We start from the raw sequence: 144,179 nt of genomic DNA on the forward strand, positions 1-144,179 counted from the left end.
CCGAGATAAATAATAGAATCAATATTACAAACAAATCATGTCAGTAACTGGTAGGGGAGACAAACCCACTATGCTCTGTGAATGCTCACAACGTGTAAGTGTACAGAGAAGGGTGGCAAGGGAAAAGGCTTGGCTTTGTTCATGGAGAAGAGCTTGCAGTGAATTGCTAAGAAATTAAAAGATAAACATAAGTGCAACCTCTCGTGGTGATGCTGAGCCTGAGCAAGTGCAGAATATACAAAGTTGCTTTGATGAGACATGTGGGGGTTCAGGGCCCCGAGGACACATAGGTCCCTGCACATGAGGCATGCTACTGTATGACTAGCATGGAAGAGAGGGGGAGAATGAAGAGGAGAAGAGAAAGGACCTGAGGCTTTTTGTGAATTTAAGGAGGTCCTGCTCAAGACACAGAGGGAGAGCAAGGCTATAACACAGAAGGAAGCATGCAGAGGAAATGGATACACCAACAGCCCTACCTATACCAAAGTGCTTCACACGCAGGTAGTTGTAGCCAGAGTAATGCAGGAGTCTAGAAGGTCAGTATTTGATCAGGAAGCGTTGAAGATAGAGTGGTACTCAGCCACAGATAGCCCTGAGGATGATACACAGGGATTACAATGTAATCCGTGCTGAGGCGTTGTAGTGCATGAGAGATGCGGTAATGTGCATGAGGTCAATGATAAGTCTTGCTGCCCGAATCTGGGTAAGCTGGGGGGTCGCAGGGTGGACCAATGAACAATAAGGATGAGGCTAATGCAGCAGTGTAGCCTGGAGAGAAACATAGTACGGGTAACAATGATTCTCTAGGCTAAGGTGTGGAAGGGTACAGGTACTATGAGAAGGAATAGCTGAAAGTGGGACTTCTTGACAATGTGCAGAATATGAGGGATGAATGAAAGGGGGGAGTATGAGGGGGCCGGAGGTGAGCCCATGGATGAGGGGCACAGTCATTGGAAGAAGTAGGCTGCAGGTGTTCCAATAGGGAGACTTCAACTTCGGGTGGCGTACACACCGAGGTCATTTGCAGTGCACCAGGCCAGGATGGCGGAGAGGCCGTCAGGGTGAATAAAGGTGCAAGTGTGTGAGTAGGAACTTTGTGTGTCATCAGCATAGCACTTGAATTTCTTGGAGAATGAGGCAATGAAGCGTTGCAGCAGGGAAATATATTTGTTAAAGATGCATGCCAAAAGAATGGAGACCTGCTGGATGCCACCGGTGGAGGAGGAAGTAGGGTCAGAGAAAGTGCACAGAATTGTTTTGTATGAATGGTGTGTTAGGAATGAGCAAAGCCAGTCCACTGTCCACTCATGTATGAGGACAGCAGGGGATTATGAATTGAGGGATGCTACCAGTTCTTCATGGGTGTTCAGGAGAGCAGTGTCCATGGCTCAGGAAGGTTATACTCCACACTGGTGTTCATGTTTACCTCCAACAAGTATGTCATGCGTGTCCATTTGGGGGAGGTGAAACTTCTCAAGCAGTTTCCCCATCAAGGTGGTGATTGAAATGGGGTGGCAGTTGGATGTGCAGGAAGGCTCTGCAGATGGTATTGTAAGGATGGGGTACACAAGGGAGTAAAGGGCATTTTCAATTTAATATATTAAACCAACCTACTCTTCACAAATATTCAGTGTGGCGCTTTTCTGAGGTGTGGAGAAGCCTTTTCAACTATTGCTCCAAGGGGTCGGGGTAACTAGTGTCCCCTTTTCTTGCTCCACACAACCTGCGATACCTTCTCGAATTGAAAAAATAATAATCAGGCGCATGGTAACTTTGTTAGTTGGTACCAAACAAAAAACCCCGGAGTTGTGGTTGAGGGAGGATGGAAATGAAACAGCAGCAATGGAGTGGTTGCAGAAATCAGCAAGTGCAGGGGCCAGAGAGGAGATGTTTCCCTTGATAGGTCTCGATGAGCATGGGCCAACCTGTTTAGATGAGACCTTCATGGAGTTTACAACTCTTGTGACTTCTTCAGGGGAGACAGGAGCGAAGGAGGAGAATGAGGAATGAGGAGGGTGAGTGGTAGGGGGCAGAAGGAGGAGGTTTGTGTTGGAAGAGCCTGTCAAAAGGAGGTTTAGTGTGTCATGCCTTTTTGAAAATTGATGAGATGCAAGTGAATTACAAAGAGACTGTGAAGGAGTAGGTGCAGAAGATACAGTGGATGGGTTGGCAAATTGGCAGCACATTCCATAGAGTGTGGCCATGATGCAAACCACTAGAATGCAAGTACACAAATACTCACTTATTGCACTCCCAGCAGGACCATGCTTGATGCATAAATGCGCACAGGCCGATATACAAATGGAATTCTGGCCTCTGAGGGAACTGCTATGGAAGACATAAGCAGACAACACAAAGCAATGTGATACAGCAACCAAGGATAAATGCATGCTAAATGTAGGATGCAAACCAAAACAGCATGGTGAATGCAGACTTCAATGTCACAGCATACAAATGGTCAAGTATTGCATTCGATTGGACGCAGCAGTACCATGCACCCAGCTTCGGTGAACTTGAAGCTGCAAACACCATGGTGCAGCATGCATGGTACATGCATGAGAAAGCACCTACACTACAAACCCCAATGTGTTGCTATTCAACAGAGCATACCAGAAAAGTCCATTAATACCCACATGTTTGAGTCTTTCAAATTGTGCTGCACCGTAATGTTTGATCCATAATCTAGACAGGCCAAATGTGCTATAGATCCATAAAGCAGCTAACATTGCAAGGGGAGTGAAGTGTCACTCATTACACATCAGAAAAGTATCATGAGACATATATCATCACAACCAGCAACACCTGTCACAGGCCATAAACATCTGACCATGCTACCAACTACCAAACACCCATGCAAGGACACACAGTTAGAAAGCCCAGAATGCAGACTGTGAAAACGGTGGCCCCACCAATCCATCAAAACTACACCATGCCCTGACCCATCATCAGAAGCACACCCTGTGAAACATGCACCCATTAAGAAGTATGGGTAGCCACAAGATAAGTCAATCCCAAGTGAACACACACAGTGCTAGACTCCCATGCAAACACCACACAAGTGTCTGATAATGCCCTTCAGTTACCTGTACAGGGTACCCACTTGCCTTGCATATGATGCACACCACTGGGAGTCGCTTCACATGAATGCAATCACATGCATAGTAACAACAGAAACAACATGCACATACATGACAACACATGATTTGCTACAGAAAATATGCAGAGACCATCCACTGCAGGAGCAACAAAGGGTGCCAGAGGGTGACAGTACATAGATTGTGATCAGCCCAGGAGTGCAGTGTACAACAACAGAGAGAGGTAGAGAGAGTGACACTGAGAGGGAGGCCAAGGAAATGCCACATCAAGGAGTACACATCATATATTGGAGATGAAGAATGACATACACTACAGCACAGTAGGTGTGGCCAAAGAGGAATTCACCAAGATAGGTTACACAGTTACATGAGCACCACTTAAATAACCATACCGGCATGTCAGCATGCAAATCACATATAAGTTGAGTAAGACATGCAGCAAACATGCACAACAATGATGCATGTTCAACATGCAAGACAGTGCTCATGCTTACCCGCTGACTGTGTCGGCATGGTGTGATTCCTGCATCACCTTCACCTAGAACCGTGTCTCCTAAACAGGTATAAGAGGGACAGTGCCTGGTGGAGGGCATAGAGAGCATGGACGTCACAGCCTGCAGGGTATCTCCCCCGGGACAGCATTCACTCCCAGAGCACGGATTACTGAAACAACATGGGAGAAGACATTACAAGAGGCATAGTGAAGTACCATTCGCACAGCACACATGTGTCATGGAACACAGAAACCATTACCTGCATATGTCATCCTGTGCACCAGCATGCAAACATGCAAGTTCACCTCACTATGTCCACCACTGCAAACCTCATGGCCTTCAGATGTTGACAGCACACCTCAAGCAAAATATAAAAACAAAAATAAAACCAGGAAAGGGCAACTCAAAAATAAAATGCCAAATTCTGGGCATGGAGTGACCAAATGAATCCTAAAAAAGACACTTAAAAAAAAGAAAATCACAAAAATAAATAAATAAATGTCCATCATGGTCCGGGGAGTGCACCCAGGAGTTGGGAGGGGCAGGGTGCATACCAACTTCCACATGGGTGGATGTTGGAATAAAAAAAGAATACAGAAAACCCTCCATGGGCTCACGGACCACATGGCTATGGTTGACCGAGAGGCATGTCTCTGCTGGCACCACCATTCTGGGTTGACTCTGATGGTGGTAGTGGTGCTGGAGGTGGACCACCGAGTGCCCTGGCCTGGTCCTCAGTAGCAGTTGCCATGAGTGACACTGCTGAATGCACCAGCACACTGAGGGGTTAAAGGTCACCATGCACAACGTAACAGTGTGAACGGAGCCCCTCCAAGACATCCTGCCACAATGTCTGCATTTCTGTTTGGCACTACCTCCTGGTGGTTGCCTGTTCCTCACTGACTGCAGCTCTGTTGGACAACTCTTTCCTTAGGGCTTCCCTGTGTGCCTGACCCTCTGCAAGCAGGTCTGCCCGCAGAGACCTCAGATCAGCCCATCAGCTCCTGCTGTTGGCCTCCATGTCCAGCCTGTGGGAGCGGAATGTGGACAGCATTACCTGCAGCTGTTGCACCACCTGTGTTGCTGGTGGGATCATGGAACTGGCCACCCTATCCATGCACTCAGCCAAACTCTCTAAGGTAGCACCCTGTTGGTGTGCAGAATGCAACATCTGCTGCTCCCATTCGGCCTGCCCAGTCTGCACACATCCCCCACATGTGCAGGGCCCACACCTGCCTGACCCAAGGGAACATTGCTCTTGCTGTGATGAGCTTAGCCTTGCATCAGTAACCACCACAGATGGTCCTGACACCACTGATTGGCCTTGTGAAGGACATGGCCCCCTGCAGCCTCACAGGCCTTCACAGGCCCCAACTGTTCCAACACTTGGTGCACTTACCGCCACCAGCATTGAGGACTGCACATTCAATTCAGCACCAGAACTACTGGAGTCCAAAGAGTTAGTGTTGTATGCTGTCATTCCCAGGATGGTCTCTAGCACCAGTGGATTCTCCTGGCCTGCCACGCCACGTCCTCCACTGGTGGTCTGGACCGGCACAGACTCTTCTTTCTCTTCTTCCTCCTCCTCTGCATCTTGTGCCTCCTCACCTGCACAAGGACAGAAAAAGACATGAGGAGTCATGTGAAATTTGTCTACAGTAAACATGTGTATCACATTGATGTCATGCAACAAAATGCCAGGCATATCACCATGAGAGAAGCAGCAGGCACATACTATGTACAAGAAGCCATCTGATCATGGCATACGCAGACTAGCATCAACATTACATGCTCAGGCCCATGCAGCCAGTGGACACATTGGCAACAAACATGGTTCTTAGCAAGCACATTATGCACAAAACACTGCGTAGTATTGACGAATACCTGTGAAATGTGCATGGTCATGTTGCTCGATAACATGCTATTAGATGACATGTCAACAGGCAGACACATATTGAGACCTAAGTACGCATCCCTCACATGCCACAACAGTGTTGAACTGGCACAGGGACTGCACACAATGGAAACTAGCCCTAAGTGCTGAAAAAAGGACAAAGTCCCATTTGAAGTATGACTGTAAGAGTAACACCTAGCCAAGGTCTGTGAAGTGTAGAGAGTAATTAAATGCGGTCTGAGATAGGAAGAAGGTGCAGTGACCCACAAGAGGGACAGGAGCATGGACCCATGGAGTGTGTGGTGAGTGTCGGGGGGTAACAGGGATCAGGCCTCACAGCAAATCTACTCTGGAGTCATTGCCATAGTGGCAGCACGAATGTGCACAGTCTAGAAATATGCACACTGACTCATGACAGGCCATGAGGCGTGTCGATAGTCTCCTTGGAAAGTCTATGTAGCATGGAAGCACCTACCTACATGTGCGAATATAGAATCTACACCCTGCACTGCATGAAGTGTAACGCGTGCTTTAGACACAAGCACATGTCTAGCCGGGTAGAGTGACTGACATCACTGATGCAACTAACAAAATGGCATGTTGTGGTATCATGTTGCAGATGTTGGCTGGCCATGCTAGTGGGAGATGAGTACTGTCATGGGTTGTATCCACTTTTGAGGACACTAGACAGAGGTCAGTACACCACGTCATGCTTCACCCAGGGTATTCATTCAAATGCTGGCAGAAGTGCTACAAAATCATACATCTTTGTTAACTTTCACTACACATACTCAGGATGCACAATCTTGGCAACTCACCAGATGTGCCCTCATAATTTGGCAGGCCTCCCACGCATTGAACCTCATCCGGTAGAATGAATTGGCTCATAGCCTTTTGATACAGGGTGAGCTCCTCCTCCTCTGGTGACCCCCCTTCAGTGCCATAGCAGAGGCGAGGTTGGCACCCATCTTGTACTTGGTGCGACGGGTGAGGTCATTCCAGCGCTTCTTGACCTGAACAGGAGTGCGCTACTCATACCCTAAAGTTTTGATCTCATCTGTGACATGCTGCCAATTCAGCATATGCTGAGCTGGTGTATTTGTGCTCCATGGTTGCAGACATATGTTATGGTGGTGCACTGTCACGTAGTCCATGAGGATCTGGAGTTCTTCATCGTCAAAGTTCCTCTTCCTCAACATGGCAGTGTCCTGTGCCATGCCATGTGGTTGAGCCTGTTCCTGCTGTGCAGGCTTTGCCTTCTTGGAACATGGTGTTGGCATTGCCCCAGTGTGGCTTGGACCACTCTGGGCCCCACATGCCGGACCACTAGGGGCCTGGGACATGGCATCACCCACTGGGGCTGGGCCAGCTGCTTTAGCTGTACGTCCCCTACACTTTGGGGCTGGGACAGCTGCTGTAGCTGCACAACCATTACCCTTTTGGGGCTTGAAAGCATCTTCCACTGCACATCCCAAACCCTGACCCAGGCTGTCTCTGCCACCTTTCCCTCTTGGGGCCTTTTCACTCATGTTCCAGGTGTAAGTGAACAATGGAAGGCACACCAAGTAATTGTCCTGGGCAATTAGAGTGAATACGTGTGGCAGACAAGAAGTGAAAATAGAGAAGATTTATCACCAGTTTAACCACAAGAAACACTACACCCCTGATGAATGTCCTACATTTGTCTGTGTTTTAGGGACAGAAACTTGTGCAAGTTGGGTTTTGGAGAATAATAACAACTTTTTCGAAATAAGAAGAATAATTCCAGTGTGAAGTATCACATGGTTTTTTGATATAAGACATTAGAAAAATCAACCCACATTTCTGTATTCCTCGTGTTTCGTAGTACATATGTTTTATGTGTCTTTTTTCTACTTTTATGTAATGTGATCATTTTATGAGTGCCTAAATTCTAATTGTTTAATCAAATTTGTAATTTGTATGTATGAAATTTGTTTATGCGATGTACCATTTGTTATTTACCCTTGGATTCAGACACCTTATAATACATCTTTTTGTGGAAATATATCTTATCAATATGGTAAGAAGTGTACGATCCCCATAGCATGGTACATGCCATTTGAGAATAGGGTGTCGATTATCAACATGCAGGTCCTAGAAAAGTTTTACCCAGTGCTGCACACCCAGGTCTGCGAGTTGCGTCAACGTCTGGAGTCGACCGGTGAGTATCCATGTCTTGCAATTCTCTACAGTGCATATGCATGTTGCTGCATGCTGTCAGTGAGGCCCTTAGGCTTGCAGCAAGTGTGCCTCTGAGACGGATGTATGCATGCATGCCCCAGACATTGCTCTCCATGTTTGCATTGGACCATATGTAATTTTAATGAGATATCAGCTTTGTTGTGTGTTGTACTGCTGCCTTTGTGGCCATGCACATGTTGTGTTAATTGTGTCTGAGACATGCTAATGTGACAAGTGTGACAGTTGAGGTAGTTTTTCCCACTTCATGTGGCAAAGATGGGAATGTGTGACTGGCCATCACTCAAGGCTGGATGCAACATGTGCATTTCGATGTCTGATGTAGTCATGTAGTTTTATTACAGTTGACGGGACTCTGATGTGATTGATCATCACACTGCTTGTGGACTCTCTGTTGTTGTGTGTGCATGACATGTGTATGTGCACATGATGCATGTGTGTGTAGTATATGCAATTGTTTGGTCATGAGAGTGGCATGTAGCCTGATGTGAATATCTGGAGTGATGGGCATGCATGTATGTGCAAGGATGTGGATTGCATGTCCGTGTGTGTGGGGGTGGAGGATGATGGTTGTTCCCTTGACTAGTCAAGTTAATGTGAATGTTGATATTGGCAGACGCACATTAGTGCTGTACACTGATGTTCTAGTTCTGTGTCTCGTTTTCCATAGTTGCATCTCATGAAGAGGGTGGAAGCTGTGCTGTGGAGCATGGCAGCAGGGATGCCTCCACCAGGCAGAGGCGAAAGAACGCATGAAACCATCGGGCAATGCTGTTGGGGGGGGAAAAAGTAGGACTGGACTCCTCAGCAGCGGGGGGGACAGGTGATTCCACACAGGGCCACCCACTGCGGAAGATGCCCCAGAGTTATCCAGGTTGGCTGGGGTTGAGGGGGAGGAGGTGGCGTTGAAGCACAGCCCATGAGGTCAGGTGGGGGTGTTGAGGTGGGCATGACTACTGCAGTCCTGTACCCGGGGCATGAGGCTGTGCAAGCCACCCTGGAGGTCCTTGTACAAAATCCTGTCCATGGGCAAGTGGATTCAGCTGTATGCGCCTGCCAGGATGCCTCCACCTGGCAGGCGCATACAGGCCCAGCCCCTGGTGTCAGCTTGTCCAGACAGACTGACACTCCCTTACCATCTGCTGTTGCCATTCAGGAGTATGTGCTACCCATGCAGTCTGCGGTGGTGAGGCATACAGCCATCATACATGATCATGAGCAGGCTACACTTAGACTGCTTGCACTACACTTAGACTGCTTGCATGTCATCATGATGAGGTATGCCGCCTCGTCAGCTGGCTTGCTACATGCCTGTTCAGGATTTTTGCTGCATGGGCTGTTCAGTAATTTGACCCCCACCTCGTCTTCCTCCTCTGTATGCCAGTCGTCCTCCAGGGTGCCTTCCGGCCCCAATACCACGAGGGCCCCCTGTGCACCAGTCCCTCCCACATTGTCCAGTCTGGTGGAGCCAACATCCCTGCCCCAGTTGGGAGTCAAAGACCAATCAGCTGAGGAGGTGACCATGTCTACCCAGGCACAGACAGGGTCATCGGCAATGGAGGGACAGCAGACACCCAAAAGCAGGGCAGAGGCCGTACAGGCCCGGGTATCGTCATCAGCCTGGTGGGCGTACACACAAAGCAGGCACCGGGTGCTGTGGCAGCAGCAGGCATTGAGGAGCGGGCTACTAATCTCAGGGCCCATCGAAAGGGGACAGGTGTGTGATGTGAGGCAGGAGGAACACGTGAACCTCAGGGAAAGAATGCCTTCCATGTTCCCGGCGCTATGGGCAACAAATTGGAGCAGAGAGTCAGCGGGCTTGGGAGGCAAGTATTTTGTTGGCCAGGGCTGAGGTTGTGCTGTGTTGGGCAAGGCGGCAGGCTGACATCCTGGAGGCCACTTGCAGGGGAGCGTAGGTGATAGAAACACATATGCTGGAGGCCCTGCAAGCCCTTCGTGCAACAATGGAGGCCGGCCTGGGGGATGAGGACATGGAGCAGGACTCACCTCTGGTGGAGAGACTGAGCAAGATTGGGGATGAGGAGATGAACTAGCCTGCTGCTTGTGTATATAGTTATTTAGGTGTAGGTTTCCTTTATTGAATTTTTATTTTCACCAGACTTTTCGGGCATTCCTTGCCCTTTTTTTCTGTATATAGTTATTTAGGCATACGTTGTTTTTTTGTGTGAAAGTTTACATGGGTCTCATGTGTACATTTTTCTTGTACATATTTATTGAATATATATCTTAGTGTTTGATACATTCCACGCTTTGTGCATTTCATTTGTGTGTCGGCCTGTTTCTAGTTCTATTTTGAGCCAGTGCCTCTCTCCATTTCAAGTCATGTGTCTTGTTGCCTGCATGCTTGTGTATGCTAGGATGGTTGCGGATGGCAAGATGCATATGTGCCTGACATGTGGTGGTATGTCAATCCGATGAATGGGTGTGCACTGTCTATTTGGATTTACATTGACCTGTGCTGCATCACTCTGTGTTTGGCATCAATGTGGTTGGGGTAGAGGGGGGTGGGCTCACTCTGGAAGTGTTCCATGGTCCCCGTCATAGCATATTACTTTGTTATTGCTGTGTAAAACACATGCTGTGCATACACCTTCAGCAACATGTGCTATCACACAATGCCTCTCAGGTGTTGGTCAGCCTCTCGCACTGGGATGCAGTAGTGGCACATATTTCATATTCCCGAGTGGCTGCACAAATTAATAGTCTCTGTGAGTCATGCTCTCGCTGACTTCCCTACCATCACCCAAGCATGGACCGGTTATGTGATAGTTCCCTGACATGTTTTTTTCGACCCAGCTCACTCATGCTCAGGATGTTACATGCATGGCCATTGTTTGTGAATCTTGCACCAAGTTTTGGTATGTTTGCTTCTATCATGGGCACACATTCCGATACTGTGCATTGATGCCATGGCAATGTGGCATGGCCAGCATGCACATGTTTTTGCACTCACTTGTCACATGTGTATGTTGGGGGATGATTAAGGCCAGGAAAGATGTGTGAGCAGATGCTCCACTCATGGATGGAGCTCCGGTGATAGCAGTTGTTTGGATTTGCAGGATACATGTTCATGTTGCAATTCATGGTGCAGTCTCACCCTGGAGATTCAGGTGAGCAACAGACAATCATTGCAGGGTTGATGTGTCACACTGTCAGGGTACTGCCTGTGGGGGGTGTCCCTTCTGGAGGGGGTGGCCTGTGGGGGGTGTCCCTTCTGCAGGGGGCTGCCTGTGGGGTAGTGTCACAAGTGAGGGGGGCTGGAGGGTAGTGTCCAGTCTGGAGGGGGCTGCCGGTGGGTGGTGTCACAAGTGAGGAGGGATGTGGGGTGGTGTGCAGTCTGGTGAGGCTGCCTGTGCGGGATGTCCCTTCTGGAGCTTTGTGTCACAGGTGAGGGGGGTTGTGGGGCAGTGTCCAGTCTGGAGGGGGCTGCCTTTGGGTAGTGTCACAGGTAAGGGGAGGTGGGGGATGGTGTTCAGTCTGGAGGGGGTTGCCTGTGGGGGGGTGTCTCTTCTGGAGGGGGCTACCTTAGGAGGTGTCCCTACTGGTGGGGGCAGCCTGCGGGGGGTGTCCAGTCTGGAGTATGCTGCCTGTGGGTGATGTCACAAGTGAGGGGGCTAGGGAGTTGTGTCCAGTCTGGAGGGTGATGCCTGTGGGGGGTGTTCCTTCTGGCGTGGATTGCCTGTGGGGCATGTCACAGGTGAGGGGGGCTGGGGGTGGTGTCCAGTCTGGAGAGGGCTGCCTCTGGGAGGTGTCACAGGTGAGAGGGGCTGGGGTGGTGTCCAGTCTGGAGGGGGTTGCCTGTGGGGGGTGTCGCTTCTGGAGGGGGCTGCCTGTGGGGGTGTCCCTTCTGGAGGGGCAGCCTGTGTGGGGTATCCAGTCTGGAGTGGGCTGCCTGTGGGTGGTGTCACAGGTGGGGGGGTTGGGGGGGTGGTGTCCAGTATGGTGGGTGCTGCCTGTGGAAGGTGTCCCTTCTGGAGGGGGCGGCCTGTTGGTTGTGTCACAGGTGAGAGAGGCTGGTGTGGTGTCCAGTCTGGAGGGGGCGGCCTGCGGGGGGTTTCACAGGTGAGAGGGGCTGGGGGGTGGTGTCCAGTCTGGAGGGTGCTCCTTGTGGGGGGGCTTTCCTTCTGGAGGGAATTGCCTGTGGGGCGTGTCACAGGTGAGGGGGGCTGGGGGTGGTTTACCAGTCTGGAGAGGGCTGCCTGTGGGTGGTGTCACAGGTGAGAGGGGCTGGGGTGGTGTCCAGTCTGGAGGGGGCTGCCTGTGGGGTGTGTCCCTTCTGGAGGGGTAGACTGCAGGGGGTGTCACAGATGAGGGGGCTGGTGGGTGCTGTCCAGTCTGGAGGGGGTTGCCTGTGGGGGGTGTCTCTTCTGGAGGGGGCTTCATGTAAGGGGTGTCCCTTCTGGAGGGGGCAGCCTGTGTGGGGTGTCCAGTCTGGAGTGGGCTGCCTGTAGGTGGTGTCACAGGTGAGGGGGGCCTAGGGGGCTGGTGTCCAGTCTGGAGCGTGCTGCCTGTGGGAGGTGTTCCTTCTGGAGGGGACTGCCATCGGGGCATGTCACAGGTGAGGGGGCTGGGGGTGGTGTCCAGTCTGGAGGGGGCTGCCTGTGGGTGGTGTCACAGGTGAGAGGGGCTGGGGTGGTGCCCAGTACGGAGGGGGCTACCTGTGGGGGGTTTCCCTTTTGGAGGGGGCAGCCTGCGGGGGGTGTCATAGGTGAGTGGGGCTGGGGGGTGGTGTCCAGTCTGCAGGGGGCTGCCTGTGGGGGGTGTCCCTTCTGGAGGGGGTGGCCTGTGGGGGTTGTCACAGTTGAGAGGGATTGGGGTGTCATGCCTAGTCTGTGGGGGTCTGCCTGTGGGTGGTGTCACAGGTGAGTGGGCCTGGGGGTGGTGTCCTGTCTGGAGGGGGCTGCCTGTGAGGGTTGTCCCTTCTGGGGGGGTGGCCTGCGGGGGTGTCTCAGGTAATAGGGGCTAGGGGTACTGTCCAATCTGGAGGGGGCTGCCTGTGGAGGGTTTACCTTCTGGAGGGGGTGGCCTGCGGGGTGTGTCACAAGTGAAGGGGGCTAGGGAGTTGTGTCCAGTCTGGAAGGGGCTGTCTGTGGGGGTGTCCCTCCTGGAGGCGCTGCCTGTGGGGGGTGTCACCGGTGAGGGGGCTGGAGGTGGTGTGTGGACTATAGTGATTCATGTGCAGTAGGGGGGTATGTGGACAGGGTGGGTGCTGAGGATGCAGGGGGAACTCATGTTTTTTTAAGGGGTGTAGTCTAGACTTATGAGGGGGTATGTGATTTTGCTGGGTTACGGGCTAGGCTTGTGAGGGAGGGAACTTGTTTTCTCTGGGGTGCAGCCTGGGAATGTGAGGTGATGTCACGCGATTTCGCTGGGGTACGGCCTGGGCTTGCGAGAGAGGGCATGCATTTTCTCTGGGATGCGGGCGGGTTTTCAAGGTGTTGTCGTGTGATTTAGCTGGGGTACGGGCTGGGCTTGCGAGGGAGGACAAGGGTTTTCTGTGGGGTTTGGCCTGGGATTGCAAGGTGTTGTCACGCAATTTTGCTAGGGTACTGGGCCAGAGCTGTCGCGGTGGCTTGCACCGTGTTAGTCCTTTAACTTGCTTTTTGGTGTGCGTGGGGGAGTGTTGGAGCGTGTTGGGGGTGTTACTGGCGCAGCTTGTTACTTGCGCGACGGCTAGTAAAGCCTCTTGAAATCCATGAATGTGCGTGCCGAGCAAGTTTTTTTCTGCACCACGGTTCCCGTAGGGTCCTTCTCAGCAAGCGGCCCTTGTGCCATTTCTGCACCGGATTCCATCAATCGGGCCCTTGGTGTGTAAAACAAATGCAGCACTGTTTAATTGCATATGCCTTTTGCAAAGACCTATCCCTGGAACCTAAATCCAGTCCTGTAGTGCAAATTCATAAGTGTATATTCTTTTTTGCAGACAGTTTTGAAGTGAACCCAGGATGTTACCAACACTCCAATGATAAAATATATTAGCACTTCTGGATAGTAGCATCTTCTGGGTTTAATTGTTCCTTTTTGCCACTATGATCTCAGTGAAACTGGACTCCTCCAACGGCTCCACCACAAACTCAATTTGTACTGTTGATTAACTGTTAGTGTGGAAAAGAGCAGAGCGAGAGAAAGGCGAGCAAACACACTCACACACACACCTGCATACAATTTCTAAAGGGACAAACAGCTCATGGTACCAGCACCTCAGCTTATCTCACACAGTGAGATAAAGGGCTGGGCGAGTCCCAGCCTTAAAATCAAAACCAGTCATTTCCGTGACGTATACTCAACTGGCCGGTAAAAACACGTAGCCAGTACATTCAAATCAGCACTGCACACAGAACTGTAACATTCAGGAGTCAACATCGTTGAGAGAGCGGCAGGGGTGGGAGCACGCAGCGAGAATGTCGGTGACACTGTGCCAGAGTATGGGCTTCCTCGTCTCGGCCCTCGGAGGAGCCGGGATTGTGGCTGCTACTGTGATGAACCAGTGGAGCACCCAAGACCTTGCCAACAACCCAGTGACATCGGAGTATAACTCGCAAGGCCTCTGGCAATCCTGCGTGCTGGTGAGCTCTGGGTTCACTGAGTGCCGGCCCTACTACACCATCCTAGGCCTGCCAGGTAAGGGCTGACTGCTTATGATACGTCAGGGTTGGAGGTGGTCGTGTTCCTCGAGTGGAGGAGGGGTTGCTTGGGTTCGAGACAGCAATGTTGGGATCCTGGGTTGGAAGAAACAGACCTTCATTCCAAGCAGAAATGTCAGAGTTTCTAAGGAAGGGGTGGGGCTTGGACTAACCCATCACCATTGTCTTAACATCTCAAAGGCTGAGAAGCAAACTCAACAATCCAATGCCCTTTTCATACGTTTCCCTGCAGATAAGAGATATCTTTGTGTAATACAGCATGCACACAGCGCCCATTCTGCAAGTTCAAGGCTCATCACTTCCCATTATGAGGAAGAATAGGCAGTGCATGTTTTGCTTGTGCAAAGTATGATGATGATGGTGGAACGTGGAAGACTGTGAGCACTGTGCACTTAACTCTTCTGCGGGAAGTCCTTCCGGTTGCTCAGTGTGCTACATGCAGATGCTAAAAGATTCTCCGACCTCAGGGTCAGATGTTGAAATCCATGCAGGTGTTCTAAGCTTCTTTCCACGGTTGATAAAAGGAGGTCCACTGAGTTTTTTTGCAGTGGGGCAAAACTTGCTCTAGTGAAAAAACTTTGTTCTTTCATTGCATTTTTGCACCACAGCAAAGGATTGGGAAAATTGCAGAAATTGACATGGTGCAAAAATTCATTCAAAAACCATGTTTTACCCTCATAGTAATTGCACTTGCAGTGCTGAAACGTTTCTGTAATACCGCACCACATATTTTGTTATTCATTTAAATCTGCTCGCCCCTTGCTGCCAGGCTGAATTCCTGCACAGATAGATTTTTGGGTTTCATTTTTATATCATTTTTAATTGCCTACAATTTTAAGGCAGGCAATGTTGCTCAAAATGTGCAAGAAAAATATAGATGGGAAATACACTGACGGATAAAACTTACATCATCATCATCATCAAATACAATGTGTTTCCTCGTCTAAAAAGAACATTCCTGGCATTACAAATATCTTCCTTCTCGAGCTCTTCGCTCATCCGCCTCCAACTCGTTGCTTGGAGAAGCAACTGACCCTGAGGTTCAGTTGCTTCTCCAAGCAACGAGTTGGTGGTAGATCTCTCTCTTCGGCAGGGGCCTCCCTCTGGAACAGCCTGAGAAACTTGAACAACCTCCCTGAAACTTGAGGAGAACCATCTCTGGTTCCGGAAGCACCTCAAAGCCTTCCTCTTTGCTTCTGGTTTCTCTCCCCCTCTCCCCTGCTGATATCCTGGCTGAAACTGCACTGGTTACCTGGCCGCCGTTTCTGATCTGCACCCAGGCCCTGCCAGTTGCACACCTGCACTGCCTCCCCAGCAACCCCCACACCTGGGGACTGTTATTCTGTATCCCTACAGTCCCCTTACCAGTACTTATGTCTGCTCTTACCTTGCACTTGCCACGATCTGATGGCCATTTTTTTTATTTTTTCTTATCTTATTATTCTACTATCCCATGTACTGCACTTCCCCCCTCCCTTGCCCCACGCTCTTTTCCCTTTCCCCCTGCCCATGCACTTGCGCAATCTGAATGACACCTGGCCTAGTAAGATCGTTGTCTCTCTTACACCTGTTCCCCCTCCCTTGCCTCGTCGCGCCTCAAAACACTTGTGTATAGGCGCGTTATAAATGCCATATCATATCATTCACTGCTTGAACATTTCCTAGAGGAAGTAGAGTGCAGACCTCGGAATTTGGGGAGGAAAGAGTGTTGTGCTTCTTTGGGTTGTGTTTCAGAATGCTATCAATAACTGGCTGAAGAGCAAGCTCTCAGATGGGGAGGGGTAGTTGAGGGAATGAGGAGCGGCAGGGCTTTTGGTTGTGGGTTCATTTAGAAGAGCCAGGTTGTGAGCCCTTGTCTTGATAACAAGAATGCAACCAATGGATCTTGCTGGAGTGCAATGCATAATGTAGCTGCTAACCATGAAAACATTGGACCACATGGGGTTGCGCTTTAATCCCAGGTATGGACAGCAGAACCCCGGTCGGTTCTTGGCATTGATTCCAGGCTAATTTAAGGCACTGGGTGTAGAAATTAGAGTGGGATTAAAAGTATTGCCTATTCTATTAAAAGGAGAATTTGCCGAGCAAATGTTCAGTCTCAGGGGGGTTCTGTTATTCACAGGCAGATTGGAAAAAGTCCTGGTAAAAATGGTATAGCATGTCCACCTCAATTTTCCCACTCGTGGGACAAATGTGGCAGCCTTATTCCATTGCGGATGTTCATGCTGGAGGTAATGCTATGGATTCCTCTTGAAATTACCACTTGTAATATAAGAGGGATTCCATGGGAATCGATTATAAATGCCTGCTGCAATTGCTAATCGGGGAAGGCATTTATACCTTTCCACCAATGTAGTGGAAAAATAAAGAGAAAAGGTGATTTTGCATTTGTTTTGCTCTTCAGTTTTTAATTACATGGTGGAAAAGTGGACAATTGCACCAACGGGTCCTTTTGCACTTAAGTGCAAATGAAGATTGGTGAATGAGTGTGCTGGTGGGTCTGAGAGTGGATGAAAGGTGTTATTGCAGAAATTCAAATGTCAGCACCATTGGTGAGTAGAGAACATTGTCCGCTTACCCCTTAAAAATAAAACAACACATTGAGAAAGGGGACTTCACACAAATTATGTGGGCAATAAGTTATGGAAATTCACCTATTCAACATAAACGCTGTGAATGGTGTGCCAGGCCTAGCAATAGAGACAATAGTCATCCAATTGAGACAATGCCAGAAATCGCCCTTTTGGATTGGTCACTCCTGGAAAGGTTTTCATTTCTACTACCAACGGCCTATTGCGCTCTGAAACACTTGTGTACGAGCGCGATACAAATAAAATATCATATCATATCACCAGATCGCATTATCCTCATTGAGAAATGCAATTAAGTCAACTGATACCAAATACAGGGGGCACAGAATTTTAGGGTGAATTTCAACGTGTTCCGGCACATTTGGTCCTAATTTAGAAAACACAAGCATTTTTCATTTGACCAAAAAAAATAGACTATTGCAAATTAGATTGTTTATAAATTGGAAAATATTTTTAAATAATTCCATGTAGATTACATTGCAAACATCCATATATTCACTACTTATTTTAGAGATAACAAAGCCACTATTCTGCCTTTCTATGCAGATGTGACTAGAGGTTCCAACAAGTAATTCATCATTTGAACAGAAAATTGCTCCACTGTACCCCAATTTCTCAAACTCAATTTGGCATTGAACGGCCGATGGCTTCAGAGCTTGCTTCAAATGCATCACGGCTAGCGAAAAGTACGAACAATGATCTTACTCAGTACACAATGGTACTTTCTTCTGCTTCGGACAATTGCTGTAATACCTGTTATTGCGGTAAACCTTTGTTAACAAAACTATGAACCATATGTGTGTAAAGGTTGAACCTATGCCGAAGGTTGCAAGATCTACCAATACACATTGGGGCGGTCTGTGGCCGTTGTTTATCAGACAAATGTTGGCCTTGTGTTTTCTATTATAAAACACCTTTCTGTAAGGTATTACCCACACTGATCGGAGAAAATTGACTGTATGGGGAATTGACCGAATTTCAATGGTCCTAATTGACCTTCTGCACAATTGTCCTTTTATATAAATATATATATACATTGGGTTGGTTTTTGTTAATTAAATTATGTAAAGTGAATGGGTGGGGTGTTGCGGGGGGTTTTGGTTTGGGTGGGGCGGCTGCGAGGGGTTGCCCTCCGCATGTATGTCCAAATTGACCCTTGAAATTAGGACAATTCTCCTGCAAGCAATTCTCCCGTGAGCAATTCTCATTCGGTCAATTCGTATACAACCTTCTGTACTTTTCCCACAGTGAAATATAACGAGCATCGCCTGTTACGGGATTAAATGTTATCCATTGACCTCTGGGCAGAATATTCACTGCTCACATTTCAGTGTAGAACAAAATAATTGAAAAACGAGGTTGCCTATAATATATATTTGAGAAAAAAAAGGGAACTGGTTTCATGTTTGGAAAAGGGGATAATGGTTTATTTGGTGCTTTGGTGGGCTAGGGGGCTCATGGGGAGTTTGAGAGGGGTCCCCCACATGTTGCTGTTGCACTGAATTTAAAAAACGGTGACAATTTAAAAATGAAACATTCTGCACTGGAAAAATGAGAGGTAAAAATCACATGAAACGCATTAAAAATATTGCTGGGGGCAAATCACAGAATCTGTCATGGGGAAACACAAAGGGAATTGAGATCTGTATTACAGAAACGTTGCTCCAGTGCAATTAGCACTAGTGAAAACATTTCACCATTGCAAACATTGAAAACATATTTTAGTGCGTTTGTGCACTAGGCCAACAAAGTATGACTAGGGCAAACATTGCGCTGATGCAAACATGCATTTCAAGAAATTTTTTTTTGCACTAGGGTCATTTTTGTCCTAGTGCTAGTTGTTCATCCACCAGTGCACAGGTTCTGTAATACGGCCCAAAATATTATTTAGCATGAGGCCAAAATTCTCGCAAAAATGTGTGTTTGGTGCAAAGGTTTTTGACTATGGGATTGGCTAGTCATTCTGATTGCTTGTTTTCAGCACCTTACAAGAATAGCATTCATGCACGTTTCACTAACAAAGTCATCTTTACACATTTTCTTTGAGGGCAACATCAGTGGGAGGATATTTTTATCCTCACTGACGTACTGCTGTCATCTTGTCTTGAGAATTCCAGAACTGCAATGAGGCCAGCAGCTTGACTTTAAATCCAAGGTGATCAGAAGACAGCTGCTGTCCCTCCTGTGGTTTCACGTGGGGACAGTGTCCTCCAGCTATTGTATGGTGGGATTAGGGGGAGAGCCTATAGTTGTGTGCCTAAATTGAGCTGTACATTGCTCTAGGTCGGATGGTTGGATAGATTTATTAACTTATTTAGGATTGTGTAATTGCCTTGACAAGTAGGAATATTAATACTGTTGATGTGATTGTTTGAAACTGTAGGATTGTATTAACAAATCCTTAAATTATATATATATATATATATATATATATATATATATATATATATATATATATATATATATATATATATATAATGAGGGCAAATTCCCACCTTTTCAACCTGTGGTCCCACGATTTCTACAAATATCCCAAAGGGATTCAGCACTTTATTCACATTCAGAAAGCGATCTAAAGTGGCTATATATGTGGGCAATGCCAACAATGTAAAATCACACGTCATCTTTGTTGCATTCCGTAGAATCCTGATATCATGAATTCCTTGTGGAACAATTGTTGGTTGCCTGTACATACATGTGGTCCTTGCTTGTGAGAATATCAGAGTTAGCTACAGTATCAGCTGGGAGGCTGGAGCTGGAATGTGATAATTACCAAATGTACTGAATTGTGGGACCCTTCGGTGGTCTCTTCTGGCGCCTCTGTCTGCTACTTGCTGATGCCATGAAGCTAATGCTCATAGGCGAACAAGTGACACCTCTTCCCCTGAGTGCTCTCCTCGGCCTCACTAAATATCTGCAGCTGGCGTCACGCAAACTGGCGGCCCTCCTCATGGTCCTGGCCCGGAGACGAGTAGCAATGTCATGGGGTCGCAGCCCACTCCCCAAGATAGAGGACTGGAAAAAAGATGTCACATATTGTCAAGACATGGACACTGAATTTATTAGAACGCTACCATTGCATGCACGTCCCCCCGATATATGGGGACCATACATAATATATTTACTGAACAGCGCTGAGTCCTCGGATTCGGAAATCCTTGGTACCAAAATTGAACAAGCCAGAGAGACAATGTAACGTGGCAGTTCTCAGGTTAATATTCAATGAACTCAACCAAAGGGAGGAGTCCGAATACAACTCTGGGGATGCGATGGGAGGGAGGCGGCAGGACACTGGGGCTTATGGTTGGCATGGCGAGAGGTGCACCCTGTTGGTGCAATGTTTTCTTTTTTGCTTATTGTTTTATTGATGTATGAAAATTAAAAAAATAAAGTAAATAAAAAAATGAAGCTAATGCTTGCGCGCTCTGTGTACTGTTTTTATTATAGCCACAGGCACTGACAGAAGATAAGGACTCCCAGAAGTGTCTTGCTCTGGGTAATGCAATGACACAGACATAACGTAGGATCCAATTCTGTCTTTGAATTCATATACTTTTATTGTGCCAGTGACCTGCTATGGCCTTTTAGAATGTCTTTTGTCTCCTCCATGCTCGCTAGGAGCCGCCTCCATGTGCTCACAAACCTTTTTGTGGAGCACCTCCTCAAATTACTCCACATGATTCACCAATGACTTACCTCGAGATATTTTACTCTAGAACTGCACCGCTGAAGACATGCTTGCTTTGTTTAATGCAATTATACTCCAAGACATGCAAAGGGTTTTGTTGTGTCTCCCCTCCCGTTCATCTCTTCTGGTATATAAATACACAACACGTTGCCTCTCTCCTTGTAGACCCTACAAGTTAGACCTTGCACCTTCATGTACCGCCCTGTCCCCTGTCTTCATGCACTCTCCTGAATTGTAAACAATACGCCTAATAGGCTCCGAATAGTTGTTTGTTCTATGGTTCCATCTGAGGTTTCCATTGACATTTACCAACCATGAGAGGAAAATCTGCACGTTTTATTATGATGTCTTCATAACTCCCCAATGGCATCACATGACACAACTATGCAGTTACCTGTTAGGTGCTGGCACGCAGCGGTAGTGAATAGTTGACTATGTTCTACAAATTTGTCATGCTATTCTGTATGCGCGTTATGTTAATGGCCACTTGCCAAGTATGAACGTTCCACACATTTACCATTCTGCAATTGTCGTATTGGCATTTATATTGCAATGATGGACGATAGAATAAAGATAGCCATGGCACTGCCCCATGACATTGCATCATCCAAAGTCAATATTAACCATCAACTATACATTTTGCCCCTTGTTATGCGATAGCACATCCTTAAAAATATGTGATTCCAAACACCTTTGACCACAATCTGAAAGCACATGGCATGTACGTATGGATCCGATTGGGTGCCCACACAAACTCACACTTGATAGGAAACATGCCCCAGAGGACTGCGTCTCCCCATACTTTGCACCTCCAATAAATCTTAGATGCTCACTCGCGCACAGAGACGATCTGAACACATCCACGCTTTAGCAATAGCAACATTGCTCCCTCCATCTGCTGCCCCAACTTTCCACCCAAGACGAGTATTATCCATTCCATTTCATGGGGGTCTTTAAGCGCCGAGGAGTAATTCCAAAAGGCAGTAGAGACTGTATGTCATATTCAACACGTGTGAGTGTGTGTGTGAGAAAGAGAGATAGAGAGACAGAGGTTTAACAAAGTCAAGTATCTGCTGTAGAAGGAGGCCATTTTGGCACTGAGATCTTACTCTGTAAACTGAAGATTGTGCACAGCAGTTCTCTTTAGCAGGCCAACACATCAAACAATTTAACCATTTATTAGCCTTGGTGAACAGGTGGTGCTTAGGCGCCACCTCCATGCTGATATTATCGCATTGGAGTAAAGCCAGTAGGTAGGTGACATGCGAGGAGGGACACACAGCTTGTGGATTTTGTTTGGTTATTTAGCCATCCATTGACTGCCCTTGGGCAGGCTAATCCCTATAGCCATTACCAGACACTACCTGCCCTGCCAACCCAAAACACATCCACCTGGGATGTCTTTGAGCTAGCTGTATCGAGCGCTAACATAACAAGCTGGTTTGCCGTTTTTTTTTTCTAAGTGGTCTGCTGACAGTGCATGGCCTAATTGCATTTGTAAATGTGCTACCTGTGTGAAAAAATATCTTCGCCAACTGGCTCTTCAGCTACTAGATTTATATCTCTCAAATGCACTTCAGAACAGTTAAAAACAAGCTGTGGCAAAGCCAACCATTCGGCTAGTATGCCCAAGTAATCACACTATATGTTATGGCAATATTGTAATGTTATGGTATGCCAGAAAATGCCTTATCCCATAGCTACACAAAGCCCGAAACTGTTGGTTTTGCCAATATATGTTATCAGTAGTTTTATGCAACTTATTAACCAGCTGAAACAAATTAATTTTAAGTCTAATGTTTGCAATGTCAGCCATGTATAATTACTGTAAGTTGTTAGCAGGCATAGTGCATGCAAGTAACAGTAGGATGTATGGTTTTAAATACAATTGCATTTGTGATGTGTTTAAAACTGTCCTCATGTTTTTCTGGCAACAACACAGCTCTAAAAGTAACATAGGTCATGCCTTATCGTTTCTGATATCTATGGCATTTCTAACTTTTCTCCAGGCCATTAAGTGCAAACAAGGCAAGAATTGCATGAAAAGATAAGACTTTGCCATAGAAATGAAAATGCTTGTGGAAAATAGCTATCTTGGCTTTTGTATGAAGATATAACAAAAGTGGCGCCCTTTACCTGCCCCAGTCAATTAAAGCAATAATAAACCTTCCTTTCACAATCCAAACATGGTTGCCGTTTTTTGCTCATGAGATTACATTTGTGTTTTCAGTTGGAAACGTTCATAGCAAAATTAAAAGAGATCTTGTCTTTTCAAAGGAGTGGGGTCTGTGCTAAAACAAAGTGTTTGCACAGAACGTTTTCATTTGGAACATGCATGCAAATTCACCCATTAAAAAATGTGTTTAATATTCCACCAGGTGACCAACTCATACGTTTAGTGGTGCAAAATATAATGTTTTGTATGATATCAGCCATTTACCCTTTTAAAAGCACATCTTCGTTTGCATAACGCACAAGGAGACTAAAAGAATATCTGGCCAACATTTTATAGACAAAATATGGCTCAGCAGGCACATTATTCTCTGTCACTAGATTAATGGCATGTAACAAGAAGACAGAGCAAACGTGTGTGCCCCTGGAAGTCCTTGCTTTTGATGCATGATATGTTTTTTCCACTCTATTTATTTCCCCCGCCCCCAGTGCCTCGAGCCTAAATCTACTTCTCTTCCAAGTCTGGTGTTAGAAGGTTCTTTTGATTTGTTTGCTGGATTTTCTCTGCTGTTTGGTGTTCAACACGGTTGCATTTCTACAACCTCTCTTACAAATGCTGAGTTTTTTTATGCCAGTCCTAGATTTCACCTTTTGCTATCTATTTGCATACGAAATTGTCGGTGTGTGTTTTGTCTTTCTATAGTTCCATTGATCAACAAATCATTGATTCTTTTTACAGGATCGATGAAATGAGAAACACAAATAATTTCCCAAATTCTGATTGGCCCAAAAACAAAGTAGTTCACGATTTTCAGAAGTGTGTGCCGAAATGCTGGGTGGTCCTTTAATTGGAAACAGTGCTGAATTTTTTGCACCTACCAATTTCTTGCCTCGCCTCTAAGGCTGAACATTAAACCTTTTAGGTTTTAATTATAAAGTGAAGTGATACGTCTTTGTCATAGTTCACCCTACTGCTGACACCAATCTGACAGAGCAGTCTGCAGGCTCTTGACATGATGGCTTGCCTGGAGCAACAAGGGAGTGGGAAGCTCAGCTCTTTAGAGGACATTTACCTTCTGTCAATGTTCATAGAGAAGATGTGTTAGGCCGTTCTTGTTCATTTATACAGACAATAAATAAAACAAGCCTCTTATAACTCTCTGAATGTGCATCATTCTCTTGAGCTGATAATGAGTCAAGAGTTTAAAATACCAATTTACTTCACTAATCACTAAAGCACATTTATGAATGTTGCTGTTTTGTGAACCACCAGAATTGTGTCTTCCGGTTGCTTTAATTCACTTTGACACATAAGAGGAAGCATGGAACAGAATAAATTGAGTGTCACATCAATCTGAGTGGGCATTGAGAATTATGGGTGTTATGGGGTTTATGGACTGCAAGACCACATCCCAATTTACCACTTTTTGAATTAACTAAAATTAATTCAAACTGATAGCAGTAGAAGACTGCAAGCGCAATATAGTCTGCCTGTTTCCTGAACTGTTGCACTGCTGTGAGGCCTCCAGTTTCCACCTGTCTCCTCAACATCACTCACTTCCTTTTAGTAGAATTATTTGAAATGCTGCTGTGTAGTAAAAAAGAAGAAAGATGCATAATACATCTCTTTTATGTACTCAAGTGAAATGGCAATAATTGTCACTTTTTAGTTCACATTTTGTCAATCGACTATCATTAGCAAATGTCCAACTACATGCATTTTAGTTTTATAGGACATAAACCGTTTTGCATTTCTGTGATAGTATTTCTCTTAGCAACATACGGGCTGTGTTAATTGAGGTGTCCTTTTGGGCTTGGTGCATCTCAATCAAAGATGGGTAAGCAATTTATTCACCTGAGGCAGCGAGCAGAAACTGCCACATCGCAGTCCTAATGTGAGAATTCCACACATGAATTACGTCATCACTGGCAGAAAATCTAGCATCTTAAACTACAAGGATTCTACAAAGCGACAGCATTCGATTTCTAATGGTAATGGAGCATGCAAGCATGCATCCTTTACTCGATCAAAAACACAACGCAATACCATCAGCCAAGTGACACGTGTGTGCATGCGTGTGTGTATATATAGAACTTACAGAACATGTGCAGTTTCAACATGTTTTGGTCCATCATTTTGAAATCTCGAACTGTGAGTAATGCTGCCATGAAATGGTGTCCCTTCCTCAAGATTAATTACCTTCCATTCATTATGTTGGTATGTGCTCCATCCAGACCAGTCAGACAAAACATACTCTAGAGAGGAAAAACAGACAAAGTGTTCCCTGAATCCTTAGTCACACATGCTTACCTGAATCTAAACCATGCAGAGACAGAATGGATTCTCCTAGGAACTTCAACAAGCATGCCCAAGTCCGGAATTGGCCGAACGGCATGAATTTTAACAGAATCTCAACAGATTCGCACCTCAACTCTCAACAATCGTTTCTGGAACTTGCTATTGACGGTGAGGCTCATTCAAAACACGCATCTCCAAGAAAACTTAAGTGGCATGCCACCAGCTTGGGTCTCTACTCATAGTCCTTTCAACCCAGTCTGAAGTTTAAGAACAGTTGTCCAAGCCCTAATCATCTCCCAGCCCTAATCATCTTGCACCTGCAAGGTGGCAATGCCCTATTTGCAGGAGTCCCAGATGCCACATAAGCCCCTCTCAAATCTGTTACAGAATGCTGCTGCATGCCTCTTTACAGGATTAAAGTAATTCAAATACAGAAACCCCATGCTAAAGGAGCTTCAGGGTCACCCCTTCAAGCATGCATCATATTCAGGACTACCCACATCACCGATGAAGCAGTCACAACATAAGCACTTCTCTGCTCGGCTGAGAAACTCACAATCTCTGGAAGCATGTGCACCACCAGAAGCCGCCACGCTGCCAGACTGTAAACAAAAAACTGCAAGAGGGAACAATCAGGCAACAAGACTTTTTCTGATATGCACCCTCTCGCTTGAACAAGTTACCAACACTAAGAAGACTTGTCCCTTCCACCCTACATTTGAAGAAGAACCTGAAAACACACTCTTTAAGGAACATCGCACCAATTGCTGTTCGCTCCACTCAACCCAATGTATCAGCCTTTGCTGTCTCCCTCATTGCTCCCACCCATCCCAGCTGTTCTGCTACACTTGCTACCTACTTCTAAAACCCTGGATGTGGCCACTTTGCACAGTACTCCATTGCTTCCCAGCTAGGTTTCTGCTTTATAAATATCAGACAGACATACAAGACATAAAATCATTTCATTCGAAATAGCATTAAAAGGGCTGTTCTAAATAGTTTTATAGAATAGAATTGGTACTTAATGATTTTAAACACAGTTACAAAGGGTTACAGAGCCTGGGTTCTTCGCCACAAAGGTTAAAATTGAACCCAATCTACTCGTTATAAGTACCCCGGAGATGACATCATGTGACATCCCAGCCACTCATGGAGCTCAGAATGTGGGCTTTACCACATGGTAAAGCTTGTGTTCCAAGCTTCCTGAATATTGGGTGCCCGCCATCTTCCTCCCTGGACACTACAACAGGCCTCTGCTCCCGCCCACACCATCCCCTCCTCACCTTCTGCAACTTCCATACGCCACCTTGCCAGCACATATGTCTGCACTGTCTCTATTGCCACTTGCCCTCTTCGTGCACTATCCCTCCTCCAACGGCCCCTATGAATATAGATTAAACTAATAGTACGTTTCAAGGTGGTCGTTTTCTTCTGTAGTTTTTTTGTTAATTCTGGAAACACCCAGCATGCCATTTCTCAAATTTAAAAAATGTATCATCGCCAAGGAAATCTGTGAGGGGTGCTGATACCAACAGTCCCCTCTGGGGTGGACATTACCAGAAGGAAATGGGGCTGTGGCCGTGGATCATAACTTGCAGGTAATACCCCTACCTAGGGGCTTATTGCTTAATTAACAACCTTTCCAACAGCAGCATATACCCCTATTGGTAGCCTCAGCATAAAGTGAGAATGGGTTCTGAATTGTGAATAGTTTTTAACTGTACAATACCTTTATTCCCCAGCAGAAGTAAACTGACATGTTCTGCCAAAACGATGTTTTCTGCTGTTGTTCTTTTTATAGTTTTTCAGACATATTATGACTAGTGTTGCAATACATATTGTGCTCGAAGAGTAGATTATCCCTTTAGCAAAATGGCTCGATCAGAAATGTGTTAATTGACATTGGGTTTATTCACTTTGTCCAAAGAAAAGTGTGAAGTTATTAGCCTTAAAATGTGCACATTTTGAATAGCTCATATTTATTTGGCATTAAATGTTTGCTCTGACAAAAGCTTAAAATACATTGTTTAAAAACAAACCAATTTATTTCAAATGAAGGAAATTATGCCTCGTCAAAAAAAAATGATTTTACAGAAAATAACCCATTCATTAGAAAGGAGTTCTTTGTTTTAAAAAAGAAATGGATTTGCTACAATATGTATCTGCTAATAAATGTAGCATGTATTCTAAATCTAGCTGCTTCAAAAGAATGAACGTTTGACATTATAAGAATCAAATGTTTTTGAAAACAAAATATCTCTATGGTGCATAACAAACCCACTTTCTAAGAAAGAAGTGATTCATTATTTTCCAATTTAAATCTGCTGGAAAATACTCCCCAGTTCCATTAGTAGAGAAACAGCATTTTCTTTTCAGATTTTCAACCAAATTCACAATTGGTGAAAAGTAATCATACTTTCAAACAGCCCTCGTGTTATGTTGTGTTGCAAAACTACCTAAGAGAAGCAAACATTCAGTCAATTTTTATTGTAATCAGGAAACTCTGATACTCTCTGCATTTGTGCGATCTCAATGTCACTAGGCGTAGTAAGATCGCTCTCTCTGTCCTCCCTTTGTTTCCCCTCCTTTGCCTCATCGCGCCTTGAAACACTTGTGCATAGGCGCGTTATAAATGTCATATCATATCATAGCATCATAGAGTTTTCAAAATCGACTACTGCAAGAGTGGAATGAGAATTGAAAACATGCATTTTAAAAACAACATACCTCCACATGCACAAAATGTACAGTTGAAAAGTCCCTAATATACTATATTGGACCAAATATATGCATTCGCTTGGCCACTAACAGTCCATTGCAAATCACAGACCACTGCAAAGATTCAAAAAGAAATGTGTTAGCCCCCAAAACACTAGACTTTGTAGAGCCCCAAAACACCCTCATACAGATGCGAACTGATGGTTAGGATAGGCAGCAGGTCTTCTGATAACCTCCATCAGTCAATGATGTAGTCCCAACCAAAACCCACCTAGCTCTTCTAAAGACGTTTAAAGAGCCCTAATAACCCTGATAATTTCTTCAAATACACCCTCCCACAGACACCAACAGACAGTCCCAGACAGCCCCATGCCCGCAGAGTCCCTCCCATAGCTCCCCAAATATACTTGCATTGCTCTAGCAGATCCCTGCATATCCACAATAGGTCGTTGTATAGTTCACAAAAGAACAGTAGTTTATCCCCAAAGAAATTGTCCCATGGCATTCAAAAGAGCCTCACATTGCTGAGAGTAAATTCCCAAATAGCACTCAAAAGACCTTCACATGGTCTACCCTTTCGTACAGCCGACAAGCTATCTTCTCATCCTCTCTGCACTGATTGGGCTACACAAGCCCCTGAAATAGAGATGGGCAAATTAGAAGATTTGAACCGACCTAAACAATGGTGAATCATATGAGTTTGATTGATTTAAATCATGTAACTCTAAAAATGTACCTGATTAACAAAAAGAAATTGAACAGATAATCAGTTCAAATAGACAGGAGTAAATGTTGGCTCTAACTGATTTCAACTTTCAGCAACTTGTTTTGTTTACAAATCATTTCTTTCTGTTCTTTAGATTATATTTTGTTTTCATTTCCAATTTTATTTGATTACATACTGTAATATTCTTCTGATGGTAGACATTTGGTTAGACCAAATAAATCTGAAAGTGTGTAAAATCTCTTGGTTCCTATGAGATAAATGGCTTCAACCAATTCAAACCACAAATTAGGTCAATCAGGTATTTTAAGTCTCAATTTGAATCACCTCACAAGTCAGCTCTTTAGCGGGTCGATGGATCCATACAATTTGAAATGATTTGAAAGGTAATTAAGTCAAGCAATTTACAACGTACCCACCTCTATTCTTAAGAAGTGGTATTGATGAGGTATATAGATAGTTGTAACATTGTATGCCTGCCCACTCTAGTTTCACCAACATTTCAGAAAAACGTGCTGTCCACCGTTGTGATGTGAGTTCATGAATTTTGAGCTGGCAAAGTCACTTTGAAATGTATTATTGTAATTCACTTTTCAAAACACCTGGAAAGCAATATGAAATATGTTTAAAGAAAATGTGATAAGTTCTATTCATTGATGAGTTTCTTGAGACTGGTGTAGCAAGGAGACCGTGGCCTTCTCCCCTTGAGAATTTCAACCAGTGAAGGTTCCGCAATTAGGAACAATTTTCCCTAGAAGAGATTCCTTGCAAACTTGGGGTGTGAATACAGAACCATTTCCACGAGATCTTCTGCGATGACTGGACTAGCATAAGATGAGAAAACACCACGTGCCCATGGCTTTAAATAAACATTACAGCCTATGAAAGACCCTCCAGCTTCAATGGGGAGTCGCCGGCGGGTCTGCTTCTACACAGTGAAGGCAATATCTGACTTGCTGAAATAAATCCAATAAACAGCTGGTAGACTACAACCTAACTTGAATTTCGTGGTCAATGTCAGTCACTCCAAGCTTCCAACCCAACTTCCACAACGCACTCTGCTTGTAATCCCCAACAATGTGCACCTTCCATTGCTGCACAGCTAGACTTGGTTAAAAACCAGAGCATTATTGCCATCAGCCTCGATAATCCTGCCGGTGTCCTTCGCTTGTGTCATTATCTTTGTGTTTGCGATCCAACGAATTGACCCTGGAGAAGTTACAGTGTTTCGAGTTGTTGAAGAGTGTGAACAGTCGCAACATGACTCAACAAAATGGAATCTTGAAAACAGGGAGCCGAAGCAAGGCTGAAACCATAATGTCAGTTGGTTGCATAGTAATGTGCTGACATGTGATTGGGAGGTGATGGCCACCTGTGATAAGTGAACAAGGGACAAAAATGACCCGACGAAACTAAGCAACAAGGAAAAAAAATACCGAGCTGAGAGCGAAACTGACTTATCTTATGAAAACAGGGTGAATAAATAGAGCGACTGAAAGGAACCCCGGTGATAAGCACAGTTGCCCTTGCAAAAGCCAAGTCAAGGAGGCCAGTTCCATTTTCTAGAGGCTGAGCTACTTACACAGGCGAGTTGCTCCTAAAGAAAAGAGAAATGTCGGCGACCATGTGCCAGACAATGGGCTTAGTGGTGGGCACCTTGGGGCTTGCTGGGGTGATTGCCGCCACCGGAATCGACATGTGGAGCACCCAGGATCTCTACAGTAATCCAGTGACAACCACCTTCCAGTACCAGGGCTTGTGGTTGAGCTGTGTGAAGCAGAGCACGGGATTCACACAGTGCCGGCCATACTTCACCATTCTGGGACTACCAGGTAGGAGCACAGCCTTTTGGAGAAGCAATAGTTATATCTGTATTAAGATTTGATCAGATTAATGAAAGGTGTCATAGCAGGTCCATCGATCTTAGTTTAATAAAAACAAAAGTGATCAAAACGAATTTTAGAAACGTTAAACAACTAAGCCAAAGCTGTTGTCAATGGTTTTGTTTCAATGGAAACGATAAATGACACAGAAAGTTTATTTTTTTTTAAGCGAAAGTTGTGGTTGATGACCAAATTCTTGGTGTTGAGCTGATGTCTGTCAGATGTGTACCTGCTCGTTCTATACTTGAGGAACTTGAAGACGAGGGGTTGACTCCCTGTCCATTTGCTAGAAATATTCAGTATGCTTTTAGGCAAGTAATTATACCGGGAAACCTATCCTGGGCTCCATGCTCTGTCCACTTTTTGAGATATCTATGATGAACATGCACGGCCATTGTGGTCTTTCATGAACAGATTGCAATGCTTTACATGAGCTGCTGTACTTTATCACTCACTGATGGACTTACCTTGTATTTTCTGTGTTTGCGCTGTTTTTACATTTTAAAGGAATGTTATTGAGTGTGTATTTTCACATGTCGTGTTTTTTCCCGTGTTCATTTATGTATTCACATAGTGACCTAGCTAATCAGTTCAATTGCGTGTTGACTGCACTTGCTAGCGAAGGTCAATATTGCCCCTATGTTCTCTCTCGGAGTCCACCGATGTCTCTGATGAATCATGAAAGTGAAACCTTGTAATTATTTGTCATGAACAAGTGCACATTTGTGTGAGAAGTTTGTATACGTAAAAGGCAAGTAAACAGTACAATGCATTGAAAGTTGATTCGTTGTAAGAGGAGATGCTAGGATGTCAGCACTTGGAGGAATTGTGTTACGTATGTTATAGAATGGCATGTGATGGAGTGTTGGATGTTTATGACCAGAGACAAGGCATGCTCTCCTTTCATGCCGTGGAACAGGAGGGGCTCAGAAAACCGTTGTGTAGTTTTCTTGTGCTGTGTACAAGAGGGAGCGGGGGATGGCGGGTGCATAAGGAGGGAAGGTGACTGTATGGTGTCGATGGTTGCAGGGGAGTGGAGCAGTGAGGTTTCTTGTCATTTTCTGCTTCCTTCTTCTATGTAGTGTACACAAAAGCTCGAGAAAAAAACCCATAGACTTAAATAGACGACATGATTCAGTAAGAACATTGCGCTTGCATGCCTTTTTTTTTCTTCAAATGTCATAAACATGCTATTAATGGATCATAATAGTAAACAATCTACAGACTTTGGGCCTGATTCATGGAATATTTTCCCCCGTTCAAAGTTGATTTGCACTACTGAAAAGTGCTTTTCACTCCCAACACAAACCCTGATTCATGGAACCGTGAATAGTGTATTTTTGCAGTGCATAGTGCGGGCAAAGTCAGCGCATAGTCATTTTTGCAGTTCAAATTGACTTTTCCCGGACTTTGCACTGCAAAAATACACTTTGCACAGTTCCATGAATTATGGTTTGTGTCAGCAGTGCAAGGTCACTTTTCAGCAGTGCAAATTCACTTTGAACCGGGCAAATATTCCATAAATCGGGCCCTATGAATACTTCTGTTCAACAGGTAGCCATTGGAGCTAATCTGATCTAATCACATGCACGCACTGGGTAGAGGGCATGACATGGAGCACAGCCTCATTCCAGAAAAAGTGGAGATGGCGTTGATGCCAAGTAAATATCACTGATGAGAGAATACTGCCAATTAGAAGAGACTCAAATACATCACTTGTGTTTACTTCACAATTTGCTCCAGTGGCAAAAGCGTCACCACCAGCCTTCTTTTGAAAGAACATGTGGTATATTACCACTGAAGGTCATCACCAATAATATGACCAGTTCTCAGCTGGTCTTAAAAACTATCTTACCCGTAAGTAGGTGCCACGTTGTAAACTGTGGATTATGGGCAGGGGCGCCAGGCTCTCTCTGCCCTCCCACTTTCAGGAGGTTAGAGATGGCAGAAAGCAGGATTGTCATTCTAGGGCAATACCACAAAAGCCTGTCAAAGTTCTCACCTGGGAGAGTATTTACATTTAAACAATCATTAACATGGCCTTAGCAGAAATTGAACAGAGACAGAGAACAAAACCCTGCCCGTGCGATATCAAGATACCCCTCATGATTAAGCCAAAGGCCGGGCCTTAATCATGCCCGGGGCCCACACCTCCAATGATTAGCATCACTTTGTGAAAAATAGAGACTCTGAATTGGGTTGAAAGATACATCTAATGGCCCAAAGGAAGGCATAATAGCAATTGAGCCCTCTGGGCTCAGAGGAAACTGGGGTCGACAACACAATGGCTTAATGGCCCCACTCAAGACCAGCCTTAAAATCTCTCATCCAGCCCCCTGTCTCCGCCCCTGGTTATGGGTTGGCACATAACAATGGAAAGTGATCCTTTCTTCGAGGTGCCTACTACCCCTGCCCCAAGAATCCTCATATGTCATTGATTGGTGGTATTTTAACGCAGAGTTTCAGCTGGTGGTGCATTTTTGCCACTGGTGCTATTCATGGGGCTGCACAAAATGCTGGAAATATGTGTTGCCTCATTAGTATTTTCACCTCCTGCAGTATTTGCCATCGGTGGGATTGGCACGTGATGGGGACATCTGTGCAACTGATGGTAATGCAGAATCCCAATATCCCTGCTACTGCCACGCGGGGAATGTTAAGGTAAGGGTGACAGGGGAGTCATTTACTGTGCCAGTTCTTCTGCAACATGAGGCCTAATAAAAGCAAACACCCCCTGGGCAAGGATCCCAAACTCAAACCGTAAAACCCTGATCCATTTCATTTTCGCTGAGTAAAGTGTTCTACAATAGGCCTTTTTCAGTGAGTAACATAGGCGTTACTAACCCACATGGGGCGATTAAGGTAAATAACCATAAGTGGCCATGCTACTCTATGCCTTCCCAAACTACAATTCCAGGTAGGGCCAGCTAGTTCAGCTATCGCAAAGAGAAAGAACTCTTCAGAACAAGGCACGTGTTCCCAGATTACTGTTTTACACTCACCCTATTCCATGTGCAATCGCATTGGTTTGTCATCTCTTCTATCTTTTACTCATTCTGTCTTCTACGCCTTCTTTCTCACTCTTTCCCCCTTCTACACTCTGCCTATTCTCTTCCTATTTATTCTCCCTACCGCATATTTTCTCCCTACTGTCTGTGCTCATTTTTCTCCCCTCTTTTGCTCTGTTCTTCTCTTCTCTGGCCCTCTTCTCACTTCCTCTCACCTCTTCTTTTAAATCCTATCAACTCCTGCCCACTTCTTTACTCTGCTTTCCTTTTCTCCTCTCTCCACTCCTTATGACTGCTTATTTCCCTTCACCTCTTTTTAGCTGTCGCCTTTCCTCCTTCTGTCTTTCTTCTCACCTTTCTTAATGTATCTGCTTTGCTTTCTTTCAGATAATTTTCATTTTTCTATATTCCCTCCTTATTTCTTTCACACTTCTTTCACTTATTTCCTTCTTGTAATCCTGCTCTGGCTTTTCTCCCCGTGTTCCTTTCTCTGTCATTTTTCCATACCCCTTTGAATGTATGCATTTCTTTTGTCACACCCTTCCTTCACGTCTTTCCCTCTGCTGGTTTCTCTCCCTGACTTCAATACTCCAACCTTCCCCCCCTCACTCCCTCCCCTATAATACCTGCATATTTTCCTCACTTTCCTTCACATCTTAGCTTTTTTTCACATAGCTGCCATCAGGCTCGCATTTCACTGTTTAACTTGTATGCTCCCTCTTTCCATTCCTGCATTCCTTTATTTTAATCTCTAGTTTTCTTCTCTGTTTTTCTTTCTCTAAACTGCTTTTCCTCACGTCATCTTCTTCCCTCTTTGCCTTCCCTCTATTTCTATCTCCCCTCTTTCTATTCTTTCCCTCCCGTTATTTTACGTTCTTTCCTCCTTTTCATTTGTCCCTTTCCTTCTTCATCCTACTTTATTTGCCTTTGTACGAGTGAAAATGAAGCACTTACCTCTGACATGGGTCTAGTCAGCACTTTCAAAATTAGATCCCAGCATTGTCCATTCAGCCCTTAATATTTCCGTGATTGATTACGTATCGTTACATTGGATAATAATGACAGCTATTATTACAGTGCTTGAAACCCAAAGGGATTCAGCAGAAACCACTATTTAAACAGTCTCATTATTATTATTTTTATTATTATTATTATTATGTATTTATTTATTTTAAATAATTTCTTGCTCCACTTTATGGAAACCTTACCCACTGTGACGAATCAAATTCCGGGGTACCAGTGGTCCTGGGGTGAATGACAATTTCTGAACCATCGATCAGCCTCACACCTGTAATACACCAGAATGGATCGGAACAGATTGGATTAAACAAGCATAACATTAAATGTATAAACCTCCTTGTCCAATTTTGGTAATGTGCATGGAACGGCAGGTTTTTTACTAAAGGACGTGGATCGATGGTTATTTGCAGCACAGCGAAAATACAATTATTACCCAATGATAAAAGGAGTGTCCAGTGAAGATTGCATAAAAATATCTACTTTATTATCATCACAACAGGCAATCTAATAAAACATCTAGATACAACCCACCCTTAAAGGAATGCAGAGAACAGATCGTTTCTAAGAAGGAAAAGGGATGCACTCTGGATACTAACAGGAGGGTAGTTGGTTTGGTTAATAACCACACTAGTTTTTGCAAAGGCTTCTTGGCTTCAGTGAAATGGGAAAAATTCTTTTAAAATGTCTCTACAGGACTTCCGGGAAGGACCAGGGTGACAGAATCACAATTTACCACTTGCTGTAGTCTTTCATGGTGCTCGGCATCGTTGAGTCGAATTCAGGGTGCTTTTCAGGCCTCGGCAACAGAGTTCGAGATGGGAGTCAGCAGCGGGTATCCAGCAGCAAGATGGTTCTGCAAGTGAAGCTTAGAAAATGGCTGAAGGCTGTCCGTCACGGCGACTCAGGGTCCAGAATCGTTGTCTCTGTGATGATCAGCACTTCTGAAGTGCTGATCGAGACGTCTTGGGTTCCTTCAGTGACTGTGGCTTGACAGCGGTAGCACGAGGTTTGAGGGCAGTCAGCTTTGCAGGCAGTTATGGATTGAGGAACACGACAGGCTCAGGAATTTCCTTTAAGGCGGACAATGGAGGGTGCTAGAGTTGTCCTTTAAGGCAGACGGACCAGAGCTAGGGAGTGTGTTGCATACAGCAGCTTTGTGCTAGGGTTTGGGATCTGAGACCTTCTGGCACTCCCTCCCCAGGGGGCTTGCTGTAGAACCTAGCAGAGCAAGCTTTGTGCTGTCTGGGTACCAGTTCGTTTCTGTCTCTGTTCCTTGGGAGGGATCTTTCTTCCCTCGTTAGATGTTTCTGGCCTTCCTTCAGTAGCAGAAGCTGTAAGGCAGACAGTACCTTCAGCCATGATGCCGGATGATTTATTCTTCCTGCTTTAAGTGAAGTCCTCAGATGATCTGTCTCAAAGATGGGCTCCAGCCCTCTCTTAAAACCAAGTGGGCCACAGTGATTGGTGTAGGCTGAGCCTACCTTAGTGAACCAATCCTGGGGTCACTGCCAACAATGTTATGTATTTGTGAGGTCATAACCAGAGTGCTTTGCAACAGGAAAAGGTGAGGGGGTCCTATAGGAACATTGAGAGTACAAGGACCAATATAGCTGAACTCTTCTATCAACAGAAAGAGTTCTGGGCTCACTCCCCTCTGATACTAGGTCCCACCGACCGTCTTGTCTTCTGTGATTAAAGAGTCTCTCTGACTAATGGTTCTCCCTGTGTGGTTCCTTTTTAAAGTGGCAGATCTCCCTTGAAGATGCTGAGAGACCAGATTCTCTTGCTTCTGCAAACCACACTCTTGTATGTTATGAATGGGGTCTCCCTAGCGGGGGTTATCTACTTCAACAAAAGACTCATACATATCAATTCTCTGTCATTAATACTGAGAGATGGGAGCTGGCTTTAGGTTGACACAGTTAGATATGAAAGGTTTGTTGGGTTTTCTGTCTCCTTTGTTATCCTCTGCAGCCAGCCCCCATGGGGGACTGTTTGAAGTGCCCTCTATTGGTGTGTTAATCACTGCAACCAGCTGCAGGGCTAACAAAGGAGCAGGGTGGTTCCATGGATCCCTTCTCAGTTGATCAGGCTGTCCATAGCAGGGGGAAGCTCTTCTCCCCCCTCTTTTGGATGGCTTTGTGCTCTAATCTCCTGTCATATTCCAAATAAATATGACAGAGGTGGACTGTGCCTCTTGGCTGTGTCCATGCCGGAGTACAGGTGTCTATGCATTTGTTGTGGTGTGAGTATAGGGAAATGTGTGTGAATTAGCCCCACACATTTTCGTGAGGCAGGTCTACCATCATCCATTTACTTAAACATCCAACCAAAGTGGATGGTCAAGTTCCTCACACCCACTTAGCCTGAACCCACTGGGATCCAACCTCTTAAAGAGAACCCGACCCCAAAACTAGAGAGTGCTTCCATTGACTGATCTGGCCAATGATTACTACCAGAGGCGCTGCCATGATGGAATCCAGCCCGTGATGTCCACATGAAAGAACTGCTCCCACCTTTCTAACAGAATTCTCGAAACTCAGACTTGAAACTTGCGAAGCACCATGTTTGTGTACAAAGTAAACATATAACTAAGCACACCTGTATGAACACACTACTTTCCCCCCCTACCCTTTACCTTCCTGCCCTACCCTTTGGCCAAGTTTCCTTCAGTAACCGCTGCAACCCATTCCTGATGAACTGCATACAACCAAGATGTTCCTCCTGTCTCAGAAGTCATTTAGTGTCCCAAAGTATTAAGCTCCCTTAAAGTAGGGCAGTCACATAACATACCATCAATCTATTATTAAAATGCAATCATGACTTTTAATAATTGTTTTGTAAAGGTTAAAACAGGAAGCTATTAGTACCTCGATCTGGGGCCATCTACATTATAGCCCCAGGCACTGTACAGAATACGGATTTGAACAAGACCTTCATGTAGGGAATGATGTACATTTTTGAGGAAGGCAGGACATTTTCCAGAAGAAATGCCACTTTGAAGCCTTCAAATCATGGCCAGAGTACAACTTTAAAAATGTATGGTCTCTCCAAGGGTCCTAATAATGTGGAATTGAGTGCAACAAAGAAAGTAGAACCTGGAAGAGAACATACGATCATGATACAGCGAAGCAACTACAAGAGTGTGTTCTTAAAGAGCCAGTGATAGAGCCAGAGAGAGCTGGGAGAGAAATATAGAGGAAATGCAACAGAGAATGTGGGGAAGTGGTAAAAGAAACAAAGGGGACAACAGTAGAGTGTGAAAAGATGGTGACGGGAACATTAGCAGAGAAGGAGTGGTGATCCATAAGGTATTAGAGAAGACATTGGGCCTCATTACCCGGTAGGCGGTGAGCCATGGTGCTATAAGCGCCATGGCCCATGCCGGTAAAATACCGGCACCGCCTTGGCGGAAAGGGGATTTACCGCCCCATTCCAAGGTTGGAGGGGCGGTAAATCCCCTTTCCGCCATTGCCCTTCCCCATTCCCATTTCTGCCCCATATTTTGCGATGCCGTAATTAGCTCCGAGGTCCCTTAGCGGGTTGGATTTTAACGCCTGCAAAAAGCAGGCGTTAAATCCCCCAACCCGCAAAGGGACATCGTAGTAAGGAGGTAAGGATTTACTGGTACCGGTATTTTACAGGTACCGGTAAATCCTTACCGCCATCCGTGTAATGAGGCCCATTGTTTCACGGGGCACTTATGTGGCTACTCCTGTCACAGCTTGCCGATTGTGCCCTATCATAATTCATTCTTGTTCTTTCTCCAAGTGGTAATAACAAACACTCCTTCTACATGAACAGCATCAACATTTTACCACTCTTGCTGGAAATTCACAAAGGATATCCATTCGGCAGAGGTGTCGCTAGTGGGCGGGGTATAGCCCCAGGTCTTTTGGTTGTAGCCCCACATAGAAGCTCACGGGCTACAACCAAAAGGCTAGCTTGCCCCAAATCCTGACATTAGTGTATCCCCGGATCTTTTCTAGACCTAGCAACACTCCAGCCATTCGGGGATGCATTCTGCAACGCTCAAGATATGAGGTTTTATGCCATCGTGTGCATGGCTCAGTGGTTGTTGGCCAGGTTCAGAAAAGAAGCCAACCACCATCGCCGCCCATATAATTTTGGCAGTTACATCTCTTTCAATCAGTTTCCTGGTCCTGCAATTGTTGACTGATTACAGTACTGAGCGAAAAATCTTTCTGAATATCAATTATATTAAAATAAACAGTAAGTAAATAAAATCTACAATTAAGAAAGTATTGCCTTTGAGCATGTTGTCGTGTTGATGGAGGTAATGGGGTATGGGTAAAGATAGCTGTAGGGAGACAGGGTCTTCCCATTAACCTTAGGGCATCCACTTGCATTCTAATTACGCTGTTCCGTTCTGCCCTCAAGACTGCCTATATGCTGCGTTTCTCATTGGTTTATGGTGAAAATTCTGGCGAATTCATCTGAGCGCCCATTTCCGGTTCTTTTGCTGTGTTTGGCAGGAAGCAGATTCCTGTATGGCCAGCTAATAAATGCAAACACTTCAGAAATTCATTCCTCCAATTCCAGACTGTTGATGCTGAATTTGCACGTCTAATTATATTTTTTGGTTTAGTTGGAAGGTCCCTGTACTAAGAGTTATTACAATAAGCGCGTGGCCTCATTGCCCACAGCAGACAATGTGGTGTGGTTTTGATGTGTGGATTTGTTTGGTCTTTTCAATGACCTATATTTTACAATACTGTAGTGTTCACCACTACTATGATGTACACCTCTTTGTCATTGAGGACAGTATAGCAAGAATGTTTACATTCAGGCAAGTGCTGGTTCCAGCGAACAGTTCCATGATTATGCAAAACCTATAGAAATGGGAACATGGAACGTGAAAGAATTAAATGGCCAGAGGAAGCAAAGAAAGGTTCTATCCTATACAAAGTAGGCAAGAGTGACTTTGGATTTGTACAAGAAATGCATTTAACTCTGGGGAGCATGACACACTGGAAAAGGCTGGATTCAAATTGACCAGAAGAGCTCCTTAGAAACCACTCCCAATGTGATCTTACGCTCTCAGCAGCCTGCTTGACATCAGATGTGCCCACCAGTGATTGATATCAACGAAAGGTGATCTTGCGCTCTCAGCAGCCTGCTTGACATCAGATGTGCCCACCAGTGATTGATATCAACGAAAGGTGATCTTGCGCTCTCAGCAGCCTGCTTGACATCAGATGTGCCCACCAGTGATTGATATCAACGAAAGGTGATCTTGCGCTCTCAGCAGCCTGCTTGACATCAGATGTGCCCACCAGTGATTGATATCAACGAAAGGTGATCTTGCGCTCTCAGCAGCCTGCTTGACATCAGATGTGCCCACCAGTGATTGATATGAGCGAAAGCTGATCTAGCGCTCTCAGCAGCCTGCTTGACATCAGATGTGCCCACCAGTGATTGATATGAGCGAAAGCTGATCTAGCGCTCTCAGCAGCCTGCTTGACATCAGATGTGCCCACCAGTGATTGATATGAGCGAAAGCTGATCTAGTGCTCTCAGCAGCCTGCTTGACATCAGAGGTGCCCACCAATGATTGATATCGACGAAAGGTGATCTTGTGCTCTCAGCAGCCTGCTTGCCATCAGATGTGCCCACCAGTGATTGATATCAACGAAAGGTGATCTTGCCCTCTCAGCAGCCTGCTTGACATCAGATGTGCCCACCAGTGATTGATATCAACGAAAGGTGATCTTGCGCTCTCAGCAGCCTGCTTGACATCAGATGTGCCCACCAGTAATTGATATGGACGAAAGGTGATCTTGCGCTTTCAGCAGCCTGCTTGACATCAGATGTGCCCACCAATGATTGATATGAACGAAAGGTGATCTTGCGCTCTCAGCAGCCTGCTTGCCATCAGATGTGCCCACCAGTGGTTGATATGGATGAAAGGTGATCTTGCGCTCTCAGCAGCCTGCTTGACATCAGATGTGCCCACCAATGATTGATATGAACGAAAGGTGATCTGCGCTCTCAGCAGCCAGCTTGACATCAGACGTGCCCACCAGTGATTGATATGGACGAAAGGTGATCTTGCGCTTTCAGCAGCCAGCTTGACATCAGATGTGCCCACCAGTGATTGATATGGACGAAAGGTGATCTTGCGCTCTCAGCAGCCTGCTTGACATCAGATGTGCCCACGAGTGATTGATATGAATGAAAGGTGATCGTGCGCTCTCAGCAGCCTGCTTGACATCAGATGTGCACACTAATAATTGATTAATAATTGATGCCATCAGGTGTGTCTTCCAATGATTGGGATTGACTCAAAGGATACCTTGCACTACAAGCAGATGCCTTGGCATCATATATGCCCGCCAATGACTGGTATTGGCACAAGGGAGAATTTCCAATCTAAGCAGTTGTTGGTATGGCTTCAGATGTGCCCACCAATGACTCAACTCGTCAGGAAAGAATGGCCTTTGCTAAGCTGAACCCTGCAACTTTGATCGATTAGACCTGGCGCTGCTGCTTCAGTAGGAACACACATGTTAAATTAAGTAAAAGATAAAGAACATGTCTTATTGAAAACCACCAGCCTTTCCAACTATAGATAATTTGCTGGAAAATGCCAGGCTAGTAGACTTACTGTAATGATGCTAAAAAGCGGTATGGTGAAATGAGGGAAATTACTGTGAAGAATTATGCACAGTGATCACAACACTATTACCATCAACATGCTTACCGATAAAACTATTTCTCATAGCTTTTCTTATAAGGAGATTATCAGAATCGTATAAGATCGTGCATAAATCATACTTCCAAGTTATACGATTTTATAAGAATTCATTAAGTATTTGGGTTTAAAAAAAAGTTCCTATTGTTTTCTCCAAATCCTACTAGTTTCTCATAATTCTTGTAAACTACTAACAGGAATCGTATAAGTCATGTTTGTAAGTGTAACCTTAAGTATAATCAAACTAATGAAGGACATCGCTGATCAAGTCTTAAGACTCTGCCAGGGGCCATCCACCCAAGAACAGGTCAATGGGCCGTGTTTGTCCTGTTAGAGAGACTTCCAGACCCCCCTTTGTTTTGCAAGTCTTAAGATTAGATGGCTCTATGAGGGACTATGACCAACTTATTTGTGTGCCTTATAGCATCACCTTTATGATCAACAAAAGAGAAAAGGGACAGCAAACTGGTGATGGTGGTGTATGTGTGGTTAGTGGGAGCATTTCTTGGTTAACACCAGGACATGTGTACGAGATATAAAGGACGTGAGTGCATCCAATATCCCTCTTTAGACTTCACTGGACCTCAGAAAGTACGCAGCAACTGGGACCTCTCTAATATAGACACCTATTAGCACTATGGAAGAGGTCCTGGCAGCTTGGCAAACATATCCTGGTCCTCCAGGAGTGCCAGACAACTCTGGAAAGAAGTGTGGTGAAGGGTTGTAATGCTTCTAGGTGTCATAATAGAAATCAGCATACTTACCATCATCTTGAGAGTCAAACATATGCAAAACAGAATGAACATGGCAGACCTTGGCTTCTAAGAGCTGTCACTTGAGCGAAGAGTGTACTCTTATTAAGGAAATAGGAAAGGGCTCATGCAACCCAGACTGACACTTGGCTACAGGATTTATACAACTCGACAAACTTAGGTAAGTTATGCGTTAGTATGGAGGGTAACATGGACAAATGTGAAGATGAAGGTATATGGTATACATGTATACACTTCTATGCCAAGAACTAAAATAATGTTGAGGATGTTATGTTTTGTGGCCTTACTTTCTGTACACTCCTCCATTAACCAGATCTGTCCTTTTCTAGCTTATATCTATATAACTGTCTTTATTTCAAATGAATGTTGTGCTTAATATGTATCAGGTTAAAGTGCCAGTGCTATGTCTGGAAAATCGATTTGTTGAAAGAGCAAAGCGAAATAAATGATGAAGGCCTCAAAGAGGTCAGGAATTGCTGTATTGTGTGCGTTGTCGATCTCCCTCATAACTTGAGCGAACATCACACAGGGTTGCTTCTACCCTCTACATTTTTGAATGATTATAATTGAATGTTTAAACAGGGCCAGTAAGAACCAAATTCTTTGATGTGGGGGCCTGATGGGATTTTTAAGTCAGTCACGCACTGGTATGAGATTTGTTCAAATTAACTTCCGTTGCCTTGTTCAAATCCTGGCAAATGGGAACAGATGTAGGTGTTTCTATAGCACTTCTGTACACAAGCCATGAAATTCAACGCCTACCTCTGTAAAGAAGTGATAGCGAATAGGTGGTTCCTGAAACTGATGTTTGCTGGCAGGAAAACATACAATGGGTTGGGTACAACTGAGATAAACCGTATCACTTCTCTTTTACTTCCAGATGAATAGTCAACGGGCCCCACCTGGCCATGATTAATACAATTCACATTATTCTGACCTGAAAGGGATTGGTCGGAATGCCCTGTTTTGGATACAAGAAAAGGCTTGTTGTTTACCGATAAGGCCGTGTGTGGTTAACATGACTTCCTTGGCCTGACTCACTAGATCCTTATCTTTCTAACCGCTCAGTTTCAGTCCGTTTTATTCTTACACATTTATTTATTTATTTATTTATTTATTTGTGTATTTATATCTATTTTACATTGGTAGTGCACAACGGTAACCGCAAAGGTAGTCTGTCGCTGTTGTGCAGGGCACGAGGATGAGGTGACTGTGATCAATTGTTGATCGATGAAAGAAGAGCAATGTCTTGAATTCCTTTGGAAATGTTAGATGGTCCTGGATGGAACAAGTGCAGTGTCGTGGCATTCCTAAAGTTGAGAAGTGATGGCAGAGATGGTGCCTCCTTCTGAGCTGGGTTTGCAGTAATCTAGGGTAGCGAGAAGACATTTGTTGGAGGAGCAGAGATTATGGGCCTGATTCGTTGAGTGTTTTCCAATGGGATTGTGCCATTCTAAAACGCTTCTGTGAATCAGGTCGTATGTGTCTTGGAGTAATGATGAAAAGTGGAGAAAATTAAAGTGGACCAGGTGTTTAGAGCCACGGTGAGCCGTGCATAATGATTTGAATTGAATGTAGTTAGCAAAATGGAGTCAAAAGAGAGAGGGCATATGGATTGTCAGGGGAGCAGGTTTAGGAACATAGTGCTTGAAGGGATGAATGGAGAGTAAATGAACTGGTTAGAGCAAGATCAGTTCCTTGGCCATGGTCTGTTGCAAGCACATTACCACAACACAGTTTATGCAGCTGTGTTATGCAACATATGTTCTGTTTAGCTTCAGGGACTTCCTATTAGATAAGGATTGACGTAACTCGTTGCTCTGCATGTGTATGTATGGGTTTTCTGACAGAAAGTTGCCCCATTTTTTCATTTGTGTACACTTTATTACGAACAAAGGAAACTGCGCGTTCCAATCCTCAGCAGTCAAGACGGTCCTCTCTTATAGGGGCCTATCTATGCCTGCATAGCTGCGAGACCAAGCGTGCAATCCACACTTGGCATGGCCACCCATACATATGTGTTCTGTACTTTAAGAATGTGCAAGATGCAAGACTCTACTAATTTCTGCTTTGGCTTCAAATAAAATGGGTGCTTGCCTTGCTGATGTATGCATTTTTCCAGGTTTTATCTACATATTTAAGAAATGATTCAAGTCGGACAAAGTTGCTGTTTTTAACGGTTTTCTTTTTTTGTGTACTTCTTATTCTCGAATCAAACATATATTTCGAACATAGCTTCAATTGAATTGGGTGAAGTTGGACAACGATAGCCCTCAATCCCAAACAAGATATGTGGACTGCAATGATTAAGAAATGGCCTAATCTAGCTAAACCTAAACCACCCACCCCCAAAAAAGCATTGTAATGCTACCTTGTCAGTGCAAGTCCTGGTGCTGCTTTACTGATTTCTGTGGCTACATTCATGAGCAAATGGCAGACAGTCTCTTAATAATGGATACCTTACTTAATGACCCCACATCTCTTGCCAAAAGAAAATCCAACCTGAATGAAAACAGGCATCATTATAAGATTCGATCCCCTTAAATCATGAAAAACCACTGCCCAAACTATACATTTTAACATTGTGCAGGGTTTTACAACTCCGGCCCTCGAGGGCCGGAATCCTGATGGGTTTTCAGGCTATCCCTCATTGATATTCATGAGGAAACATGTGCCTACATTTAGAATCATTGATCTTCATTACAAGTTAGCCGGTCCGGATATAACAGTGCCGGTAAAACCGCACCAGCACCGTTTTCTCCGGGCTGGCTAACTACGAGTTCTGTGGACATGTGGTGTTACACCCACCAGGTCTGACCTGGCGCCGCAGGCAGACGCAGAAACACCGGCACCATTACCACATGGTGCCAGTGTTTACACTTCCCCATTCCTGTGGATTCCAATTGGACTCCACAGGAATGGGGATTTACAGAATGTCGGCTCCAGAATTACCGGATCACCAGGGCTGTAATGCCCCGGTAATTCCGGCAAGTCCGGAGCCGGTAAATTGCTACGGGTCTGACAGCAGCCTGCCCATTTTACCCGCACGGCTGCCGCTGGACTCGTAATGAGGGCCATAGTATACAAATGTATCTCATGAATATTAATGAGGAGTATCCTGAAAACCCAGCATGGATCCGTCCCTCAAGGCATGGAGTTGGGCAACCCTGTGGGGTGCAACACTTTCTGAATACCCACACCAATCCCCATCTCATCTATTGTTCTCTTCCACAGCACAAAAGGCAGATAATCTATGCATTCAATAGACCAGGCTCCACCCACTGCATTATCTCACTGTATTGCAATATGAGGTCATGTGAGCACTTGGACAAACGCACCAGAAGCACCTGGAAGTCTGCCCTTCGTTGGCGATTTGAGTGTCCAGGTCTTTCCCACGTAATATCCCACTTAATGACAAAGGCACTCACATCAAGATGAAGGGGGAAAATAGGGGCGTGCACAGAGGTTAAACAAACTAACCAGGTGCAGTTATCATTTACCCTACCAAAAAAACATGGCCTAAGCCCTGGACTAAGCAAGCATGGCAAGCATGCACCATTAACTAAACATCCCAGTTTTAGAAAGCCTCCAAAAAGTTTACCAAATTATGCAATCAATGAATAAATGAAGGTTCCTCTGAACTTGCAAGATGAATAATTAAGAGCCTTCTAGGACCAGAAGTGCAGCAAGGTGTGATGGGGTTTTTCTTCCGGGGAGAAGATCCAAATGCTGTGACATCAAAGAATCTAAGTTAATCATCAGCAACTTACTGAATGGACCGTAACCTATCATTCACAACGCGGCAGCTCAGTGGATGCTACAGGCTCCAACTGCAGATAACGTTCTTAATGGCACAGGGATCATGCAGAAAAGGAAAATACCCGTTAGTCACTATCAAAGGCTTGATCTGTGTCCCAGATTCTTGCATGTATGCCTCCTACAGGAACACATGCCCTTTTTACCCAATTGATCTAAGGATCAGTTAAATTCATATCTACATATCTCTCGAAAAGCATCACCGCATTCCAACAGAACACTAAACTGGAATATTCCCAGATACTCGCACACAGCATTTATTTGAGAGATTTTAAGAAAAAGAAAGAAACACAGAGAGATTGGCAGTGGCAAAGTAAGAAAGGGGCATCACGCTGCCTGAAAGGGCCAGTGGTAGCATTGCAGAGAGGCGATCGGGATGCTTTCCTTTCTTTTGTCTTTCTATGCTTGGCTGCAACTTCTAATGTTTTGCCCTCATGATGCCATGCAATGTCATATTAGGCCTTGCTATATGTGGCTTGATTGTTTACGCCCGCTGACAACCTGATCACTATTCTCCATATTCTGCTCCCAGCAGTGGAGTAACTGGGGGACCTGACATCTAAATAAAAGCAGCCCCTGCCAAATGAGTGGGACAGAATGCTATGCCACTTAAGTTGGGGGGGACAAACACCCTTGCCACAACCCCTAAAACTATACCCATGGCTCTCAATTTCCCCACTCTGACTGTTCCCTGTGGGATTTGCTCCCATGCTTCCTACTGTAATTTTTCTCCAGTGGGCCCACTGTAATTGTGCCCCCCCAGATGTTTTGCTCACTGGAGTCCCACTGTGATTTTCCCCCGTGATCCCCAACACAATGAGTGCCATATTTTGTTTTGCTATCTGTTTGCCAATGTCATTTCACATGACTGGCTCCTAGATATCATACCTTGATCTATAGCATGCTGGGTAGTTATTAGGGACCACACCAGGACTCTGCCCTCTCTGGAATCCCTTCTGTGAACTACCTTTCTACTCAGTGTCCACATGCTGCCCCTCTGTTCCTCCACTCTCATAAAGGCCCAGTTGCTGCACACTACCCACTTCCAGAGATGCCAGAGATGCCAGCCTACTCCAGGGTGGCTTAGGGCGTCTCTTCAAAGCTACCTTACATGACCCGGGAGGAAAGCTCAGCGGCAACGTGCATGCCTTTGAAGCAAAACGACACAAAGCAACACTTGTTCGAAACCTCTGGGTGTTTAAGCGCTTTATACATACGCAACTAAGACAAAAATAATTACGCAACTACAAAACAAACAATTCTTGTAACAGCGCATCAATGCCCGCGGGCTGTGTGAGCGCTTTAAAAATGTAAAAAATAAAAATAAAAAGAATCATTGTGTCAAGACATTCCCATGGCCACACTGGCTCCATGTATCTCACCAGGCCCTCCACTAACCTCTCTGCACTCGCATTCTCAAACTCTACACTCAAAGACACTATGCCCATACCGACTAAGCTACTCGCACACAGTAATTGAATAATAGGTGGAACAGAGATCAAAAAGCAGAAACCTACACAGCTACAGTCAAGCCACATATCACAGTCACAGCCAATACACCCTTGCAATACAAGCACGCAAGGCTTCCCTCTGGACATAAATCCCCCTATGCTTCTTACACAGGACACCAAGAAACAAACAGACCTACACACAGAGCTCAAGCCAATTTCTGCCCGCTCGCATCAACACAACAGCAAAGCTGTCCTGCATATTTCCTCTATCCACACTAACTTAACCCCGTCCCCCTCTTTCAGATCCACCAGAGTGCCTGGGGACCATGAAAATGGCAATGGTGCCCCGTATACATTCCTAAAACACAACAGATGTGCAACTGCATTCTCAGTCCTAAAGTCACCCTAGGCCTTGTGCTCAAAGAGACTTGGACACTTTGACCCGTGTGCCCTCACATTCTCATTGGCAGTCAGCAGTGTTCAACAAAGCCCAGAAACATCACTGAGATGCCCCGAGTAGAAAGGTAGCCTCTGAGAGTGAGTGTAGGGAAGATGCAAGTATCCTCAGGTTTCTATTGAGAGCCTACAGAAGGCAGCATCTACCAGCAACGGGTAGGCCATTTGCATCCCTACCTGCCTCCTACGAGCAAAACTCTGTACATGCATACAATCATGCAAATCATCAGAAGCGGGAAGGCCAGTGTTTCAAGTGTGAAAAATGTATTCTAAATTAAGACAATTTCCATTCATATTCCAAAATAATATGTCTGCAGCTTCTCGTATGGGGAAGTTGGCACTAAAGGGGATTGAAAATGTTTAAATATTGCTGAAATACAGCTATCTGGGCCCTCTAGGAACCAGTACTGACATCAATCCCAGCTTTGTTTACCATAACAACACCCCTCGAGATGTGGCATAGCTCATTAGAATAACACTGGCCAAATTACAAACTTTCATGAAATCCATATCCAAACTTTCCTCAATAAATAGGGAATAGCTCACAATTAGGTATTACGTATGTTTCACTTGATGTATTCTTTATTCTATTGAGAGAGCACTAAGGTGGAGTGGAGGATACCAATGAATTTAGAAGCAAGGCATTTGGTGTGCCAAGTATGAAGTCTCTTAAAAACAAGACAGAGAATGTTACGATTTTGTCCACAGGCAGCCAATGAAGGCAGTGGATGACCGAGGAATCGATGTCCAAGTGACAAAGACACAGTAGATTTCTGGCGCTGCCATTTTGAACACGCTAAAATTAAGTGATGAAGGGGTTTGGGCTGGCCAAGAAACAGGGCATTTCCATAGTTCAGGCTGCTGGAGATGAAACTGTTTATAATGAACCTTTGAATGGAAAGGAAAATATAGAACAAATTCTATGCAGAGTTCGGAGCCGATAGAATTTGGAGTAATGATTGTGGTTCCACAGTCAGGGAAATCAATACCAGCTTACATGTAGCAGTAATGTGTACATGTAGGCATGGGAACTGGCCTCTTTTGAAATCACACTCACACTGAGCATCTCCTTCTCCAAAACTTGAATCCATACATTATCAATGGTACTACTTAGACGTGAACCAAGGACTCTGCCAAATAAGGTATTGACATAAGATTAGTATGGAAATCACAACAGAGCCAACATTCAGTAGGGTACTCCAAGTTTGCTAGTGTAGTAAGGGAGCACTTATTTGCATTGTGTAATGTGGGCGATTCTAAGGACATGTCAGCCATGGTTTAATAGGGAGTGCAAGAAGGCCAACCCACACCTAGCTAAGGACCTCAGGAATGCTGCCCTGCTAGGACGTCTGAGATTAGGACCCAGTCTAGAGCACCATTAAAAATTTGAATAACCGAGGTTCGTCAGAGAAACTAAAAACCACAACAAAGGCCAGTAATGGTAGGGTCTTATGTCAGCCAGTCAACACAGAGTTCATATGGATCAAAGAAAAGTGAGTCAGACACATGCTCTTTTGATTTGATTTACTACTCCGCCCTGTTTCAACTGACATTGAAACAGGGTAATTTTAAAACAGACAAGGCCTCATTACGAGTTCTGCGAGAATACCGCCCAATGGAATTACTGTTACCCCCACTTAGACCAGCGGATTTACTGCCAGATTACAAGTGATGGTGGCATTGTTAGTCCCCATTAATTTGGAGTCCATAGGACTCCATTGGGGATTTCTGCCGATTTACCGCTAACGAAATTACCTCTATGCTAATTCCACTGATTGTGCTGATTTTTCTGCGGAAAGTGGGAGGATTTACCTACAGCATGATGCTGGAGGTAAATCCCTCATTGCAGGGCCACACTCGTAGTATGGTGGAGCGGGAAAAGTGGCGGTAATTCCGTTACAACCACTTTGTTCCTGCATCGCCATACACATAATGAGCCCCACAGAGTGCAAAATAAAAGCATAAAAGGAAGGCATAATGCTTTTATAACGTCATGTTGGAGTGGAGCTATATTTTTTCCCTTCCAAGGTGTAGGAGGGGCAATAAACAGAGTCTGCATCTCTGCTGTGCTTTCTGACTCTGTCTTGGAAGAGCACCACATGATTCCTATGGAATCTGTTTCAGAATACCACCTGCGAATGAGCATGTGGATTTCATAGGAATCTACTAGTAAATGCCACCAGCAAAGCATAATTTGCAGGTTAACTAATTCTTTTTTTTCTCATCCACCTTGTGAATGCTTACATCTGCGTGCAGTTGATCTAAAAGCATCTAAGTGTTAACGTTGGTGGTCCCCTTGATATGATATTTATAACGCGCTTAATACCCAGAGGTTTTAAAGCACGGACCGGTGAATGCTTGCGTGCAGTTGATCTAAAAGCATCTAAGTGTTAACGTTGGTGGTCTCCTTGATATGATATTTATAACGCGCTTAATACCCAGAGGTTTCAAAGCACGGACCAGGGGATTGAACCTGTGTTGCTCTGTGTCGTTTTGCTTCCAAGGCGAGCACGTTGCCCCTGTGCTGTCCTCCCAAGACAAGATGAAATCACTGTATTACAAAATTGCCCTGTAGTTCTTGAAATGCCAGTGTAATCCCAATTCTACTTCAGATCATGTAATTGCCATACTCCTCCTCATGAAATAAATGTATTTGCTCTCTTCGTTGTCAATGTTTCACTCTGCTACTCGTCTCTGTATCAATCACACCCAGACTGTCACATTGTCTTACATTGCTCCACCATGCACAGCATCAATGTCAATCCCACAAACTGGTTCTGCCCCATATCTTTGTGTACCACTGCACTTTTCCCACTGCCTATTCACAATTTCAGCTGCAGCAACAGTCTCCAAATGGGTCTAGGAGCTTTTGAGTTGTTGCATTGCGATGAGCTTTATCAAATAAATCACATTTACATTAACTGACAAATCAAGTAACCAACATTCCAACATGTAAATGAATAGTTCCAAAGTCTGTGGTTAATTATCACAGATTACAAATAATCGTTCTTTCATGTTTCTGTTTACTTTTTAGGAAAATATAATTAAGCAATGAACAATGACGGCCATGGGCATTACTGAGTCTGCCCCAGGGCATTAACGGTGCCGGTGATGCCTCTGTCCGGAGGGGTGTATTGCTATTGGCATCCTAGAATGTGTGTGGTGTGCTAATGAGCAGGAGAGTCCATTGGAATCCAATACGATTTACAGAGAGCGTTTTATTTCCCTCAAAGCAGAAAGTAAGGGTAAAGAGTGTAGGTGATTTCACCTTGAGTTACACTCTGCCTTCAAAGTGTGGAAACGTGCATGCAGGTGCATTGCACACGTAAGTATAAGTGGTGGTGGCCCCTGGCATGCAATGACCAGTTTTCTTTTTTTAAATGAGCACCTCTCTGTCGTTGCTTTGCAAAAAAGTAAATGCTGCCTGCAAATGACGCTTTACAGTCGGCATTTACTAAAGGATTCCTGTGGAGTGTGCCTGCTCATTGGCAGGTGACAAAGCCACGTGGGTTCCATTAAAAGCTATTCATTTCACTCCTGCATGAAAATCTTATGCAGGCCTAAAACAGCGTGCTCGCACAAAATGGAGGAAGAAAGCACAGTGATGATGTTATCTCTATTCCATGCCCCTCCTTTGCCTTGTGTCAGCAGTAAAATGGACTGGAGAGTCAAATAAAGGGGTCAACATTTTACCCAGCTTTTACACTTTCATCATAAGCTCAAACCCATAGTAAAATGACCCCCATAGGAGGAAAGAATAGCAGAGATGATAACTCTTCCAACTTGTGCGAGCACGAACATGAAGGTGTAAAGGATTATGGCTTGCTTTTAAGCTTTCATTGTGCATTCAAGTGTGTTCTGAAATGACCCCCTAATAGCCACATTATATTGTGAATGCTAGTTGAATACAGGCGACAACCAAAGTTAGCAATTAAAGGTCTGATTCATGGAATTGTTAGCGCGGTGCAAAGTGACTTTGCACTGGTGCACTGCCAACAAGCACCCTGGTTCACGTAGCGTTGCAAAGTGTCTTTTTGCACTGAAAAGTGACTGCACAATGCTAGAAATTCCAGGAATCAGGCCCTGCGTATTTTTGGGTCCCTGAAATGCAATTTTAAACATTCACAAGATGGTGAGCAAAACAAAAGAGTAAATAAGGCAAACTTGCTTTCATTCTTTCATGTCCCTCTCCGTCCTGTGAAAAAGTATATGCTGCCTACAAAGTATGCTTTTTAGATGGTTTTTATTATGGATTTCAATGGCATCTGTCTGGTCTTTAGCGCATGTTAAACCAAGGAAGATTCCATAGGAATCCATTTGCTTCACATCTGCATGAATATAGCATGTAAGCGTGAAAGGAAACACCCTGACTAGACAGAGGAAGAATGCACTGCACAGATCTTATCTCCACTCCATCACCCTCCTCCACCTCATCACTTCTTGAAATTGGGTTTGAGTATTAAATGGAGGCATAAAGCAACACACCTTGTTTTTACACCTACATTTATTGCACCACCCATTTTAAAATCAGAGTCATGGGCCCTCATTCCGAGTAGGGTGGTAAGGGATACCGGGCACCGTTAAGGCGACCAGTGCCGGTAATCCCTTACCGCCCTACTACGAGGTCCCTACGCGGGTCCCTTCCTTAACACCTGGTCTGACCTGGTGTTAAGGACGGGACCCGTTAAGGGACCTGGGTGCAAATAACGGGCTTGAAATACGCCAGCCCGTTATGTGCGCCCTTCCCATTCCCATTGAGCCCTATAGGGGCTCAAATGGGAATGGGGAATGGTTTGGTGAATGGGGACTTACCGGTCCCGCCAAGGTCTGCATAGACCGGTAAATCCCCATTGCACCAAACCTGACAAAGTATCGTTATTGGTGGCTGTCATGGTGCAAATAGCGCCATGACTACCACCAAACTCGGAATGAGGGCCATGGAGTCAGACGTAGGAGTATCGGTGGAGTATTCATCTGATGACATTATCATGGTCATTTTATAATGATTGTAAATAATGGCAGGCAAGGGATAACCAATCTATGCTGGTTTGTGCTATTGGGACCACTGCATGCAATTTTAAACATTTACAAGGTGAAGGGAAAAAGGAAAGAGCAAAGCGAAGTAAACTTGCTTTAACTCTTCCACATATTGTAAACAAATAAATACCACCTGCAAATTGCACTTGGCCGACACCGGTTATTAATGGATTTCTATTAAATCAATTTGCTCTTGAGCAGGTGCATAACCAAACCCATTCATTTTAGGCCTGCATGAAAATCTCATACAGGCACAAAATGAAACACGCTGATGAAACAGAGGGGGTCCTCAAGGAGGAGATGTTATCTCCACTCTATGCCTCATGTCAGCCGTGTCTATGGTGGAAAATGGGGTGGAGAGGTCAATTAAGGCATAAACGTATTATGCTGCGCCATCTTACTTTTATGCCACCCCGATTTACCACTCTTCCCTATATCAAATGAGGGTATTTGGCTCTGAGAATCTGCTAAATGCTTTCGCTGAAATAGTAGTTATATAAACATGTGTATTGAGCACATTTTGACAGGCAGGGCTCATTTTCAAAGTCCATGGAACGTAAATGAAGGGGCAAAAGACAGGCATAGAAGTGTGGCATGTCATTGGGACCGATTCATGGAAATGTGCGCAGAAATCCAACAAAGGCTGCACGCCGAGAAGGACTCTCGCGAGCCTGGGTGCCCCGTGTATTCATGTAATTGTTTGCGCAAAGTAACCTTATTAGCAAGTCGTGGCCGGAATGCCCCGAAACACCCACACGCAAAGCAAAAACAGCCAGAACACCTTTGAGCACTCCCCTGGGCATGAATACACGCACCCTTCAAACCATGCATGGGGTCCCTAGCAAGCAGGCCTGCATGTCGGGGACCCCGTGCGGGGTACCCCGTAACTGTATTCAGCACTCCGACAAAATGCGTATAAAAAATCGTAACTCAGTAATTACTCAGGAAATCTGAGTGCGAACCCCCATAAATCATTCCTGTATCCCGCTAAACTGCGTACGCACACCGCTAAGTAAAATCAGAACCCAGATTAAGTAAACACGCACCCCGAAATCCAACATGCAACCCCACCTATGTGCAGCGAATTCTACGCGCAGGTGTACTTACACCTGCCTTCGGACGGCGCATAGTATGAAGGACTTGCGTGGCCATTTCCCGGCTGGGAGGTTGCGCAATCAAATCCATGAATACATCTCGTGCTGCGCAATTGTGGGTGTGCATGGAACTGCCTGCAGGCCGTCCCGTGAAACAACCATTTTTGAGCAATTTCTTCCCCATTTTTGGTGTTCAGCCCCCTCCCAGCACTCTGGACAAGCCATGTCCACGCTCTGTGTGGAGTCTCGTGTAAGGCCTTCAATGGCTCGCGTAGACGTGCTGAGCCAGCATGAACTCAACGCATGTCCCGGGAGGATAGCTCAGCGGCAACGTGCGCGCCTTGGAAGCAAGACGACACGAAGCAACACAGGTTCGAACCCCAGGTCTGCTTTGAAACCTCTGGGTGTTTAAGCGCATTATAAATATGCAACTAAGAGAAAAAAACTATTATGCAACTACAAAACAAACAATTCCTGTAACAGCACCTCGATGCCTGCGGGCTGTGTGAGCACTTTAAAAAATGTAAAAAAATAAATAATAAGTCCAGGAAAAGCACCGCACATTCGATACCATGAACCGCCGAACAGGGATTTGCAAACAGAATGGCACGCAAAACCCCTATTTTCCACACAAGTAGTTCCATGAATTGGGCCCTTAATGTCTTCATTCACGTTCTGGAGCATTTATATTATTTTTGAAGATGGAGGGTGGATGTGGAACAGAAGTTACATTTCTGTCTCAATTTTTCCACTCATCCTTCAAAAACTACTTGGTTTTAAGGCAGTATGACATTTTTATGCTGGTGTAAAAACATTGCATGCCTATGAAATCCGCCTACTTTTTACACCGGCAAAAAGCAGGCGGTTTCCATGAGAATTCATTGTAAACATTGCCTGCCATGTGTACATGTGCAAGAGAGAGGCATAAAGATGTTTCCGACATGAATCTCTTTTGCACTCTGCAGAAATTGCCCAGAGGAGACTAATTTGCAAATAAGTGCAAACGTAAGTGATCTCCGCTTGGCAATTTTCATCTTTTTATAAAATAATCTCCGTAATACTGTAAATTCCAATAGTAATGGGAAATTGGTCAAGCTCATGGTAATGACATTGCCTCTTCCGAATGCTGCACGGAGACACGCCCACTTATGTCATGCAAGTCGATACCAACTCACTTGCATAAGAAACACGTAAAATATTCTGCATCAATTACATCGTTGATGAGAAAAGAACCCATCTCTAAAATGCCAACAGGAGGGCCACAGACAAAGAGCAGGTGCCTAGTGCAGGAAACAATCAAAGGAGAGTTTAGAATAAGGCACTTGATAAAGAACAATATACAATAAAGTCACAGAGGATTCGGGTACTTAACATATGGATAACTGCAGTACTCTAGGGCAATAGTGGAGGGTAGATAGTATGTTTGAACAAGAGCTGGAAGCTCTACAATTCAGTGTGACCGACATGGGAGAGAAATGGTGGAAAAGACCTTCTGCTTCTTTTTTCTCATCGGCCGCTTTTGCTGCATGGTGGTCGGCGGCCAAAATGTCCCTGGGTGTTGAGGCCACCACTTCCAGAACAGCAAATTAGACATGACAATTCAACTGAGAATGGGACCACTGTCACTGCGCAGTTTTCCTGGAAAGATCCGGCATCACACAAGCCTTGTTCAGCATGTGGGAACACCATGTGTGAAGCCATGTTGGACCTCCCACATAGGGTTGCAGAGATATGTGGTGCTGTGGTAGAGGGACACAGAATCGAACCTGGAACAGGAAAAACTAAGGAAGGAAGGAGCCCAATGCTTTCCACATGGATATGGAGGATGGCTGGTCTGTATCCCGAGGGTGTGGATTACGAGGGAATATCGAGTGGCAGCGGTGGGATTCTGCTCCAACACAAGAATAAGGCTCGTGAGTCAAGCTGAGAAAAAAGACTGTAAAATGTGATTGCAATAGTATGGCCAAAGTATAGATTTCAAAGCAGTCCCCTAAATTTAGGCCCAATGTTCAAAACACTAGATGAAAAACCCCTGATGGATAACTCAGGGAGTTAAGCAATAGGCTCTGGCAAGGGACCGGTTTGCACTTTACAAGTATGAATCCTGGTTGGTGGGACTCAGCCCTTAATCATTCACAGGTCAATACATTGAGTACCATTACATTGGGATAATAATAACACCAACCTCTTAAGTACTAAATATGCTCGTTAAATGTGCATAGGAATGCATTACACAGCCTAGCAGTGAAGTGGTTTTAATAGAGTGCTCAGAAGCAGGAGGAATCCAGCATAAAGTCTTATATAAATCATTTAATTGTTCTCATTATTATTATTATAAGTTTTTCTTGGTATATGAGACCAGAGCTGAACAGTGCAAAATACCCTGGGGTTAGTGTTTGGGTGCAGTGGTGTCTGCAAACGGGTGGAGGCAGGTACTGCTGCACTCACGGTGTACCAGGAACAATCGTTTACTCTAAACTGACAACCCTTTGCACGATGCGGTGATTGCAAAAACTGAATTACCACATGACTTTCCTCTGTTTAAAAAACGGCGAAAGATGGTTGTTCAACACTTCTCGAAGCCAGTCTCGCACTGGACAACACACCGAGGAGCAGGCTTGCTACAGTACATAAATCACTACACAGCGCTCTGTGCCATATATCAAACCTGGACTATAAGCAATCTCCAGGAGAAGCCGGTCATTGGTGATTCATGAAGGACACTCACAGCAAGGTGACCTTGGGAAGTTCCTGAGTACTTCCGGGACTAAAGGAGCCGGGGTTGGGAAACTTTCTAGTGTATGCTGGTAAGGTAAACACTGCGCATGTCCAGAATGCATTGGGGGTGGGGAGGGGAGGGAGGAGACAGAGAGAACTGAAGAGGAAGGAAACAGACCGACGTAATGCAAGTTGGAGAGCAACAGCCAGATGCAGAGATAAATAAAGTGACAAAGCGATCCATAGAGGAAGTAAGAGTTATGGAGGAAGACTGAAGAGCATCGAGCTCGAGGCTATAGTGGAAAGAGAGCGATAGAGGAAGGGGGCCAAAGAACGAAAGGGTAAAAGAGACAGGTGAAGAGATTGAGAAAGTACGAAAGACACATAAAGCAAGGGATAGGACGAGGGGGAAGGAGAGAGAGCAGAGGAGACAGAGAATGGGATACAGGGAACAAGGGTAGAGTGTACGAGAGGAAGGAAAGTGGGAAAGAGAGGAGAGAGTTGTAGAGGGAGAAGAGAGAGTGGAAAGAGCACGCCGAGCACAGGGACGTCATTTCACCAAAATGCCAGGGGTAGCAGAAGTGACATCACACGATCCTTGACCCCTGGTGACATCACAGGAAGTGATGTCATTTGACCCCACCCCAAAGTGATATTGTGGGATGCGATGGAACGCGACCTTTCCCCCGTTGACAAAACAGGAAGTGCTATCACATAGCATTGTACACTACAAGAAATGTGGTTACGATATCGCTATAATGTGATGGGCATTTCATACAAGAATGGATCGCCATATGTATCGTTAAGATCAGTGTATATAGGCCCATATTACCAAATTACTGTGAATGCAAGCAGACGTCCACGACCAAATGATAAGTTATTATATAGCACTTACGCTTAAGTGCTTTATATAGAAAAAATATACACCCAATATCACCCAACCTGTGTTGGTACTCATTTATCGACCTCAGAAGGATTAAAGGCTGAGTTGAGGTGTTTAAGAACAGACTAAATCAGTGACTCACCCCCTGAAGTGTGCCTGAGATAAACCTTTAATGAGTCTAGCAATTATTGTATAGAATTCCAGAAAGACACATTATTTGGTAATCCTAATGTTTCTTATTTAGGGTCAGTGCTGAAAGTGTTAGACTTGTGTCACTCCTTTTCTTCTTTTTCTTCTTTTTTTTTTTAACGGGCTTTAACAAGAAAGCCAGCCACGCCAGAACTAAAGAGCAACATGGTGCTGGCCACAGCCCGTGAGCTTACATTAAAAAAAAAAAAAATAATAAAAAACTTTTTTTTTTCTTTTTTTTCTATTTTTTCTAGAGGTCGCCAGGGTGACCACAGAGGTCGCAAGGGAGACCCCGGAGGTCGCAGTTGCGACCTCTGGCGACCCCCAAATGACATCCCTGGCCGAGCATTGTAAAGAAGGGTAGATATGGTGAGAGCAGTGAGTTGGACAGGAAAGGCAAATCAAAATGTGCAGATAGTAAGAGGTGTAGAAGAAGGAAGAACAAGGGGAAAACGGGAGAGGCAAAGATGGATAGAAAGGAGCACAAGAAAATCTGGAAATGAAAGAATGGGTGACGGAGGGACCTTTTGGCTTACTGCACAAAAACCCAGACTCATTTAAAAGTGGAAAAGGTTGCTTTAATGTGACAGGCCAAAGCTTTCAATTAAACGCTTACCTGGCCCCATGGCCTTACAGACTACAGAACTATTTTAAACAACCAATTAAATAATTAAACATTTTCATTTTCCCCCAACAATTAAATAATTAAATAAAACCACTTCCTCCCTAACTATCCCTTGGACCCTACCGTCTCCTTACCCCTTCTCCAGGCGTCCCGCTTTCTCCCCGGTGCCATGCCCCTCCAGGCTCAATACCTGTTCTCCCGTGGTGGCCCGCTTGTGCAAACAGCACCACCCCATCCTTTCCCGCGCCATTTCCCCATTGTGCTTCCCTCCCCCCACATCTAAAGGAGCCATGCCCCCGGCACCAGAAAAACCCTCCACCGAGGTGTTCTTTCTGCCCCCCCACCAGTTCTCCTTACCTCCAACTCTTTAACCAATCTCCCAGCCAAGAGCTCAAGTCCGCCAGATAATGATTAGTCCCAAAAACCGACAAGTGTACACCATTCTCTCTAAACCTCCTGAATCCTTCCTAAACTATCTCCTTATGGTCCAAAACCTGTAGCACCACCGATGCACAAAATTCTACCATCTCTCTGTTTATCCCCTTCCATGCCCTCTCTATCGCTCCCTAATTTCTCGCTCCCCTCCAAACTGTCTGCGGTAACCACTTGGTCCCCACTACAGATGCTTGAGGCCACACTTCTCGGACCCATAACAAAATCCCTTTATATTTTCCTAAGAAGAGTCACACCCGTATTCCTTACCAGATCATTTTCCCCACCATGAATAATCACCCCATCTGGAGGCCCATAGCTTTCCCTCAACCCAGCCAACATAGGAAGCAACTGATCCCAGCGCAGCCCCCCAGACCCGGACCAACTTACCACAACATCTTTATAGCTGCAACCCATTTGCCTGCCAACAACCCTATCTCAACTTCTTTCCACGCCCACTTAACCATAGCATGTCCCACAAACCAGATTTTCGGCATCTGACCCGACATCAGCATCTGAAAAAGAAATTACAAAATCACTTACAAATCAACAACATCCTACTAAATGCAACAATCCTGCTACCTACTGAAAAATTATTTTAAGACATCCCGTTTGCCCCGGTCCCTGACATATCCTTTGTATCTCCCTTACTTCCAGCGTCCCAAACGTTTCACCTGCTCCTCTGAATAGCCCAGCCTGCTACCTTCAGATGCTGCACCAATCCTAAATGAATGAGTTCCAACCTCCTAACCTTTCCCACACCACTAGTAACACCTTCCTCAGAAACCTATCCTTCCTGGCCATCTCCTTATACCTCTCCGGAAACACCCCCGGTCCTCTCTTACCTGTCTCCCTATATTTTGCACCTTTCACCTAACCTTTAAACCATACACCTAATCCCACTTAGACCCCCTTTTCCCCCTAACCTATTACCCTCCTGCTCACCCCTGCCCCCCACCTTCCCTCACCTTAATATGGCCCTGCGTTGCCCACCCTGCACCAGGGGCCCACATGCACACCCGTCCATGCAGGCCCTTTTCTTTATTACTCCTCTTCGCCACTGCACCAGGGGCCAAACCTGCACCCCCGTCCATACAGTCCATTCCATATAAATTCCTCTTCCAGCACCTTGCTTCTTTGCTCCTTTTTTTTTCTTCTATTTTTTTCCCCAGCTGCACCAGGGGCCCTAGTGCACCCGCGTCCATGCAGACCCATCTCATCACTTCCCCCTACTGCACCAGAGGCGCTCCCGCACCCCCGTCCATGCAGCCTAAAGCTTACTCACATTGTCATGCGGCAAGCATGTGGGCTTTGCCACCGTTGTCCATGCCCTCCAAATGACGTCCACCACCCCTTAACAACTTCCACAGTACCATCCCCCCTGCGGCCCTTCCCTGCCCCTCCTAAGCGTCTTCCTCCTCACCCCTCTCCTACCCCCTTTGGATCGCCCCCAAATCCTCTCATCAAACCTTGCGCCCCCCGCCCCTCCTTTATCGATAAACTGAGCCTGACCTACCAGAACACCCCAATTTACATGGCATGCGGTCCTTCCCCCCCACCTCCTTGCCCTGCTCCTCGCCCTGACCCACTGTCCCCTGCCTGAAAACAATCTGTCACCGGATGCCGACCCGCACACCTGCTGCTCTCGTGTTTAAATTTGCACATCCACCTCGTGCAGCCTTCTTTATTGAACACTCAACATGCTGCTGAGGGCTGTCCTCTGCCTCCTTCCCCCACCCCCACATGGGCGGGGTGACCAAGAAAGGGCCAGTAAGGCACAGGCAGACCACTTGCTGTGTGCAATGTATGGGGCAGGCCTCGTTGGAGCCATCCATTGCAGCCAAAGATCCATGTCTAACTCCGCCCAAACAGCCTGACTGTCCTCCGCAATTCTTGCTCTAAATTCCTCATCATAGTGTACCCAGGCAAAACCCCCAAAACTCGTGAAAGCCTTCCTAATAACGTCCATATATTTAAGCAGAGCCACGCATGACTCCGGGAATTTCTCACAAAATACGCTGGCATAAATGATAAATGCCAACATCCAATTCTCAATAGTCACTGGGACCCTTGGGCCCGAAGCCAGTTCCCTCTCTTCTTCCTTAGACCCCTCCTTTGCTCTCACTTCCCTATGGAGCAGCTTAAAAACATCTACAAATTCCCTGGTCGCTGCCATCAAGTGCGCCCCCAAGGGTTTTGTGATACCCATGTATGGCAGTTTTTTCTCCTTTCCTTTCACTTCATCCTCCTTTCCTTTTGCAACTTGCACCTCGAGCACCAATGGCTCCACCACCTTGTCTGTTTGAACCTCCACTGAGTAAATGCCCTTCTCAACCCCCAAGGCTCCAATGGCCTGTACAGCAACTTCTTTCCTTACCCCTTGCAGCCCAGACCCTTCATTTCCCGTCCCCATTCTCGTGTCCCCTCTCTGCCATGCAGATGACCGTTCCCTTTCCCGCTCACCTCTTTCCACACAGCCCGTCTCCGGTCTGGCGTCCACACCGATGCTCCTCATCTCTTTTCTTAGAGGGCTCCTACTGCGGGGACAAAACATGTCAGCAGACTCACCCAGCCAATTGTTCCCCCGACCTCTCGCCATCCGACCGCCCTGCACCTGTCTTTCTCACTCCCCCCTCAAACTTCTTCTCTCCTCCCCCTTACCCTCACAGCCCTGTAACCTTCTTCCTCCCACTGCCCCGCATAATCCACCAATCCAACTTCATCACCCCTTAAATACCATTGTGGATGCAAGCTCATGCTCGAGTTGAGTCGATCTTCGTCCTGCGAGCCCGGGGCGTCCTCCCTGCCACTCCTTTGACGTCTTCTCGGCGGGGCCACAGAAACCCCTGCCTGGTCCTCTTCTCTCGGGCGAGGCGTGCAGTCCTCCACCCTGTAATCCTCCTCGCTAGGGGCCGTGCTGCACCCTCTAGGCTCTCCATGCGCTGACCGAGGAGGGGCCGTTCTAAAACCCTCTCCCTCCACCGCTCCTCCTACCCGGGGGGGGCGTTCCGCGCCCCTCTCCATCCTCCTCAATTGATGGGGACCTCTCTCTCCTTCTCCCACCTGCACTCTTCTGCAGGTATTCACCCCCTTTTCCCCTCTGCCCTATCGCCCCCTTCTGCGCTCCATCACCCCCCCTCCATGGCTCCCTTGACCCACCCCTTTTTTCGCACTCCTAACATCCCCTAGCTCCCCTTGGCCATCATCAACTCCATCCCTCTCTGGCTCCCCACCCGCAATCATTGCTCCCCTGGCTGCTCTCCTGTCTATCTCCCTCCTCATCTTCCTGCCCCTGAATTCCCAAACCTCCCCTCTCCCTGCCGCGGGGGTGCAAGCCACCACTGCCGCGAGAGCCCCATCTGCCGCAGCTCTACGATGCGGCCTGCCCCCACCTAACTCCCCCTCACCCATGACCTCCCCCACCGCCCCTTCCGATTGGTCCTTAGATGCCCTGCTAATAATTTCCAGGGCCTCCCTCAGAGCCCTAGCATCCACCATACTCTTCCTACTGGCTCCCTGACCCACCATCGTGCACCAATAATCTGGTTGTGCACTACCATATGCCCCTTGAAGCTAAACTAGCTAAACTAAGCCCCCGAGCCAACACCTACCCGTGGACCACTACCCCTAGCCTGGGAAACCAAACAAAGAAAAATAGGCTGTAAAATTAATAACCCTGTAAACAGTCATTAAAAAATATAACTCACAGAAAATAATATGGAAACAATTAGCACCACACCGTGGGTAATAATAAGCAGCGCTCAAACACCAGAGGGTTCGCAGTGCTATATAAATGCTAAATTATTATTATTATAAACCTAACCAGAATTTTTTTTTTAATACCCCTGCCCTAAAAAAGCACCCTCCCCTAACTCCTCACCTACCACAAGTGAAAAAAAATACAAAAACAGGAGTACACTTTAAAAAAGGGGGGCCGAAAAGGAGCTTAATACACTGCCCCCTAGTGGCTCACAGGCCATACCGCACTAGCGCAGAAATTAAAGCGTTCCCTTTAAGGGAACTGCAGTGCCCCCTTTAACCTGCAAATGCTACCCCGCCCACAAGCGCGTAGCAAACTGTCAAGCTGGATTAATTACAGCGGTGCTTGGGGGGGCTGGCAGACCCCAGGCAGCTACGCAGGAGCTGCCAGATGGCTACAGGGCACGGGCCAGAAGATTCCTGCAGCCGATAACACAAGCTGCCACTGATAAAACCTCACTTCCTTCACACCGGATTAATGGGGCCCCTACCCACTTGACAAAACCCAGAGCTGAAATGAGAACTCAGCTCTGCAGGTAACACTAATAAAGATGCGAAGCCGACAAACTCAGGTAAACAGAGAGGGGTGCCTTATCTACAGCAACCCTCACTATATATAATTAAAATATATTATTCTTTTTTATAACTGATAATGCCTAACCTCCCCCTCTGACTAACCAACAAACCTTCCTCACCTGAACTAACCTCGACACCCTAGGCCCAGCTACTTCAGGGAAGGCTCGGGAGCAGGCGACCAGGACTGAACAATCTCAAAGTCCAACCGTCGCCTGCCTCCCGAACCTTCCCTGACAGTTTAAATACCCCTTGGGGCGCTCTACCCCCACCCCATGGCCACTCGCTGGCCGTGTGCAGTGCCAAAATACACCCCGGGGGGAAACGCTTCGCGTTCCCCCCGGCTCCCCCTTAGGAGATGAGGCTGACTTGACAAGGGAGAAATATGCAGAAAGAAAGCGAGAAGATGACCGGAGAAGGATATACGAGCACCAGCGAGACTGAAATAAAGAACGAGGGTGAGAAGAAAGGAAGAGAGAAATTATGACGGACACAGACTGAACATTAAAATCCATACACAGCTAATGGAATGGCAGGGCCTCAGTGCAGCTGCTGTGTCATGAAGGGTCATTGCAAGAATAAACAGGAGAGGTGGGCTACTGCAGAGTAGTATGTCTGCACTATCTTTGGAATATATAAGGTTACAACCACGGTAACACCTGATTTATGGAATTTTTTGCACGGTGCAAAGTGACTTTTCACTGCCAACAAACACCCTGATACATTGACAGTGCAAAGTGTATTTTGGCTCGGCAAAGTCACTTTGCACTGCAAAAAGACACTTTGCACTGCTCCACCGTCATCCATTGAGCAGTGCAAAGTGACATTTTGCAGTGCAACGTAACTTTGCATGGGAAAGAGACACTTTGCACTGTTCCGTGAATTCGGGTGTTTGTTGGCAGTGCAAAGTCACTTTGCATTGTGGAAAGAAATCCATGAATCATGGCCCATAATAAGTGGAACTATAGTGCCGCCTTCATGCATGTTTTTTTCAAGATTCTCCATATTTATAAAATGTAATGTTCCTGGCCTCCAAAGTAGGAATGGCGCCTCCACACGTTGGAGAAGATATTTGCGTGGTTTTGCCGTGGCTTGGAACACATCCGTATCGGAGTGATGGAACAAATGTGCCATCATTTTCCCTAATGGTCCTACTGGTGGACAATGCCAGCAGAGAGAACATAAGGCAAATGCCCTCTGTCACTCATCCCTGGGCATATTTGCAGTGTTCCCACAAACCCAACAGCCAGGTAAAACACGTTTGAAGCTCACGATGGAGTCACAGCTGTTTTTGGGGCCTGTGGCAAGTATCAGGTGGGATAATACATCTCTGGGCATATCACACATTATTTCTCAATAATTAGCTGAATTCCATCTTCAGATAACCAATGGAATGGTCTAACATGTGTCTGTACTAATCAATGTTGGAAGCTGAGAGGAACCTGGTGAAAAAAGGTCCTGCCTCGGTGATTAGGGAATCTACAGGTGTTCTGCCCCATCCTTCCACTGTGTTCTCCCACATGTCTATATCTAGGTATTTAGATTTCCAATGTTTTTATCCATTTTACAGGCCACACTGATGGCAATCCTCGTCTCTGGCATGTCTTTCGATGCTGTGGTTGTGGTTGTGTTCAGGCAGAATTAATTAAGAATGGGGAAAGTTGGTCGGAAATGGGAATGGTTGTATTAACAAAGTGGTCATGAAAGGGCACGCATGCAACTATGAATTGGAGGCGAGGTGGAGGCCCAGGTCATATGAACTGTGTCAAGTTTTGCACAAAGATGAGAGCCTCAGAGTCAGATTGAGATTGTTTCCAAACTTGTACTTTCCCTGTATTACTAAAACTCTTATTCCCTCAGCTGTATCCATGCCAGGGGTCAAAGGTGAAACAAAGTAGTGGAACTATGTTCCCTTCACCCATGCCCTCTTCTCTCTCCCCAGCCTTTCCCCCCACGCACCCCATATTCACCCTCAGCTCCAAATTCAAACCCCATATCTGGGTCCTGCCTTTCCTCGGCACCACTCCACAAAACTGTGATTTACAACAGTTCTGGCAAGACTGAAGAAAACACAGTGAAAGAAAATGCATTTGATTTGCCCATTGTCCCCCACAGCATGCAGCTTCATGCTCCCTCCCTGTTCCAATCTCCCACCATTCCCATCTCCCAAGCGACATGCTTATGACTACAGGCACACAGTCCTGCCATGATCTGTAGAGACAAGCGAACCTGCACCAGTTCGCGCTTAAATGCAGAAGACAACCCCATGTAATGCAGGGTTTTGTGGTGGCTTGGGAATGAGACTTATGTCCCAAGCAGTCTGTTAAAATAAAAGCAATCCATGATCAGCGAGATAGCTCAGTTGCCTGCGACACAGCAGCGTTACCAGCCGAGCCCAGATGCGAATCCCAAGTAGCGAATATGTTTTAAAAAAAAACAAAGGTGCCCATCCCTGCCACCTTAGATTTCCCTTTAGTTCCCGCCCACTTCGACCTCTGATCCACGCATTTAAATCTAAGTACCACGAATGCTGCCATGACGCTCACTGAAAACATTAAAGTGATATGCAATGTTGTGCAAAATCAATACATTTAATTAAATACATATATGTGTGTATGTATGTATTGATACTTCTATTAAGTTTTGAATTTATTTATTGGTATTCCTAAAACGTACAACATTTACAATAGTGATGTTACGCGCACAACACATTGCATGATCTTAAATGTTAAATGTTAAAGGTATTTGTACCGCGCACCGTCACCAACGGAGTTGGTGCCCAGGTGCTCTGGTGGATCTGTAAACGAGAAGGTGGGATGGGTTACTAAGGTAAAGAGGGAGTAGGATAGTGAGAGGATAGTGGTGTTCTGTTGGCAGCTTCAACTCGGTATACACCGGGTGCTGAGCTTTGGGGCGAGTATCGGATCGATGTCAGTACTCACGTGCTGTTGGTGCGGCTTATGTGTTGTTGCGGTGTGGTGAAGTGCGTGCGGTTTAGCATCTGTTTATCTGTGATGTAGCAACCAAATTCAACATAATAACCCCAAAACAACGAGAACTCAAATGATCACTATTCATTTAGCATGCTTATCTCGTTGGGGGAGGAGAGCCATGGGATATTCTTACATTTCTTAGGTTTCGTTCCAGTTGGACCATGGGTGGGGCTTCTTCAGACAATCAGAAGTAACAGCATATACATTAAGCAATATCTTGCTCCAACCAGTTTCGTTCATGGTGGCTTGTCATCTGAATGGTGCAACATTGCAATGTTCAAGCTTTTCCAAGCTTCATATGTGTCAGTTGGCTCCTCCTCCCTCCCTTGCATGGCCCCAGCCCATGTCTTCATCTCAGCTAAGCACCAGCACCCAAGTTCCTTGCATCATACTGGTCATACTGGGGCCCCTTCTTCTTTTTCCAAGACATAGCCACCCTCCTCTCTGCCAGGATGCACACCAAGTCCATCAATTTCATTACGTGCTTCTATTTGCCCAGTCTGGGGTATATTCACAGAAGGCACTCAAGTGGGCTCATTTAAAATGTAACAATGTCATCTTTTTTACATGCCTGTTGGATTTTAAACCATCCGGATACATTTCCATAGCATGTACAACAGATCCACCCCCTCAGCATCGCACCAGGGGCATGTTGAAGTCACCCCTTTGTTAAATTTGCCAGCCTACCTGGGGTCATAAGGGTGCGGTGTAACAAATTAGGTTGTACAAGATGGAACCGTGCATTCTGGAGCACCTTTTAAACAAATATCAAAGCTTGTTCCCATTGTGTCTCCGTGATCTGCAACCCTGTGTCCTCCTCCCATTTACCCTTTAGTGGTTAATGTTTTACACCCACCATCACCAACAGGTATCCATATATCCATGCTGACAGCCTCCACCCGTCATCCAGGTCATACAACAAGGTTCCGTAGGCCACCCCTTCCACCTCTGTTTAGCCACCTTCATCCCCCTCATGTATTTTAAGAACTGTCCACCAGGCAGTCCGTCATTGTGCATTAAACATTCCAGTTTCCTAAACTTCCCATTCTCGAACATGTCTCCCCAGGTGGATGTACTAAACGTTTCCCAGAGCCTGGTTACCTGTAAATCTGCCAAGCTCGTGCAAACATCCGCCACAATGGGGAGATTCTGAGCATACAGGTATTGGGAGCGAACCACCAACAATAATCTGTCTACCTAGTTCCACCAACAAGCTAGCAGAGCCCATGCAGAAGTTTGGGACCCAAAGAATTTCCTTTAGCCTAGCTGGCTTTAACAGGCCGCTCTCCGAGGTGATCTCATCAGACAGCCACATATTCACATACTGTAGCTGGGTAGCCAGCTAATACAATTCCAGCTATGGGAGCTGTATTCCCCCTTCGCAGTATGGTAGAGTGTCTTAAGCGCTACCCTGTGACGTCCCATCCCCCAAAGGAAGTCCTTGAGTGTGGCCTCAAGTTCTCAGTCTTATATAGTAATGCGTCTAAGATGAAAAACCATTCATGCTGCGCACTTGGCTGATACAATTATATATTGTTTTAGCAATATTTGTCCATGTATAAAGTATCCCTAAGTCTTCAATTGATTGTTATTCCAGTTTATTGTCTTGTATTAGGTAATGATAATGATGTGTTATTTTTTCAGCGCCTTAATACAAAGCGCTTTACAGAGCACATATTTACATACAATGTCACCCAACCAAAATTGGTACTCATTTGTCAATCTTGGAAGGATGAAAGGCTGAGTTGGCGTTGCCGGGATTCGAACCTGCGACCTGCAGATAACGCTCAGTTCGCAGCAGCAAGCGCTCAACCCGCTGAGCTATATTACTAGCTGAAGCAGAAACAGCCTAATATAGTAATGCACTTTTGGAAATGCATATAGCAGTCTGGGGAAGATAATCATTTTCGTTATTGGGACCCTTCCTATGAGCGAGAGTGGCATGCAGGACCAGCATTTCCTAGATCTCTTGATCCAGTCCATTATCCTGAGTGTATTGTATGTGTACGTGTCATGGAGCATGTGTGCAATCTGTACACCTACATATTTAAATGTGGCTCTTTCCCACGTCATCCCCAACTCCGGCAGATCTACAGCAGCTTCATGTCGAAGCCCTGCCAGAGGTAATAGGCACAATTTCTGTCTGCTAAACGTGATTCCTGACAGTCTTGCAAAGTCGTCTAACACATCCAGTATCAGTGGGAGGCTGTGTGAGGGCTTGCACAGGTATAGCAGAAAGTCATCGGCGTAAAGCGATATAAGGTGTCTGATTCCCCCCACTTCCATGCCGACCTCTATATATTCTTGCTGTAAATACACTACCACGGGCTCCAATGATAATATGTACATCATCGGCGAAAAGCAGACATCCCTGTTGTGTCCCTCTTTGTATGTCCCACATACCCAATATCCTTTTCCCCGATTTCACCCTGGTGACCGGGTCAGTGTACATGAGCATGACCCAGCAAATAACTGTCTCCCCAAACCCAAATTCCCTGAGCACAGCGTACATCCACTCCCAATAGACTGAGTCAAAGGCCTTTTTAGCCTCAAGTGATGAAACCTCTAAGGGAGCGGACTGGGTGTTGGTCTGTTCTATATTGTGCTTCAGACTATGAAGGTTTCAGGAAGCACACCGGCCAGGTACAAACCCTGTCTGATCGGCGTGCATTATAGAGGCTATAACCCTTCACAGTTGTCCCACCAATATGGTGGTAAGTATTTTATCATCATAATTGAGCATTGCCAGCAGGCGATAGGAATCGCAGATCTCAATAGGTTTTCTGGGCTTTGGAATAGGGATTACCAACGTTTACCCTTCTCATATACTTCCTCATAAACCTGCACAAGCGGCAGTGGCGTAATGAGCTATATGTTTTGAAGAATTTTGTCGGAGGCCCGTCCCTCCCTGGAGCTTTACCAGCAGAATGTGCAGTGAACGCCTCCTCCACCTCTTCAAGGGAAATTGGTCGGTGAAAGGCAGCAACTTGGTCTTCCGTGAGTCTGGTCTAAGACAGCCTCAATGTCCTCCAATGGTATCCGTGTATCGTGTCTATATAATTGTGTATATAACTCAGTGAAGATATCATTAATAGCCATCTGGGACCTCCACAGGGCCTTATATTCATCTAGTAACAGTGTAATCATAACCCGGGGCCTTTCCCTCTTGCACAACCATGCCAGTACTCTGCTGAATGTGTCCCCCTCAGCGTGTGTCTCCACCACCCGTGTCTCACAGTCAAATTTAGAGAGCCTACCCCAGGCCTGTGTGCATTGCGACCTTAGTTCAGTGAGTCCTCCCTCCAGCAACCCTGCTTCAGAACTTCAGGCATCCAGCCTGGTAATCCTGTCCTCTGTAGCCTCCAGGTCTGCCCTTAAGTGTCTGCAGATACCGCCAGCACTCGCTATAATCTCACCCCGGACTTCTACCTTCAGAGCCTCCCAAACTGTACCCCAGCTATCAACGCTACCAACGTTGGTTTCTAAATACTGCTCTAGGGTCCTAGGCAGCGTGTCTCTAAATACACCATCCTGGGGGCATCTATGGGCATATGCCATGTTGGAAAGGGGGCCATAGGCCCCACGATTTCCCACGTGATCAGCAACAGGGAGTGGTCAGACATTGTGTGTCCCAAGTATTCCGCATCTGTAAACTGTGCCACGTGTTCTGTTCCCACAAACAAAAATCAAGTGTAGTGTGCATGCTGTGAGGGGATGAATAATATGAATATCCCTTAGTGTTCGAATTTAGTTCTCTCCAAACATCTGTATTCAATGCATCCGTAGCCGGTGGATACCTTTTTGTGGGGGAATAGATCTGCCTAAAAGTACATCACACACACAATTAAAATCCCCCCATAACAACAACTTATCCCGCCTTGTTATTATCTTTCCACTCAAAAAGCGCATATGTGCCGGTATGTTGTAGTTGGAGAAGTAAGAATTAACTATGCACACTTCTCTCTGTTCCAAATATCCCCGTAGTATAATATATCTTCCTTTTCTGTCCGTCACCGCTTCCAGTAATTGAAAAGGGACCGACTCCTCCACCAATATGAGGACACTCCTGGCAAAGTGTGAGAATGTAGAGACATATCCTGATATGCCACATCTTGACAGAAACAGCTCTTGACCCTCCAGTAGGAGGTGAATCTCCTGCAGCAAAGCCACAGAAATCTTTTTTCCTGCGGAGGTAGGACCTCACCCTATTCCCTTCTAATATACGATCCCAGCCCCCTCACATTCCAAGAGGTGCCATAAGGAAATATTTGTATCCTTGTCGTTCCTCTCCGTCCTCCTGTAAACCTTCATTGTGCTCCATAAAAACACAAACCTTAACAAACTAAACCAACCCCTAAACCCGGGGATACAACAGTGCCCAACAGGAGATCCCCATTCGGCCAAACCTGTACCACCAAGACTACTTAGCCATTGAGTACTGAGTTAGAAGCCAGCAACATGCTGGCGCTAGATACCAAGCAGACGGCGTCCAAGTTCCACCCAGTGGGCGACGGTGCCCGTCCCTACCTTTAATGGTCTCCTTCAATGATGTCATAACCTTTACAACACACCATTGTGAGGCACAGATGACTGAGCCGCTAAAGTAAAGTGCAAACCCCCATATGTTCGCCACTACATAAAAAAAACACTACAGCCTGTATCCTTAGCTCAAGGGGAAGACACATTACTTCTACAAGCGCCATCTTCTTCTTCACTGGCCAGGTTGTTCTGGCCAGGTTGTTCTGTTGTTCTGTTCAATACACATATGTGCCACAGCCAGACTTTCTAGAAAGTGTGTTCTCTATTCATATAGGATTTTCAGTCTGGCTGGGTACATTAACATGTATTTTATCCCTAACGATCAAAGATGCGCCTTAATGTATACAAATGTGTTTCATCTCTGCTGCACCATAGGAGTGTAGGCAGAGTATATTATTATCGCTGAGTTAACTCTCTGTATCACCCCAAAACTCCCCAGAGAACTGAAGTACCACTTATCTGTCCCTGAAGTTTAAATTCCTAGCTATAAGTGGCCTAGGATATGAGCCAGGCGGCAGTTTCTTCTGGAGAGACCGGTGCGCCCTCTCAACTGCAAACCCCTGCAACAGTTTTCCCGGGACAATCTCCTGCAGGAGTAGGTTTTCAATATATTCAGTCGGGTCCTGACCTTCCATGCCTTCAGGTAGTCCCAGCACCCCTGGGTTGTTCCTCCGGGATCTTCCTTCTGCTTCTTCAACTCTCGACTACATTATTGCATTTCTAGCCTCTAGCGTTTTCATTCTGGTGGCTAGGTCTCCAGTGGCGGCAGCCATGTTGCTCAAGGTTGTTTCTACCATCGTCACCCTTTCAGCCAGTGGGTGCACATCTTGGTGCAGGAGTTGCATATCTACGCCCAACACATCTATTTTGCCCTCAAGTGAGGCATGCAAATCCTCAATAGCTGATAGCACCTTAGTCTCCTGGGGCTCTGCCTCTGGTACCGGGATACAACTGAACAATTGTCCTGCCATTGGCTCATTGTCCCGGGTCTTGGCCTGCCCAGCAGAAGAGTCCATTATGGAGCCCTAATATTTGTTCTTGGTGGGTGACATAATAGGGTCACTGCAGTTTTCGGTCCTATCTGCCCTTGCAACAGTAATGCGCAGTAGCCGAGTGACACTGCAGTATGCCACAGATCAGTGACACAACATGTTGCTGCCCAGCATGCACAGGCCCAGCTGTGTGCCCAAAGAGTACAGTGTGGACCCAACGTTGTAGATGTCCCAGTGTCCTGTGTGCAAATCTTATATAGTTAACATATGTCTCCATGGTAAGAAGTAAGACAGCAGTATGACTCGGGTTCCTGCAAGCCCACACTATATCCGGTGCCCTGCTACACAGGGCCTGCACAATGCTTTTCAAGTGAGGAGGCTTTGTTCCCTAGTCATGATGATGCAGTTTGAAAGGGGTCGGGGTGCAATGACAGTCAAAGCCCACTCAGGGTGTGCAGCAGTTTGATCTCAGTAAGTCACAGTGCATCAGCAGCAGGGCATCCACTGCTGTGACCAAGCACCAGCCTCTCAGCAACAGCACTGGGACAGGTGTACACCCATCACTGGGCTCCCCCCTCTCACCTGATGATATTGATGTGCGCGTGAGGGCACAGTTACTTGGACCTTGGGTGGTCCCCCCTCCTTCCGTCCCTCTACGTTCTCAGGCACAGCACTGTACCAGTACCTCACATGCTACGGAGCCGTTATGTCCAAAAATCTGTAGGAATCTTAAAGTTTCAAAAATAGTCCGGCAAGGATGTAATAATAAGAATAGGGCGCGTCAGCAGCCCATTATTATTGAATGAGCCCGCCGCCGCGGGTGCATTCAATGACAATGAGGCGCCTGCCACCACGCCAGCTCGGGGGAGCCCTTGAAAGACTCCCCTGAGCTAGCGTGGTGGGGGCTAATGGCGCCTTCTGTCAAAGGCACCCGTGGCGGAGGGGCGCATTTAGCCCGCCGCCATGGGCACCTTTTACATGAAAAGCGTGCATGCCGCGCCTTCTCACGCTACGCCAGCTCGGGGGAGCCCATGAAAGACTCCCCCAAACTGGCGTGGTGGGGGGTTAATGGTGTCTTTTGTCAAAGGCACCCGCGGCGGAGGGGCACATTTAGCCCGCCGCTGTGGGCACCTTTTACATCAAAAGCCTGCATGCCGTGCCTTCTGCTGCTACGCCAGCTCGGGGGAGCCCTTGAAAGACTCCCCCGCGCTGGCGTGGTGGGGGCTAATGGCACCCCGGGCGGTCACCTGGCTCGCCCCCCCTACACCAGAGGATGCTGATCATGCTGTGCCGGGCCTCAGACAGCCAGACCAAAAAAAATATATATATAAAAAAAAAAAAAAACGTATTTGTTGCCACTAAATCGGTAGGCGGTAGGACTGCTTAAAAAGCGGTATCCTACCCAATGAATCGGTAGGGTTGGCAAGTATGCCTCGGCGGTCTGGGCAGCCACTTCTTGCCGCGACATTGAGGAGTATCTTTTCCTTCCGGCGCGCTTAACCTCTCTCTCGCTCTCGCCCCGCAGTCTGGGCTCAGCACTGCTTCAGTCCCACAGTCCCAGGGGCTGCGGAGTAGTTAAAATACGTCAGGCTCAAAGGGCAATGTAAATGTTCCCACTCGAGTGGCCGCCAGTTTGGCAATCCCCTAGTGTGTGTCAGGTCCCCCAGCGTACTCTTCATTCCTCCATCATCCTTATTCGTGCTTGAGTGCCGACTCAATAACCATCTTAGGTCCACAGGGTCCATTACACGCTCTTCCAGGCTCCTAGAGCTTTGTTTTTTGCCAGAAAGCAAATCACTGATGTCTATTTGAGTGTCAACAAAATCAGGTTCACACCATTGGCAGGATCAGTTAACAGGATCTCAGTGGGACCTCAGGCAGGTCCGGTATTCACGCATGAGCCACGGCCACGCCCCTCATTGATACTTCTATAAGGACGCAGGCTGTAGGGACTTGTGAAAAAAAGGAGAGGTACTGATGCTTTCGTGGGGAGGTGCAGTTGGCGTCTGGTGACACTTCTGGCATCTTTCTGTTGCTGTTGACAGTGTACTTGGACTTCTGCTCCTTGTGACTATGAACTTTGGACGCAAGCTTACACTTTAAAGCGGGAGGATGGGGGAGCAAGGAGCGCTTGCAGCATCTTGATCTTTGTAAGTACTTCTAATATTTTCTCGGAAAAGTACTTTTCGATTTCAAACTTTCCCCTGTGCTGCACTATAATGGGATGGAGTATTCAAATAAAAACTGCAAAGCTCCACCGCGCATATGCTCTTAGAAGCCCCAATTCCTCCCGTTCTGCACGGGGCTTGCCCTAGGTGAAACATGGTGGTTCCCAAACAGTCCTGCCTTATAAAAAGCAGAATGTACCAAATGTTCTGAGGAGGACGGCTCTATAATGCTTTCTTAAAGTGGTGTGGGTCCTATTTGTTGCTAGGTCTGGAAAATATCCGGGCCTACGCTAATGTCGCGACTGTCAGGACTCGGGGCTAGCGAGCTTTATGTTTGTAACCCCTGAGTTTCTATCTGGGGCTACAACCAAAATACCCGGGGCTATAGCCCCCTTGGACGCCCCTAGCGACGCCTCCGTATTAACAGCAAGTTCTCCTACAATCTTGGCAAGCTTTGATAACATTAATTTGCTGCTAAACCTTTGCTTGAATCTTCAGCGTCAGGCCAAGGTGACTCTGCCGCCCACTAAGCACCTTGAAGGCACAGCAACTGCTGAAGTTAGCATCATTTGCTCCAATTTGTCTGCCTCTCTGGACCTGGTTGGATTGATCACTGCCTCTACACAGAGCCCAGCAGCACATCTATATTGTACCTCTCCATCAATGACATCTTTCTATTCTATGCTTGAGGAAGCCCATTTTAATCCCACCCTGAATTCTGAAGCGGGGACAATCAATGCCGTTTTTGGCCTTTGCTCTAGCTTAGTACAAGAACAAACTAACATGAAGCAAATGTTGGCACAAAAAAAATAGTGACTGTAGGAGACAGTGGACCTTGATACTAGTTGTGTTAGTTTATACTCACACATGTCTCATGAAAGTGAAGTAGAAATTGATCTGCCCGTATCTTCGTCGCCGCAGCTTAACACTGTGATAACATCTGACAGAGAGGTTGTTCACTCAGTGAATGTTTGGAAGGCACCGTTATAGGAACTGTCTGAACAATTGGAACACACGGCCCTACCATCCACCATTCAAGGAGCCTTAAAGAAATTAAAAGCTAAAAGAAGAAAGAGGGTGCACAGGAAGTAACCCTGCTCTTCCCTACAACCGATTCAACAGCTCGTGACTAAGTACGGCGATGGGCAGGCCATTGAGGAGATTGGAGGGGTGTGGGACATGCAACATTCACACACCAGGAACGGGCCATGTGAAGAGACTGTAGGGTGTAGTCGCCAAAACGGGACTCTGGACAAATGGCTTCAATCCCTGGCCAAAGAGCTCAGTTGCGCGGCTTGCGCCAGCTGGACATCACTCGGCAGCCACTTTGCAGATGGTTTCTACCAATGAAGTAGTAGGGGTTAGAGGACAACTCAGGACAAGTAATAGCACCATTGGCACTCAATGTAACACTATTTCTTGCCATTCGGGGAGAATCGTGAGTCCTCAGGAAAGACACTGGGTGTATCTATGGACCAGACCTCAATCATAGGTCAAGGCCCTTTGGTATCATCTCCGCCAGGAGTGCACCTGGCATCACTAGGGAATACACCTACCATCAGTCAGTTCTCGTTGTGCTGGCCTGAAACATCTGAAGATTGCTGAATAACGGCCTGCAGACACTTGCCCCTTCCTTAAACGTGCTAGCATTCTGGATATACTCCATCGTATTCCTGAGCTAAGGATCGTCTCTTCGAGTGACATTGAATGCCTGCAGCTACCAGGCTACTACAGCGCATCCAACTGGGTAGTGGCCACTTTTGTCTCACCGCTCATTGTAGAGAGAATGTGTATGTACTCCTCGGTTTTGCAAAAAATGGGTTTTGACCTTTTTTTTCCAACTCACACATCGGAGGGCCCAACCATTCTACAATCCAATAAAAAATAAACGTGTTGAGATATACCAAAGTGGAGCTTCAGTCTCGGACATTGGCTACCTAACTCTTCCATAGGTGAAATCTCATAGCGAGGCAAAGCCTGAGCTCAGGCTTGAAGGATCGTGGGTTTCTCCCATGGTGGATCAGCCCTGACCTTTGAGGCCAGATACAGAGACTTCCTGCCTACTTTCTAGGAACACTTGTGGTTACCGCCCATTCTTGTATCATACAATGGGCTTGGATGTTCTGCAAAAATCAGATTTGTTTCACTCACAAGAGACTTATCTTTTATCTGAACTTGTTCTGGGTGGCTTTACAGTAGACTTTTGCTTGGAACAACCCTGCCTGAGGGGATGCCCAAACGGGGGCCTATGCATTGGGGCCAGGTTATATTTGTCACTAAGAGACTATACCAGGGCAATGACTCACCCTAACCTTCTTTGTGCAGTGCTACCCAACTTTCCTGCTTTTGGCAAGCAAGCATTGGTGGCTACTTTGTATGACATCCCCCACTCCCTAAGTGGGCAATCATGGAACAATTAATGTGTGTTATATCGGACACCATTCTGGCCTGGTTAACACAAAGTCCTCAGGCAGGTATCATTTTGTCTAGTGATTTTAATGCTGTATGTGAACGGGGGGTGGAGGGGTGCAGGAAGGCACACCAGACCACCTGTCTGAGCATGATGGATATTGTGCTCCAAGTCTTTACAAAGAAGATGCCCATGGTTAGACTTATTGATTGCATTTAACATGCAGCCCCTTAGCCCCAATGGTCTTTCCCCCTACGTAGTTTGGAGTAATGGACAGGCGCACAGCTTCATTGATCAAATATTTGTAAATCATTACATTTGCGGAAGTGTGCTGGATCTTGTCATTTTCCCTACCACATTGAGCGATCATGCCATGCTTATAGTTCGTCCCTCCATTTGAATATGCCTATGGCTAGGAAGACCCCTTGTATTGAAGGTCACCGTTAATCTACGGGGATATAGAAATCTCTGGTTAGATGGTTAGAAGTGAATATCAAAAGCCGAAATGTCTCCTTATCGACTTGTGACTATGCACCTATTTCCACAATGGGATATAAAGGGCACAGTGAATAACCTCTGTCCCTGCCAGCATAGGCATTTGAGAGCACATAAATCTTCCCCCAAGTACGGTGTCGTCTTTGATTTTACTATGTTTAAAAATAAGCAATCATTCATTGTATGTTGCTGTACCTAAGACATGGAGGGTTAAGTACCTGACAGAGAGTGAAATAAATGCTCAGGTCACCACTTTACGCATGAAATACAAGATTTGGGTGCACAGCCACAAATTTCATTCTGACTCTTCCTTTTGGAATATTCTGCAGACCCTAATTAGAACGCATGATACGAAGAGGTTCTGGCATTTGTTTGGCTCATACACCTGAGGGGATACTGCGAATGGGCTCTGTGGTATATCAGAGGAGGTAGTGTGGTACACTCACATGGTAGGGGTGTACTGGGATTCACTATTGCTGCCAGCTGAGCGTGCTGGGCTAACAGTATATGACAACAGTAAATGTGTTATCTTTGAGGATATATAAGAATCATCACTAGTATCAAGGCCTTGAGGGCTCGTGGCTTGAACAGCCTCACTAACTCTGTCATTAAAAGAGATCCTACACTTTGGTCCAGTATATTATATGAGATTTTTCTCTTTATTATTAAGACGGGCAAAATACCCAGCAGCTGGCAACAATCTATACTGATACCAGTCCATAAAAAGGGCTCACGCCTAGATCACAACCATTTTTGAATGCTAACTCTGCTAGATTGAGTGAAAGGATATTTGCCTCTCTCCTCCTGGACAGGCTCACCAAGTGGGCATACACAAATAACCTTCTGAGTCGACAGCAGACCAATTTTAGAAAAGGCTGTGGCACCTCACATAGCATCTGGCTGCTGCAATCATTGATATCAGATACCCATCAAAGCGCAGAATCATGCTTATATCTTCGTTGTATAGATTACTGTGCTGCATTTGATAGTTTGTCCTGTATCAAATTATGGGCCAAGTTGAGTTATGGGAAATTGATCCCACTCTTCTGTATTTCATCAGACTACTCTACAGTGAAACATCAGTCACAGTGACGCTTATACAAGAAATCATATTCAACCAACACTGTTTTAAAACAAGGGTGTGTTTTAGCTGCTCTCCTGTTTAATCTTTGCGTGGTCCTTTAGAAACGGCCCTGCAGAATCTGTGCGTTGGCATTCTCCCGTTATTGGAATATATAGGTGCCTGGAAGGCCAGCCCTATGGAAGATCGATGTTGCCGCCTTTCTTGCAGTAGTGTCAAAACAGCAAGACACATCTTAACATCCTATCCAATACTGGCATTAGAATATTGCAGAGCTAATGCAAAATTCACTAGCCCTATCACTGATCAGTTTTGGTCTGCTATTTCTGGGGCTGAATATCTAGTAATTACTGCAGCTGTGTATCATGTCTGGCTGAAAACCAAGGATAGCATAAAGATGGTAATCTGTGTGCTAAGTTGTTGTTACGGTGCCATGATTTCAATTTTATTTTTAATGCTGATTTATATCATGACATTTTGGAACTTTTGTTTTGTGCTTAATTTGTGAAAATATGTTGTTAATTTATGCATAAGTAAGGGGTGGGGGGGTCCTGGGAGTGTCTCTCTACCGGCCTACATCCCAGGTTAGAGTCTCAACCACATAGCCCAGACATGTTTTTCGACCTGGTTGGGCTTCGTCAATGAGGTGGAGTTGTACCTCTCTAGGTACAGTGAACAAGTTCAGTGAGCAAGGGTTCCATGTCTGGATTACCCTAGTAATTTAGGGTGAAAACCTAAATCTACTTAATATGCATAGGTAAGGGGGTTCTTGGAGTGTCGCTCTACCGGCCTATCTCCCGGATTAGAGTCTCAACCAGATTCTTTAGCCAACCATCCCTTTCACAGAAGAGAAAGTCCACTACATATCAGTCTTTGTGCATACATGTATATATACAGTGTAAAAGGTGGGTTTGACAATCCTAACACACTTAAATAAAAAGACAAATTAAAACAAGATATATTTATCTGGTTTGATTTCTACATTCTACGGTAATGCAAAACTATTAATATAACAATCCTCTACTGATATTGTCCCACCCACAATGATAGGAAAGAATTAGAGAGTGTTTTGAAAACTCTAATTTATTTAAAGAAAATGAAAGTCAATTCCAAATAGAGGTGGTCTCCGGCTTTATGCTAGGGAATTCACTACACTGTTACACAATCACAAACAGCTGGTCTACAAAAATGAAATGTACCTGCCTGAATCCCACCATTGTCCACACGCAAACACTTGTTTCCATAGCCATATATAATACTGGACATTCTAATTACACTTCTATCACTGGCCCATATGTATCAATCACAATGCTTAACTTAAAAAAAGCATTTCAAAAGGAGGCACACATTCACATTTTCAAATGCATTAAGATATAGTTGTTGTTTTTCCCCAATGACTCCCATCATTTACAGACTCAGAATATTGTGATAGGATTAACAGCTTCTCAAATAAATGTGGTAGAGCGGCTTCCCAACATTTGTATGCAATTTACATTATGCTTAAAATAACTTGGCTCTGCAGGTATTATTTTGGGAAGTAAGTCTATCAGTTCTAAAGTGTACACCATTTCAGTTACCCCTATGCAACCTCGGAGGGTGTTCTGATTATTTTAAACAGATCTATGCCATCTGCCCTTTCACGTCACAAAGAACACCAGCTGTGCATTTCAGAATAAGGGGGTTGAAAAGGATTCACACTGTGTACTATTTTCTATGATAAGAATGCATCCTCTAAACTACTTTACATCTCAAGTATCTATTTAATGATTATGGCCCCCAAAGGCAGCATTTATTAATAATATTCTGTCAGGCAATGGAGCATTATTATTTTATTTTTATTATGACTGCACATGGCCAGAATCAGCGACTATACCAGCAGGAACACAGAGATTCTATTTTAATTTTGTTCACTTTTACAAAAACAAAACTCTGTTTAAAATGCAATGGCTTTCATAGAAATGAAATGATCAAATTGCATTTGCTACCATGGAAAAACACAGTGGATTGTATCTTACACTGTGCCATTGTCCGTTTAAACTAGCATATTCTTTTTACTCTGACCACCCTCACTCCAGAGAATAATCATGGACTAGAACGCAATCTGGATTTACAATGGGATTTATTATTTACATTAAATTGTTGCTTTCTATTTTTTGGAATCATCCTAGACCCTCTCAGTTTGGATTTCCTCAATCAACAAGGCTTGAAAGCTGTTCTGGGCCGGCTCTAATATGAAAGCCTCATCCCCTTTAAAAGGGTTATCATATTTTCTGGAACCTCTAAGGAATCCCAGCTCTCCCAGATGGTGTATTTCATCACTCCATATTCCTCCTCATTTTCTTGTTTTTACTATGTGAAAGATATTTTATATTCCAAGTTATCCTTCCATTCAGAACACATCACTAATTCTCTTTGGAGGCTTTTGTCCTTAAAGACTAATTGCAAACTTTTGACTTGAAGATGGTGGGGGCTATTCACTCCTCATCTTGTAAATAGCAATTTGATTTTGTCCCCATAACTTTTGAAATGAATGTGGTAATGTAATAAAGCAAAAACCATTGGACTATATGTTGCAATGCACACAGAGACAGATGACACATCTCTGTGTGCTACCTTCATTTTGGGAGTTATTTATTTTTCATATTTTTTCATCATTTTAAAATTGTAAACCATGTGGATTTGATATTTGCTGAACAAAATCATTTTTATACTAAACACAATTGGTTTCAGGTTCCTAGCTTTTTTAACTATAAAATTAAGGTTAAATGGCAAACATGTAATTTTTGCTCATTTTCACAAGGATGTATCTAAATTAAATATCATGTTTGGCTACGAGGTGTCCTCAGTTTTACATTACAAGAAAACTATTTTCCACTATACTGCTATAGGGAAATGCAGACGGGATTTTCAGGTGAAAACCCAAGATTTGGAGTTCTTGTGAGTTGCAGTACCATTAGTAAATGATTTAGGCAAGCTCAGGCATGTGATTATTAATATGGAAAATCGCAACTCATGATCTGGAGTCTTATGACAGACACAACCCATGACTTTGAGAATACTTGGGCAGGGGGCCAAAACTACTTTAAGCTGAATTCAGGTTCATATATATTCAGAATTATTTCAAGCTAAACAGAATGCAGGGTTATACAAAGTATTAGAACTAATGACTTGGATTGTTCTTGTAACTTTTTTTCAGCTGAGTCAAATGAAATACATTGCAGGATTTCAATACACTTATCATTTTAGTTGTGCTTAAGTTGGAAGTAAATAATATATTGTTTTTTCATTCACAAGTGCATTTTGTTCTTAACCTGGTCTCTGAAAGCATGTCACCTTCCTATTTAATGACACAATGATCTCAATCAGTTAATTTCTTGGAGCACAGTCTGTGTTATTTAGTTTGCTGGATAACTTTCTCACCCATTTGGGTCTTGGGTCATTTGAATACAAAAGGTGAATTATTTTCTGTTGTTGCAAACAAAGTTAATTACAAACACCAATATTTTGGTGTTGCTTGTGTAAATGTTCCTGGCTAGTTCGAAATCCCTAACAGTTTGTAGGATATCTCCACATTGCTCATTAAATGCTGGTGTAAGGTGACAGGTGCACTCTTTTGTATTCAAACAACATTTGTTTGACTTATTTTCCAATACACACCACATTGAAATGGATCATCACAGTTTTTCAGCATTAGTTTTCTTTAGTGAGATAGTCTAAGGTTCAATGTTTCTCAACAATTTAGAGAGAGAAAGATAGAGAAATGCCAGATCTGCCTACGATAGTCTGGGTACAGCTACAGTATATATATGTGTGGCATGTGTGTTTTGTTTTGGGGGGCTTGTACTATGCTAGCACATATCTACGGCTGTTTCAGGAGGACCTATTAAATTATCTTATAATATCCTATATTTTACTATGTGTGATGAGTCTTTTTTCTACACTATCTCCACATCCTCATGTATAGAGTATGTTGTCTCCCCCTCTTTAAACATAGACAGGCTAATCACCATTATATATTTGTTTCAAGAATGGTTGCTGGTCTTTCAACTTAAGGGAGATATAGAGTTATCCAAAGGTGATCTCCATTCAGAAGCATGATGTCCCAGCATATTCAAATCTTAACTCAAAATGAAACGCTGGGTTTATAAGAAGACCTGGTTCTCCCATGTGGTAAGTAGTGAGGCTGTACTCTGTTGAAGATAGAAGAGTGGGCTCGGATTTCAGAATAGAAAATAGATGCAATCTAGGTAATTAAGCAGGGTATTAAAAGAGTATTGTAAAATATGGCCTTTTCTTCATAGAACCTTAACACATGGGGGGTCATTACGAGTTTGGAGGCAGCCATGGTGCTAATAGCACCATGGCTGCCTCCAAACCCATGTCCAGGTCCGTGGTGTCGGAATGGGGACTTACCAGGACATTCCGACCTAGACGGACCCGGTAACTCCCCATTCTGTATGCCATTTCCCATTCCCATTCGAGCCCCCATAGGGCTCAATGGGAATGGGGAAGGAGCTAATAACGGGCCCGCAAATAGCCGGCCCATTATTAGCTCCCTGGTCTCTTAGTGGTTCCCGCTAAGGGCGGCTGGTAAAACCAGCTGGCCCTAGTGGAACCTGCTAAGGGACCTCGGAATGCGGCGGTAGGGGGTTAACGGCACCGGCATCCTTACCTGTGCTGTTAACCCCCTACTGCCATACTTGTAATGACCCCATAGTTATACTGTAAAAGACTATAGATGTATAAAGGACTCACAATAGAAAGTCTGTTATTGAAACAGTAGCACAAATACATTTAGAATACAAAGTACAGGACTGTATGCCCCCAGAAGAATAGAGCTTGAGAATTTGTTTTTCCTGTAGAATCTTTGTTAATTTTACATCTCTAACAGGGTTTGAGCCAAACTAATGATAAGAATAATTTTGGTAGTGTTTGTTTAGTTGGGGGTACTCCCACAACAAGCCAGTTTTGGTTGTGCCGTGACCGGTGCTCATAGTTATGATTCTAAGGGTCCACATTTTGAAAACTCATGGAAAATCCAGCCATCCCGTGATGTAGTCTCAGGGCCTTTGTAGAATTTTTCAGTGGTGTTTCAGTCAGTGGGTCTAATGTGAAGTCCACCAAATGTGACAGTGCAGAGGCATTGTACAGGGCTATAAGTTCCTCCTTATGACATAAAAAGGTCTCAACATGTAGACACTAATGGTACCAGTCAAATGGGGTTTGTTGCAAGTCTTTGTTTACACAGTGGTTTTTGATGCATAATTTGGGCTTCTAGGTGTTCACTAGACAATACTTGTCACCTGCTGGAAAGTGTCCAGACCCCTATGTGTCGCGACTGTGGAAGGGAGGTGGAGTCTATAAAACACCTAGTGAATGTATGCCCTGCACTCCAGAAGGTCAGAGAGTATGCCTTTGGTCTCGTTGTACATAATTTAGAATCATTACTAGAGGACACTTTCTGGTATTATGTTCTAGAGGGTAGTTTGATCTGACTTTTGATCAGAGTTAAAATGGTGGGGTTGACAGTGTGATAATATGAATATTATTGAATTGATGACATGAAACTGAAAAGTATTTTTTATTGTTTGAATTAAATTGGTTCCTCATTGTTATAACGGAGAGGGTTTTTTTTTCTTTTTTTCTTTTATCTAATGAATTTGTTGGTTTTAAATGAGGGGTGAAATTAGTTTAATGTGTGTAATGAAGGTTCATTTCGGGGACTTTTCTTTCTGTATAAATGTGTGTCTTTACTTCTATATTATATTGCTTTGTATAAGGTTTAAAATAAAACATGTACAATAATAATAATAATAATAATAATAATAATAATAATAGGGATGGCATCTTCACAAGGACCACATCCAAATTAACAGGATCTCATAAGATCAAGCGTTGAGCAACAGACACAATAAGATATATGTTCCTCAAGGCATTATGAATTGACTGCTAGATACAAACAGTATGTAAGGGAACATTGTCCACAGAATAGGCCACTGCTTATAGGAGAGGCTTGTAGGCTCATTTGTCTTGAAGGGGTTTTCACAGGACAGCACTTCTAGGGGTATCACAAAAGAACACATATGTTTTAAGTACCTCACATTAGTCTTCAAGGTCAGAAAAGTTTCTCAGAGTAAGTCAACATCTATCAATAGAAGGAACTGCGTCTGCCCTTTAACGAACATGTTGGCAATGGGATATGTTCAAAGTTATATGTCTTCAAGAAGCAGGCTAATCCCTGCCTCTATGTTTAGGATGTCTTTGATACCAAAACTGGACAAACTGGTCCCCAGATTTTTTTCTAGTGGAAGAACGTAACAAGTTCAAGTCAGGAGAAGTCCAAATCAATAGTGTATAGTGAGGTTGATACCCATGCAGGCACCCACTAACAGACATCTACTATGAAATGGCACAAATGGCGTTAACAATCTCAAGAGTTCAATCAATGGTTGAACGGCTGTTATTGACAAAACCTTAAAATTCACTCGTCAGGTTTTTCAGTCTACAAAGAAGTCCAACTTATAGGTTTTTCTGGCTAGTCCCTCAAGCTGGCTCCCTCCACCCTAATCCAGGCTTCCCTATCATTCAAGGTTAGACGTCGATAACCCCTACTGTCTAATATACAACAGGAGGACCTAAAGGCCAAGGTCTTTTCAATCTTTGTTACTTCCTACGGGTTGCCTACTCTAATATTTGCACAAAGATGGAATCAATAAAGTTCAGGGTGGTGCCTGTACATTCTCAGACTCTCTCACTGTCTCTCTCCATCACTCTCTTTCTCTCCTCTCCCTGATCTTAAGCCATACTCCTTAATTCCTTATCCTTCCTCTTTCATAACCCCCTCCTATCATCTCACTGTCTCCTCTTACTTCCTACTCTCTTTGAACATCTCACTCAAACTCCTCTCTCTTCCTCTCTCTCATTCCCTTCTCTCCTCTCATTCTCTCTCCACTCCCACCTCTTTCCTCTTCTGTCACTCGTCTCTTCTCACATTCCTCTCCCTTCTATCTCTACCACCTCCCTCTTCCACCAGCTACTCCATCCTAACTCCAACCGTCGCCTTTACAACTCCTTCTGCTTTCTCTCTCTCTCTCTCTCTCTCTCTCTCTCTCTCTCTCTCTGCCTTTCTCTCTCTCGCTCTCTCTCTCTCGCTCTCTCTCTCTCTCTTTATCTCTGTCTCCTTCAACTTATATACACCACTCAACCTGCCCCTTTACTACCCCTTGGATTTTTCTCCACTGCCACTCACTCTCACATACACCCTCATATTCACAGATTTATTATTTCCACCTGGTACCACTCTCTCTCACATGCAATACCTCACCAGCACTCTTCATCCAAATCCTCCACAGATTCTTCAGTACCCTGCTACACCTTCCATCCTCCGCTCAGTCTCTCTTTCCACCTCCATTCCTCCTGACCTCACCCAACCACCTTTCGTTCTGTCTTGCTCCTACTGGTCTTGCATATCCATGAATGCCTGTTTCTGTCCTTCCCTTCTCCGCCATTGTGTCAATGTTCCACCTAAATTTTGGGACTCAATCTGAACACCTTCTTTTCCCTAAAGTTGGACCACTACAGTGCATAGGTATAATGACCCCTAATGGTGTTGCCCCCTTTTCGTGCACAACATTTCGAATAGTCGATGTTGCCTGTCTCAATTGTTGATGGTACGGTTTTCCACTCCCTCTCAGCTGCAGTGAGTTATGCTTCTCTTGTCTTGGTTTAACAAGCGCCGCAGTGTCAGAATCTCTATCAGGGCCAGCGCTGGTCAATGGGCCGCCACTTGCCAGATCCGAGATCCAGCATCAGATGTCTGGCCGGATCTCGGGACCAGGCTGACCCAGCCCCGACCATGCTTTTACCGAGCCCCCAGCTTTTCTGAAGGAAGCTAGGGCTCGCTGACCTAATCTGCGCAGTCCTCCTTTCCTCAGCGTCACTGCGCAATTTCTGGCTGAGTTTGTTTAGCCCATGTTCTTTCTTCTGTCCTGAAAGTGACACCACGGGAATCAATGGCCATGAATATCATTGGGGCGGGGGCCATCACTGTTGAAAGCACACATTCTTTATGCTTGGCACACTACAGTTTTCCAAATTTGCATTTTACAATTTCATAGAAAAACTAAGTAATTTCCAAATTCAAAAATGCTGAATGCATTCACTAGTTCTCATTGAAATGTTTTTTTTTGTCAGACTACCACACTGATGCTATGTTATTTGTGTGCCCCTTGCTTTGTGTTTTATCACAGGTTATATTTATAAAGATGTTATATGCTTGTTAAACTTGTTGATCACAAATAAATGCTTCTGTTGTGCTGACAGTTATTAGGAAATTAAACTGTGGGTTCATGTGTGCCAACTTTGATTTTCACTACGGGGCAGAAATACCCCAAGCTCTGCCCTAAATATAAGTAACCTATCGCCAGTCCCATACATCGACCAGCCCAACCCATCCCCTGGCCAACCACATTTTATAATTTTATAGCACTTGTTTTTTTTCATAAGGAATTTCAAAAAGTCACCCAATTAACAACAGGTTTTGAATATAACACATCTCAGCAATGGTCTGTCAACCTGCTGAGCTACCCAGGTAGCCTTGTCCTGTAGAGTGGGTCTATGGATCCCTTAATGTAGTACTAAAAATAAATGCATTACCAACCGTATTGTGGGTGCACCTCTGCCATAGAAGTGATTTAAAGTGAAATTGATGTACAGTGTGGAGTTTGGAAAGAAGCAGCATGAAATAAAATGCTTCATTTTTAAACTATTATTTTGAACATTTCCTGGCTTTGAGCGGAGTCCAACTGCTAGCTCTGCCTCCTCAGAACTCTAGACGCTCGGAACTCCCACCCCAGCCCTTGTGGGATCCCCCTTTACGTTGATTCCATTTCCACCACTGATCAGGGCCATCCGCAGGGTTCAAGTTCTAAAATTAAAAGCTGGGGGACTCATAAACTAACGCAATGGGATGTGACATCACCAAAAATGTGCACATCAAGGTGAAATATGCACATTTCATTAAATTGGCTTCGCATAACCACCCAAATTGCACAGGACGAATGGCATTTGCCTTTCATAAAATCAACACACACACACAAAGCCAAGAGAGGATGTATTCTTCGAATAGTGTTTTTGAAAACGATAAACTGTGCACATGTTTTAAACTCCAAGAACCAATACAAATGTTTTCCCTTGAACATGAAGTACCGAAATGGGACATTTCATCTCTAGTTGTTTGTTAATTTTCATCAGGACAGTGGTTCGATCCCCGAGATCGGCTTTAATTCACAAATTCAAGGAAGACTTCCAATGTTTCTCATTTTAGACGGGGGTACTCAGTCCACCCTCTGAAAAAGTGGGTGGACTCCGTCCACCCATGTGTTCCCTCGACTTTAGCCCCGGCCATCGACTTCCTTCAGAGATCGCCTGGCCTCTCCTGTTACTGCATTGCATGTTGGTCCTTGCAGTTCTGAAATTAACCAGTAAGACCAAAGAGAACTCTGGGCAGAAATGAGGATGCAAGGCACTGAGCGATCGACAGTGGTAACAGTGTCAAACAGTCAAGACAAATGTAGAGGGGTAAGGACTGGGCCCCCACAATTTCCTCACTCTCACCGCTGAGGTAGGATCGGCTCTTGCATTCACACTTGTAGGCTACCTGCCAAGGTAGGGAGCGGTCTGTGTCCCGCCCCACTGCAGGGTCAATCAAGCCCCTGACCCTGTCAAAAAAATAAAACGAAACCTCATAAAAGGGCTTTTTCCACAAGGAGACATCCCATCTACATTCACAATGTCATTTTATTGAAAGTGTATAGAAATCTAAATTTCAAGTGTAAGACAATGCTGTTCTTGCAGGGGGTTGCCATGACACATGCGTGAAACAGCTATTATTGTGCCTATTGCATTATAGAAGAGAAAGCTGCTTAAGTAGGTAATGACATCTTTCAACAGTGACCAAAAGTTCCACTTATCATCGCACTTTAGTGACCTTACTCTAACTTAACAATTGCAGATTCTTCCCCTGGTAATATACCATTGTGTTATGTGTATCTTTCTATTGTTCAAACACGCTGCAGAATGCACGACATGAGTTTCCTGAGCTTTTTAAAATTGGGTTCAAATTTCGTTTTTGTTTGTTTTTTAAATTACCAAAACACGGTTCAGACAAAGTCCGTGACCTTACTTAAAAACTAATATTGAAAACGCTTTGTTGCGGGACTGTTATAACTAGCCATTACAAAGGTCTACCTACGTGTGCGTTTCTTCCCTTATGACAAGGAAGACATGCCTTTCTCACATCACGTTGAGCCACAAAAATAAGGCGCTCGCTGCAAGTGCGGTTTTACATGTAGTCAAAAACATAGGAGAGAGACAAATGTACATGGGAGCACACATCTATGTGCTCCGATACGACGTTCTTGCTTCATTATGAGTGCCCCTCTCTCTGCAGTGAATCAACCTGATTGTGTTCTTTTGTTCTCTCTATTCAGCCATGTTCCAAGCGGTCAGAGCCCTTATGATTGTGGGCATTGTCCTGGCTGCCATTGGCCTGCTCATTGCCATCGTCTCGCTGAAATGCCTGCGCATTGGCTCAATGGAGGACTCTGCCAAAGCCAAGCTAACCCTGATATCTGGGATCATGTTCATCTTGGCTGGTAAGTGCAGCTCTGGTGCGAGTGCATGTATGCATCTGCGCTTGTGTGGGTCTTTGAGTAGGTGAACACTGCCCCGGTGTGTGTCTACACCTACGCATGGCAGGGCATGCAGCTAGGGTTAGTGTCTGGTAACGTGTTTGAGAAATGGTGATATGATATGGTATGAGAGGTTGTAATGCGGACTCGGGGATCGAAACTGTGTTGCTCCTGTTGTATTGCTTCCAAGGCAAGCACTTTGCCCCTGAGCTATCATCCCAAGTGGAAGGTAAACAGTAGGGAGGCAACAGCAGATGAATTAGAGGACAGAATGGATCCTGGATAAAGACCAAATGCTTTCAGAGCAGACCTTTGAAGGGACATATGAATGGTGCAGGAGTGTGGGCAGTTTATGGACATACCGATCATTTTTTATTATAAGTAGTTCTCATTGCACTTATGAAAAGCAGGCATCACTGATGATAAGCCTCAGAAGAAAACTATATTAGTTTCTCTAACATGTCTAATGCAATCTTCTCTGAGGAAGAGTCTGTCTCTCGTTATTTCCGTACACAGGAACAGAAATGGGCTGTTGTTTGGTAAGACCATTGGAAAAAGCATGACAGGGAGTAACTGGGAGTTTAGGGGAGAAGCAAGTGGTATTTATGGAACGTGTAGAGGTAAATGATTTTCTGTTGCTTGCTTTAGCAACGTGCTTCATCATGCAGCACTTGACATAATAAGCTAAGCGTCGCTAGTGCCAGACTACTTTCAATGCAATGTGTCTGAGACCCACTGCAGGAGCAGTCTTTACGGTGGGGAAGTATATTGCGGTTTCTGAAATCGCCATGTGTGGATTTTCCCTCAGGGTTGTGTGCAATCATCGGAGTCTCTGTCTTCGCAAACATGCTGGTCACAAATTTCTGGATGACGACGGTCAGCATGTACGGCAACTCCGCAGTCAGCGGGATGAGCGGCGGGGCAGGATTGCCCTCACTTCAGACCAGGTAACCAGCTTCACAGGACTTTGGGAACATGAGGTTTATACTTGGGGGTGGGAGTGGGAGGGGGAGGCGTTTGCTCCTGTGCAGACTTTACCACACCAAAGCTTGAGTGACAGTGGTAAAATGGCCCTCTTCTACCTAATATGATAAATGGCCATGTGCACTAAGGTGTGATGGCCATTGTCCGAGATTTGTAGGAAATTCCCAACAGTGTTTTATGAACAGCAGAAAATACTGTGTTAACCGCTGTTAATCGAAAAGAACTCGTTTCAGTGACGTGAGTAGTGCTACAAACATATTATTCAGTACAAAAAAGAAAGTGGGTGAGGTGCGCACTCCCGGTCCTGGTCAATTAAACCTGTTGCAAAAAATAAGTAGCTGGGTCACATCCCAAAATGGACAAATATTCACAGGGTTAGATCCCTTCTGCTGCAAATCAGGTACTCAGTATTAACAGGGTTAGATCCCTTGCTGCAAATCAGGTACTCAGTAATAACAGGGTTAGATCCCTCAGCTGCAATTCTGTGGTCTGTAGTTGTTCTCCTCCTAGCGCTTTCTTATCTCAAATAATCATCAGGGAGGCTGTTGAGCAGGTGTGTCTAATTAGACTCAAAGGATTCTGGTAGCTGTAGTGAAAACGTTTTTTTCTGTTCAGGTGACCAGCAACCTACACCCCTCCAAAGCACAAGTCCTTCCCAAATTTGGGGGAGGGGAGAGAACCATCTTTATGATTCTCCAAAGTGGGGCACAGTCACCCCGTGGCGCTGCCTCTGGAGCCCGGGACTCCCATAGCATTCAGTACAAAAAAGAAAGTGGGTGAGGTGCGCACTCCCGGTCCTGGTCAATTAAACCTGTTGCAAAAAATAAGTAGCTGGGTCACATCCCAAAATGGACCAATATTCACAGGGTTAGATCCCTTCTGCTGCAAATCAGGTACTCAGTATTAACAGGGTTAGATCCCTTGCTGCAAATCAGGTACTCAGTAATAACAGGGTTAGATCCCTCAGCTGCAATTCTGTGGTCTGTAGTTGTTCTCCTCCTAGCGCTTTCTTATCTCAAATAATCATCAGGGAGGCTGTTGAGCAGGTGTGTCTAATTAGACTCAAAGGATTCTGGTAGCTGTAGTGAAAACGTTTTTTTCTGTTCAGGTGACCAGCAACCGACACCCCTCCAAAGCACAAGTCCTTCCCAAATTTGGGGGAGGGGAGAGAACCATCTTTATGATTCTCCAAAGTGGGGCACAGTCACCCCGTGGCGCTGCCTCTGGAGCCCGGGACTCCCATAGCATTCAGTACAAAAAAGAAAGTGGGTGAGGTGCGCACTCCCGGTCCTGGTCAATTAAACCTGTTGCAAAAAATAAGTAGCTGGGTCACATCCCAAAATGGACAAATATTCACAGGGTTAGATCCCTTCTGCTGCAAATCAGGTACTCAGTATTAACAGGGTTAGATCCCTTGCTGCAAATCAGGTACTAACGTTTTCACTACAGCTACCAGAATCCTTTGAGTCTAATTAGACACACCTGCTCAACAGCCTCCCTGATGATTATTTGAGATAAGAAAGCGCTAGGAGGAGAACAACTGCAGACCACAGAAATGCAGCCGAGGGATCTAACCCTGTTATTACTGAGTACCTGATTTGCAGCAAGGGATCTAACCCTGTTATTACTAAGTACCTGATTTGCAGCAGAAGGGATCTAACTCTGTGAATTTTTGTCCATTTTGGGATTTGACCCAGCTACTTATTTTTTACAACAGGTTCAATTGACCAGGACCGGGAGTGCGCGCCTCACCCACCTTCTCTTTTGTACTGAATGCTATGGGAGTCCCGGGCTCCAGAGGCAGCGCCACGGGGTGACTGTGCCCCACTTTGGAGAATCATAAAGATGGTTCTCTCCCCTCCCCCAAATTTGGGAAGGACTTGTGCTTTGGAGGGGTGTCGGTTGCTGGTCACCTGAACAGAAAAAAAACGTTTTCACTACAGCTACCAGAATCCTTTGAGTCTAATTAGACACACCTGCTCAACAGCCTCCCTGATGATTATTTGAGATAAGAAAGCGCTAGGAGGAGAACAACTACAGACCACAGAAATGCAGCCGAGGGATCTAACCCTGTTATTACTGAGTACCTGATTTGCAGCAAGGGATCTAACCCTGTTATTACTAAGTACCTGATTTGCAGCAGAAGGGATCTAACCCTGTGAATTTTTGTCCATTTTGGGATTTGACCCAGCTACTTATTTTTTACAACAGGTTCAATTGACCAGGACCGGGAGTGCGCGCCTCACCCACCTTCTCTTTTGTACTGAATGCTATGGGAGTCCCGGGCTCCAGAGGCAGCGCCACGGGGTGACTGTGCCCCACTTTGGAGAATCATAAAGATGGTTCTCTCCCCTCCCCCAAATTTGGGAAGGACTTGTGCTTTGGAGGGGTGTCGGTTGCTGGTCACCTGAACAGAAAAAAAACGTTTTCACTACAGCTACCAGAATCCTTTGAGTCTAATTAGACACACCTGCTCAACAGCCTCCCTGATGATTATTTGAGATAAGAAAGCGCTAGGAGGAGAACAACTACAGACCACAGAAATGCAGCCGAGGGATCTAACCCTGTTATTACTGAGTACCTGATTTGCAGCAAGGGATCTAACCCTGTTATTACTAAGTACCTGATTTGCAGCAGAAGGGATCTAACCCTGTGAATTTTTGTCCATTTTGGGATTTGACCCAGCTACTTATTTTTTTCAACAGGTTCAATTGACCAGGACCGGGAGTGCGCGCCTCACCCACCTTCTCTTTTGTACTGAATGCTATGGGAGTCCCGGGCTCCAGAGGCAGCGCCACGGGGTGACTGTGCCCCACTTTGGAGAATCATAAAGATGGTTCTCTCCCCTCCCCCAAATTTGGGAAGGACTTGTGCTTTGGAGGGGTGTCGGTTGCTGGTCACCTGAACAGAAAAAAAACGTTTTCACTACAGCTACCAGAATCCTTTGAGTCTAATTAGACACACCTTCTCAACAGCCTCCCTGATGATTATTTGAGATAAGAAAGCGCTAGGAGGAGAACAACTACAGACCACAGAAATGCAGCCGAGGGATCTAACCCTGTTATTACTGAGTACCTGATTTGCAGCAAGGGATCTAACCCTGTTATTACTAAGTACCTGATTTGCAGCAGAAGGGATCTAACCCTGTGAATTTTTGTCCATTTTGGGATTTGACCCAGCTACTTATTTTTTACAACAGGTTCAATTGACCAGGACCGGGAGTGCGCGCCTCACCCACCTTCTCTTTTGTACTGAATGCTATGAGAGTCCCGGGCTCCAGAGGCAGCGCCACGGGGTGACTGTGCCCCACTTTGGAGAATCATAAAGATGGTTCTCTCCCCTCCCCCAAATTTGGGAAGGACTTGTGCTTTGGAGGGGTGTCGGTTGCTGGTCACCTGAACAGAAAAAAAACGTTTTCACTACAGCTACCAGAATCCTTTGAGTCTAATTAGACACACCTGCTCAACAGCCTCCCTGATGATTATTTGAGATAAGAAAGCGCTAGGAGGAGAACAACTACAGACCACAGAAATGCAGCCGAGGGATCTAACCCTGTTATTACTGAGTACCTGATTTGCAGCAAGGGATCTAACCCTGTTATTACTAAGTACCTGATTTGCAGCAGAAGGGATCTAACCCTGTGAATTTTTGTCCATTTTGGGATTTGACCCAGCTACTTATTTTTTACAACAGGTTCAATTGACCAGGACCGGGAGTGCGCGCCTCACCCACCTTCTCTTTTGTACTGAATGCTATGGGAGTCCCGGGCTCCAGAGGCAGCGCCACGGGGTGACTGTGCCCCACTTTGGAGAATCATAAAGATGGTTCTCTCCCCTCCCCCAAATTTGGGAAGGACTTGTGCTTTGGAGGGGTGTCGGTTGCTGGTCACCTGAACAGAAAAAAAACGTTTTCACTACAGCTACCAGAATCCTTTGAGTCTAATTAGACACACCTGCTCAACAGCCTCCCTGATGATTATTTGAGATAAGAAAGCGCTAGGAGGAGAACAACTACAGACCACAGAAATGCAGCCGAGGGATCTAACCCTGTTATTACTGAGTACCTGATTTGCAGCAAGGGATCTAACCCTGTTATTACTAAGTACCTGATTTGCAGCAGAAGGGATCTAACCCTGCGAATTTTTGTCCATTTTGGGATTTGACCCAGCTACTTATTTTTTACAACAGGTTCAATTGACCAGGACCGGGAGTGCGCGCCTCACCCACCTTCTCTTTTGTACTACAAACATATTATGTTCAGTCATAAGCAAGGACCTTTGTATTGTATTATATGGCTGATTTGTTTTCGTAAATATTCAAGGTGGCCTTAATTGGAAAAAGAAGACAACCGAGCAACTTACATATCAGCATTTGGGGTCCGATTATCTAACAATTGCACCGCGCTAAACAGTTAGGAAATGTACGCCAGTTTTTCTGCTTGTGTGATACGGAATTGAGGAAACATATTACTTAAAGTATTTTGCACTGGGGAAAAAACTGAAGCAGCCTGTATTTTTATTTTGACTAATTTAGTTGCATTGCAGAACATTAAACAGAGGATGCCCAAAGCCACCTGTTTCCGGTTTCAAAAGTGGTGGATTTTTGTGTATTTATTGCAAACACAGAAAGCTCAGTTCATGTGCTCTGTAAAGCAGAATTTGGACCACGCCCTAGCTGCCCCAATAGCTGCCCCAATTGCCCTTTTCCGTATCACACTGTCAGAAAGAAGGGCCACCATTTGCCGTCATTGCAAACATCTCCATATAATGTGGCTACACGAGCCCACAAACTGGTTTTCAGTACATCTGCGCCATGTCTAGACTGCTGCACACAGAAAGGTCCGTTTCAAAGCGGTCTGCTCCCAGTGGCTTGGTGCCCCACAACACTGAACCTCCCCTACGCCCCCATCAGGAATTAGCTCTTCCTACACTTTCTTGAGGTGGCCTTTCCTCAGTCACAGCAAGGTTCGGTGGCCTGGGCACTGCAGAGACAAGTCCATCTACCACTGTCTATAATATGTCCGTCTGAAAATCCTACTTATATGGAAGACGTCAGACTGCGGCGTGCTTTCAGTGATATTTGATGTTCTCGTAAAACAACATAAAAACCACATCATAAAATAATTAAAAACTTCGAAATGCCATTCCAGAAAAAAAACGTGTTATTGAACATCTATATTATGAGATTCAATGAATTAATGTTGGAATAGAATAATAGCCAGCCTGAACGCCTCGTCAACGACTCGTTATCATCTGTTATAAATAAAGCGATAGTGCAGTTTCCTGCAAAGGGTTACATTCCATGGACATCTCAACTATGTGTCTGTTACAACTCACGCAGCGAAGTCAGATGCCCTGCAAATCCAACTCAAACGAATGCCAGCGTGACGTTCCTTAATCTACCCATTGCCTTAGTATAGAAACCTTGCACGGGTGCACGTGCAGTTTTGCATGGTATTAGCACTAGGGCAGGTCAAAAACATAGGCTTTCAATACAGTTTTTTTTAAAATTTATTTTTTATCAGGGCAACGTTTGTACTAGTGGTGATATGCTGTGCTAAGGTGAACATTGCCTTTGCGCCCTTGACTAATATCCGGCAAAACTGCCCTTGGGCTGGTGAAAATCTTCCCTTATGAGGCTCAAGAAGGTGTTTCCAGTGGCAAGCACTGGCCGTATGGCCATATGGAGCACAGAAAAAAATGCAAGCCACGCCCTCTTCAGAAGGACTATACCAGTAGACTACCCCTCCCCCTCTCTCTCTGGGTGCTGCACTCTCTACTTATCGTCCCAAAGCCACCACGCCACTTTCTTTCATCTCAAGCTATCTCTGACTCCCTCCTCATTCCATCCACCAGACTGCCCAATCTCTTCATGAAGAGACTCCCCGCCACAACATACCACCATCATTTCACTCTATCAAGCTTCTTGCTGTGTCTGTCTCAATGTGATGCATTTGTACCCAAACATGTTTCAAAAGAAATACCTAAATATATAAATATGTATTTAATGTTTACTTATTCCTAGGTACACATTTGGATCTGCCCTCTTCGTGGGGTGGGTAGCAGGGGGTCTTACCATGGTTGGCGGGATCATGATGTGCCTTGCCTGCAGAGGACTCATGCCAGAGGACACACAGTGAGTAACCGTTTTGGAATGGGCTTCCTCATATATGAGAATTTGGTTCACAGGCATCATCACCTAATGGGCTATCTTGTACTCACGCTGCAATTTACCCAGAGTATTTTTTGAAGCATTGGAACGTAAACCTAGTGGAGCAGCAAGGGAATGGGGAGGTTCTCAGATGGAACAGAAGCTTTTGGCAGTTGGGTGTAAATATTGTGTATATGTAAATTCTCTTTGGATGTCTGCGCATTAGGAAGTGAGCATGTGTACAGCCATCTTTACTTTAAGATGGCCAAAACACTGCCCACTGCTAAAGGAAACATTAACTCCGGATAGGGGCCAGGTTAGTTGTCCAATGTGAATAACAGACTGAGTTAAGTTTCAGACTCGGTATGGTTTTACAAAGTTATCAAATGAAAGGGTCCCCTGGTAGAAAAACCACATGTTCGGAACAATCTCTTTAAGGGTTCTTGGACTATATACAGTTTCTGCCAATTCCGCATTGGAGAGCAGTTACAGTTCCTACACAAAAATGTCACTCGATGCAGGTTTCCCATCGGGAGGTTCTGAATCACCTTTGCAATCGTCATCGGATATAATCCGCAGCCAACAAAAATGAAGCGTAGAGCAGCAGGTGGATACGCCATCGCTAGCTCCCGTCCCCTCACCTCTATCATATTGGAACAGCAGGAGAAGAGCCCTATATGGGACACCAGGTATTGTTTTAATGCCGCATTGAGTGTATGTAAGACGATATGCACTCAGACAACCTTATCGAATGTGCCCTCGCACTAAAAGGGTGGAAGGATGTCTGCACACACCATTAGACATCAAAGACTTAAAAGTGAAATCGGAAGAGGTCAGAGTGACTTCATGAAGGAAAGACATGAAGACGCACTGAAACTATATACACATACTTAAAGAGTGAAGATGTAACTGAAGTAACAAGAGAAACATGTAATCAAACATGAAGAAATCATAGGCGCTAAAGAAATTAGTGAGTAGAGATCAAGTGAATGCACATATGCAGAAAAGCAAGGTAGATGAGATGTATAGAGGCTTACTGCAGAAGAAAATATAACGTGACTGAAGCAGCCATGAGAAAAAGATGGACACCGGACTCGTGTTGAAACAAATCAAGCTACCTCAGAGACAGACCATGGCTGCAGAGTCAGGAAATACAGAAAAAGCAGCTTCAAAAGAGGAATAAAGAAGAGTCTATTGGCCTGGGATCAAGGATGCCACCTCAAGGAATAATTGCAAAGCGCAAAGGGTATCAAGAGGATAAGCCATGTACATAAGACATATTTCTCTTACATTAAGCAAAGAAGAAATGGAGAATAATGGAGTACCTACGCTCCATTAAAAGTGCCAGAACAGAGAACAGACTGCAAGGTCAACTATAAAGAAAAAGCCTTGGCTTAGGGCCTCAGCGATGATGGACTAATTGGGCAAATGGGGAGTAGTCTGACGTTGCATCTGCAATGGAGTTTCGTTTTGCCTATATGCTGCTAACGAGCCGAAAGTCCAAGGTTGGGAGAGAATGCCAAGCAATCAGAGGGTCTATGTAGAAACATTGTACAATGTTGCACAGGCAAATCCGTTGCTGCTATTCTGCTGTTATCTGTATTATACGCATTTAGAGGTGGTTTAGGCGTGCCTACAAGATTAGGGGCATCCAGTCAAATATATTTGTTTCCTTAACCTATCCCTCCCTTCAATAGGTTTTACAGTTTGCCACATAGGATGAAGTCAGAGATGATGCATATCCAGGAATAAAGCATCTTTATAAATCAAAACCTATGTGTGAGTGTGTGGACTACAGTTTGTTATTCACCAGATTGCCCTACTTTATTCTGAGCTGATCGTAAAGTAGTAATTTGTCATATTCGTCTGTCCAGTTATTTTGGTCTGATATCATTATTGGTAATTCCATCGAGCACATGAGATGCTTCAAGGTGCTAGAGCACAGAAGGGGCTGGGATCAACTGAGTTACAAGGTAGGACACTATAGTATGCATAGGTGGTCTAAGTGACCCCTTCCAGTATCCCTTCTTTTGGTCATCAGTGGCTTTCTGTAACCAGTAAAGGGGAGTGTGTGAACTGCACTTGGGTTCCATCCTCTAGTTACCTATTGACCCTGCTCCTAGTCTCCTGGCTGGTCAGCCACCCTTACTTCTGTTCCACACTCTGGTACCTCCTCCCTTCTTGGCATCCTATGCTTCAGATCCGGAAATCTGCTCCTCAACCACAGACTACCCAATAGGCCCATCTCACAGAGTTTTCCTTCCACCACTTTCTGATAGTCTAACCACTCTCCATTCATTCTGATGTGTCTCCAACCTCCTCCGATAACTTCCACACCTCCTCTTTCGATGTCTCTCCAACCTCCACCAATAACTCTCCCACCTCCTCCTAATGTTTCTCCAACCTCCTCCCATAACTCTCTATTCTGTCCTTCTGATGTTTCTCCAACCTCCTCCAACAACTCCCCCACCTCCATCTTTTGATGTTTCTCCAACCACATCCAACAACTTTTCCTCCTCCTCCATTTAGTCACCAGCAATTCTTCCTGAAGCGTTCTCCCCTTCTATCTGTGCTTCCTCCTGCCTCGACCACACTATGCCTGTTCCTTCAGTCTCCTTCTCCAGTCTTTAGATTTCCTCCTCAAGTCCACTGGTCAATTCTTTCTAAACACCCTACTTTGTCTACTCCAACAAACCACCCCCTGGGCTTTGAGGTTTAGATTTGAATAGACTGTATTCCCCTCAACTGGATTGGCTCTCTGACCATTGGCTTGTGACTAGAGCTTAGTAGGGGACTTATCGTAATTGCCAAGTTACTAATACCACCCCTTGCGGCCTACCTAGTGCAGTAGAAGCTACATGTAGGGGGGCAGCCATTTTAATTGGGTTCAAATTGGGTTTAAATGGAGAAGGATTTTCCAATGAAAAGTCTCCTGGGGTGTTTGGGCATTCATCCCAGGGCTTTGTGAGGCAAGGGCTGACCTTGTCTTGTCTTTGGATAACGTTTTGGATTTCGGCAGATCAAAATGACCTTTAATTTTATGCAAAGCAGGCTGTGACACTCACTGGTGATATTTGTCCTCTTCCCTTCTCATAAAGGGGAAATAGGGGTGTGCCAGACTCTTCATCTTGGAATGATAACCTTCTATCAAAAATGTATTTATATCGTATTCTATATTTTCATAATGTGCTTTTACTCAGTAAGATAAGGTTAACTTTTTAAAAGAAACATGGATACAATGCAATCATTTCCTTTTTTTTAAACTGCTATTGCAAAAATAATACGCAACCACTCTACTCCCATCCCAGGACGTAGGATATCTGTTTCTTGCGAATCGGCCAGCATCTGTTGGGGTGGCTCTAGGAAACATGCAACAGACTATGTGGTATGCATTTAGACTTGCAAAGCGTGAACAATCACCTTGAAAAGACATCTTGGCGCTAATCCTGAGCGAGGATGTTAATACCAACCCACCCACAAGCACATAGCATTAATGTGGGACAAAGAACATGTTTAAGCTCTGCTTAACTCCAGTTGAATAACAGTGAGGCAGGGTCGGTTGGCAGAGCATTCCAAAGCTTACCTCACAGTGCTGAAAAAGACTGGCCACCCAATATGGATGCCTAAACCGGGTCACAGAAAGGAGTCTGGCTGATGTTTAGCGAAGTAAGCTAGGAGGCTAGTAGTGACCAAAGCAGGTGCTAATAAAGTAACGGGCTTGGTTGTAATAGGTTTTGTGAACCAGGCACAAAACTTTAAAATTAATAGATTTTTCAACTTGAAGGCAGTGGAGAGTTTGAAAGAAATATGGACTCTAAGGCCCAGTTGAAAAATCAGCCTAGCTGTGGCTTTCTAGATAAGTTGCAATCTATGGATATCCAACGTGGACAAGCCCAGGTAGGCAGCATTGGAAAAATCCAGCCGACTGGCCACTAAGGCATTGACTTGCTGAGTTGTATGCGACAGACTGCAGTTGATAAAAGCAGGCCCTGGAGACCATGCTGATGTGATAGTCCAGAGACAGTACAGGATCCATCCTGAGCCAGACTCCTAGATCCCTAACCTTCTGCGACAGACCTGCAAGGACCAAGAGTAGATGACAATATTTTTTGGATCATTAATTAAGGGCTAAGGTCTCTGGAATCTCAATTAACAAGAAGCTAGATTGTGAAGGAGACAAGGAATTTGAAAATAAACACATTTCTGTTTTATGAATGTTACATTTCAAACGAGTAAGAGGCAACATATGACGGACTTGTTCTAAACATCCTTTGAATTGATCAGCCTGCTCCTGTGTTGAGTACCCGAAATGGAAAATAAGCAGAGTGTGGCTAATACCTACATAGAAAGAGAAAAAGACAGAGTGAAACAGAGAGAGACAGAGATAGAGCGACAGAAAAAGAGTTGCATGAAGAGAAAAAGAGAGAGGAAAGAGGGAAAGACAAAGCGAGCTGTACTACATTGGTGCTGTATGATTCACCGTGCATGGCTACTTATGTTTGATTTCTACGAACTGTGAAATTTGAAAGGGGGTAACAAAAGCATACTGGGTTTTTATGTAATTGTTTTACAAATTGCAGTACAAATGGCAACTGTGGTATTTCGATTCCCCCCCATAGAGCAGGCTATAGTCTAGAAGGTTATATGGGGGGCAGAGGGAGAAGTGAGGGGGTACAAGTGGGTACCTTCCTAAAACAATCCAAATTGGTACTGCTATAGCTAGCATTTTGTGCCTCCAGAACTCTAGCACTGGTATAATTACATACATTGAACAACATGCGTGTTTATGTCTTTATGAGGAAGAGAGAATATGGGCTAATTTACTCATATTTTACAAAGAAGTTTGTTTTCAGTACATGAGAGTTGATTGTGGTTTGAAATAATGTTAAGGGGACACTTTGGCTTTGAGTGGATAGGCACAGATTATGTGACAGTTTCCTGCTTGACCCTTAGGGTGTCCATGGAAGCCAAGCCCTACCACGCACCACATGATATAGGGCCTGGGAGCAGTATGGGGTGGCTTCTACGGTCTCCACCAGAGCACAGGGATTGGCAGGCGGTGGGGCAATCAGCTTCACAGTGCTGGATCTTTAAGAGATTTTTGGGAGAAATTGTATCTTTAGATCAGCAGGACCCTTAAGCACAGATCTGTGGCGTTGCAGTCACCGTTCACAATTCCGGCAACATGTGTGTAGGCACCATCCAGCTGCAAACCTACATAATCCTTATAGTCTGAAAGAGCACAAAGATGCAGAGAAGAGTAAGGGCTCACCAGATCCGCTGGTGGATCCCATCATTTTCACTGTACTGCGCATGAGCAACATCTCCAAAACAAAGAGAGTGGACCAGCCAATTGAAGGCTCAATCGTCAGTTACTAGCAATTCCAGACAAAAGAAACCAAACACACTTTAATGCACGGTACTCATGTGCCCAAACCAATACCAGAAGCGAAACAATGATCAACTCAGTTGCACCATGTCAGGGAATACACGGCCCACGTTGGGGGCGTGGATGTGTAAAAGAGGAGTAAGGAGTAAGCAGAGCAGCAGTGTGGTCTTTTGGAGTAGCAGAGTGACGTGGACCAGAGTGGTGCATCATTACAACCTGCAGGGAGAGGACAGGAGGTGCTAGACAAGTCAATGAAGGTGCAGGAGGTGGAGAAGCAGGAGAATTTGGAGAAGGGGACATTTCTGGAAAAGGTCAATGTAGCAGGAGAGGTTGGAGAAGATCAAGTTACAGGTGAAGGAGGAGATGTTGGAGAATTCAGAAGAACTAGAAACAGCGGAGGAGGTGGTTTTGAAGAGCGGAGAATGAGGGAGAATAGGCAGAGAAGTGGGACTTGAGTGCAAGAGAAAGAAAGTGAAAACAAAAACCACCCAGTTGTCTTGGAGATGGGGTAGGGGGAATGAGCTGTGGCTGAAAGTCAAGGAGGACTGTAGAATAAAGTTCTGGGGCAGAGCTAAACATAGTGACAGTAGCAGAATCACTGCCACTTTAACATTGTTTTACCTGCACTGCCATACTCGTAAAGAGGCCCAATATTTAGAAGTGTTCCAAGAACCAAGGAACATGACTCAGGCACTTTGAAAGAAGATCGCAGGGAGAGTCCCAGGAGAACTAATAATCCTCAGACCCTTTGGGTAGAGGTAAAACCCATCACAAACAGGGGTTTGCTCTAAGTAGTAACCACTCACGGAGACGGGGAAAATGCCAACGTATAAAATAATTTTTGGCAATAACAATTCTTCCTAACCAGAGACTTATCCAGCACTTAAACATTCATTCCGAGGTGCCAGGGGTTATTTAGGTTGACCTATATTGGAAAAGGAGGATTTGTTTGCGATTCTGCCACCAGTCGAAATCCTTCTTCATTTATTCCTAGTGCCAAGTATAAACCCCAAAAAAGCCTCTATGCTTGAACCTTACTAACATGTATGGGCATGTCCCACAATGTTTTCATGACAACTGGCTTAACAGTCAGCTGATCAATGTTAACTTCAAGGATGAACACTTTATTTTAAGTATTCTAAGTTAGCTTCAAATGTGCTTTGAGAATGTAAGTTTTTCTAATAGTAGTACATTTTATATGCTTACACTATCCTCGCAGATAACATATTTTTCTTTTGATTTATGCAGCTACAAAGGAGTATCGTACCACGTATCGGGCAAGACCTCGGCATACAGGACTGGCGGTTACAAGACATCCGCTGCCTACACCACAGAGGATAAGAGTAAAAAATCTATCTACAATGAATCCAAACGGAGTGATGATGGGAAGAGTTACCCTTCGAAATATGATTACGTGTAAACATTTATCCAGCAATCTGGGTGCGTCATGCCTGAAAATACTCCTAATGACATAATATACTTTTGGGAGCAGACATATGTGCGCACCATTCAGTTTATGCAATTGCTTCCTTTTGCACCCCGTTATGCTCAATCTGGATAATGGATGGGTGGGTAGGTGGAAAGGGAAAAGGTATTGAAGTGCTTGGATTCAGTGTAATGTTTATATTTCCTCTGATGTTCATAGGGTCAGGGGATCATTTTTCCTCTACCTCTTATTTTGCCTATGGAGCACATGAGCGATATCTGTGGGACCCCACAAGAAAAGGCTGTGCTCACCAGAGGTACATACATGTGCGGGATCCCTACATCTCTCCTTCTGCTCCTGCATCCCCATGGCCAATACTTCAAGGGGATTAAGTTATCTGATCATCCAATCCCTGACACCCCATTGAAGTAGTTTGGGGCATAGACAGAATTATGAAATAGAAGCCATTTAAATCTGACTCAAAGAAGCTGAATACATCCAGGATTGGACCAGAGTGGTCTATATAGGAAACAATCTTCATTGAAAAATGTGTTGGTGTGGTCCACATGGCAGGCCTGTATGTTTCTATATATGGAATTTATATAGATGCACTTAGCTAGAAACTAAAGGAGTGATGTATGGAAAGCGCAGGGGATTATAGAGTGAGGGAAGGGTAGGGGGGCGAAGGGGAAGAGTGACAAGAAGTTCTATCAGGGGGCCACCAAGTGATGACGTGTTTCGTGCAAAGCAGGCTCTTCTGTTTCTTCCTGAAGTACTTCTCTCTTCAATGTGCTAATCTAAAATTATCTACAAATAAGACACATTCTCTGTGCCCCTGTCTCTAATAAAGAAGTGGATCTGTTCAATGAAATTGGATATAAAAAATTATGGACAACTCCAGACCGATCTACTTGGAAATTCAACAAAGACTTGTTACTTTATACATTTAAATAAACCCTTCAACCAAGGATGAAACATAGGTTTTTAAGAGTCACAATATGTTTGCTGGAGAACAGGGTTAACATGTTTACGTCCAACCAGAGAAGCACATTATCCTTTGTATATTCTCTTTCTATTGAAGCTTTTTCCATAAATTGACACAACATATATCTCCAGCTTGTCATTCGGGTGCCTCAGCTAAATGAGTGTAACCCAAGAACCAGGGTGCTAAATGCAAAGTGCCGTCCGTATATAGACAATTGCAGCAGTTCTACGTCCTATAAACTGTATATTTCAGAGAGCTTTATTTGACTTTTTCAACACTTTTCTTCTGGTGTATTTTTTAAACGTGAAACTTATATATCCTTAGTACTTAGAAACAAGCATTTGTATTTTGCTTTTGAACCCGTTACACTTAGTGAAAATGTGTATGAGTTAATAAATACCCTTTTGTTTAAATTGATGGTCATGGATTGGTCTCTTTCTTTAAATAAATGGCTCATTAGCTTCAGTTTCCCCACAATCTTTTCCAATTGTTACTAGGCCTCGTAGAAAAGAGGCACTACATCACATCTGTTTCACCTCTGCAACCAAGCACATAGACACTGCTGCTCCATTTTAGCCTTGTAAATCACAAGAACCCAACCTTGCCCAATCCCAACTCCAGCTTCCAATTTAGAAGCTTTCTGTTTTGTAAGGCAATTTTGATTTGTTTCTAGAAATTGTCAAAGCCTTGCTGTTTCTTTTACAAAGCTGACACCTTACAACACACCAACAATCATTCCTATGAATCAATCTATATCTATTATGTTTCTAAATAACAATATACAGTACAATTGCCACTTGTTGGCCAGTGTTAAAGACATCCAGTAACAATGGACACTTTACAATTTGCATTTGTTAAATAAAAGATTACTTCAAAACTCTTTATTTTCTCCACTACATAGTGTTGCAATCAGGGAAAGGTTTCACAAAGAAAATCAACATCAAAGATACATTGCGTTTCAAAACATATTTTCAACATTGGTAGAACATTTGTATTTCCATATATGTTGCTGTAGGCTTCCTCTGTATGATTGTATGTGAAATACAAACCATGGTGGTTGCATTAAGAATGTACAGGGATGTCTATTGGAAAGGTGTGTTTTCAATGTTTGAGCACACAGAATATTGCCTCTGATATGCCACATAAAATCAAGGACAAGAAATATCTCCCCAATTCCACTGCACAGATTGGTTGTATCTAATTCTTGCTCCTCCCCTTTTGTGTAATGTCATTAGATGTATCTGAATTATCTTTTTAAATTTAATCATGTTCTAGGGAATAGAAGCTACCAAACTAAGCTCCCTCACACCCATAAGAATGCCATGGGGTTTCTCTATATGCCTCTTATTAAATAACTGTGGCTATCACAAATCAAACATTTACCCACTGTAAAGTTTGAAGTGTTGTACACCAGTACACAATTCCAGTTTCAAAATAAACTGACGAAAACACTGGGTTTTATTTATTTGGCTGCTGTTCAAAGGCAATGCACATTTTGTACAGAAAATGCTACACGTCTCGTTTAAATAATTTCTCCAATTATGCTGGCAATTATCAAAGAACAAGTTGCATTTCAGGCTGAAAAATGCTATAACTTTCTATTTTACCTTAGCTCTCTATCAGCCCTGGATATAATCAAAAAGCAAGATATATTTCTCATTGAAAATGTCTATTTGAATCAGTCCCTCATTGACCTCCCTTACAGTCCCAGTGTTCAGTATGCTTATTAATAAAGGATTCTTGAGAGCCTATATCTAATTGCATTTGGGCTATTATATTCACTTCCCAGTTTCTTTTTTTAAGGCACAGGACCTGCAAGGTACCTACCAGGTCAAGGCATATGTCACTCAGTCAGCTAGTCCCATCGGTCACAGCTTCCTTCCAATGGAATCTGGCTAGCTTTAGGCAACATCCTGCATCAGGTTTCCTCTAGATAATGCCACACTAGTTAGTCCTCCCATCATATTAAGGTGTAATCCCACTTCAGCAATCATCCATGCAGAAAGGATCTCCCTCTCCAGATGTTCCAGAATCCCTGAGCTTTCCTGTTTTCTATGGGTTTGAACTTGAATAGGCTCAACATTTTCCCACTTAATGTCATTTGACATCAGCATTTTTGATTGGTAGCATCCTCCCATTGGTTTGCTTAACAGATTGATACTCCCAGAAAATGGACCCCTTAGTTCATTGGTGCAAAATATGTTAGATATGTGACATGAGTGGTTCTGTACAATTTGGACTCATATCCATACGTTTCTGTCATAACTCTAGTTCTACATTGTTCTCTGATTATTTCCTACATTTTTATACTTGCAGAGCGAGCCTGCATCTCTTGAAATGTTTTGCGCTTCTGTAGCACGAAAGATTGCAACGTTATTAAAATTAGATAATGTTATTATTAATGGATACATATTAATGAATCCTGTTTAGTCTTCATTGGTGGGGCACACACTCCTCATTCTAAAACTACTTTGATTCTTATATTAGACCATTCTGTTGCAGTGTCCATGAAAGAAATGTATTTTGCATCATAAAGTAATATTAAGTGCCTAAGTTTCATTTCTGTCGATTCTGCATGTGAACCTTTCATTTCAATACTTTTCCTAGCCCCTGTAAACTCTCAAATTTCACAAGTACAACTGTTTCACCCTGCCCACATCCATCCTGAAGGGAAGCATCTCCTTCACCCCCTCTTAAAATCATTTAAATGATCTTTGTTTGTTATTGTTGGTGTAATCTGTTGTATAATTGACTTGCAGATTATGTTGGAAGGAACTCCTCCGTTGGGGGGAAAGACGGTGCCATGTAGTATTGCATGTGGTTTTAATGTGATATTGAAAGGGATCCCCTCCATTGTGGGAAAAGATGATGTCATAAGACGAATAGAGCGGTAAATTGATGTGGGATCTCCCCTTATAAGGGAAACTACAGCGGTGTGTAGAAATAGAAAGGGCTCCCTCATCCCTCTGTGGGAAAGGCAAGAGCAAGATATTGTCATAAATATTATTGGTTGGATTTTGTTGGTGTGATATATTTAGATGTTTTTCTGTTAACATGTGGATGATTTGGTTGAGATGAGGTATGTCTTAGTAAGAAGAGTTGAAGTTGATGTATGAGTACAGGTACCTTTGAGAAGCAAAAAGAAAACCAGTTTATAATTGGATGTTTTGCAAATTGGTTTATTGTTGGGACGAGATGGGAAAAACTATTGTTAGGACGAATTGGATTTTTGGAAATTGGGTTATTGGTGGGACACAAAGGGTTTTCAATATACAAGGCTGCTGGAACAGTGTCAGCAACTATATAGCAGGCAGGGATAGGGCGTATTGGTATTATGGAGACTCCCTTAGAACATAGGTCTAAAAGGCTTGCACAGCACAGCAATAAAATATTGGAGTACCACACAGAGTGGGTACATGGGACCACAGGAAACATTTTTAAACAGTGGCTCAAAGAGGGCATGCATGAAAAAGACATTTTAGAACACATGCACACATTCCTAAGGTCAAAACACATAGGAAAAAGGCTGAAGAGTAGACAAAGCATATAGGAATTGTGGAAAATGTTTGAGTAAGAAAAGAAGCCCTGTATGACAAGGTAGTTCAATGTAGTGAGAAGGTTACAACGGCTTCTGCACCAACCCCACCCCCTTAAGGGTTATTTCCTGTACAGCTCGCTGCAGGATATAACAATCCTGTTGTACTTATATGAGAAGGAACACCGCAGGATATATTGTTTCCTGTTTCCCTCTATTATTGCTACTGCTCCTGCTACTGTTTCTTGAATTCAGCCTGTGTTTCCCCACTGATGAGTACATGCCCACCAACTTCATCATCATATATGCTCACCAGCACAAAACGTGCGTGAAGTGGAGCAAAGTGGTGTCGGTGTCAGGAGCCGGAGTGAGGTGCGGCAGCTGATTTTCAACACAAATGACAATTTCGTAAGGTACAGCAATTTCTTTCTTTATAATGAATGGCAACTTATACAGATGTTTGGCTTTTTGTTATTTACTCTGCTCAAGAAGGAAAGAGGACAAAGGTGAATATGGGCTTGAGAAGCGATATAACGGGAGACAAGACAATGAAGCACTGGGGGAGAGGCTCTATTACAAAAAAAAATGAATCACTGGCTCAGGGAGTGCTTGATTTAGAACATAATGGCTAACGTTTATAGAGAACTATCGGAGCCTTACCCACAGCGGGTCCCAGTTCTGAAGAATCACTACCCGGTCCTATTAAATCAATGACCCTGCAACTCTTTAGAACACCAGCTAGAAAGTCCCTAGCTGTCAGCTCAGAAGCCTTGCAATAGCTACATGAAGGTAGGAGTTGCCTTTATCAATGCCTTTAGCTATAGCCCCTATCCAGCAGATGGTCTCCGAAGGCTTGGCTTCATCTTTACTGTTAAACATAAACAAAAATGATGACATTGCCTGCAGTGATGAACAAGAACTGTCTTTAACTTTTAATAGGCATGAAACTCGCCTAAGGAGTAATTTGGGTAAAAAGGATTTCCATTTCAAGTCCCCCTCCACCTCACTGGATTGACCCTAATGAAGCACTGCACACTATAGGAACAATGCAGGTGCTGGCATCGGAGGTCGCCAGAAATGGCCTATGCGATAAGGACTATGATGACACAAATAAGCATAATGATCTCAGTACCACTGGAAATCTCACCCTGCTGAATGGAGGTACGGGGGCTTGGGTTGCCGGATGCCAACTGCAGTAGATTGTAGTGTGAATACAGACTTGTCCCTGTCAATTGTAATTGGTGACATCATCAATTTGATGTTGCCGAGACTGATGGAAGCTGCAGGGACAGGGACCGTACTGCCTGAATCGAGGGACTTACAAGGTCTATTAATGGCCAGCGGGCCTAACAGTACCTTTGAAATGATCATGGGTAAAGTGGTTACCTGTGATAATTTCAAGATGGAAGCGGAAGGAGCAACATAACTCGCTACATGAAATGAGGAGGTGTTCGGGGTGCGAGGAAGCATTACTTTTGAGACACCATCTGCTGATCAGACGTGTCCTGTGCTTCAAGTAAGGCATCTACAAAAGTATCTGAGTAAAGAAAGCCAGTTTATGTACCTGAAAAAGACTGGTAATCCAAATAAAAAATCAAGGGGCTCCAAGATGGACAATATGAGATACCTGCCTGAATTTTAAGATAACTAGTACATATTTAAGACCAGTGGCTGAGACCAGAATCAGAGGCAATTCATCTATAGATGCTCTGGACTTTATTAGTGATCAGAGTAATTATCAAATCGGGGCAACAGACTGACCTTGATCAAAGGCTGTCCCCAGTAACAAGAATTGATGGGAACACCTTGGACTCAAAGGCATGTGAGGGCGGTTTGTCTTTTCTAACAAAGCATCTAAATAGTAGCCTCGATCCTGACCATGAGCTTCAAGATGATTTGGCAACACTCAACAGCAAAGGCTTCACCACACCCTCTGTGATCTGCATAACCAGATCAAACTAACAGGTCCTGAGATTTCTGCCTTGAACATGGTCTTTAGTTATTTCTCGTCTCTGTATGACAATATCCGACTGGAACTTTCTACCCATACTTTACAGCTGAAGGACAAATAAATCTTCTGACCCTGCACCTTCAGTTCCGTCACTGCTATGCAGGTCTGATCCGATAATGCAGGGTCTGCTTTACTTCTTCTTTTTTTTTCGTCCCCTGTTTCCAAACCTCCGGAAGCGAGGAACACCCCCAATACCCTCAAGGGCCATCCCTACCAAACATGGATTGCGGGGGACACCCATGCAACCCCCGCTCCCCATGTTTCCTAGTGATTATCCAATCCTGAAACACTTGTGTATAGGCGCGTTATAAATGCCATATCATATCATATCTGATTGTTTCCAATAGATCGAATGGTACTGGCCGAATTCAGCCAGATGTACCATATGATCAATTGGAAATGATCAGATTGGGTAACTCCCTCTAATTTATGTGGGTATAGCCCCAATGATGGAGTACAGAGAGGAGGAGACCCGGAATCATGATGGGGGCTGTGGAGTCAACAAACAGACCTATGGCTATTACGTCCGAATTCCAAGAGAAAGCAGATACAATTGTGTATCAAAAGTCTGTGCAGAAAGATCAACAATGATTGAGAGACCTCTGTGATGATGGGTTTGGTCTAGGGTTATCAAGTAGAAATCTGACCTCCCGAGTATACGTAGAGTCTAGTGAGGGTACCAGAAGCAAAGCGAGGAACACTACCAGAGGGCTGTGCACGTAAAGAAACTCTGGGGCCTTGCAGCGCCCAGTAGCCTCCCAGTATTGCTTGAATGGAAACGTCAGATCCTGTACACAAATGATTGTACAAATCATGAAAGATCAGGCATGATTGTTCTCGCTTCTCGGCTTGCTAATGGAAAAAGGGACATAGGTCTCCAATGCAACCTTCAATGGTGAACTGACTAGACTGATAACTTGGGGGGGAAGTGTAGACTTAGCACCCACGCAAAAGATTATCAATCTTATGAATAATAAGTGTGAACAAAGAGATGGGTGGCTCACTTCTTTGCCCGGTAGGACCGATAAAAACAATAGGTCACATAGTACACAAACGGAGACCGGCCCCCAACATTTAGGAAAATCAAATGGAGGCCCCCAAAGAGCGGCGCTCACAGTGCCAGTGTGCACACTATCAAGGTGAGAAGGATACAATAAAAGTGTGCAAAAGAAGCTCTGCAGAGATCTGTAATGCACAGGATAACAGCAGGAGGGAAAAAGTCCTGACTATAAGGCTAATCCTAGAATGATTTGAGGGTGGACAACAACTGATTCTGCCGAATAGGCGAATAGGTGTTAAAGAACTGGCAGATGCCGAGAGTCTGCTGGCCATACTGGTTGCTCTGCATGAACACACATTCCTACAGGTCAGATTGGATGGACAGGGAACCTTGACAGAGCGATTTCCGGAGGAGAAAGCATTAAGACAGGGATGTGCCTTGGCTCCCTGCCTCTTCAATCTATACCTGTCTGATTTGGGGGATTTTAAGACCCATTTTGAATTAGCTCTCCCAGGATGTCGTCCTTATGCGTTCCATACCTTATGTATGCTGACAACATCCTTCTTCTAGACAGAACCCAGGTTGGCTTGCAGAGAAAACTTGACTGGATATTAGTATATTCATTGCTGAATGAGCTCTGCATTAACAAAAAGAAAACTAACATCATAAGGTAACATCATAAGGTCCATCAGCAACCTTAGAAGCAGAATGGGCTAAACCTGGAGGATGGGCAAACAGTTAGTGACAACGATTGAGTCCCTCACATACCTGAGCTGCACCTTAGATGAGCTAGAACATAGGAAAGTACTTATGCTCGTATAATGTCGAAGGCAATTCAGGCTGCTGCCTAAATGAAAAAAATCAAGGCCTGCTTTTGTAGGTTCACGCTGTTTCCCCTTTTAACCTTCTATACTATAAGATTGGAACCAAAACTAATAAACGGTGCAGAGATGGCAGCCAGCTTCAAAGCTATGGCCTTTGCAAAATTTGAGTCCAGGATATGAAAGTGTGCACTTGCTTTGCCTGATTGTGTTCAAATTTCTGCCCTAAGATTTAAAACTGAGCCTAACCTCATTGAGCGGTAGAGTCGCATGGAGAATTCTGTGTCTATACAGAAGAATGATGGTTCCCATGGTGGGTTCACTATATGAAGACCCAGCTGTAAAATTGAGGTCCCCCACTATTGATTCAGCAGTCAAAGTTAAGAAAGGAGCAGAGCTGGTCTTGTCTGAAATTGAGATTTCATCAAAAGACCTAATTTATCATCCTAATGAGGTCAAATAAATTCTATTCAGACAAGATTGGATGAGGACAATGTCCAGGATGAGAAGGTATAGATTACATAAGAGCTTGTCTCCCCTGTACAAATCCCAGGGAATGATTCCCAAATGCCTAAAGAAATTCCCTATTGGCTATTGGGCATCCCAATTTTGGAGATATAGGCCCTCATTATGGGTTCCGGCGGAAACAGTGCCGGTAAAAAGGGCAGGTAGCCGCCAGACCCGTAATGATTTACCACGTCCTGACTTGGAATCACCCAGGGGATTATGAACCCGGAGTTCTGGGAAGTCAGGCACCGGTAAATGTTAATCCCCATTCCCATTTGAGTCCCATAGGACTCAAATGGGAATGGGGATCACAGAAGTACCGGCACCGTTAAGAACGATGCTGGTGCTTCCGTGAAATTCTGCAAGCCGGTGACATTCGGCCTGCCAGGTCTGGCCCTGGCGGGTGGTACGGCACTGCCTGCAGACTTGCAGTTTGCCAGTCTGGAAACAACATCGCTGATAAGCTTACCGCCACCGTTGTTCCCAGACCAGCACACTTGTAATGAGGGCCATAGACTGAAAGTACTACCTACGGGCAAGATTCAACCAATCAGAACCTAAGAGATGGGAATACAATTGGGCTGTGACTTATGTAAGAATGAAAGTGTGTTGCAAAATAGAGAGCACCTCCTCTTGGAATGCTCAACAATGAAGGAGTTTAGAACACTCTGGTTGGGTAGATTTCTACAGAACATTGTAGTGTTGGATGATGTGAATTTCTTCATTCGCATTTCTAGTGGGGAGGAAACACGGTCACAATAGTCATGGTAAAGATATTGGGCCTAATTCACAGAAGCGTTTTATAATGGCAAAACCCCATTGGAAAACGTTCTGTGAATAGGGCCCATTACATCAAGCAGGCTTGGTCAGGTTGAGATGGTAGTTTGGGTTGTCTGCTTGGTGATTGATTAGAATGTCTTTTATTATATGTCCCTTCTCCCTCATTTAATCCTTTAAGTGGGAAACACATTTTTTGAAATTAAGGAGAAGGATTTTAAAACGTTATTGATTAAAAGGTGAATTTTTTTTTTATTTAATTGTTAAATGTGTTCCTTAATATGAAATGATATATATTTCCATTTTAACCTCTTTGTGGACCCAGACAGCTGCGGTCTCCACAAACGTGATGCGTAGTGCAGAGATGACTGTCTGGACTGGCCCACCTAATCTTGTCTGCTGGACTCGTAGAAGTATTCTCCTGCAAGTGGAGAAAGGAATTTAGCCACCCGTGGACTTTATTGATGGCCCCCTAACTGTTCTCGTTCTCCCCACTAATCACCTCCGATATCCCCTCTTGGTAACCTCACCTTATGTTTTTAAATGATGAGCTCTCCATCCTGCATGGCATGCAGGGGCGCGTAGATACCAGTTACTTCACTGGTTTGAAGGTACTGGAGGAGTTCCGGAGGAATATTGACTCCAGTGTCTATAAACTTCAAAGAGTTCAATATGTCCGATGTTCACTCTTGTTCTATTCCCTCGTTAGGTTGCAGCTGGGTCCAAAAGAATATTGCCTGGAGGCAGCTGATGGTGTTCAGGTAAGAGTCTGTATTACCAAACACTGTCCGGTAAAAGTTGCATGAGTTTAACTTGCTGTTTTCTCTCTCTTTATAGGTGCGGCATAGGAAGATGCAGCAAATTAAAGGATAATACCTCCGGTGGTAAAGCAGGTCAGCCTATGGTGGCAAGAGATTGTCTTTGTCGGTTTTCTCGGCTCACCTTGTTATTCCTTTTGATTTCCCCCCAGGTGCTGGGTTTCGACGAAGAAAATGATGGAGGCAGAGCCGAGTCGAAAGATGCAGTGGACTGGTGAGTATAACGTGGCGTTGCTGCTGGCGAAGTGACGCATGCTGCAATAATGTCCTTTCCAGGCTCGGAGCTGTGTTGGGTCTGGAATCAGGTAAGTATTCAAATAATGTCCGTGATCTAACCTCTTCTCCTTTCTTTTCCTTTTGTCTAGGAGCTCCGGATTTGAGGCGGGCATGGCAGAAGACTGGATTCTGACTTGCAGACACAGTGAGCGTTACGCTGCTGGATGCAGAATAACACGAAGCATGGGCTGCTGTTCGGGCGTGGTTTAAATAGCCTGCAAATTAGTCCCAGGTAAGAAGTTACCCAGAACCACACCCTAGTGAAAAATAGTCCCTGTAATAAAATAGTCCCATCCAGGCATCATGTTGGCTTGGACTCATTTGCAGCATGGTCTTCATAAGGTAAGTAAGGTCTATGAGCCTGGCGCCTATGGCGCCAGGACTGATTTCTATGATGAGCCTGGCGCCTAAGGTGCCAGGACTGAATCCAAACAGCCCCCATCCGGGGCTGTTGAGGTTTTAATAAGTATCTGGATGCCTGCTCCTGGGGCTGATGGACTCAATCCGGATGCCCGGGGATAGGCATCATGACAGCTGGACAAATCTAAATCAACCCTTAACACCCAATAAGCTTCAGGGTATGAGGTGATCCTCTTTGATCCCTTCATTAACATAATGAGGTGCCACATTGTTAATCTGGCAACATTTCCTGCAGTCCTGATACAGCCTGGTGACTATATACAGAATTGTACTACATATCAGGACACATTAGATGACCTAACCCATGTTCAGGAAGATCCCTTACAGTGTCAGGTACTGTCAGGTTGGAGCGACATATTCTTTACATACAGTATTTTATACTCATTTACATTGGGTCAGGGGAGACACATATTTAGTATAGAAAGGTTTTGGGAAGTTATTATGGGTTATATTTTTAAAACAGCCAATTTTGCCCTTAACCTTTATTGCAGTCTATGGAAAATGCCCCAAGCCAAGATGGAGGTTCTCAGTCTAAATTCTAATTGGCTGGAGATTGTTTATAGGGAGGACAATGAACATTCTAAACTGCCTTTCATCATCCTTACCCAGCTGAGAGGTCGTGTGCCCTGCAGCTCCTGCTTAACTTGTTCAAGGGTGACAAGTTTCAAGCAGTTGAGCGGAATTTCTGAAAGTATAACAGGAGTCGTGTATGGAGTTTGGTGGAGACACAGGACAGGAGTTAGAAATTTCCAATTTTCTGAGAAAAGAAGTTTTCATGTCTCAATCACAAGATAAGTGACTTTCCATTTTTGATGAACTTTGTAAAAAGGTTATATTAATTTAAAGGGATTGAAATCGCAAATCTGTATCTAAAAAATGGAAGCGCGTACGTTTGTTTTCATCCCTATGTGTCATTTCAAACTAGCGCGTGAGTTTTTTCCCGTTACTTTGAGCCCGCGCGTGTGTCTCTGCGCGTGAGAGTGAAGCGCGAGCGTGAACTTTGGACTCGCGTTTACTGTTCATATACGTGAGGGTTTTTTCTACGTGATAAAATAAAAGCGCGTGTGCTTTTTCCCGCGATTTGGTTTTTGCGCGTATGCGTATTTTTTTGTGGGTTGGACTTTAGCGCGAGTGAGTTTTTTATCACGTCTTGGACTTTAGCGCGTGTGCATTTTACCCGCGATTTGGATTTTCAGCGCGTGTGCGTATTTCCCGCGACTTGGAGAAAAGCGCGTGTGTTTATTTTTCCCGCGGTTTGGATTTTCAGCACGTGTGCGTATTTCCCGCAACTTGGAGTAAAGCGTGTGTGTTTATTCCCGCGGTTTGGATTTTCAGCGCGTGTGCGTATTTCCTGCGACTTGGATTAAAGCGCGTGTGTTTTATCCCGCGGTTTGGATTTTCAGCGCGTTTGCGTTTACCCGCGGTTTGGATTTTAGCGCGTGTGCTGGCTTTCCACGTGAAGATTTCATCGCAAGTTTAAAATTCGTTCCTGAGTAAAAGACACTCTACAAAGAAAATATAAAAACAAATACAAGAACTTAAAATAACTTCCTTAAACTTATTTGAAGAACTTTAGACCTTGTTCAAGAATCTTAGGGTTGAACAGACGAACTACAAAGTTAAATATTACATTCATGGACCTACTGAGAAGGCTGAATGATCTATAAGATTCTGGTCCACAAGTAAGGAAGTCTTGTCTGCTTATCACTTCTCTGGGCATACTGAAGAGAAGTACCAGGTATGGTTTTTTGACTATTTTGGTAAAGGATATAGAGTTTAAGGTTAGTATAGTAACCCATTGAGTAATGAGGTGTATTGCATGTTTATGTTTTAACTACAGGTGAAGAACCAGCGAGTTGATAGCTTCCAGCCGGGTGTTTGTTTCTTTGTCCCTTCCCCCTTTCCCCTGAAAGTGAGGTAAACTGAGCAGTTATATATATGTCAGCTCAGAGTGCCACATTTTGGGTGGATTGTCGGGGGTTCAGCAGCTTCTGCAGAGACCAGGTTCTCAGCATGACGTACAGTTAGGAGAGATACTTTTAATTGATGGGTCATCAATGAACGATCTCAAAATGTGTCATAGACACACAGGGACAGCAATGGTACGATATGGAGAGAGGGAGTTTGAGATAATGATAAAGATGAGTCTTCCATTACACTATTCGGTAGAAGTAGCTGAACTTGTGGCATTAATAACAGTTGTAGAAATATCAAAAGGATGGTGTGCCAGCATCTATTCAGATTCAGCACATGTCACATCAACAGTGCATTCATGGTTGTCCAGATGGAAGAGGAGAGGGTTCAACTAAAAAAATCAGATGGTACACCCATGCAGCATACAGATTTACTTTACAGATTAATAGAAGTACTGACCCTTAGTTCAGCATTAGCGGTGGTGAAATGTGCAGCCCATCCAAAAGGTAAAGATGTAATATCTCAGAGCAATGATGTAGCAGACATAGCAGAAAAAGAAGCCGCCTATTTATCACACGTTACAGAACAAGTTCCCATGCTAACACACATTTCATGACAGCACGCAGAGGTTATTGAACCATATAATGGCTTATCCATCTTCAGCAAGAGCAAGCACTATAGAAAAAGAGAGGGTGTTCTTTATCCCCCGTAGATTTATTGTGTAGAATGAACTCTTCAGAGAAGATTGTCATGCCCCAGTAACTACTTCAAATTTCCCTTGAACAATTGCATTAACCAGCACATAACTCCAAAGAATACATTGCAGCCAAAGTACAGGAAGATTGGTTTATTCCAAATTTGCAGGAACACGTGGCAGAGTTAATTTCTAATTGTGTGACTTACCAACCTTATTACTCCGGTCACATGTTGAAAACAATTAAGGCAACATTGCCTCACCCTCCTTGACCTTTTGAACATCTCCACATAGATGTTGTAGATAAGCTTAACAGATGCAATAAAGTTCGCTATTTGATTGCTGTGGTATGCCCATTGTCCTGTTGGCTTGAGTAGGTCCCTGTGCCCACCCTGGTGCTAAATCAACTGCTAAATTCCTAGTGCACGAGGTGTTCCTACAATGGGGTATTTGCAAAGGGATGAGGTCCAACAATGGGCCATATCTTTTCAATGATCTCTTCAAAGAGATCACTTCCCAATTAGGTATAAAACGTAAATTATATACAGCTTACCACCCCAAACCAATGGATTAGTAGAACATTTTAATGGCGTTTTAATCTTTTAATACATCAGAAAGCTGGCTGCATTGCTTACTCTTAGATCTTTATGCTTTACGGAACCAGACTCGTTCCGACCATCACTTAACTCAGCACAAGTGACGGGCAGGGGAATGCAAGCACAGCTCACTACTGTCTGTAAAGCCTCAGATGCTTGGAGTTCAGCAGAGATATTGTGAGATGAGTTTCAGGGATATCTTAGGAAGTTACCCAGTCTCTTAAGATCATATCCCAGCAGGTTGAACAATTTTGAAGTTGGCTAGCTGCATCAACAGCAAAAATACCAATGCCACAAGAGGAAGCATCACTGCTACATCAACCGCAACTTGATCCAGGCGACCAGGTCTGCATCTGATATTTCACATGCAATTGGCACTAACGTCACTTTATTGGTCCCTTCAAACTGACTTACGCTACAGCAACTGCCGTGAAGGTTGCAGGCTGCAGACCTTGGTACCACCTACTAGATGTCCAGAGGTACAAAGGCAACATCCCCCTTCCAAGAGAAGAAAACGGGGAGAAGCAAAGGAACTGCCTGTCTGGTAACTCTGACTTTTCGTAACTTTAATTCGCCTCTTTAGATGACAAGACTCTTTTTTTTCAAACCCGCAGCAGAGAATAACAGGAGGACATTTGAAATATATCTTCTGTTTTATTGTTGTCTTCTTTTCTTTCTCTCTTCCTTTCCTTTGGAAATGGACGGTGTTTTGTACAGCAGTGTTAATGATATAGATCTATTGGGAAAAATTAAAAGGTCAGTGACCAGAAGCAAAAGGGATGTGTTGAATTCAAATTGATCTTGAGAAGCACTAGGGACGAACATCACACCGGTACTGATAACATTTGGTATAACCACATGCGAGCAGTGAGAACTGTAAGGGTGCAGAAGTACGATTATGACACAATGGTGGCATGGTGATTGGCAAAGATTTGTATTGCCCTAGAAAAGTTAAGAAAAGAAAACCTTTGTAGCACTATTTCTAAGAGGGTTTTCCCTGCCTCAACTAAAACTAAGGAGTCTGTCAGAATGTCCATAAACTGAAACAATCCATAGTCCTGTGTCAACACCTATTTCCAACCCTTACATGTGAACTAAAAGGGGTTTGCTGTCTTCTAGGTCCAGAATAATTACTCCCTTCTTCTGGACAGGCACAGTTCTATGTATCTGAGGAGCTGGTTCTCGAGGGAACTGATCCCTTCCCCCATGTTGCAATCCTTTTCCAAAGGTTGAAGCAAAGTTCCAAATTAGCAAAAAGGTCTCTGGTTCAGAAAGAAACAAAGTTCCAACTCAAAGTCCCGGTATCAAGAGAATTGCTTCCTTCCTGCAATGGTAAGAGAGTGACTCCCTTATCTTAGCTTCCCTGGCTCTCTGCAGGTTTCTTGCAAAGCCAAAATAATGCCTCCCTTCTCCTGGCTGTTAACAATGTTCACAAACAAACGAGGGTGGATGACTCCATTCGCTTGGTTCCCTCTCAGGCTTTTCAGACAATACGACGATGGGGCAATGCCCCCCTTCCCCTGGCCTTGCGCAGGCTTTTCAGGCAATACAACAATGTGAGAAAAATTTCAAAAAAGGTAGCAGGCGCTCCTCTCCAGAAAGAACATTGCATGATAACTTGTTCTGAGATGAGAGTTTGCAGCACACACATTTTGCTCACTGTACCTTTCAAAGATGGGAAATAACCATTTGCATATCAGTCTTTGTCCCGCCCACATGGGCAATCCAGCACCGAAATGCTATGGCAATTCCTCTCTGAACAAGAGTACCTACAGCAATCTCATACACGTGTTTCAGCCTTGTTGGGCCTCATCAGTGAGGTGAAGCTGTGTCTCTCTGAGCACAGTGAGCAGGGAGTCCAGGTCTGGTTGCCCCCCAGATAACCCAGGGTGACCAACCCCAAGTTCCTTGTAAATATTTCAAAAAAGGTAGCAGGCGCTCCTCTCCAGAAAGAACATGGCATGATAACCTGTTCTGAGATGAGTGTTTGCAGCACACGCTTTTTGCTCACTGTACCTTTCACAGATGGGAAATATCCATTTGCATATCAGTCTTTGTCCCGCCCACATGGGCAATCCAGCACCGAAATGCTATGGCAATTCCTCTCTGAACAAGAGTACCAAAAGCAACCCCATACACATGTTTCAGCCATGTTGGGCCTCATCAGTGAGGTGAAGCTGTGTCTCTCTGAACACAGTGAGCAGGGAGTCCACGTATGGTTGCCCCCAGGTAACTCAGGGTGACCAAACCCAAGTTCCCTGTAAATATTTCAAAAAAAGTAGCAGGCGCTACTAACGTGTTCTGAGATGAGAGTTTGCAGCACACACTTTTTGCTCACTGTACCTTTCACAGATGGGAAATATCCATTTGCATATCAGTCTTTGTCCCGCCCACATGAGCAATCCAGCACAGAAATGCTATGGCAATTCCTCTCTGAACAAGAGTACCTACAGCAACCCCATACACGTGTTTCAGCCTTGTTGGGCCTCATCAGTGAGGTGAAGCTGTGTCTCTCTGAGCACAGTGAGCAGGGAGTCCACGTCTGGTTGGGAGAACCTATGAGGAAGCCCACTTGTAAGCCGCTCAACACTCATCCTACACAGTGTTTATATTAGCAGATATGAAGTTGCATGCCCTGCCAGAAATAACTTCTTTAGGGAATACCACACAAGAGAATATACCTATGAGAGCCTTTGCCACCACAGAGGTTTTGATGTTCCTAATGGGCACATCCTCTTGGTACCAAGTGGCATGGTCTAACACTACCACAATGTACCAGATCCCTGAGGATTTCTGAGGATATCTGAGGATTTAAAGGACCCATACTGTCCATGTCCATGCTTATTCTCTCAAACGGGCTCCAGGCCGATTGGCAGTATGAGCGTTGATTACCAAACTGGCATGAATGTGCGTGCCACTCTGGTAGTAATGCTAATACCGCCGGCAGAATAAGCACCAAAGCAAGTCACTCTGCTGAAATATCATTGCTAATAGCGCTACCACCACCATCCCCGGGGCCATTAACGCTGGCGCAATTAGTCATCATCTCTGGAACGGGAAGCATAGCAGTGGACAGCTGGAAAATCATCTGGAAAAACTCAATCCAACTTGAATCACCCACTTTTGGCAGCAATCTGAACCCGAAACACACTGCCAACATGTCTCAGGACCACATCCGAGGTAAGGTGCCAGAGAACCCGCTGAGAAAGCCAAAATTCAGTGAGGGAGAATTGGTTGTCCTCACTGTTGAGGTAGTGTCCCATTGTGATTAGCTGTATGGCTGTAGATAGCGGAAAACAATAGGCCAGCTTGCCATCAGCCAGAAGGTGACTGTGTTGGGCAGTGTCTCCTGTGATTCTGAGGACTGCCACAGAGTCAGGGTGCATGGATTCCTATCCCATCACTGGCAGGAGTCCCTGGCAACTGGAAGCAGTACCACAGAGTCACTAATCCTGCCAGCAGCCAGGAGGTAGGAGATGAGGCAACCCCCTCCCCTCACTCCACACAGCAAATGACCCTGCATAAATGTCAGCCTAACACAATACGCCGAAGTGTGCAAGGATACATGCCAGCAGACCTAGCAGCTGGGTGGACTAATCAGGGTGAAGTGACGGGGTGCCACATCAGCCACCCTCCACCGCAGACAGGGGGCAGGGCACCAAGTGCACCCCTTAGCGGTACTGCAGTATGAAGGGGTGCCAAGTGTCCTATCCAAGTGCAATGCACATCACACCCCTGCTAGTGCACCTTGTGCAAGCATGATTGTGGTGCGTGAGTAACCACAACACCGTGCAGCAGTCACAGCAACATTTTGTGGTCCTGGCCTGGAAGTACATATACCCCTACACTGACATGGGTGCAGCAGGCCAAATACAATCAACAGAGCACAACACTGCTGGCTGCACAGCAGCATCCCATAGAGCCATGGCAGTGCCATATACAAAGCCACCACACCCACTCCCACAAGGCATGCGTCACCTGGGGAGGGAATGTGGGGACATGAAGGACCACAAGCATGCATGTAATATGCCAGCTGCCCCTGCATTGATAGCCTGCCTTCACCACACACAGGCCAAAGGCCATTTGGCCATGTGTCACACACACATGACTGGAACCATTCCCACAATGCGTTGCCCACATGCAATGTCACCTGAACAACCATGGCCATCTGCCTAAATGTGTGGAGTTCGACTATGTACCATAGCATATGGGTCTTGCATGCTGCAAACACACGTGAAAGAACCATACCTGCCAACACTTCATATGTCCCCCACAGGCACTCTCGCATCTCTGGAAGCAGCTGAGGATGATGAGGGGGCAGGCCCATTGGGAAGCAGCGCCTCCATGCCCTTAAGATCCACCAACCCTCAAGGGTGGCCACATGCCACGCCAAAGCACAGAGACCACCATGCTACACCTGGACCCGCCAAGGCCAAGCCTGCAGGTTGCAGCGCAGGCCCTGCACAAACCCCACGCGCCACCAGGAACACCTCCACACCCACTGCACCCACTCCAGCAGCTGCAGCGGCAGACACCAACACCACGCCTGCTGGCAGGGCCTCCATTGACACCTTGGGGGATACAAGCCCAATCTCACATGGTGATGAAGGGTCACACACTGCTGAGAGCCTTCCACGCCGCCAGCGTGCCCAGACACCCTATCCGGATGTGGACACACCATCATATGCCTCACCGGCCTACAGCCCTGATCATCTGCAGAGACCCCTCCCATTCACCACACACTACCAAGCCAATCCATCCTCCGGAGGCTGGACGAATTGGAGAGTCGGCAGAGGGAGATTGATGCCATTGGCCACACACATTCCCTGCACCTCCAGGCCATAAGTGACTGCATGTAAGAGGCCACCAGCAGGATCATGAGGGCAATGGAGAGGAACAGGGCACAGGCAGCTGCCAATATTGCTGCCCTGGTGGTGTATGGGCAGCAAGTCAGGGAGCTGACATAAGAGATTTTGTCCTTTGTGGAGTGTGAGAAACCAAAGGGTGTCTTGACTACTAGTCCTCAGTGATCTCTCTCTCTCTCTAAGGTGGCCGGGGCATAGCCATCGCTTTTGTATCCAGACACTGGTGGTGGACCAGTGCGAGAGGATCACTTGGTTGAGGAGTCTTCAGGGATTGGGGGTGAAGCAGGCGAAAGTGAGATGCGGTATTCCATCCTTTTTGTACAACGAACCCATCCTAATTGTTAGGATTCTCCCATGTCCCAACCCCCACCCCTTTCTATACAAACACTGAGCCAAGGAAGAGGGCATCTGAGAGTAACCAGACTAACTATTATACATTGCACTGGACATGTCCCCCTAATCGGGTCAGACAAAGTCAGGCACTTAACTTTAAGTGTATATACCTGATTCCTTTTAGCTCTCCTCACACGGGTAAAAGGCAGAACCTAGAGACACACTCTAAGCAAGGTGGAACATGAGTCAGAGCAGAACTTCTGTGCCAAAGGCGGCCACTACTGGAGGAGAGGGACGGACAAAGGGACGAGAGCAGTAGGTCGAGAAACCCAGGAGTTCCCCACAGGAGGTCATTGCTTCCAAAAGGCCACAAAAGACAAGTGGAGAAGGCAAAGCAGAAGGCTGCATTGTGTTTGAAGGACACCAGCGAACCTCCTGGGTGGACAGCATAGTTGTGATGGCGAGGCAAAGCCTGTGGTACTAGCCTTGACTCGTGGATTGAGAAATTGTAAAGAAAAGAAAGAAATGCACACAGCCAGTGAGTTGGCAAGTGACCTGAGAGACCGATGTGTGTTAAGGAAAGATTGAAGTTGCAACATTATATCGCAAGTGAACACTGCATGCGTGTGGATGAGACACGAAGAAAGGCAGACCTGTGAATGAATTTTGAAGTGAGGACAGCTGTGAAACCAGCGATACTGGCTAATCGAGTGGTCTGGCGAAAAGGAAGTAGACTAGTCGAAAGTCTCAATGAATGGCTCATTGTTTGTAGCATTAAAGTAAAAGAACTGTAAAAGCGAAGTGAGCAAAATTAACTCAGAGAGAAGGGGAGAATAAAAAAGCTGAACATTGAACTTTGAGTCGAAGTGGTCCTGCGGAGGTTTGTAAAGAAAGTCACACACATTCGAAAGTCTTTGAAATTCGAAAGTGGTCTGAGCTCGACTGAGGGAGACCTGAAGTATAATAATTTTGGGAAAGGGAGCCCCCTATGGGTATTGTTGAACATTTGTTGTGAGAAGTCTGAGCAAGACAGAGGCAGACAAGCATGAACTTTTTTTTAAAGTTGTTTGAAAGGCTGTAAAGAGAGACTTTGACATGGAAAGTCAGGTGGGCTTTGATCCATGTTTTGAACTGTTTACGTGTTAATCACCCTGTGGGGCCTACATTGATGACAGAGGGGGTCCAACGTGAATCTTTGAGGTCTGTGCCTGACAGAGGGAGACCAACGTGAACTTTTGTTTTGAAGAGGTCTGACCCCCAACAGAGGGGGACCAGCGCAAACTTTTTGTTGAATGTTGTTTGAAAGGCTGGAAAGAGAGACTTTAACGTGAAAGGCCAGGCGGACTTCGATCCATGTTCTTACCTGTTTATGTGTTAAACACCCAAGCCAGAGTGTGTAATCCAGCCTACGGGGACCGCCTTAGTCCATGCTGTTTGATGTGGGGAGGAGAGATGATTCAGCAACATTTATTCTTTACATTTGAACACTTATTTTCCTTTACATACATATCTCCTTTATACACTTTTTATACAGGAGTTAGTGCAGGCCTTAGGTTTCGTTATCATAGGCCATTTTGATTTGACTGACTCCACTATGACTGTTTTGTTTATCGTTTGATGGTCAAGACGACTCCCATCCTAGTTATATAGCAAAGTAGGAGTTTTTCCAAACCAAAAAACTTTAGTAAAGTTTTTACAAATTGTACCTTTTGTGTCAGCGTTATACTTGTGATACCATGCCTCCCCTACAAGAATTGATGCAACAAAGCATAGAACTCACTCTGCAGGTCATCTGGGGGCCAGGGTCCATACCCTCAAGTTTGGCCACACCCACTGAGGGGTCATAGCCAGCACACCCAGATGCCAGTTTGAGCACCATTTGGGGCCTAAATAACTAAGGGCAGCCCGGGGTAGAGGCCATGGGAGTGACATTTACACACCTTATGCCCACAGTGGGTGTGCTGGGGTGATGGTGGTGGGAGGGGAAGGGGGATAGTGTGTGGGGGAGTTGGTGGTGGGAGGAGGGATACTGTGTGGGAGAGTTGGTGGTGGGAAAGGAGTGGGGAGATAGTGTGTGGGGAGTTGGTGGTAGGAGGAGGAGAGGGGATAGTGTGTGAGGGAGTTGGTGGTGGAAGGGGGTGGGGGATAGTTATTGCACATAATTTTATTAAAATAGTTGCAATTCATCAATGTATGGACATTCCTCATTGTGTCATTTTTATGTTTATTAATTGACATGAGTGTCACACAGTGGTGAATCGTATGTTCCATGTGAATGTATCAAAAGAAATTGTCTATCAGTACCTGGCGAGCACAGCATCCTCATCCTCAGGGGGTGGCATGTCCATTTCAGGGTGTAGAGGAACATTTCTCTGTAGGCAGATATTGTGCAGCAAGGCACACACAAGCACAAATGTACACACTTTTTCAGGTGTGTACATCAGGGCTCCACCAGTATGGCCGAGGCAGCAAAAACGGGCCTTCAGGAGGCCAAAGGTACGGTCAAAGCACACACATGTCCTGCTGTGAGCATGGTTGTAGGCAATATCGTGCAGTGTTTGTGGATCACGCACAGGTGATATTAGCCAGGGCAGCTGCGGGTATCAAGAGTCACCTGCTTGGGGAGAGGCCCAGCCATTAGTAACAGTGTAATGTTTGGGGGTGGCCTTATGCAACATCAGGCCAATTGACTTCATGTGCATGCATATGGTGCTTCATTGCCTGGCATGTGTCTTTTCGATAATTGTGCATGTTGTGTCACTTGCATCATTCATTGTATTTTCTTAACATGCACCCTATTCCCTTGCAGTGGATGTGACATCATGTATCTGTCAGTGCCATGTCAAGCCAACATGCTGGCTGTCTAGTGGCAGTGTATTGCAGTGGTGCATGTGGCCTGATGTGTTTCCTAATAGATCTCCATAAACTTCTGGGCCCTGCGGGTCCGCATTTCGGGCTGAGTGTACATGGGTAATTGAATGTGGTACTGACAGTGTTGATGTTTTGTGATGTGATGTGACACTTAGTTTTACATTGATTTGGGATTATGCATGTTGCATTGTCGTATCTGCAGTAATGTGTGTGTTTGGAGTTGCTACTGTATGTGTGAATCAGCTTATCCATCCGGGTATGTCTGTGGGCTGGACTGTGACATTGGTACGGGAGGTAGATGGGCAGGTCCGAATTTCACATTGGCCAGTCATGTCATGCTTTGTGGTGTTTTGCACATACCCCCCAAATGTGGTCATGTGCATTGCAGCGCCTGCATGCTGACAGTTTTGCTCACCCACTATCCACGTCCATTCTCCTCTTTGCCTCTCCATGTATCCAGGCAGTGTACGGTTCTGTAGGACCATGGCATTATGGGTGGAACTGGGTAGCAGGCACAACAGTGGGTGATGTACAGATTCTGATCGCAGGTCACCTGCACATTCAAGATGTGGTAGTGCTTACAGTAGCAGTGCACTGCTTCATGGGACTGAGGGGCCACCAACGTCACATGGGTACAGTCCAAGGCTGCAATTACATTTGGCATTTGGGCAACGGCATACAACTGTGCCTTCATGGCAGGCACCTGTTCTGGTGTGGTGGCCAGTGACATGTGGCATGCCACATGCCACAGGAGAGCATCCAGAACCTAGGCCAGGACTGCACAGAATGTTGGCTGTGCCATGCCGTGCATCATATCCATGGGGTGTTGGAAGGTGCCCGTTTCTAGAAATTGTAGGACGGACACTAGGTTTTGCAGTCAGGACACAGCTGTTCAGATGTTGATCCTGCTCTCTATGTTGCCCTAGATTGTATTCAGCAGCTGAGTTATCATCTCCCTGTTGATGCGGTACAGGGTAACCAACTGCCCGTCAATGAGCGTCCTGGCTGAGGGCCTTACCCTGGGGATTGGTGCATGCTTCGTGAGGCCTCTCTTCCTCCTCCACCCCGTGTACAGCCTGTGTCCTGAGCTGGTTGTCCTGCCTCTGTACTTCCAGGCGCAGCATGAGCAACTGCATGTCCAATGTCACAATGTCTATTGGCAGCATGGTGTTGGAAACTGTGTTTAGGGAAGGTACATGCCCTATGTAGCCCTCTGGAGTGGATTAGAATCATCTGTGGCTTCTTTTCTGCCACCTGTATTCATTTACCTCACCTGGAGTCTGGGGCTAATTGCACCATGTTTTCGGCAGTATTACCGCTGGTTTTCAGTGGTATTCTTGCCGTTTTCTGGGCACTGACACTGCTGTGCAGGGACATGTGATATGGCAGATTCTGCCACCTGTAATATCGCTGGCTGTTTTACAGTTGGTGGAATTTGCGCCGGCTCCTGATCTGGAGGAGCTTTGTTGGTGACGCTTAATACGTTAAGTTAAGGCTACTTTTAGGGCTTACCGCCCAACTCATGATGAGGCCCAATCTCTTTTATTTTAGCTGTCTCAGCCATTCCTCAATTACATGCCAAAAGAATGTCATGAGCAAAGTCCAGTAGGGACCTCCTGTGGCATTGGGGCACAACGCCTAAATAACAAATGCCTAAATAACAAAGCCCCCCTTTACCTCATAGAACGATTTACCAGAAATAACCTGACTAGACTCACTAGAACAGCCAGCCCTAACTCCCTTTTAGTGCCCAGATTTAAACTAACCACTATCAGAGGTTCCAGCTTCCCGGTCAAGGCAGCCCTACTGTGGAACTCCCTACCCCAGGCACTTAGATCTGACCTAACATTCAATAAATTCAGAACAAACACTATAAAATGGCTTACCGAAAACGCCATTTAACTGGCACTCTCCCACCTATCACTACATGCATTTCACCTGTTATAGACTGACATTTTACCATGCAAATGTTAACTATAAATTGAATGCGTGGCTGTACATTTTTTCTGCTTATCTGTTTTTCTGTTTCCTGTCATATGCTGTAACCGCAACCTTTTTGCATCCAAGCTGTAAACTTCCTTGTCTTATGCGCCCTGCTACTCGAGGGTCCGGTGCGCACAACAAATAAATAAACAAACAAACAAACAAACAAACAAACAAACAAACAAACAAACAAACAAACAACACATCTATGTTGTCCCCTACCTCACAATTTTTGGGCTCACTGTACAGAAGACCATTATCCCAGATAACCTGAACATCGCAGGGGCTTCCTCTGAGCCGGTTGCTCTGCCTATTCATGCAGATCTGTTAGCGTTGGGTAGGTGTGCTGTTTCACAAAAGTCAGACTAACTGGGCCCTTCAGCAGAGGACAAGTCACCCATTCGGGATAGGCCATTGAGGTCTGAAACAACTGTGTCCTCCATAGCTGGTTGTGGTTCTACAGCTATAGGCATCTCTGGGATCATTGGGTCATAATCCACCACAGAATACACCTCAGTGGCCACTTGGCCCTCCCTGGCAGGAGCAGACATCTCTGTGAATTCTGGATCCGGATTTGAAGATACTGGCGGTGCCGGTCTTTCACCATCTCAGCTGGAAGACCCACTGGGCCCGTGACTACCAGAACTGATTCCCTTGTTGCTTCCTTGTCCCTAAATTTAGTGACTGCTGCAATGATTTCTTCATCGGGCATGTCATTCCGTGGCAGACAATAAACCAGAATTGCAACCTAGATGGCGACGTCCAGCTGAGAGGTTACACCTCTCCAAATCAACTCCACAATAGCAGTGGGCATCAGGTAAGGACGTCAAAGCCACTAACTAGTGTATAGGGACCAGGAATGATATGGTTCTTTTGCACCCACAGTCCTCAGATGGTGGTGCTACTTGCCACAGTATCACAACTTGTTGGGGATCTTTTTACATTTATGAATACATAATCCAAAAAATATCTCAGTATTAGCAGGAACCGGGGCCTTCATTGAAAACCCAGTACATTTCCCGCTCAGAGATTCTAGGGTACATTCTGCCAGTCTCTGACCTAGTGGGAATTCATCATCTATCATACTCACGCTTACTATCTTTTCCTCCTCCATGAGGATAGCATTATCTACAGCCAGCTTGGATTTGGCCTTGTCAGCAAGGTCTCCCTTTGTATATCTCCAGTCTCCATACGCAAGAAATCCTTGTGGAGAAGAGGATGTTGCTACTGCAGTGCTAGTGGTGCCTTCGCTCTTCCTTTCTGTGGGAGTGGATGATGTATGTGGCTGAAATGTATCCTCACCTTTTTGGGGACCTTTCTTAGCAGGAGGGGGTCAGACTTTTGTCCTTATCCTCATTTGGTTTTCATTGATCGTGTGTCTTGTCATTTGGTTTAGATGTATTCACCTGAGACTATTTCTGGATATGAGTGCTCACATATTTGTTGGCCGCCTTTGAAAGATCCCTAGGGTCTGTGATACTCTTGTCTACTAGATGCTGGTGTAATTTTACTTCACAATTTTAAGGATATTCTGACATGCGATCATATTAAACATGCCCTCGAAAATGTCAACTTTGTTGTCTGTGACCCATCCAATCAGATACTTCAAAAGCTGTTGTGAAAATGCCTCAAAAGTTTGACTCCCCTTCTTGGTGAGCTCTATGAAGCTCTTGAGGTGTTGTCCTGGGATTCTGAAGCATTTTCTGAGGGTGGCAGCCTTCATTTTGATATAAATAGGCCTTTCTCCAGGAGTCAACTGAATGATCAAATCAATACCAACCATCAGTAGACTGTTCATAAGGGCTACATGCCACAACTCCTACTCCACCTTCTGGAAGCAGAAAGCAAAAGTACAGTTTTGCTAAACAGTCGAACATCTCTATGACCGCCTCATAAGGTTAGACTAAGTCCTTGGGGAGGGGATACCTGGGCTTTCCTTGATAGCCATCACTGGAGACACATCCCTCCCCACTGGAAGTTTGTTTGCAGGCCTCTTTCTGGTTCAACAGCTCCATTTTGCATAGCATCACAAAGTCAATTTGTTTCTTTTCTTCTAATGCAAATCTACACTCCTCTAGGCAGATGTGCCTATCAGTAATTCTGCTTCAGAGATCTCATCCTGGGAATGGGCTGAAACACAGGACTGGACATGACCCTGGGATGAAACAGAACCTTGGGATAAACGAGAGGCTACACCCACACCCTTTTAGGGCTGTGAGGGGAACTGCTTTCCTCATTGCTCTCCTCAATCAATTCTAAACCCCCAGAGAAATTGTTACTTGAGCTGGGAGCACCCGATCACTGCAGGCCCCATGGACATGCTCCAATACCCTGGGTTACTCAATAGCCTGAAGGCTTTTTAACAGCGGGGGCCTCATTACCTTACTGCCTTGTGAGTCCCCTCTTTTGAGATAGCTCATACAGTTGGCCTGCTTTCATGCTGACTGTGGCGCTCATGTCCAAATAAATAGGAGCAAAAATGGCTGGTAGTTTTCCTAACGTTAACTGCAAAAACATTTATTTTGTCTGTCTCAAATCCCAGCCGCTGCCACCAGTGTGATTAAATGACGTTTGCCCTACAGGAGTGTAAAAATGACTGGTGGCTAAACTGCCCACTTAACCCTACACTTATATAAAGCAATGGTGTTCCCAATCATATAGGTAAAACAGTCACAGCTAAGAGATATGCCTCCTTTGGTTTTTGTGGTAACGTGGCCTAAGTGAAGGCTATACTCTCAGAAGGGATGTAAATGTGGTCCAGTAGCACCTAAACTGCCAAGTACAATAGTCCAAAGTGAAAGGAATGGCTAATCAATGTTCTATAAAAAAATAGATACTTTAATTAAGCACACTAATGTGCAATTAACTCAAAAACACTATGTGATGAATCTGGGGGGAACCTACTTTTCTGTGGCCAGGGTGACGTAGACAAGATGCTCTCTGATTTGAACACTGGGTGTTGCTATTTGAGGGAGGATCACAGTGGGGAGACTGCCCTCATGGAGGTGGGGTGATTTCCCAGATGAGACATGGTATTCCACTTACCAATCTCAGGTTAACAACCAAGACCCAACTCACGAAGCATCCACAGTCTATTGTAAGGTGGGGAAGAAACCACCCCCATATTACCTTTAATAGAAATCTTAAACCTTCCTCATCAAAACCCAGCTTCCAGGTCCCCGCTCAGGGCGGACATTCTGTATATGAAACTGTCATGTGTAGACCCAGGATAGTTTCCATAGACAGAGGTATACAACCTGTACGTTGATGGAATGCCAGTGCTTGCGGTTGTGGTGGATATTCTCTGTGGCCCTAGGTGGACGTAGGGCCACATGGGTGCAATCTAGGGCACCAACACTTTGGGGAAGTGTGCCACACTGCAAAAGTCCTGACCCATGGCCTGCCTTTCTGAGGCTGTTCTGGGCATGTATATGTGCCTGAGGACTGAGGGTCGCACAGTCATGATTGCCAACACCTGGTGTAGGCAGCGTAACTGCGTGGGCTGTGAGACCCCCCCCCACTATGGCAGTGGTCTGCTGAAATGACCCAGTGGCCAAGAAATGCAGTACATTGAGCACCCTTTCCAAGGGGCTCAGTGCTTGGGAGCAAAAGGTGGGTGATGTGAGGTCATCCTCCCACTCAGTGACCAGGTCTAGGATGATACTAGGTGAAAAACAAATAATAATAAAATAAGAAATAAGTAAATAAAATAAGAAAAATCTGGTCATCAGGCATCCCGAAATGATTGGTCCTGGGCAAATAAATGCAGGGCCTGGCTATTCTCCTCCTGCCTGTCCCACGATCAGTGCTGCAGGAAATGGGACATTTATCGTAGCTGTATATGATATGATATGATAGGTAATTTATAACGTGCTTAATACCCAGAGGTTTCTAAGCACGGACCCGGGGATCGAACCTGTGTTGCTCTGTGTCGTCTTGCTTCCAAGTCGAGTACGTTGCCGCTGAGCTATCCTGCGAGGACTCTCATTTCTGGTTTCCAAAAAATAAGTAAAATCCAATGAAAAACAAAAATCCACAACATGAAAAAAGATAAGTGGTCCATCGCCAATGTCAATATGAATGAAATAATCAAAAAAAAAGAAAACTATTGATCCATGGGAATTGTAAAAAAAGAAAGTATGTACAAGTCTTGAACTATATACAATGCAAGTCCAAAGGGTACATGATCCCCAAACAAAAGGTACAACCTTTTGTACTGCGCAGGGACGCTTCCGCCTGCCTTCATGTGGCGGACGTGTTTCTGCCTGTGCGTGTCTTTTGTCGTGCGCGGGTTTCCCCTATTCGATTCCATGAATACATGTTGTTCGCGTGCGTGTGGGCGTTCCGTGTATTTCCCGGTAGTTCCTCCCCAGTTACGCCCTCATTTTCACACATTGTTCCCCATTCCGCATGTTCCGCCCCCTTTTTGGTGTGTGCGCTGCACGTTGTGTGCTTTCCCTGTGCGCATCACGCATGGCGTTCAGAATGTTGCAGTGACGTGTGCGCCCGTGTGCGCCACCCGCGGATTTGGCGCACATCCTGTGGAAAATAAGCGCAGGGCCCTCCATGAATCGCACACGTGCACGTGCAATGGCTTTTTCATGCTTGCGCCAGCTTGTGCCATACATTTGGGCGCATATTTATTCCATGAATCGGCCCTCATAACTCCCCAATAATTCCCCAGTACTATGAGACACATTGTAAAGTTAAACAGGTACTTTCATACATAAACAGCAATGAAATCCCTTTGTCTCCCTGTTTAGAGTCAACTAAAATTACTGGTACAATGAGGAGGAGGAGGAGGAGGAGAATAACACGGATTTCCAACCCAAAGAACCAAGCTCTGTGCTCCAGTTTCTGGACTGACTCAATTGGAACTGGGAAGTTTTAAACCGCAGAGAGCCTGAGAGAAAAGAGACATACTCCTGGTTTCAGCTGAGAACCCAGAGAGTGCTGTGCCGAGATAGGCAGCAACAGCGGCTGGGCGACTGGTGAGCGAGAACTGCACCTCTCTACGAAGAGCGGAGAATTGAAGAGCTGGTACCTGTTTGATAGCGCCAGGTGGCTCACCGACGTAGAAGAAAGAAGCTGCTGAGCCAAGAGATGCTGGGACATGCCAGGAGCTGGCAAGCGCTCCCTGGGCATTTGCAGCCTAAGGAAAGCAGTGTTTCACTTACTGGTGCCAGGAGGAAAGCAGGCATGTCAAGTGGAAGTGGTGGAGGACTGGTCATAAGGGAATCCTTCATCTGCAGACCCCGAGAGAATTCACAAACACCAAGGAAAACCAGTGAGTCCACCCAGAAGCAGTGGGGATACTGCTGAGTATCATGAGTAGGGCAAGTGTGAACATTTGGGAACCAGTTATTTGAGAAAGAGATAAAGAATGGGCATATTGGAAAAGGGAAGCTTAAATCACAAACGACCCCTCTTGTAATGTGTCAATGTGCACAGTGCAAATACTTAAGAAGAAGAGAGAGGATAAAATATCAGGATACATTTTCCAACATTATAGAGCCAGCTATGGGGTTGGGCAAAGACCCTGAATGAACAGAAGTCCTGGCAGGAGAGTATACCAGGCAGCCACAAGTGTGTGAAAACCAGAAGCTCTGACAGGAGAGTATTCCAGGCAATTTAAAGTGTGTGAAGCAGAAGCCCTGGCAGGAAAGTATAACAGGCAAATGAAAAAGATTGTGATAAACAATGAAGAATACACCACACCACATGACAGAAAGAAATACCAGGTGTCCTAAAAGAAACCCAAATTGTAAAGTTAGACAGTTTTTGTATGCAAGTGTGGAAGTTGGCCAAAAGAGGCCCAAAGGACTGCTGTATATAAAAACCTCAAGCAGTAAAGAAGAATCCAGGGGAAGGAAACTACCCTCTGTAGCAAAGACTTTATTCATTGAAGAACTTTTGTTTGTAACTACCTATTCTTCCTTTATGAACATGTTTCTAAACCTTCGATGGTCAAAGACATTTCACCTTGTCACCTTAGAGTTTAGCTTTTGGTGTGAGGGTCATAATTCATGTTTGGGTTCATTACAATTTTGTTTTTGACATCCTGACATGGACAGATCCTTAGTTTTGGTTTAGGTAGGGAAATGCCTCTTAGAGCAGTGTCAGAGAAGCCTTTTCACAAACCCTTTTATTTTCAATAAAAGTATTTAACCAAAAATTTGGCAAACTTGTGTCTGAGTTTCATTCCTGGCTCCTCACACACAACAATAAAAACACAACCCTGTAGAAGGAATATAGAATATGCAAAAGATAAAAAAGATGCAGTGCCCAGGGTAATGAGCAGTGAAAAGGCAATAAGCAACCACAACGAATGTAAAAGCATATGTCTTTCAGTGAAAATCAGTTCAAAAGTGACCTAACCAAACTCTAGGGCCCAAAAATTGACCGGGGTCAAGGTATGAGTCAATAGAACCTTTTTGCTGTTCTTAGGCATTTCAACAGCATCAAATCCAGCTTTGAGCTGTACCGTGGTGTGGATAAAACTAGGTTTGGATGCGGTGAGTGGTTCTGGGTCAAGCACCAAGCTGGCATCAAGTTGGTTCAAAGCGGACTCTCTGTGCAGCTCAGGTACAGCATTCGAGCTGTGAGGTTCAGATGTCTCACTGGGGTTGTATTGGGAGTAGAGTTGATTTAACATGTTGGTAACCGTTGGTTTGAGTCAGCATGTGACACAATGTTCCTGTGGTTTGAGTCACATTTCGTCAGTTAAATGTGCTGATGTTGGTGACCCTTTGCAGGGTTCCGAGAGGCAGCAATTCATGTTTGGTCTGCAGTGATGAGCAGGTTGTTCAGGCTGAACAGGTGACATGCTCTAGTTGGAAGACAGGTGTGATGCACCAATGGTTCGAAGTTCGATGGAGTGCCAAAAGTAGTACCAAATGAAGAACAGGGAGCTCGGATTATCTGGTACTCCAGGTGTTGTAAGACCCACTGCAGGAGCTCCAAGACAGGGTGAGTCTTTTCAGGTTCTGCTCTCCCTTACTAGAGAGGTTTGGTGTAGAGAGGCATGTCCTGGTCCCCAGTAATAGTCACCCCAATGTGCCCTGATAGTGGCAGGGACATCAATTGGGGGACACCAAGGTCACAGTTGCAACCCCTGCCAACTCCTGTGTGATCCCTGGCTCTACCTCTGCAACCCCTGAGGTCTGCAGAGCCTGAGAGAAACCAAAAGCAAAGATGGCTCTCAGATGACAGCCCTCTTTATATTCATTTCTTTTCAAATCTAGTCTGAATTCAAAAAGAAATCATTTCCATTACAGTTTTAATTTCTTTTTGAAGTTCGACTGACTTCAAAAAGATCCCTCACCTCTCACACCCCTCAGGACAAGAAAGGCTCTGTCTACCCTGCTCTGCGCATGACAGGAACCAGAGTTGGTTCCTTGCATGCACAGAGCATGGGAGATAGGCCTGTCTGAAGAGGAGTTCCTGGGAGCAGCAAAGGATTTGGAAAAGGTAAGTGAGATTCATTTGCAAATGTGTGTGAGTGTGTGCATGAAACGGTGTGTGTGTGTGTATGTGTATGTATATTATGTAATGTGTGTGAGTGAGTGCATGATGTATGGGTGGCTAAGAGTGTGAGGGATTGGTGGATGGATACAGTATAAATGAGAATGTGAACAGTGTGCTTGTGTTTAATACCTAGGTTACTTACCTGCAATCTTCATTACTCCTAGTCCTACTCTTCCTTGTCCCAGTACCTGTCTATGAAGCAGCTTGCCTCATACGTAATTACTGGGACAAAGAAGAGAGATCTGGATGTAATGCTGGACCAAGGGGCTGAGTCTGGGGTTGGAGGAAGAGGGTTGGAGGGATAGGGTACATGTCAGGAGGGTGGGGAAGTTGTGGGCACACGTACACGTAATGGGCAACCATGATGAAGCAGGCATGATATGTGTTATTACTGGTCTAGACTGACATTTGGGTGCAGCCAGTCTAGCCATTTCTTACTGTGTCATGGCAACATTTTCTGGCCATATATAATGAAGTAAGCACCATAAGTGTTATTGTGTATCTAGACCAGCATTTTGCTGCAACTAGATGAGCCATTTCTTACTGTGGCTTGACATTTTGTACTGGGACTCTCTGATAAAGAATTCATGATAAGTGTAATTACCTGGATAGACTAGCATTTGGGTGCAGATGGTTCTTACTGTGGCATTGTGTATTTTTTTGGGGAGCTATGATAAAGTAAGCATGATAAGTGTTATTGCATGGTTAGATTGGCATGTTGGTGCTGCTATTCTAGGTTTGTCTTACTGTGGGATGGCATTTTTACTGTGCATCATAAAGGCTACACAAACATGATAAGTGTTATTACATGTCTGGCCTACATTGTGCAGCCAGTTTTGACATGCTGTCTTATGGTAGCATTGCATTTTTAGTAGCAAAGCAGTAAGATAGCTCAGCAGGTTGATGGTTCATTGCTGTGATCTGTATGTGATCTGCATGTCGCAGGTTCAAATCCTCTTACGGCCAACTCAGTCATTCATTCTTCTGAGATTGACAAATGAGTACCAACTTCGGTTGGGATGATAATTGTATGTAAGTATGAGCTATGTACTGTACTTTGTCAAACACGCTATATAAATAACAAATAATTATTATTAAAGCATTAATGCTCCTGTGCTCTGAAAACGACTTGCATCTATTGGATTTTTGGATACTGTATTATCACAACAACTGGCAATGTAGGGGATCTACTTTTCATATAATGGCAATTCCTAACAGGCAGCTATAATTGGCATAATAGGGAAGTAACTGGTAATACAATGCTGAAGTGGCATATCTATGGCAGTGCCTCGGCCTATTATATTTTGTGTTATTGTCTATTAAAAACTTTAACCCATTTTTAATCATATACTTCACAAGTCTTAGTTCATTACAAATGGCAATAAACTACTTGAGGCCCAATATTCCAAAACAATCATTACAGACATGAATTCAACACAATGCAATATAACATCATATTCTATTCTATATACTTATCAGGGACTCCCTTTCTAACACCCAAAATGAAATTTTCCACCTATCTGACAAATTACTCCCATACGTAATTCATTATGGTGGACTAATCGAGAAAAAGAATTGCCCCCAAATGTTTGTGTATCACTATTAAAATATTCACTAAAGCAATGGTCAGTGAGATAGAGTATCAATTCAAGAGCCTAGCCCACTTGACTTCACTGTTTAAATAATCTAATCTCATTATGAACTTTCCCAAGCACACTTTCCTCAGCCCTAGTGTTGCGCTACAGCCAATCAGCCAATGTTTTAGCGTTTCTGCTTCCCCCGGCTTTTTACAGAGCCGACAACTTCTTTCTTGCTAAAGGATCCCTCTTTGTAGTGAGCTTAGTAAGTTAAGACAAAAGTACATATAAATGTACAATATTTCAGCCCTGAGAATCTCATCACGGAGGACTGCATCTCCTTATATGTCCTCAGGTGTTTGGTTTGCTCCCTTTGTAGTTTATACAATGACATTCTCTGTATATCTTTCCCCATTTTACAATCTTCCTTTTAATGTGCATCATCATTTGGCTTTCCTTCAATGTAGGCTTGTCTGAGTGCCTTTCAGCAAGAACCGTGTCAGACCATTCCCCTAAATTGCTCAATGCTTTGACACAATTATTGCTTAAAGATATGTTCAAATCTTCAAATAGTAAACCTGATGGGTAAACCAATATTGCTTCTGCCTTAGTTGTACTATTGAGTCATGACCCCATCCATGACATATTAAGGCAGCACCCTTTGTTAAAATGGTTATCTAAAATATTCTTGTCTGCTTCAGTACATATTTGCAATTGTAATTTGTTTACGTTTATGTACTTTTCTTACTCCCGCAAGCCACTTTCGGTAATGTCACCAGGGATAAAGACAAACTGTTGCTATCCAGGTCAAAGATCAAGTGACATCACTTCCTGTAATGTCATCAGATCTGTGATGTCACTTTCACTACCCCTGGCATTATGGTGAATCGACGTCCCTGGGTAGTGGGTAGGGGACAGAACATGCCTCTTCCTTGAATTATTTCTTCTTCACCTCAATGGCTGGTGGCTTTGGAAAGATCAATTCTCCCGAAAGAGGTCCAAATAAAAAAGTCTGAGAATGAAACAAAGAAGCAGTGGGAGAACTTGACGTTAATAGGCAAACGTCCTCATGTGATTTGGCAAAAGTAAGCATGCTTTAAGGCGTCTAATACCTTTTTTGAGCAAGTGGGCTCTACCTGCTTGCATCATACCCACAGTGCTTTGTGCTAAAATAAGTGGAGGAGACAGGAAAGAAAGAGGGGTACAGAGAGAAATAAGATGGCAGAATCTTTCCTCACTTGTGATGCGCTCCCTCTGTCTACACTAACCCTGCCCCCTTCTTAGGCCCATAGCATGTTATGAGTTCATAGATGGATTGATGATGGGGTTTTTGGTTATGCAGATGAGTTTGCTGCAGCGCGGTTTCTATGATGTTGCTGGTGAGCGCCATGGTTGGCGATGAGTGGTGATGAACTGTTGGGAGAGCCTTCCCCACTAATGCTGAGCTCGCTCTGACCACAATAACCCTGCACCATTCTCAGACTGATAGCATTAAAGGACCTTTGATATGCAACTCCATGGTAGGAGACTGGTCCTTTATGTCGTGTAAATGCTTTGATTCTGGCTTCCCAGGACAACTCCTGCTGAGGGGATATGTCTCTGTTACCTGACCTTACAAAGGATCAAAGGAAGGCTGTGCCCACTGGCTATGGTCCTGCCTGGTGCAGCAGAGACAGACAATCTGGAGGGAATGCAAACAGCTTGTCCATGACTGGGTTGGCTCACAGTGCTGATGCATGTAGGATACAGATTCAGGTGAGGATTGAATAAGTATGAGAAATACCAGCAGCCATACCCTAAACTCAAACTCTTTAGGGTGTTACATTGGCTTATTCCCAAGCGCCCACAAATAACTGAAACCGATGACAAATGACTCCCTTTACAGTGTTCAGAAACTCCACATCTTGTGGTTTAATATGAGATATGCTGTTGCCCTTTGCGATTACACGGGTTTCGATGACTATATCATCTTTTTTAAATCAGGGCTATTAGTATTACATAAAAAAATTTATAATTTGATAATTTACACATGTTAAGCACATACCATGATATTCCCATATTAACAACATATGAGAGTCATTGATTAATCAAGTAAGAACATTCAAGTCAACACATTTTTTAAATCAAAAATACACAAATTAAGTAAGATAAAATAAAATTAAAGAATGGCCATTTTAGGGGTGGGTGAAGGGTAGGTGTGTTAAGGATTGAAAAAAACAATTAGATGAGAAAAAAGAGAAAATAGTAAGTTAAACCACAAAATAACGTAAGGTTAAATTTCACGAGTACTTTTCAATGGTAAATGAACAGGTATTCATGTAATGTTCCATGCACTTCTTGATTTATATATTTTATTTTTTATTTTATCGTTATTATTCTTGATTTACTTTTAATTATTATGGTATCAGGTACTACGCACACAGCCTTACCTAGTTGCACTGTTTCCCACTAGTATTCTTAATGTCTTGTGGATAATTTCATGAGTTAAATCCCAGATCCATCTACAAAAAACAAAAGGAATTGTTATTGGGAAGAATGTTCGTCCTGTTATGCGTTTACATTAACCGAATTTGTGCTGGCTCATGTTTCTTAATTCTCATAGTTCCCATAAAGAAAGAGTAAACATCTTTAAATGGTTGGAAAAGTGTTCTATGAGCATTTCTTTCCTTGTTGTTGTTGGCTGGCCTTCACGGTAAACACAGCAAATTGAGAGCGTTAAATTTACAGGCTTCGGTTCTCTTGCGTTTTAAGCACACACTTTAGTAATTGTTCAGAAATGTTCCACTTGTTCCCACGTGTGCGAGATAAACCAGACCCCTTTGTATTTCTAGCCCCCCCGTGAGCGGGCTTACCTTTCCTTCACTGTGTCCCGTGCCAAAATATCCTTGTGTTTACGGCGTCCCCACCAGACTATTTTAAGCTACGCTGTGGTTGCCTGGCAAGCCAGTCTCGTTTCTCCGTAGTTGCCCGCGGCCATATTGGAATGGGAAAACTAACTGAGTTCACATGTTTACCCATGGTTCCGATCCTGAATTAACCTCTTTAGTTGCAAAGAGTGATCCAATGTACAATGTACAGTTACTAATTTGGCATTTGTTGAAAATATTAGCCTTAACCAAATAGTTGCCTGTTACCTTTCTTTTTATTTTAATAGGTTACTAATGCTAGTTAATACCGCATGATCTATAGTCCTTTCTCAATTACTGGTACTGCGGCCATGTTCCTGGGCTGCTCAAAATTACAGACTTGTTAATACAGTATTTTAGTTCTAGTCCCTGCGATATGTTATGAATGGATTTTATGTCAACGCTTTTCTGTCAATGTGTGAAAACCTGTCTGATAGCACGCATGGCTTCCCTGTTACCATGTATCCTTTACTTTATCAGTTCCAGTTGAAGGTAGTTCTTTATTATTCAATACAAATGGATTGATATATTCTCTGTTAACACAAAGCAATGTGTACATTTGCACATTTTCTAATTATTAAAACATGCTTGTTCTCAATCTGCAAGTTCAACAAATACATTTTCAGTCAATGCTCTTCTCAGTGCATAAACACACACATTATTCATAAAAAGGAGGCCATCTCATTGTCTGTGTTGAGGCCTTTCACTACAGCTCGAAATTTGCAAATTAGTTCAGCTTCTTGTTGCCTGAGTTTTAGTTCTTGGTCCCCGCCTGTCAGCGCTTTTTTATCGTCCATCTGATGTTTCTTCTGCCAGTGTTGGGCTAGTGGTAGGTTTGTTGCTTGACTTCCAATGGTTGATAGGTGTTCCCGTATTCTAATTCTGAGTTCCCTAATGGTACTACCAATGTATATTTCTCCACATTGGCAAATGATGGCATACACCACATATTTTGTCTTGCAATTTATATAATCTTCAATTCTTTGTGTGACACCATATTTGTCCTTAAAGGTTGTTGAATTGTCCAATGCATACTTGCACATTGTGCAGGTGCCACACTTGTAGAAGCCTTTAGGAAGTGCTGGAAGCCATGTTATTGTATTATCCTTTTTCAGCTCTGGAAGAAGTGAAGGACTCAGAAAGTTTTTAATCGTTCTTGTCCGTTTGTAGATTATAGTTGGGTTGTCATCAATGTATTTCTTCACATTCGGATCCAAATGGAGTAAATACCAATTTTTCTTTAGAATTTTCCTCAAAACTATGTTATCAGCACAGTATGTAGTAATGAAGCTTATTTTTCGTCTTTAACCAGTTTTGTGTTAGTGGCTAAGGTACTTTCTCTGTCTAATTCCATAGCTTTCTCTTGTGCTTTCGCTATCGTTGTCTTGCCATATCCCCTCCTTTTGAATCTTTGTGTTAGTAGTTTGCATTTTTCTTTGAAGGTTGTTTGTTCAGTACAATTCCTACGGGCTCTGATGAATTCTCCCTTTGGTATGTTTCTGATTACTGCGTTATGATGGCAGCTTGTAGCATATAGGGTTGAGTTGGCCTCTGTGCTCTTCCTAAAGGTTTTTGTTTTAACTGAGTTGTCTGAAATATAAATGTTCAAATCTAAGAAATCAATTTCTTTTCGACTTGCAATGCCAGTAAATTCAATCCCGATCTCATTGGCATTAGCTCTTTTCCTGAAATTCTCTAGTTCTTCTTCTTCCCCTCTCCAAATCAATAAAACATCATCTATGTAACGTGTCCATAATATCACATTGGATTCATAAGATTCATCTGTGTAAATGTGTTTGTCTTCATACATAGCCATTGTTAGGTTGGCAAGCGCCGGGGCATACTTAATCCCCATCGCTACCCCTCGGGTTTGTCTAAAGAAATTTCCATTAAATACAAATACATTGTTCTGTAAGATAAGTAGTAACATTTCTTTTAGCAAACTTATTTTTTTTTTTTTAAACTTTTGTTTATTGGCAGGAAATCAAGACAGGTACAACACGGATAGCATGCAGGAAAGCGAACATCATATCAGCACATATATGCATTGTATCACAACTAGCATCAACAGCACATAACAGCGGGGGGGATGTTGAGGAATAGCTCGGATGGGGCGAGCCTCATGTTTAGTCCGGCTGAGCGGGTGAGGGGGCGGAGGTCCATTCAACCCCGTCTTTGTTGTTTAAGTAACTGTGAAATTCCGTCCAAACATTTCTGGGGCGGGAGGGGATGGGCAGGGATCCGATGTACTCCTCTTCACATGTTTGCACCCACGTGAGGGCCCTCAGCCACATGTTGAAGGAGGGGGGGTCACGGCGCTTCCAGCATTGCAGTATACATTTTTTGGCAACAATAGCACCCACATTTAAGAATCTTGACATTTTCCTTTCATCCTCCCCGGCCCAAATACCAAATAGCAAGGCTAGTGGGCTCATCTCGATTGGGGAGCCTATTATCTCCGAGAGCGCTTCTGTAATCTTCACCCAAAACGTGTTCAGCGCAGCACAGGACCAGAACATATGACCATGGTCTGCCTCAGTCACTTTACATTTCGGGCATGTGTGTGTCGAGTTGGGTGTGAATTTTGCCACTCTGTGCGGCGTGTAATAAAGCCTATTGAGAAGTTTGTATTGCATGCAGCGGAACCTGGCATTGAGTGAGACTTTGCGCGTATGTGCACACATTTTGCTCCACATTATTGATTGAAAATGAGAAGCTGTTTCTTTTGAAAAAATATAGTCTATGGTTTCTATGGCAGTATCGTGTCTAATGGGAGGTGCAAAGGGATCTTACGTCCCACGTGGCTAATAGGTAGCCCTCTTGCCATTTTATTGTGGATAGTTTGTTGATTGCCGATGTTGTGTCTCTTAAATATGATTTAGTTTGGGTTGCCAAGGGTCTTAAAATATCATCAATGTATTGTGCTATGTTCATAGTCGCCCAGCCAATTCCGCTTACTATTGGTCTCCCCTCTGGGATTCTCTCATACTTCTTATGAATTTTGGGTAAAAAGTATATTGTTGGTAAAGTCGATTGTTTGATATCCAAGAAGTGGCTTTCCTCATCCGTTATAAGTCCTTGTCTATGCCAAGTCTTAATAGCATCCTTTAATTCTAATTGGATCTCCAATTTGGGGTTAGATTTAAGTTTAGTGTAGCAAAGCGGTGTATTTAGGTGGTTCATTGCCATTTCTAAGTAGTGTTCCCGTTTCATCACTACTATTTTTCCACCTTTGTCTGCTCCTTTAATGACTAGATTAGTATCTTTTTTAAATCATTTAAAGCTTTTCTTTCCATTGGTGTCAGATTGTCATATGATCGTTTGTATTCCTTATTGGTTTTGAACTTGGTATCCATATAGTCATTCATGTCTTTAGTAACCGCTTTATAAAAAGTGTCCACTAGATTGTCTGGCATTAGTTGTGGAATAAATTTTGATTTAGGTTTCATCTCTTTGGCTGTGAGACCAGTTTGTTTTATATGGAGTTCTTGAAGGGTCTCATGTATCTGTCTTTCATCTGTTTCTTGTAGAGATCTTAATAGATGTGTGTTTGTTAAATCTTCAATGGTGAGGGTACTTGTTGCCGCTGGTGGTTCCCTAGTGCGATGTGCTGAGATTTGTGTGTCAAAATATTTTTTCAGTTTGAGCTTCCTTACAAACTTGAATAAATCTATATGCGCTGTTGTATCTTCAAAGTTCATAGATGGTGCAAATGTAAATCCTTGGTTTAGTAGTGAGATCTCCTCTGGTTTTAACTAGTGATTAGATATATTTAGTACTAGGTCATTTATTTGTTCCGTTTTGCGGCTTCCCTTGCCCCTGCTCGCGTAAGCCGCCTGAAATCCTCTAGGGCATCTTGGTTTCCTGTGTCTTCCGCTCCCACATTTCCCACTCCTCCTGTAGGTGGTGGTTGTTGTGTTGTTTGCTGTGGTACTAAAAAACGAACTTGCTTTTGATAGTTTAGTCTGCTCCCCTTCTTATATCTTTTAATTTGGTTTAAAAATCCTTCTCCAGTTTTTTTGTTATTCATATCTTCAGACTCTTTCTTGGTCTTCTGACTCCACATCTGAGCTGCCTGGTGTTTGGGGTACTTTCTTGTGATCTTGGTTTTGTAAGTTGTTTATATTTGTCTTGAAAGGTGTATACTTTGTCATCTTCATAATCTCTATTGTCTCCAAAGTATTTTATCATTTTTCTTAGTTTTATCTCATCTTGATATTCTTTCAGCACCTCAAACATTTTTTGATAATTCTTTTCCTTCGTTACTTCCAACGCCTTTGCTTCTTTAATTTCTTTCTTGATCAATTCAATTTGTTCTGTTATCCTTTTATGTTCTCTTGAGGCATGTTCTATTAAAAGTTCAAGCATAGTAGAAGAACTTTGGTTCAGGTTTCGCTCCGATGAATCGGCTAGATCTTTATCTTCTTCCTTTGTGAAGTCTGGAAATATTAGGATTCTTAAACTTCTCGGTATCTGTTTTTTTGAAATATAGTTCTTCAGTGATTTGATTTCCCAGTATTTGTCTATTTCTTTTTTAGATGCTCTTTCTAATTTGACAAATTTGTAGCGTAGATCTTCTCTTGGTTTCGGCAAATTTGATGCAAATGCATGTGCGGTACTTCCTTTTGGTGCAAATAAATTCTCAGCATCTTCTTCCCTATTTTATAAATAGTCAGCCATTTTGTCTTTTCAAAAGCTTTTTGTTGTTGTTGGGTCAGCAAGGTCCTTGGTCCCCAATGTGACTAATAGTATATCTTTCAAGGAACTCTTTCGGTGGGATTGTCCTGTTGCTGGACCTCAGCGCCCTTGGTTATATTGCTGGTATGACTTTTCAGGGTCGCATGGAAAAGTAACAAGAGGTTCCTCTCCTCCGTTTTGAAAAATGAAACTCTTTAGGGTGTTACATGGGCTTATTCAGGAACATGGCCGCGGTACCAGTAATTGAGAAAGGACTATAGATCATGCGGTATTAACTAGCATTAGTAACCTATTAAAATAAAAAGAAAAGTAAAAGGCAACTATTTGGCTAATATTTTCAACAAATGCCAAATTAGTAACTGTACATTGTACATCGGATCACTCTTTGCAACTAAAGAGGTTAATTTAGGATCGGAACCATGGGTAAACATGTGAACTCAGTTAGTTTTCCCATTCCAATATGGCCGCGGGCAACTACGGTGAAACGAGACTGGCTTGCCAGGCAACCACAGCGTAGCATACAATAGTCTGGTGGGGACGCCATAAACACAAGGATATTTTGGCACGGGACGCAGTGAAGGAAAGGTAAGCCCGCTCACGGGGGGGCTAGAAATACGAAGGGGTCTGGTTTATCTCGCACACGCGGGAACACGTGGAACATTTCGGAACAATTACTAAAGTGTGTGCTTAAAACGCAAGAGAACCGAAGCCTGTAAATTTAACGCTCTCAATTTGCTGTGTTTACCATGAAGGCCA

At 44.6% G+C, this 144,179-nt stretch overlaps 1 protein-coding gene across 2 annotated transcripts; it reads left to right on the forward strand.

The window, feature by feature from the left end:
• The first annotated feature begins 14,054 nt into the window (after positions 1-14,054).
• On the forward strand, positions 14,055-103,711 carry CLDN18 (claudin 18). Of its 2 annotated transcripts, none has more exons than XM_069618035.1 (5): positions 14,055-14,345; positions 88,161-88,325; positions 89,170-89,308; positions 95,369-95,479; positions 102,132-103,711. In XM_069618035.1, the coding sequence occupies exons 1-5, from the start codon at positions 14,126-14,128 to the stop codon at positions 102,301-102,303; spliced, it is 807 nt and encodes a 268-aa protein (XP_069474136.1). In that variant the 5' UTR covers positions 14,055-14,125; the 3' UTR covers positions 102,304-103,711. The 2 variants fall into 2 exon arrangements, with proteins under 2 accessions (XP_069474136.1, XP_069474137.1); XM_069618036.1 differs by lacking the exon at positions 14,055-14,345 and adding an exon at positions 30,119-30,392 and having other exon boundaries at positions 102,132-103,170.
• The last annotated feature ends 40,468 nt before the right edge of the window (positions 103,712-144,179 follow it).

Source organism: Ambystoma mexicanum, chromosome 10 (assembly GCF_040938575.1).
Source record: "Ambystoma mexicanum isolate Mex_15411 chromosome 10, UKY_AmexF1_1, whole genome shotgun sequence".
NCBI classification, from domain to species: domain Eukaryota; kingdom Metazoa; phylum Chordata; class Amphibia; order Caudata; family Ambystomatidae; genus Ambystoma; species Ambystoma mexicanum.

Excerpts from the sequence above, each read along its gene's own strand:
- CLDN18 (XM_069618035.1), top strand. The coding sequence starts at position 14,126 with ATGTCGGTGACACTGTGCCAGAGTATGGGCTTCCTCGTCTCGGCCCTC. Across the intron at positions 14,346-88,160 it reads CACCATCCTAGGCCTGCCAG|CCATGTTCCAAGCGGTCAGA; the intron begins GTAAGGGCTGAC and ends CTCTCTATTCAG. Across the intron at positions 88,326-89,169 it reads GATCATGTTCATCTTGGCTG|GGTTGTGTGCAATCATCGGA; the intron begins GTAAGTGCAGCT and ends ATTTTCCCTCAG.